Below are 144,179 nucleotides of genomic sequence, written 5' to 3' on the forward strand. Positions count from 1 at the left end.
CTCACTGTGCTTGTCTTAGATTGAGTCTCTTTGCTGTCCTGATGTGTTTGAGATTTGTATGGTCCATTAGAAAAAAAGAGATGGTTCTTCAGCTGAAGTTGTGAATGAGGGCAGTAAAAGTTTGCAAAGCCAAGCAATTGCTGTGGCTCTTTTACATTTTGAGGTTTGGGCCATGATTTGACTGCTGTCTCCATGTGCACCCCACCTGGACCTAATACATATCCTTGAAATGAGACAGTAATCTAGTGAAATTGACATTTCTCAGCCTTTTCACAAAGTTGTTTGTCAAGAAGCCTGCATAATACTTATTTTATAATGGGTTACATGTTTGCTTACATTCTGGGAATAAATGAGGATCAATCAATGTAAACTACTAGGAAAAAGTCAGTCATGTTCCTAAGGATGTCATTAGTGAATGACTGGAAAACAGACAGGGGATAGATGGCCCATATGGCACAACTAAATATTCAAAATGGCCCCTTGCAGTGCTGAATGCCATCTTTCACTCATTTCTCTCTCTAATGCGGATCAGGTTATAAGCACAATGTAAATCAAGTTTGATGAAGCACTTTGCAACTCTAAGCTGTTCTATGGCTGCGGGAACGAAAGGGATACTTATATCAAACTGAAACTGCACTTTCAGTCCTCCATTGCCTGAACATCTGCTGTGGAAAGGAGAAACCTTTAGTTCTAGGTGGGATAGCTCCTACAACAAGTTTGTTAGCACAACCAACAGGATGATGAGGTGTAATGTAGTGGCCTTAGTCTTCTGAAAGGTTGTGATAGGCTGCAGGGGCATGATAGGGCTCTCTTCAGTGGTGGAGGCATAAGGGAGTTTCATGTATGTATGAGTGCCTTGGGAGGACCAGGAGGTAATTTCATTAGTTCGCCAGCAAATGGAAGGGTTGTGTTCTCTTAACCAGGGGAGAACCTAAAAAGACTTAGTATACAGAAGTTGGGGTTATTAAAAGGGTATTGACTCCTGGTGTATGGCCCCAGCCATTAAACTAATAGGATCAGTAATGTGGGCTACAGTTCCTTTTACCACAATTTGGTTGTCCACTGCCTGGATGGTGATGGGAGATTGCAGAGGATGGCAGTGGATGCTGAGAGGTTTGACTCCCTCTTTATCAGTGAAGTTTCTGGTGGCTCCTCAATTGAGGAGGGCTGTGGACACAGGAGATCTGGGGCAGTGGATAGTGACAGGCACCATAAGTTTAAAGTGAGAGAAGAAAATGGACTTATCCCTGAGCTGGAGAACTGTCTCTCCTGGGGAGATGGAATGGGATCTCAGATAGGTCTGGAAGGGCAGAATTCCATTTCATTGTTGTTGTCTCAAAAGTACGGGCAGAGATCCATCTGTTTGCTGCAGTGCCTCTCACTGGGAAGAGGACAGGTGATGCTCAGCTGCATGGGTTCTGGAGGGGGCTCCATTCTGACTGGCTTGAGTACAGAAAGATAAGCCGGGCAGTGTTTTTTCTTGAAGCAGGTCCTCAAGGTGGACGGCTCATGAGGTCATCCATGGAAAGTTTGTCATCTTGGCAGGGTAGTTTGGATGCCCTCCCTTAATCCCTTGCACAATAAGGTGATGAGAGCTGGCTCCTTCCAAATATTCGAAGCACAAATAGTTTGGAATTCAAGTACATTCTCACATTGTGCAGAATGAGGACCTTGCACACTCGCCACCTGCCTTTCTGTCCTCCGGATGGTCCAAGACAAAATGAAAAAGTGAGGGAAAGTGGTCATAGGATGGCCTCTCCTCACCACCTCTCTCCCATACTGCAGTGGCCCAAACCAGGGCCCTATCAGTGAGAAGTGATATGACAGTTGCTATTTTAGCAGCTTCTGAAGTCAGGGCAGCGTAATGGTGAGCAAAGTACAAGGAGCACTGAGGCAAAAATCCCTTGCACCTGGATGACGTGCCATCAGACTTGTCAGGGACAGTTTGTTCACTGCTGGGGAGGAGAGGTGGTGTATTCTGTGGACCATTGGTGGCTGGAGCTTGGCTGGAATTGTTAGTGAGAGTCTAAAGCATGTACATTACCATATACATGGCTGTTCTTAAAAGGCCTGAATATAACACTAATCAACTATCCAGTAAATGTGTGGGGAATAGGTGTTTGTGTGTGTGTTGGAAGTATACAGAAATGAAATGTATTGGATTCTCCTAGACAGAACACGCCCTCTGTGCGTTTTGTGTGTAAGGTGATAATCAAAATGTTGATGGTGATTGGCCTATTCTATCATTTCAAGAGAAATGATCAAATTAGAACATCAACTTTTCTTAAAAATATGTAAAATTTACAAAAAGTAACAATTTTGGACCAAAGGTTAAAAAATACAATAAGAAAATGAAACAAAATCACGTGGAAACTACATAGAGCTGGAATAAAAATTAGCAATCTAAGTTAGTAATCTAACTTGATTACAATAACATATATGTAGATTAAGGATTTAATTCAGATTTTTGAGAGAGACAGTTGAGGACACACAGAGCAAAACAACAACAAAGCACATGGTAAGGGAGGATAAACAAAGGCAGACACAGACAGAACCACAGGAAGTCAAGGCAGGGCAAGGCAGAATGTTACAACTGTTATACATTTATAGTACATTGTGTATAAAATATTCTTTTTGCCTTTGATTGCTTTGATGGATTGCATGCAGCACAGACAAGCAGGTGAGAATCATTTAGTCATTTGACTTTAATTTTGATATCAGCACTGAGTAACTCTAAACTACACATTGAGATGTCTTTACTGCTTGTTTTTATTTTTATGCTAGTCGGCACTGGCAGCTATGCTGCTTTTTTCTGTGCTGTACTTATTAAAATTATTTTAAGTAAATACAAATATTAATTCTTTGTGGGAATCAGTGCAGTTAGCTCCTTCTCCTCGTTACACTCTTCTTTACTTGTTTTAATCCATATTTTGCTAAATTCCCCTCCAGGGTCTATAGCTGGTAGTCCTGATGCTGGTAATAACATTTCACTTTAAAAGCATTTGAGCTGCTAATTTTTGGCATTAATGATTGTTTGTCCATTGTAACTCAGCTGTGCTGTGGCTTTAATGACTCTTTCTTTTGAAAAGGGAACGAATGGTAGATGAAACAGCAATGAAAACATTAAAATTAACTCTAGTGCTTCTTCAGCCTCTTGAAATTTCTCTCCAGACCACCTGTTTACCATCTGTGGACTGTAGCATTTACTAATGATGCTTTCATGTTCATCATAGAGAAAAGTCTATGTTTTTTTTTTTTTTGGAAAATACTTCAGAGTCTTTAAATCTGTTGTACTTTTTTGTGCAGCAGTAAATTAAGAACATTTTGTTGAATTACAAATTGGAGTTTTCCAGATTCCAGAATAATTCACTTTCCTGTACGTTTAAACAAGTCGAGCAATGATATTTTTGCTTTCCAGTTGGGGCCAGCAGTGGTGGGTCTGTACATGGCAGTATGGAGAACTTTAATGCCACCAGTGATCCTGATAGAATGGCAAATGGTAACTCTAATCAAGAGGAACAGCAGACACAGCTGACATCTACTGTTTAAACTCCTGTATGACAGATGATTGTAAGTATTCAATAAATGTAGATTTATGCGGTCGATAGTCAAGTCAAAGTATATTTATATAGGGCTTTTTACTACAGGTTTGGTCACAAAGCAGCTTTACAGAAAAATCCGGGTCCGTGCCCCCATGAGCGTCGCCAATGGCGACAGTGCCAAGGAATGAGGAAGAGGAAGAAACCTTGAGAGGAAGCAAGACTCAAAAGGGAAACCCATCCTCCTCTGGTCGATACCAAATCACAAGCAATAACAGCAGAGCAACATGAACAAGGAATAAGGTCAGAAGAACATCAGTGTCCCTGCAGTGAGAATGATCCACAACCCAAATAGTACCTGCTTGGTGGGGGTCCTGTGGGAGTGGACTACAGTCTGTAACTGTAGAACTACAGAGTGAACTATATGGTCAGTGGAGCTAATAAAATGGACAATGAATGTAGAAGCAAGGAGGTTGACTTAATGAAGTTACCAGCCAATGTATATGTATTGTATAGTGCATGTTTTTTTTTTTATAAAATTAAACAAAAAGATAAGAAATTGTCACTGTCTGAAATCCCTTTGTGCTGAAATTTACAAGATTTACACATTTATGTACATATCAGTGCTGTCAGGACAAAACGTTACATCTCCACAATAGTAACTTTAGACTCGCCTACAGAGGTCTCTTGTGCCTCAGTATTGAGGCCATCACCCATTCACCTGTTACTCATTTCTCCCTAATCACTGGGCTTTATATGAGCTGTTCTCTGTTTGTGCCTTGCAGTGGTGGACAGGAACAAGGTAAACGTAATTCGTTACTGTACTTAAGTAGTTTTTTCGTGTATCTGTATTGAAGTATTTCCATTTTGGGTGACTTTTTACTTTCACTCCACTACATTTCATAGTCAAATATCTCACTTTTTACTCCACTACATTATGAGAAACCTGTCGTTCCTTTTGGTTTATGTGTGTATAAAAACGTAACATGTCAAAATGAAAGAAGCGTGAAACACCAATCAGGGCACAGCGGTCACTTAGTTTTGAGCTTGTTTTGACCTGTTGGTCATACCGACCCAGTGCAGCACACGGTTCAACATCAGTGCAGAAGCGTTAAACTTTGGGAGAGTCTATTCAACATAAATGATGAACTAACCTAACTTTGTGTTAATAGACCACAATATAGAAATATGTACACATATGCAGAGACTGATGTGTCTTTTTTCTGAATTTATACAAACACTATTTCAGCAAATTAGTTTTGTCTAGTTTATGTTTATGAACAGAGACCTACAGATGTAGTTTAGTAAAGGAAACTCATTTGTGAACCTGAGTTTAAAGTTTTTATTAAATTTGTAACTAAGTTGCAAATAAATCTTAAACTGAAACTTTGCTTGTTTGTAAAAAGTGATTTCAGAGCCACTCAGTTCTACCTGATGGAAACTGTTTGCCTTCAGTGTTTTGTGCTTATGATAATTTTAGACATCAGCGTCACTAATTAATAACATTCTATTAAAAGACTGGTTTACCAAGAGAGACACTGGAATATTTTCACCTAAACTGAGTTGATAAAGTAAGAGTCTTGTTACAAAAATGATAATAGGACATCAGAGCCATAATTAATCTTTTAGTACCTTTACTTCTGATACTTAAGTACATTTGAAGGCAAATACTTTTGTACTTTTACTCATGTGGAGGTCTAAAGGGAGGAACTTCTACTTTTACTGGAGTAATATTTTACCTTGGGTATCTCTACTTTAACTCAAGTACAAGTAAAAAATAGAATATTAAAATATTTACACAAATTTCAGCATTTCTTAGTGTTTGGTATGTCTTTCCTTTGCCTTGATGAAATGTGTGAAAAAGCCTCTGATGAGCAGAACAGATCCTGAGAGTCATCTGAACAAGAGCTTCACTGGAAGAGAAATGAATATCTAAATCCGACCTTTTTGTACAAAAGCCTTAGCATGGTTAAGCCTTAACATTCTGTACTATTTAAGTGACTTAAATAGTACAGATCTTAAAATGCCTTCTTTATTTTACTTGTAATAACTTTTCTTTGTTTTTTATTTTTTTAATTCTTAAACTTAATTTTTTCTAGGTATAAATGTAAAAATCACTGTATATATATATATATATATATATATATATATATATATATATATATATATATCACATACTGTGTTAGTATATAATGTATAGAACATACTGCACCAGTACAGCATCTGGTATACAACACAAGCTGTGTGCTGTACTACAGGACAAGAGTGTGACTAGAGTGCACCCATTTTCCTCAGCCCTCCAATCACTGTTTAGCTTTCAGCATATATTTTACATTTTGCTCAAAAGATGAGCCTGAATGACTTTTATAATCCACCCCTTACAGTGACAGAGGGCAGAATGTTGTGTCTGTCTGTCTAAAAATGTCAGCTTTAGATTGGTCTGTGTGGTAAACCTGTGTGATTTCAAACACACCTGTTTCTAGGGGTACAGGTAAAAATCGAAATCTTAGATGCATCGTGATGCGGACGTGAACGATTCTGAATCGATTCATAAATGTCAAAAATCGATTTTCTAAATATTTAATTTATAACGTAATGTTGACGGAACGCAAAAGGCGGAACTTGGAAGTGCGGAAGTGCAGCGCCCGGACAGTCTGTGGCGACACACAACAAAACACTACTGGATGAGTGAGAAGTCCGACCGGCTCCCTCTGCATTAAAGCCAGGTTAGATCGGGAGTCACAACCCAAATGATAAGAAGAGACATTTTGTCCTTTCAACAAAAATCAAACCACCTTGGGAGCCACAATATTTAATGCCCAGTATGTCTCAGTGTGTGTTGATGTTCTGGTATAGACTAAACAATATAAATGAAAACGCGGACTTACTGTGTTCTGCTTTAAGCTTTAGCTCAGCTACAGCCGCTTTTCTTCCATCTCCGCCAGAAAACTTTTCCTCAAAAGTTGAATAGTTTCTTGTAAAATGTCTCTCAAAGTTTGACTGTTTTACGAGGCTGAAGTTGCTTCTTATTGTCCAGCTTCTCATTCGAAATTCTGACTGAGGCGCCGGTACGTAAGCGCGACACTATTTAAGGTGGAACGGGTAAATTCGAAAGAGAAGCGACTTCAGCTTCACCACTTTTTAGTGTTTGACAGTCTCTCGTTGCAGATTTAACGTACCAGGAAACCAACTGCGCTGCTTGTAACGCGAATAAGTCCGCTAGTCTCCAAATGTTTGTCTGTCTTTCTCTTTTCCTTCGTTGCTATGTTCTCAGACGTTGCGAACCAAGGCTTTCGCACTACGTTGCACATGTCCCGTCTCGACAACGAGACCAAAACCAAAGTTATAAAATCACTAAAGAAAACGGGTAGAACGGCTGTAACTGTGCTGCATGGCCACCGGATCCTATGTCACCTTAACTGAGCATTTTATCACAGATTTGTTGTAGCAGTGTCTCGTGAGCTCCAAGCAACAGCAGTGAATGAGAGCCTTCTAGTTCACTTGCCACATCATTTCCATTTGATTTATTAATAAAAGATATTAGACATAAACGCATTATGGATCATTGAAAATACTTTGCCATGTCCTCAGACAGTAGGAAAATAGAAATCCTGTATAGAAAAAAAAGGTGCACCGAGATGCTTGATAATCGTTTTATAATCGCATCGCAGCCTCTGAATCGTAATCGAATTGAATCGTGGGGTGCCTAGAGATTCCCACCCCTACCTGTTTCCCTCTGTTTGTGAGTCATTTCATTTTCATTACATTCATAGTTGGTACTATGAGCTAGTTAGATTGAATGATAAGCAGTGAGATTACACACTATATTTTCACCAGGTTATCTGTAGTAAGGAGGTTAGCTTTATTGAATAGAGTATTAGCAAACTCCCCTCCAGACCTGCAGAGAAAGCTGGTGTGGAGTGCAGCAGCATTTGAACAAAATTCTTGGACCAAATCAAATGGCATAATGTTAACAACACAAAAAACAAACCTAAACACACATCTGTCTTTAAGCTTTTCTCTCTTAATGTTCTCTTTTTTCTTTAATTTTTTTTTTTGTGCTCCAGACACATGCAAACTTTTTTGAGACACTGTAAGTGAGTCACTTTTTGCTCCTTACTTGAGTGTATTAAACAACGTAATGGTACAGTAATACAGTCTGGTACAATAAACCAGTTGACCCTGGTAGCTGCGGCGCCTTAAAAATGACAGCGATGCCTCTATTAGTCTAGCTAGGTCTGAAATAGAAGATTTTCATTAATAAATATAAAAAGTCACAGTTATGCTCTCTTCTTTCTCTCTCTCTCTCTCTCTCTCTAAGTGTGGGCAGGGATTTCTCCAGACTCCACCTTCAGATCATTTAATCTCAAGGATTCTGCTAATTGGAACATCTGAACATTACTTTCACGTGGGCCTAAAATATAACAAGATCCTGCAGATCATCTATGAAAATCCCAGGATTATTATCATCCCTTCAAATCTTCAGGAGGAACAGACTGTTTCATAGGGAAACTCTGGGATGTACTGGAAGTTGAAGGCTTTGCATGGGAACAGCTGAATGGCTATACTGTCAGTCCAAGGCAGGAGCACTGATTCTATGCAAAGATGATGTGAACCTCAATCTGTCCTCTCTTGACTCACTGGACACTCAAATGCCCAGTAAGGATTACACAGAAGAGGCCATAATTTTACTTTTACTTTAGAACACTGTTGCTGAATGTATCCTGCTTCAGCAATGACCTTGAAGTCTTTGGAGGTTACTTTTCTTGACAGTTAGAGAACTTGGCAGCTCTGCCTGCATCCATTGTGCAAATACGGGGACTAAACTCAGCATCAGGATGCTGTTGTTCCATCAGGAACATTCTGCAGTGCATGCTTCCCAGTGATGATGATCCACAAATTGGAGATATGGCTGCAATAAATTGAAAAATAAAATAAAGAGTAAAATATATAAATTGCTAATTGGTTCTATGGAATGATACTTGTAACGGGTTTTGCAATTTTTAATATTATTATTGCTGGAACCTTATGTGAGGGTGTGAGGTAACCCGGATTTATTTGAAGTCTACAGACCAGGGCAAGAGAGAAACGCTCGCACCAAGGATGCTTCAGAAAAGAGAATTTATTGGCTAAATTTTAAACTACTTTTGGACTACATTCAATGATAAACAATAGAAAATAAAACCAGAAAACAACACAAAACAAAGTGATAGTAATGAAAGACAAAATAGCTCGAGTAAGTTAGAGTGATTCACGGCTAAATGGTATGAGGCAGTGTGGTTTGGGGAGTCGCTTGGCAGAGCCTCTAGACAATTAATCTAAGCCTGGTCGGGAAGAACTATATGGCTGGATGTGCCTATTAAAAGTTCTCTTATTAAATAAACTGGCGTCAGGGCCCTGACTGCAAATTGATGGTTCCAGCTTATGTTGGAGTCGGGGGCTGACTTCAGGCGGGGTTGTCTCAGGACAGACTCGATCGAAGGCTGGAGCTCACGCGGTGGTTCCTCTCCTCGCTGGCCGTGGATGCTGCATCTCCGTGCGTGCACGCGCCTTCCCGTCAGTGATTGGGCGGAGGCGTCTCGTGGCCGTCTGACGGTGGAGCTTGGGCGGCCTTTCGAGGGTCGATCTGTTCACAGATCAGTGCGTGGCTCTGGGTGCGATGCTGGGTCTCCGTGGCGTCCGAACCGCTCCCACTCCGCTGGCGAGGTTCAGGTTGCAATCAGGGTTCTGAGGCTGGTGGTACCAATTTAGCTAACTACCTCTCTTTAGCAGAATCGAAAGTTATGGATATATTCTCACTCGCCAGACAAGAAATATCCACCTTCCTTCTCTGAGGGTGGTTCAAACTTAAGGTGTGTAGGCGAACACGCAAACAAACAAAGGTTTCAGATCTGATAGTTTAGCGTCCTAATACTTCTGACCTGTCTTTCTGACCTAGGCCGGCACAAACTTAGAAACTTGTTGTGAACGCAGGAACTCCCAAATTTTGCGGTGCACTCTGGTTTTGTTCAGCTGGAGGCCCTTCCCTTCAGGGGTGGAACCCAGGTGTTGATAGGTTCTCTCACCTAACGGATAATTAGCTATTCCTAATTCTTGGTCCTGATTGGTGGGGGTTTCTCTGTCCTACCAGGGAACTCCCTCCTTTGTTCCTTCTAGGTTTAAAAGTTTAATTCGATTGAACAAAACAGTTTTCAGATCACTTAGGTTACTAAAATCCATAACCTACAAACCTAACATTTAGGTATCTACGTGCAGTTTCTACCCACATTATCTGAGAACAACTATGGCAAAGGCAGAAACAATTTTATAGATAATCCTTGGGTGTCTTTTCATTGCAGGAACTTTCAACACAGTAAAATCATTACTTCAAATGACAATTAAGTAAATGAGAAGAGTAAAGATATAGAAGGCTAAATAAAATAAGTGACAAGAAAACCTAGGTGCATAGTGGTCTAAAATCACTACTTTAAATGGTTATTTCGGTAACTTCAGACATTTATCCCACACATTCCTAACGTCTGACAAAGAAAGGATGAATACACTTTAAGTAACTGAGTATACAAATACAAGCATCATCACTCGTGAAATTAGATAAAGTTGATAGTCGAGCATGCATATCAATGAGTTTTCCTGGGATCCTTTCAACTTGAGGTCATGTTTCGGCCAGTGTTCGTTTCAGCCAGTGTTCGCTACATACTATAAAGGGACCGAATTTGGTTCCCTAAGGAACCGTTCAAATTCAGGTTGTTTAAAGCAGTAGTTTGTAAACCAGCCCAGATGGTCTGCATTTTTGCCTAGAGATAGTGCAGAAATGTTGTCATCTGAGGATGACTGAGGACTGGTTTGAGAACCACTGCTTTGAAGAATCCGTTCTCTAAATGACGTGCGAGAGGTGAAGAACTTTTTAACAAGGCTATTGTGATCATGAAATTTTAGCTGATTTAGAAATGTAGAAATTGTACAAGTGGCTCAAGAAACAAATGTTTGTCTGGCAGAAAAAATAAATAAAGTGGAACTCAGGCTCTGGAAAGCACTTTAATTTTTTTTCATCATACCCTTCAGGGCTTCCATACTTGGAATGAAAAATCTTGTCAAATGTTCACCTTTGTTCAGCCAGCCTGATTTGGTAAGCTATGTCATATTGTCAGGGTTACTGGTGGAAGAGAAATGGACACATTTGTTAAGTGCAAACCTGGTTTACTTATGAAACATTGAAAAAAAAAATCAGTATTGAAAGTAATAAAACAAAATACAATCAGATTTACCTCAAATTCCTTAGTATCACAATACATAATAAGTAATTAAGATAATAACAAAGATAGCAATTAGATGATACCAGCAAGTTACATTTACAAAGTCACAAAATGCCACAACTAATTAATTAAAGTGTTTCACGTAATCTTGAAACAAATCCAAAGACATCCACAAGTGTTTACACAGCAGCAAGCTATTCTTTGTATTATTCCATTAGATGAAATAAAACGTTTAGAAATAGTTCTAAGCCGAAAAAAAGACAATGAGTACAAATGCAACTTTCAGCTAATATTCTCTCAAAATGAGAACATATGAGCTTTAAGCAGCAATAGCTGACATACTAGGCCAAAATACACCAGCCATAGTGGTTTTCTTGAATGAATGGCCCCAAAACATAACTTAGACCAATCATTACGATATAGGCACAAACACGTCACTTTTAGGTTTTGAAAAAAGTCATTACAATATACTGACTAGGATTAAATCTTAAAGTAACTGAACAAAAAGACTGATGGAAACTAGTGCTGGACAACAGATCATGTGTACCGGTGTGTAATCATAGTGTTTTTCCCAGTTTTAGTTATATTTTTGGTGGATGAGCATTATAGCCATGATGATGACCGTAACATAGTGCTGTCTCTGTTGCCAAGCAGTGTCGTGTATTATTTTTACCTTTTATTAATTGCAAACTACTTATGGTGTTCAGGACCTGACTTTTTTAAAAAGTTCAAGTGAGTATATGTCACAGGAGAAGGTCTTGGCCAATTTGCCATGAATTATTGCAAAACTTATGTTGCTATGAGTGCTATAAGTGTTATGAAACTTTGTTATGAAAAAATGTTAGTACCTTTATCAATTATAAATAGCATATTATCTTCAAATTATTTAGTTTGGATAAAAATATGCGATTTCTAAACCATCCACATTCATACAGGCATGGTGTACATCAACAACACACAGACATACACAGATACAAATAATAAAAATATTAAATCAAATAATAGTATCTTTACTGAAGTCCATGCTGAAAGCAATATGGAGAACTTCCATGATCAGCAGCTGTGATGCCCATTTCTAGGCCCAGTGTGAGACCTGCTTGAGTTTAAACATGGTTTAATCTGAGATTAACACATGCTCTAACATCAGTCCCAATACAGGAAACAAACTTACAGCTGTGACTGTGATAAATAGCTTATAAAATCAACAGCATAACTGTTTTTGTTGTTTAACATGTTGCTTTTTGTTGAGAAAAGTCAAGAAAACTATGAACTGTGACAAACACTGAAAAATAATTAAATAAAGGACATTAAAACACATCTGAATCTGCCACTTTATCTGAAGTTAATAGCAACATTTTATTTCAAATCAGTTTCTTTAAATACTACTTGTATGCATACATACTGTAATATGTAGCACACAGATGTAGACTAGTACTCAAAAATATAGAATAAATATTAAAACTACAAGTACGCTTTTTAAACCACTTTATTTATATGACAATATTACAGAAAAAAGTACTGTATGAAAAAATGAACATAGTTACAAAAGTAAAACCACAAGGAGGTACATAAAAAAAACATGTATGTGTTCTTAAAAACTTATTAAAATCAGTACACTGCAACAGATAGTGCTAAAAAGAAATGCTGGAAAGAGAGACTTAATATTAATGCTTTTCTAGCAATAAGTTTAATGATTTCATGCTTGTTCAGCTTTTGCTTAAAAGCAGATCTGCTTAACTTCTGTTCTGTATATTCACCAACTTTCTACTTGTATCATCTTCTTCCTATGTTTATCATGACCAGATGAATAGTGGAGTGCAGTTTCATGTGGATGATTTCTGTTAAGATAAGAGTGATGTGAAAGTACTGACTTCAGGTCAGTGAATGGTAAAGAGTCCATACTGTAAATGAGAGTGCTGGTATATAATCTTGGATGATCTGGAGTTCAGCTCCAATGGACTTTACTTCACTTTACTTGCAATAAAATACATGATTTCCATTATTTCCAACATGTTTCAAATGTACTTACACTTCTCATTTGCAGTGTAGAAACTTTCCCACATTCCTATCCAATCTACCCACACTGCCCCTTTCAGAAACTATTCTATGCTTTCAGGTTTTTATTTCTATTGTATGTTTTTATTGTCAACCTAGACACAGAGACAGTCCACCCTAAATTTATGAGTAACATGCATAGCAAATAAAGCATACATATATCATGAGGACACATAGTGTTACTAGTGTGACTAGCTATATGCATTTCCAGGGCAATTTCTGGACACGCATATCACAGATAAAAGTATTGGTTACAAAACCACTCAAAGCAGTGGCCGCTGATCCTCTGCAGGTGGACCATGTGCCTTTCTACCAGGATCATTGAAGGTTCTGTGCATCACAGTAGTTTTATCAGAGCTTCTGAATCCTGAAAAACAATATGTTTATTCACTTGTTAAAGTATATATACAGGGCAGTTCATTCTCTGAGAGTCTGAAATAAAGAAAAGTGTCCTCAGAGCTCTGCTCTGCTCTGTGACTCTGTAGGATCCTCCAAAAAATCCTTACATACACTGTGATACTCTTACAGTGTTTCTCAAAGCCACTACAGACGTTTACCAATGATAAACAATGAATCACCATTAAAAACCTAAACTGAGTAAAGAGGATTCAGAAACATTACCAGAGTGAGAAGCATCAGTGCTCGTTGTAATGTTTTCAGTACTGCTGCTGTCCTCTGAAACAGTCAATAAGGACAAATCACTGCTGAGTTACAGTGCACAGATGTTCAATAATTACAAAAATTACTTATCTTAAATTATTTAGTTTAGAATATTATTACCTGAGTCAGAAATGGAGTCAGAACGACCAGCTTTAGACCCTAGAGATAAATAAAATATGCATTAAAATAGAGGAAGAAGACCACAGAAAATAATAAAAGCTCAATTTTATCGAACACAATAGTCACCAATCATTCAGTCAGTTATGCTGAAATAGATGATAATGGGAGTCTGAGTATCTCATAATGAGTTTGCCTGTGATTACACTTCTCCACCACTGCATACACAAGTGCAACATGTACTAGATCTTGTAGAACTAAAACATCAGTTCTAACCATACAAACATTCTCATACACAAGAAACAAATTTGCACACGTGAGTTTAACACACAAAACTGTCCGTATGCTCCTTTGATAAATGAGACCCCTGGTTTCTATCTCAGTAACAACAAAGCAACTTCTAGTGTTTCCAATTTGTAGTCTAATCAGCGCTGAGGGAACAATTAAAGTCAGCCAGATCACACTGTGCTTTCAGGAATGCACTTCTAAAGAAAACGTTTTACACAGAATTTGTGCAGATCTGTGTTAAAATCTGCTGTGTCACTTTTTACTGTAAACATCTGGCTTAATATAGTCAATTTTTTTTTTCATTGGACGTACATGCTAGCGTTGATTTCCTGCACTTTTACTAAGATGTAAAAATGTTTTACAAAGTTAGACGAGTAGCAAAGAATTGCCATTTTGTGCTCATGTCAGGTTGGAATAAAAATTATGAAATATGTATGTACTAGGGCTAATCATAAAATACTATTTTATAATTCTTTTGTAACAATGATCATTTCAATTATTTATTTATTTAATTGATTAATTTACATTAATAATTAACTCTTATAGCCAGGGAATAGCTGAGATTTATTTTTGGAGCATTTTGTTTTTGTTCAGCAAGAACACAGATCAGCGCAACAAAATTATTTTCAGCTTTGAAATAAAAAAAACATTTTGTGAATGCTTGCTGTGTTATGTCATTATTCATTCAAAGGCAATAAAAACATGAACCAATTGGTTTTAGTTTTTAGTAAAAGTGTTTTAAACTGGTATTTCTTAATACTATGGGTTTATTTTACACTCATCGTGTCTTCAGAGTGTTTTTTTTCCAAATAATGATTTGACCTTTTTCTTTCCCCAAACTATTGTGACACTTTTGGCTCTGCAGTTGCTGCTTTACTGAAGCCTTACTCATTTGCATTGTGGCTTCTGTCACAGAAATGTCAGTCATGATTTGATGTCACAGAGCTAAAAGGAAGAGCTGATCAAGAGTCAGAATCATACAGTTCCCAATGGACCAGGACGCCCTCAGGGAAATTAATCAAGGAATTACAATACCTGACCAATTCTAAAGGTACTCTGCACAGTTCAGCTTAAACCCGCAAACCAACATTTCCAGACAGAAAGTCAAAATAATACTGTCTCAATTTTTATTAATAATGGTAAAATAATATCTTTGAAAAATATCTGTCTAAATAATGATGTATTATGTCAAATTCTCACAAAATTTCTCAAAAAGTAATAACTTTTTTTTTTAGTTATTAGTCATTATTTTGACCTACTAAATCAAAATGTTGAAGTCATTATTCCAAACTAATTAGTTACAATGTGAACCAAACTACACACTTCTATATTTCACATACTACACTAGTAAATGCTCTTCTAATGGTAGCACATTTTTTACAGTGTTTACTACTGTATTAAGCATTTTGGGATGCAGGCTTTTTCTCCTACATACTGTTAATGGACATCCATACAAAAAGTATGATATGTTAATAATGAAAATCTAGACTGTAGTGTCCAGCAACACAGAAATATATTTATTTTGGCTGGAGGAGTACGTCATCTGGGTATCTTTGATCATTGGTGTAGTGGAGGAATTCATGTTGGTCCCATTCTATATATTATCTAACACATTTGGGCACAATCAGTACGCAAACAGTAGCGGGCTATTCTGAACACATCAAGTGTTTTACTGAAGGCCTAATGAAAATATGACACTGTTTTTCTATCAATGCTTACCAGTAGTCGTCTGCACAGTTGCTGGTTTGCTCCGTGCACCATCTTTTTCTGCAACCAGAGTGATGATGTACAAACGACAAGGGTCCAGATGATCAATTTCAGCAGCATCTTCCCCAGATGTCACCTGGATCTCCCGACTTAAACTTGATCCATTTGTCTGACTCGGTGAAACCAAGAGGATGTATCTGTCAATCTCCCCCAGTGATTTCTCCCACTGGACCTTAACAGACGTTGCTTTGATCTCCACAACTTTGAGGTTTTTGGGGCTGGAGATCACTGAGAAAGAAATACATGTATATGCAGTTACAGCTGCTGTTGAGAGGTTGGAGAGAGAGGAAAGTGTCTGATAGGAAAAGAGAACAGGTGCATTCATATTGTACAGCCTTGATTTTTAGCTTCATGTATCCAGCTAAAAAAGTGAAACACTGGCAGTAATAATATATGAGTTAGTAATGTATATATAAGATAGTAATGTCAGGATTGATTGTCAATAAAAATTCAAATCTTTGTTATAATAAGTGGAAATCACACATAGATGAATGTGTGATGAACATGTGGACAGCTGCACAGGGATGAAAACACAATCGGTTCACTCATTATTAACGTATCACTAAAATATGATTCTAAAATTGATGATATGATTTTAAAAATTCTAAGTTTAACAATTAGCATAATTAGCAGATGTCATGTTTTCCCCCCTCCCTGCTTGGACTCTCTCCATCTCACTACTCACACCTGCATCTGATTCTGCACTCATTAAGACTACAACTTGTACTCCTTTGTTTCCTCTGAGTTTGCAAAGTCTCTGTGTTTTTAAACTGAGTTTAACTGAGCTCTGAGCTTGTTTATTGTGTTTGTTTGTCCATGGTTTTGACCCCTGCTACTTTCTCTGGTTTTCTGATTATGGATCCGCATCTTCTCTTGCCTGCCTGTGTGTTGTCCCCTGCCTGCTGTGACAATGAGTACTGGAATGCCCCTAATAAAGTTAATTTGCACTTGCAACCTGCCTCAGCTCTTACATTACAGCAGACATTGCTGATCAAAGCTGCAATGAGTGGCTTCCTTTGTTGCCGAGTGGGGCGATGGGGGCACAGTGGATGCAGTGTCCCCTACTGCAGAGGAGGGTCCCACAGTACCGCCTACTGCTCTGAAGATCACCAAGGAGACAGGGCAGGCATCTAAGGATTAGTTTTATTTAGCTAGCTAGGTGAATGTTCCAGCATGGATAGGTGGCTCATTAAAAAAACAAGCACCCTCATCCCCAGAGAATACTGCCTCCACTGTCGAGCAGAGTATTACTGCCTCGGTGTCAAGGGCAGCAAACATCCGTCCCACACAAAATCCAGACACACCATCCTCCAGCTGTGCCTTGTCCACTCCTGACTTAAATATGGATAGCCCATCCTAGCCAATTTTAATAGTTATCCCAAGCACCCATTTGGACAAACTGTGAGAAGTCTCACGTGATGCTTGCTTTTGCTTTGCCTGTCGCAATTTGGTGTTTCCAATTCTGAATGAGAGGACATATTCACGAAACATGGACACATTATTTGGAAGAGAGCGCTTGAATCAGACGGTGGTTTCCTTAAACATGCCTCTAGCATTCCTCACATTAGAGCGATGCCTGCATGGCAACAATACCAGCATCGCTCTGAGATGGGTCAAAGTATTGTGCAACTACTGGGTCAAACCCAGACAGAAAATAACAGGTACTATGTTAAAAGCATAAGTGAAGTCATTCGGTTTCTCACTGTAAATGAGCTAGCTCTCTGTGGGCACTGTCAGGGGGATGGGGATGAGGCAGGTCTTTTAATTAGGGTATTTGATTACACCATTCAAAAAGATCCCAAACTTTCACCAAAATGGTTTTAAAAGAAATGAGGGCCAAATATGAGGAAGCTGACTCTCCTGGACTTTGCATTTAAAGAGATGGAACCAGGGACTGCTGTAAGATTTAGAACGTATCAAAAATAATTTGTCCACAACTCCATCCCTGAAGAACATTTAATTGGCTTGACTCACTTGAGTCAGCTTGATGCTGAATATGTGTGCAAAACAAATTCTGTCTTATCTTTCTGACCTGGGATACAATGCTGACAATTTAGTGTCTCAGTGTTATGATGGTGCATCAGTGATGTCTGGGGTGAGGGGTGGTGTGCAGACTTTGCTGTAGCAAAAAGTAGGCAAGGACATTCCATATGTGCACTGCTACAACCACCAGATCCACTTGGCAGTGATACATGTGATGCAATCAGAGCCTCTTGCCTAAAAAGTCTTTGAATGGTCCAGTTCATTGAACACATTCTGTCACAGACATCATGTTGCACATAGGCTACCAGAGATTTGCTGGACCAGCCATCATGATGTCAACAAGTCTGTTGTTGACAATGAGGACAGTATCATGAGATCATGAGTTTTTTTGTCAGAGATAGCAGGGGAGGATAGTGGTCCTTTTGATCTCAGGACAGAGGCATGTGGTCTTTTGGCAAAGTTCTCCTCCATGTGCTTGGTGTGCTGAAGCCAGCCAATTCAATTCTGCAGTCGCAAACAGTAGATCTGTTCACTGCAGGGGTGGTAGTGACTGCTTCACTGGAGACACTGAAGGCGATGAGAAGTGACTCATTCCTGGAGGAGCATTTCTCTCAATGTGGAAATACCAATTCTACCAAGAGGAGAAGGACAGTGAACTCACAGCTTGACAATAGTGTTGCCTTGTGAACTATTGGGCACGGTGACTCTGATGGCCGAACTAGCACTCCAAATCTGTCTTTTAAAAGAGCTATGTTTAGAATTCTTGATAGAGCTATTATTGAGATGGAGATAAGATTCTCTCAAATCAGCATCTTTTCTTGACCACTCTCTCTTGAAGCCGCTTCAGGTGCTTGCAGGCATAGAGCGAAATGGTATGAGCCTGCAAAATGAAATTGCTGCAGCGAAAGCAATGTTGGTCAATAAACTGTCCACTGATGCAGACCTTACTGCAGTATGCAAATGCATTCAGGAATACAAAGAGGCCTTCACCATGTTGAATAGGCTGATGATGCCTTGAGGGCGTGTGAGAGGGTAGGTCCTGCCCCCATGCACTTTGAGGGTTGCCATTCCAAAAACAGGCTCCTGACCATCTGACAAGTTGCCACCTGCTGCTTCTCAACCTGCTTCCATTGCTTTGTAACGTCCTCAATGTGTTGGCATCATGCGCTATCCCGGGCACAAGGAAGACGCTGGAGGCAGGTATCAGGGTCGCAGCAGCCATATTTTTTAATTTCAAGCTCAAACACTCACAAAGAAAACAAAACCACAATCAAAGCTGGTCACTTTTCAGTGGCATCGAACTAGATTTTTCAGTCCTCAGTCTCCTGAGTTTTTCAGCTTTTCACTCTTGTCATCGTCCTTTCTGTTGCTCGTCCCTCTCCCTCTCTGTTCCCTCTCAGCTCTTTTGAGTAGCTGAGAGAGAACTCAAGCTCATTGCTCCACCTCCTCGTTACCGCCCTTGCTCATAGCTGTCATAGCTGGTGATACGTGACGTGGTGTAATGCAGTTCTTGTGAGAAGTATTGTGCCCCCTTCTCCAAAGTTACATTGCTACAGCAGGCTGGAATGCCATTACCATTACCATTCTTACTAAGTCAGTGTACCATCAAAATTATTATGAAGCTGTTATTTTAGGGTAAAATGATTACATACTGTTGCATTCATTTATCATGAAATAACGGGGGAATAGGCCATCCCTAGCCATGAAACTGCTAGTCAGTCAACTGTCCAATTACTTTTCAGCCTGTGAAAAAGGTTTAAATCCTAAATGGTTACTGAAATATTTATGTTAAACCTCTTAAAATAAAGCTGAAAGTCTACATTTCAATCACATCTTGATTGCTTCATTTCAAATCCACTGTGGTTGTGTACAGAGGCAAAAGTACAAAAACAATGTCACTGCCCAAATACCTATGGACCTGATTGTATGAGTATGCTGACAGTGAGATAAAAGATGTAAAAGCACAAATAACATATGCAGTATTATCTCTACATGTAATCTTCTGTAAAACATATCTTTTCTAACTTCAGGATGCAGCAGCTTACATAAAATACAGTAAACATTTGTAATTATGTAACTCCACTTACCAATGATCCCTTTCCTTTTGATGAAAAAGATGACCACAACCACCACAGTCCCTGTTACCAGAACTCCTACAACGAAACCCACAATGATCCCTGTCCATGTACAGTCCTTGCAGCTTCCATCTTCAAAAAAATAAATAAAAAAATAAAGCAAGCCCATACATCAACCATTACATCAAACATTATATTTTTGTCTGTACTTCAGTTTAACTGGTAACAAGATCTGCCCTCTGGACAAATGTTTGCATCCCTTCTTGGAAAATAATGCTTTTTCTAGGCTACATGGGTGACTTTTCAATGCACATTAGACTAGTTATACAAAACTGATATGCAAGAAAAATCTAAGAGAAGCACGCATTGCTTAGACATTTCTGATTGAGTAAATATATAGATCATATTTAGATCAATCAGGAAGATAGCATCTACAATAAACAACCATACACTCACAGAGCAAAGCGAGAGCCTGACCATTCAGAAACATTCTGCTGCATCCTGGTCAATGTTTGACCCTCTACAACAGTATCTTCGTGTTCTCTGTCTTCGCTTCATATGGTCTAAAACCCATACACCAACATGTGGCGGCACTTTGCTACTGACTCTGAGCACTGTTCAGTTTCTCAGCGTCCCACTCAGCATTTTGCCATTACTACCTTAAATTAAAGCCATATTGAGACCACAGTAGATCACATGTGGCTTGAAATTTACACAGAGAAAGGCAGTCAGTCTTTTGGATAAACAGAAATGTGATGCTATATAGTCTCAGAATGCAGTGGTCCACTGCAGCTGTTTTTTAACTATACACAGTAGCACAATGACGACCCCACCCCCGCAAGTTCTGCCTAGTCATACTCCCCCCCCCCAAAATACACAAACCCCCGGTGAGTGGACAGATGAAAGTCTTCCCATTTAAAAATAGAATAATGCCCAGACAACTACTCTTTCTTCAACAGTTGAGAAGATTCTTGGATAAACCAAGCTAAATTTGAGCGTTCTTCCCTACCCGTCTCATCTGTGAAAGAAGTATATAAATTTGAGAAAACAGGTATCCATTGAGGGATGTAGTTCTCTCGGTAGATGGTTCTGTAATATGAGGGAGAAGTACCCATGGAGTCTTGCTTTGAAAATACTAAAATGTTATAAAAACATCAATCTCACAAGTTGTACTTAAGTTAGGACATTTTATCTAGTTAAGATGGTTCTACAATACAGTTGTCTACTCTCTCAAATCCTAATCGAGGTAACTAAACAGATTTCAGGAGTCAGAGAGAGTCCGGATGTTTCTGTAATACCTCCATTAACTGGAACAATAAATAACAACCATGTAAAACAGAGATATAATTACCCCATTGTTTAATTATCGGTTTTTTGAGGGTGACGTGAGTCACATAACAGTCATATTCTGCTGTATCGTCCTCCTGGATCTCCACACTCTTCCTCAGCTGGTAGGTTCCATCATCATTGGGTCTGACTCCTGAAGATGTTAGTAGGTGTTCAGGAAGTGAAGTGCGGAACTTCCTCACACTCACCACCACGTCTTTGGGGTAGAAGCCCGTGGCCAGGCAGGTCAGGGTCAGCTTTCCTGAGTTAGTTGTAGATTTCTTCGCAAACACATGAACAGGCGGTGGAGCTACAGAGAAAACAAAAGCAAATACACATTTTCATTTCAACATAAGTTTTTGTCAAAAAGTCATCTGGAATCAGTTCTCACTGCAGCTAACAATGTGAAAGTATGAGTGCAGACACATGCTTCCTCTTGTAGCCAATCAAAATATCTTTTCCAACTACCACTTAGAGAACTGCTTAAAACACCTGCACGCATTTGGAAAAGTGCACCAACTGCTGAATTCTTTCCAAGTGGTTTAAAAGGGAGCAGTCAAATTGGGGCTGTGAAATGCGAGAGCCTTGATAAACTGCAGTGTTGAACATCCGCAAATGTTTCTCAGTACATTTAACAGTCTTTTTGTTAAAGTCCAGGTTATTGATAGTCAACCATTTTCACCTTTTTACCACAGTCTTTCAGTGGCATGTGACTATTTCCCTTAGCAAAGTAGCAGTAAAATACTGACTTGTGAGTTCTGCATTGCACTGCAGGTTAGTGAGGCTGTGACCATGTTTATGCAGTGCAGACATAGCTACACCCTCAAACGGTGCAAAGGAACTCTGGGAGATAAAGAAATAATACATTATAGGTTCTGGAACAAAACAGTTCAATATTTCAGCATAAGCCTGCAAAATATCTGTCTGTTTTCAGAAGGTTTGTTTAAAGGGCTGGACAACTAATCAACATTAGAATTGGAATTATGTATATATAAAAAATAATATATGATTTTAAAATTTCGTTATGCATGTAAATTCATCAAATAAGAATTGAATAATCGGCTGAAATATGGCCTAGAAGCGTGAAGAGCTGCAACACTGAAGTCTTTGGCAATGTAGTGAGTTCTGTTCATCAGAAAATAAATTTGCACCACAGGAAAAAATGTATCGCTTTGTTTAAGCCTGTCCATAATTTTGAGCTACAGTAAAAAATAAGCATAGCTAAAAATGAATAATTATAATAATAAATATAGCCACAAGTGGCAATTTTGCAGATTCAAGCTCAAATCAACACAATGAGGTTTTATACAGATTGGGCCAGTGAGGCCTAACAAGGCCTAATGGCCATATTTACAGTAAGAGGATGAAAAAATATGTATCCTTTATTTTAAGAAAACGCTCCCAGACTTTACTTTTTTTAACAACAGCTATGGTTCTTGAGCTAGCTATAAGAAGAAGCTAGCTTGGTATTCCCAGCGTGGACTTGGCAGGGGCTACGAAAAGGCTGAAAAAAAATGTTGCTGGAGGGAGAGAGAAGAGAAAAAGAGAAATTGACAGAGCAAAAGTAAATCACAGACTGGCTTTTACTTGCTGGCCAGAGCTAAAAGAGAAAAGAGATAAAAGGATGTGAGTCTTACAACGGAAAAACAACAAAAATTTGACAGCAGAAAGTTCATCCCTGCCAGAATTGTTTTTCTCAATGCAAAAATCATTTAACCACAATCCTGGCTAGCTTGCAAACAAATAAATTTGTCTTATGCCAAAAATTTTGGTCAGCCTGTCAATCCCATGAGCAGCAAGCTTCGAAAGTCTGCAGCCTCCTGTAATAAATCCTATAATATTACTGTACTTTGGAAATTAACATGGTTCTTTCTCTTCTGATGTTGTTTTTGCCGAAACTCAGAAATCTAGTAAATAACCCAGTCGAAAAGAATAAAACAAATTCAACTACCATTTACCTCAAGTAACTAGCTCAAATAAAAAAATAAAGACTTAGCAAAATGTTCTGGGACTCACAGTGTTTTCTCAGTGATTCTTTTCCGTACTCCATGAATTTGGTGAGCCAGTCCACACATTCTTTCTCCAGGTAACCCTTGGTGTACTGGTTCAGGATGGGCACATCATCCCATTTCCTTTTGGTTGGCAGAGCTTCTGGAACTGGAGCGATCCACCGCATGTTGTCATCATCAAAGGAGAGGAACTCTGACCCATCGTAGCTGTACTCATCAATGCCTCTCAGAAATCTGACACTTCCATCTGCTTCATCGATCTCACAGCCATGTCTCCACTGAAGAACGTGAAGGTCTGGAATTGAGTTAATGTAACAAGACAGTGAAGATAAAGACATTAGCTGCTCAAAACCAGAGGAATCACACAGCGGATGGAAACTTGTGATGTTTTTAAAGAAGAATAAGTGATAAATCACTGACCGGTCTGATTGTGTCTCATTCGCTGCATCAGGATGTCCACGTTGACCTTGAACCACTGCTCTTTGCTCTTGCGAGACTGGGTGCCTTTGTCCCAGTAATCTGGCTGCATCTTCTCCTTCAACCAGTCCTGCTTAGGAATCTTAACCTGTTCCTTACTGTTGTAGTAGTCGATCTCCCGGTCATCGAGCAGACCCAGTGCTGTGAACTCATAGATCCCTGGTAGAGCGACATCTTTGGAGAGAGCGGTGTAAATGTAGTACAGAGAGTGTTGATCTGGAGAAAGAAAAGAAGAGAAAAAGATCACAGCTACTCAGCATGGGCTTCACTGATAAAACCATTAACCATTTTTGACATATTTTAAGAAACTCCATGTTAATCAGAACTGATATGTATGTAATATGTATATGTAACCAATATGTCTGTTTTGTCACCGATACTGATTTTTGGACCTAAAATTGCTGATAGCCAATCTTATTGGCTGACATCCAAATAAAATTTCATGGTTTTAGTTCAATAGTGATTTACTAAATTTATAAATTCAAACAAAATCTCACAAAATTTAATAAATTATATATTAGTAGTTACACAACTAAACAGAATTTTTTGGGGATCGCAGATAAATACATAATAGTAAAAGTATGATATGTAAGTTATGGGGAATTAAACATTGCAATAATTAAGGATAGCAGGTAGGTAGATAATTGTTTAAAAGATACTGCAGGACCTTGTTAAATTACAATTTACACTATAACAACATTTCTTTTATTTATAAATTCAGCAGCACAAAAGAACATTCTGCAGCAGGCAGGGGAGTCTATCATAAACGAAAAAAATGTTTTTTTGCTCAAAAGAGCATCACATCCCTGCATGTAGTTTTCCTATATAACATTATAGGGAAATCAGTGGTGCTTTATCAGCGCAATTTCTGCTGATACCAATAAATCTGTAAAACCTTAATATTGGCCAATATTATTAGATGACCAACATATCGGTCAAACTCTATTACTGTAATAATGTGTAATATTATGTGTAATAAGCACATATTTAAAACTGAATTTGGATTTCTATAGTGGTGTTAAAAAAACACTATACTATTTAATTTATTGAAATATGTGAAATCAAGTCAAAGTTTATTTATGTAGCGCTTTTTACAACAGACACAGTCACAAAGCAGCTTTACAGAAAAATCTGGGTCCGAGCCCCCATGAGCATTGCCAATGACAGTGGCAAGGAAAAACACTGAGAGGAACCAAGACTCAAAAGGGGAACCCATCGTCATCTGGACCACACTGAATAGCAACACTAACACAAGAGCAAAATGAGCAGAAAATAAGGTTTTAACATTAGTATATAATATATTAAAATACAGAAAAGGGAAAAAAGCAGGTTAAGCAATATCTTTAATTAAATAGTTTGTGAGGCAAGTGAAGCAATGTCTGTGATTAAATAGTTCGAGCCTCTGCTGCAGCATTATCATCAGGAGGGTCAGTGTTGGTAGTTGGGGGGGCAAGTGAGGTTTGCACAGCGTTGTACAGCAGGAGCTCCATGATAATCAGACAGGTCCAGAAAGCAGGCAAGCTGTGGGCACCCGATCAAGGCAGATGAAGCAAGACCCACAGGATGGTTCAAGCAGCTGTTCAACTCGGCAGAGAAACACATGGATAGTTAGTTCTGTTAGACTGATCACAGATTACAGTGTAACAGAGCAGCAGAGACTCCGGCAGGTCTAGTTATTACAGCCTAACTAAGAGGGAGAAACCAGAAATGTAACAGAGACATGAGGCTCCCTGAGATGTTGACGGCTCTCCACTCCACTGTCAACAAACCTGAGTGAGTGAGTGAGTGAACGCGTGAGCAGTGGGACGACAGCACCAACACTCCCAGTTTACCATAATACTCTATGACCATGAACCCCCAGATCTGCATCTTTTATCTAACAGGGAAAACTAATTTCCAAAGGCTCCACTAAACAAGTAAGTTTTTAGCCTAGACTTAAAGACTGAGGCTGTGTCTGAGTCCCAAACACTGACTGGAAGATTATTCCAAAGCTGGGGGGCTTTGTATGAGAAAGCTCTCCCCCCTGACGTAACTTTATTAATTCTAGGTACTAATAGTGAGCAGCACCTTGTGATCTAAGTAGGCGTGATGGTTCATAGTGAGAGAGAAGTTCACTCAGGTACAGAGGGGCGAGTCTGTTTAGAGCTTTATAAGTCAGTAAGAGAATTTTATAATCAATCGGAAATTTAACTGGTAACCAGTGTAAGGTTGATAAAACTGGGCTGATATGGTCAAACTTTCTGGTTCTAGTAAGAACTCTGACTGCAGCGTTCTGGACCAACTGAAGCTTGTTAAGGCTTTTGCTGGGATATCCAGACAGCAGGGCATTACAGTAATCTAGCCTTGAAGTAATAAATGCATGAGCTAACTTTTCTGCATCCTGTAGAGAAAATGCATTTCTCAATTTAGCAATATTGCGGAGATGCAGGAAAGCTAAAAGCTATATTTTAAAAAGTAATTAAATGTCTGTATTTACAAGGTTTCATATATGCTAGCATGAACACTTAAAAACAATGCATTTTAACAATGTATTAATGTAACGGTTTCACAGAATTCAGACGCTCGCGGATAAAGAAAGAGAAGTAAGCTTTACTGTTGAAGTCAGAATCCAAAGTCGTCGTCAAAAAACAGACAAAAAGGTCAAAACACATAGAACAGATATCCAGGGCAATCAATCCAAAGGGCAAATCCAAAACACAGAGTCAAAAAGAACGGGTAATACAGGTCATGCACAAAATCAGGATCACAGATAGAACAGTAGCTCAGTAGTTTACAAAATGAAACAATACCTCGCAAATAACTAACGCTAAAGCCCAGGCTTATAAGCTAAACTGAGGAAGTCACATGATCAAAACACACAGGTGTAACACATCAGAATTCGAGCAATCGAGAACGCTGATAGGAGCGTGTGGGGAGATCAGCAGTCAGTTGGGGTTTGTAGGAAGCGTCAAAGTCATGTGATCTCCCAGAGGATTCTGGGAGATAGAGTCTGTTTCTTCCACTTCGCTCATGACATTCGTGACAATTAAATACTGGTTAAATATAAAATATGAATGTACTACTAATACAAGACCTCATTAGGCTTTGGTTTAATTTAGTTTTACGCAGAAAAAGTAAGAAGTTTCTTATGCTGAACAACTTTCTTTTTGTTTGGACATACTCACACATAATGTACACAAAGAATACACCGCTGTATACTGCTACCAAAAAGCCTAAGACTTTGACTAAATATGCAATATAAGACATATGTATTGCAAGAAAGTGAACTGAAAGCAAAACTGTTGCCGCTGTAAGGACTTCCATGTCTTATTCCAGGCTTATAAATGTCACACCAGATAGAGAACCAGTCTCCCACTGTAAGGAAAACCTGGTTTTAGTCTGGCCTGAGCTGATTTAATACTTATAAATGAACTGGCAACATGGCACATTGAGCAGTACTGCATGTAGGAAAATTAATAGGGAGCTAAAATTTCAAGTGGATATTAAAGGCCTTATTCACGTCAGGCCAGAGAAATGACATATTCTTGATAGAGAAACAAACCTCCCACTTAAAGAAAAACCTGGTTTTAGTCTGGCCTAAACTGATTTAATACTTGTAAAAATAACATTTTCTTCTGATGATTTCTAATTTGACTGACACTTGGTAAATACAACATCAGCTTTTAATCAATTTACCTGTGTGCACAGTTACTCAATATGCCACACTGACAGCTAGTTAGATAGTCAGTTAGATAACTGAAAGCTCATTATCATGAATGCCTTCAAAATCTCTCTAGCATTTAAGCTTTTTATTAATCTATATGCAATATTAAAGCAATAAGCCATGAGAGGCAGTGGGTTACTGTGATTTTATGACAGGGAAGGGAGTTTTAGGACACCCTTCCCTGTGATAAAATTACAGAAACTCACTGCCTTGAGTGGCTTATTGCCTTAAAAAACCAACATAAAATATAAAATATATTTAAATGCACAATATTTTAGATAATTATTGTTTAAGTTGTTATCAATAATAACCAACATAAACAAGTATTCCACCAAGAAATGTAGTACCTTTAGAGTACGGTATCATTGCTAAACAACCATTGACCACTGAATGAGGAGAAGAACATTCGGTCGCCAATCACTGTAAACTGCAGACATTTCATGATTTTTTACAACTTTTTCCATATAACAGTGAACATATGACAACACAACACTGTTTAATGCATATACTTTCAGTTAATAAGCACTTTTTGGTCACTAAATCACCACCGTGAGTCTTCTGCCGGTCTGATGACGCCACTTTTCTCACACTGGGGCTGAATCTCAAACGGCTCCCTGCTCCCTACATAGTGCACTACGTAGGAGTTTAAGTACTGACTCCTGCAGCCCAACAATTCAAAATATCACTAAAAATGGTCATTTGGGATTCAGACACATTCATACACGACAAGCAGTCACTATTAGACAGCAGAAGCTAGAATTTCTAAACTTAATGTTAAACAGCTCACTATTTAGTTAGGGAGTAAGGAGCCGTTTGGGACTCAGCCTGGGTTTGATGCTACTTCTGAGTAAAACACGGATATTTAAAGCATGTAAGACATTCAGGTGACATCCTTTAGTCTTTTATCCGCCCGTTTTACAGTGAATCATACTTTAGTACTTTAAATCAAGCCTGTGACATTAATATTGGAGTTGTTTGCTATGTTTTAGCCTGTTAGCTAGCTGACCAGCCTAGTTGTAGTTAAGAAAATACGTTTTCAGCCCCTCAGTTTAAACAAAAATGGGTTCTTACTACACTCGGAGCTCTGTGTGATCAGCGTTAGAGTCAAAGATTATTCATTAACAGCAGAAGGGTTTTCGGGCTGTGGCGCAGTGATACAGAGTTTAATAAAGTGTCAGGGTCCAGCTGTATAGAGCTGTATGGAGCAGTCAGTTATAATGAACTCCATTTTTGGAAACTCTCACAAATACAGCTCTGCTTCATCAAACACATTTTCATAGATTTTGTTGTGATTTTTATTGAAAACAACCTGCCAAAGTAAAATAACGCTTATATTTCACTCATTTTCACTGTCCTTGCTCGTGGTCTACACAGCCCACTGACGGACAAAATCCGAACTATATACAAACAATACACTTATCACACAATACTACAATTATCACACCAAATCAGGACTGTAAAGTTTTTTCTCTAATCAGTCTGAACCTGCTTTCATTCATCTGTGTGGTCAACTTTTCAAGTTATAAACTTTAGAAATAACTCCCTTATTCATGGATTTGGGCGTGGATGACGTCATCTGAATTCACAAACCGGGACTAACAAAACGCGCCGTTATTTGTGGGTGCGCGTTACTGCCTTACAGAGTTATAGCCAATAGAAATCTGAACCGCTAACCACAAGCCAACTTTACCAACTTAACTGCTGTTAAGAAGCCACGAATAAGGAGCTAACTTCAGGCGGCAAATAAGGAGCCAAGCGAATTGGAAGTTGGCAATGCTGCTTTTTAAGCGCTGTTGGAAACTTGGAAATACCACTTTTCCACATCGGCAAAGTTAGGTTGATATTGGATATTCAGAGGATATCTGGGTTACCCCCTAAAATCTCTGAAATTACATTTTCTAAGTCGTAGTGCAACAGAGAACAAGCTACAATCATCATATTTCGTCACAGTTCCCGATTTTTCCATTTCACTGAGTACATTTGATCAGAATAGCTGGAATAGCTGGAATCGCTGCAGCGGCGCTGAAGAGGTTTAAGGCCTCAGCAGACGCCTTGCGGAGATGACATTTGCCTGGCTTCAGCGAACAATATGACGTAATTGCAGAGAAAATGAACAACCACCGTTTTCACACTCGTTCGCCGTGTTGCGCATGCAACAGCTGAGCGAACTCAGTGGACGAAGATGCCACGTGACAAAGCCTCTGATTGGTCGGTAAAAAAGAGGCGTGCCACTAAACAAAGACAGACAACTTTGAGGAGCTTCGGCTTTGGTAGACATACTAATATTTCACTGTGAAACGCGTATTTGTTAAATAAACAATGAATACTTCCTAAATTAAAGTCTATTACTCATAATAACTAGTACTAAGCACGAAAACATACAGGTTATCTTATATTTAGGTTCACAAGAGAACGAGGCTGAGGTTGGCTTTCTATTCACCAGCTTCTTGTTTGAATTTCTCCGTTCCACCTTAAATGGTGGCAGTATTCTGAACTCAAACGTCACCATAGTTAAAACAGTGAAAAAGTAATTTTCCAGCAGCCATGAAACTTATCATACAATGTCATAGCATCACAGTGAGCATCTGCAACAGGCGACACGAAACCACAGAAATTATGCGAGTTTGTAAACTCACAAAGGCGCTTTCGGAAGTATTTTTGTTTATTTGTTTATTTTTAGGATCCCCATTAGCTGTTAATGTGATAACGACTATTCTTTAGGTAACAATTAACAAAACAAGTCATACAAAACACAAGAGTAAAAAATCAAGAAAAACAACAAAAAAAAAAGAAAGAGAAAAGAAAAAAAGGAAATTGAAAAATAAAAAGTAAACATGTCATGTAAGCCCAGAAGGATAAGCGGTTTAGATGATGAATGGATGGATGTCATGTAAGAAACATGGTTGAGAACTGAAAAATCACACTGAAAGAAAATATCGTGTATATTTACAAAAAACTTTAGTTTAGACTATTCTATTCTACAATATCTACATTCCTGCCCACTTCAGCATAGTGTTGTTCCAACTGTCAAGGACCTACCTACTTAACTGATCTCTAAATTTGTTAAATAGTGTTTATCAGTTTTTTAAACATAATTTTACCCTCAATTTTAAGCAGTGAGACTGGTAAGGAATTCCACTCCTTTATGGCTCTATAAATTACTGTTCAACACATATAGTTAGTTTCTGCTCTGGGTAATTTGAAATAATTTTTTGTCGTATATCTTGTTATATTACTTTCTCTACCTTTTACTTGCTCCAGTTGATCTGCTGGATATTTTTTTTAGGTATTTTTAATACGTCGAGTAAGAATCATCTTCCACCTGTCTTCAACCTTTAACCATTCAAGTTTATGAGGCATTTTATTAATGTTACACAATTACATAGTACCAGTGATTCTGACACTAGTTTTAGTGACCTCGGTGTTAAAAATGTTGCACATCGCCTTATTACTGATAAGACTTTTCCCATATTTTAACTATGTTCTCAATATGTTTTGACCGTGATAATCTGTTGTCAATTGTAACACCTAAGAGTTGTAAGTAAAGTAAGTAAGTAAAGTTTATTTATATAGCGCTTTTTACAACAGGTGTTGTCACAAAGCAGCTTTACAAGGAAATGAGCATTACAAAAAGAAGTCCGGGTCCAAGCCCCCATGAGTGTCGCCAGTGGCAACAGTGGCAAGGAAAAACTCCCTAAGATAAACAGGAAGAAACCTTGAGAGGAACCAAGACTCAGAAGGGGAACCCATCCTCCTCTGGTCAACACCGGATAGTAAACATTGTTAGTATAAAGTATTATAGTACAAAAACGGGGTAAAGGTGAAGGAAACAATTAATTTGAATAGTTTAGTTCATGCTGCAGCAGCAGCATCAGTGGGGTCAGGTTGTGGGGGTGAGGTTTGCACGGTGAGCAATGGCACCCGATCAAGGCAGCAGAGGCAGCATCAGCATCAGGATGGGCAGCTGTTCAACTCGGCAAAGGAAAGAAAGAAAAAACACACAGTAAAGCAAAGATCAGGTACGTTTGTATAAATATGATCAATACATGCTGATGTTTTTAGACCTGCTTTGTTTGTCACAGTTCTTGTAGGTTCAGTTACAACTTGTTTTATGTTGCAGGTGTTTAAGATATTTATCTATTTGTTATTAAACGGACAAGAAGTTGATAGCCAGTCAATGTTTACGTCACCTAAAAAGTACGCTTCTCTCTTACCATCTGACACTTTATCCAACATTTCTACCATCAGTTCTAAATAACGGCTGGTTTCACATACGGTAGATGAACTTGCAACCATAAGGCTTCAATATCATTGAAGATCAAGTCAGCTCTGATCTTTACTGCAATGTCTGACTTAATGTAGATCGCTATGCCACCACCATAACTGTTCCTGTCCTTTCTAAAAACATTAAAACCTTGTATCTTAATTGCATCATTATCAAAGGTAGAGTCTAGGTGTGTTTCTGAGACTGCTAAAACATGAATTTCATATTTCTGATATTTCTTAAACTTTATTTCTCAGATTACATATATTAAGGTGTGCTATGTTCAGCCCCTTCTTTGGCAGTTTGTTTAAGGATGACATTTGATAGGTCAGTCCCTGTCAGTTTTTGTTACACCTCATATTACTGTGCTTTTTTTTTACATTATCTGTCTGTACATGTGTTCTGATTCGTGTACGTACAGCTAGACTCACACCTCTTGTTCTCTGTACATCCTTTTCATTCTTTTCTTTTTTGAGGGAGGGTGGACTGCTAGTTTGTCATACTTGATGTGTGCTACTTAGCCCCTTTCTCTTGCAGCTCTCACTGCTGGAATAAGTTCTTTCCTCTTTTGGCGTACAGCTGTGTAGTCCTCACTAATGTAGATGCTGCTTCCCTTCGGGGGTTTGGAGTTAGTTAAGATGGTTGTTTTATCTTTGAACCTGAGAAACTTTACCACCACAGAACGTGGTCTGGCCAGTTGTAAAGCAACTGTAAAGTTGCTTTCTTGTTGTTTTATCAGCTGTACATAACACTCTTTTTGCTGTTGTAACAGTTCTCTCACTTGCTGGAGTGAGACATTTTCCTCACCTGCCGTTCCCCCTACTTTGGGCATGACTAACAGTTCGTGCAGTATATAGTGCACAAGCGGCGTCCGCGGATCCCCTAGTTTGCCTCGGTGTAGAGCGCGAGCGTCGTCCGCGGCTCCTCTAATCGGCCTCGGTGTAGAGCACGAGCGGCGTCCGCGGCTCCCCTAGTCAGTCTCGGTGTAGAGCGCGAGCGGCGTCCGCGGCTCCCCTAGTCAGTCTCGGTGTAGAGCGCGAGCGTCGTCCGCGGCTCGCCTAGTCAGTCTCGGTGTAGAGCGCGAGCGTCGTCCGCGGCTCCCCTAGTCAGTCTCGGTGTAGAGCGCGAGCGTCGTCCGCGGCTCCCCTAGTCAGTCTCGGTGTAGAGCGCGAGCGGCGTCTGCGGCTCGCCTAGTCGGCCTCGGTATGCTGAGGCCTTAAGAGGGAGCGTCTGTCGGCTACTGTTTAAATACATCTCTTTGATTTACTGATCTAAAATCACTTAAAGAACCCCGTCAGACAAACATACTACAAACCTTTAGTTTGGTAGGAAATGCCCTTTTTATTTTAATAGGGTTTTCTTTGTAATAAATACCTACTGTGAGACGTCCATATAACATACAGATCTGAAATCATTTGTAATGTACATAGACATCTGACTTACTCACTACAACCTTTAGTTTGATAATACAGGCCTTGAATTTGAATGATTTTTTTCTTAACACACTACAGTAACACACTCATTTGACATACTGATCCAACATTACCTGTAATTTTTAAGGCACATTTCACAAACCTACTACAATATCTGGTTTGGAAAAAAAAAAACGAATTCTGAGAATATTTTTCAGTAAATATTCCAATATGAAAACTAGACCCAAATGTAGTGGAACTAAACCCTGCAGGACAGTAGACCTCTAGGAGTGTATTAGAGTACTTCTGTGATATAAATGTTAAGGCAAAATGGTTTGGCTTTATTTCTATATGGGATATTGAAAGCTTTAAATTACTCATTAATTTGCTTCTTGATCACTGAATTTCACCCGATGTAATGATAAAGATATAATGCCTTTCATGTTCCTCAAGAGTGCAGTCCTGTTTGTGTCAGAGGACAACATGCTGGTCCCATTGACAGTTAAGGACGTCACCACAGCCTTGCTGGCATAGGAAGATGTCACTACAGCCTAGCTGGCATCAGACTGATTAACAAACATAAAATACTTAACAACAGTTTTAGTCCATTGAGAAAATGATATTATATTATATTATAAAGCTTATAAAAAAAGTATTTATTTGCTCAGAAAAAACACTGACATTAGAATAAATACAAACTATATTAATACAATTAATACACAATACTACAATTATCACACCATATATTTTACATATGCCAGTGAGTTCTCTTAAGCACGTCCAAACTTATCCTTGTGGATGGTTAAGCAATCCCTTATCAAGTTAAATCAGGAATGCTGGTTGGTGGCTTTGAACAAATCCAAGCAATGTTTGCAGGCATTGAGAATTTGGGAAGCTAACTTTGTTCTTCTAACCAGCTCACAATATCTCAACTACATACAGTGGTGTGAAAAAGTGTTTGCCCCCTTCCTGATTTCTTATTCTTTTGCATGTTTGTCACACTTAAATGTTTCAGATCACCAAATTTAAATATTAGACAAAGATAACACAAGTAAACACAAAATGCAGTTTATAAATGAAGATCTTTATTATTAAGGGAAAAAGAAATCCAAACCTACAGGGCCCTGTGTGAAAAAGTGATTGCCCCCTAAACCTAATAACTGGTTGGGCCACCCTTAGCAGCAACAACTGCAATCAAGCGTTTGCGATAACTGGCAATGAGTCTTTTACAGCGCTGTGGAGGAATTTTGGCCACTCATCTTTGCAGAATTGTTGTAATTCAGTCACATTGGAGAGTTTCCAAGCACGAACCGTCTTTTTAAGGTCATGCCACAGCATCTCAATCAGATTCAGGTCAGGACTTTGACTCGGCCACTCCAAAGTGTTAATTTTGTTTTTCTTAAGCCATTCAGAGGTGGACTTGCTGGTGTGTTTTGGATCATTGTCCTGCTGCAGAACCCAAGTGCGCTTCAGCTTGAGGTCACAAACAGATGGCTTGACATTCTCCTTCAGGATGTTTTGGTAGACAGCAGAATTCACGATTCCATTTACCACAGCAAATCTTCCAGGTCCTGAAGCAGCAAAACAGCCCCAGACCATCACACTACCACCACCATATTTTACTGTTTGTATCATGTTCCTTTTCTTAAAAGCTGTGTTACTTCCACGCCAGATGTAATGGGACATACACCTTCCAAAAAGTTCAACTTTTGTCTTGTCAGTCCACAGAGTATTCTCCCAAAAGTCTTGGGGATCATCAAGATGTTTTCTGGCAAAACTGAGACGAGCCTTTATGTTCTTTTTGCTCAGCAGTGGTTTTCATCTTGGAACTCTGTCATGCAGGCCATTTTTGCCCAGTCTCTTTCTTATGGTGGAGTCATGAACACTGACCTTAACTGAGGCCTGCAGTTCTTTGGATGTTGTTGTGCGGTCTTTTGTGACCTCTTGGATGAGTCACTCCTGGGAATGTTCACCACTGTTCCATGTTTTCGCCATTTGTGGTTAATGGCTCTCACTGTGGTTCACTGGAGTCCCAAAGCTTTAGAAACGGCTTTATATCTTTTTCCAGACTGATAGACCTCAATTACTTTGTTTCTCATTTGTTCCTGAATTTCTTTAGATCGCAGCATGATGTCTAGCTTTTGAGGATCTTTTGGTCTACTTCACTTTTTCACACAGGGCCCTGTAGGTTTGGATTTCCTGTTCTCTTAATAATAAAGACCTTCATTTATAAACTGCATTTTGGGTTTACTTGTGTTATCTTTGTGTGATATTTAAATTTGTTTAGTGATCTGAAACATTTAAGTGTGACAAACATGCAAAAGAGTAATAAATCAGGAAGGGGGCAAACACTTTTTCACACCACTATTTTCAAATATAATAAATTCTAGCTACATTTTACTGTGTTAAAGTATGTGTTCTTTAGTTATATGCTGTTTCCACAAGCAAAAACACACAAGATAAATGATTTTAAACCGTTTGCCTAAGTGTCTATGGCTTTTGCACATTACTGTATACCTGTGTGTTTAGTCTTTCTAAGACAGTTTCCTTAGTGCATTTATTTAGCCATGTTCCTTCTTCTTGTTCTGTAATATCTTATGTTTTGACCTTTTTTGTATTTTGTTGTCGCTGCTTACCTATGTACTGACCCTGGGCTATAATGACTATGAGTGTTGGATTGCGCCTAATAAAGCTGTTTAGTACATGTATCCTGCCACAGTGATCCATTTGATGCACAGACAAATATCACAAACCTACAACAACCTTTGGGTAAAAAATAATTACAATGTTGAAGTTACTGACAAACCTATTAAACATACAGATTTCAAAAAGAATTAGTGTACAGAAACACACTCAAAAAGCTTTAGCTTGATTGAATTTTAATTAAATATTTTCTGATAATTCAATAAAGACATACTTTACCAAAATATATAGTAGATCTGTATGTCATATGGATGTGAAATCAATTTTTTTCAAATAAAATTGAATTAAAATTCAACAGATGTAGGTGTTAACAAACTAAAGTCTGTAGTGGGTTTATGGCATGGGTCTCGGTAAGTGTTTTTCAATACGTATGTCATATAAATGTGTTGCAGTAGTAACTTATTACTTCGAAAACCTGATGTGATTCAAGTTATTTTAGATCTGTATGTCATATGAATGTGCCACAATAGTAATTTAAAATCTATAAAAATTAATTAATATACCAAGGTATATCTTACCAAAATTAAAGGATACAATGTGTTTGTCAGATGGGTTCCTGTACACTACAACTGATTTTAAATCAGTGCATCATATCAATGTCTCACAATAGCCATTTATTTTTAGAAAAAAAAAATCAACCAAGGCATATCTGACCAAACTTAAGGTTGCAGTGTGTTTGTCTGATGGGTCTCTGTACAGTACAAGTGACTTTAGATCTGTATGTCATATAGATGTCTCACAATATATTTTTTTAATTCATTTAAATTCAATTAATGATTATCTTATCAAACTAAAGCTTGTAGTTTATTTATATGATGTGCTTTAATAAAGTACCAGTGATTTTATTTTGCAGTAGATTTGTGCGGTGTGTCTCAGTAAAGTTATATTAAATTTTTGTAGTCTTTTTCCACTGCACTGAAAAAAATATGATTGATCTGCTTAAAAATTAAGGCAACATTTTGGTCATAAGAATCTAAATTGACAGGGTTCAAAGTCTAGAAATTTTGAACATGTTTGCTAAATTTCATGGTATCTGCCTCCAAATTTTGAGATATTGTGAACAAAACAAAACTGTTCTCATTATATGTCAAGCTATGCTGCTGTGGAGCCAAATGTTGCCCTTTCAAATAAATGGACACAGCCCTCCCTCCCAACTGGGTAATAACTAAATATATACTCTGAACAACACGTACATGAGTCAAACATTATCAGGCACTAATATTTGTTTATCAACTTGTATTTAAAGAAATTCTGAAATGCAAGTTCACTCAACACAAGACTTACTTTTATTATGCATACTCACTGCTGAACAGTCATGTTTCCTTCAAAATGCACTTGGACCTTTATTCATACAACACAAAATAAAATAAATAAAAATAGAATAGCGTAACCTGAGAAAGTGCACTGTGATAGGCTGTGTAGCTGTTTAACTGTGAAATGCACTAATAATGTCTGGTTCTGTATGAAGTGATCAGCATGATTAGTGACATATATTGCAGTAAAAATCAAAGCTGCTGATTTTAATGGTAGAACAGGTATCAGTGAGAATATACAGTGTGAAGGCTGTGAATGTGTTTACTGTCTGTAGAGTTTCACACCTGTTAACGTAAGGCAGAGTCCAGGGAGCTGATGGGCAGCAGGACTCTCACTAAAATTAAATTATTAATTAATCTCTTCCATGCCTATTGTGCCACATTTTGAAGTACTGCCCATAATTGAGGGGAGAGGAGTTGCTTTGGCAGGAGTTAAAACTACATTTTTCTGAAGGCCAGAGAACACTAGGCACACTTTTTGTGGGGCTTCACATTGTGTTCTTGGAAGGGTGTTTCTGAATGGACTGCTTCCTGTTCCTAAGGTATAAAGGTGTCATAACTGCCTCTCCAATAAAAATAAAACATATATTAACCATTCCTTTAACCATTACCAGTTATTTTTTTCTATTTGTGTTCTATTTTATTTAATTTCTTTTACATTAAAAAGTCCATCTATTCATTATTTACTATTAATGTGACAGCTAGCTATCATTTCAATATGAACAAAAACAGGCAAATTCAGCAGAGGTTAAAAGTACTGATATAAGAGGTGTAGCATGTCATGTGGGTTGCAGTTGATCACATACAACTTGTCTTGGAGTGATATTGTCAAATGTTCAAAAGCTATTGAAATTAATTAATGAAAACCTATCACCAAACTTCAGCAGAGGTTTAACTTAACTATATAAGAAGTGTATTATGTCATGTGGGTTGCACTTGAGCAAATACAACTTGTTTTGGAGTGATATCATCAAATGTTCAAAAGTTATTGAAATTATTTCATAAAAACCTGTGGCCGCAGGCCTGCAGAGGTTAATGTTATTGATATGAAAGGTGTGGTCTGTCATGTGGGTTGCCTTTGATACCTAACTGTATAGCACGTATTCAGAATTCTTTTTTGTGTGTAATATGGAAAAACCTAAAGACTTTCAAATAATTCAGTCCGTTGAATCCAACCACTGTAATTACAACTGATGCCATATATTTGAGTGTTTTGTTTTTGTTGTTGTTGAGCCATAAATACAAATACAAGTCTTTTCTTAAACCTTTTACTTCTCATCATTTGTCATCTTCTGAAAAAAAGAGTACTGAAGCTCATAAGGCTGAATTTTCTTATAATAATGTCTGAAGTGCTTTGCCCGCCGGTCTTCACGTCCTTTTTTTATTGTTTAATGTAATTGTATCCCTTAGCTCTAGTGGAGCTCGCGGCAGCGCATAGAAATCAACGTGTTCTGGTGATTTTCAAAAGGCAAACCTTTCCCACCTAAACGGAGTTGTAGCCGCTTATCTTGGATGTCAACATCGATAATTTGCGTGTTTTAACCATCTTACACGCCCCGTTCCAAAGCTATTGAAGAAAGAAATCCGAGACCGCTGCAGCGATTCCAGCTGTTCTGACCAAATGTACTCGGCGAAATGGAAAGATCAGGAACTGTGACGACAATCGATGACTGCAGGTTAATCTGTTTCACCACGACTTAGAACATGTCATTTCGGAGGTTCTAGGAGGTTGTCTGAGGAGCGAAACCCTCGACCGACAAAGTCGTATTTAGAACGTGTAAACTCAGGGTTCTAGATAATACACGAGTTTACGAAATCTGACGCGACCTTCACCTCTTACATGAGTGAAAAATGCTAAACTTGCAGTGAATTTGAAAAAAAACCCTGATGCGCTTCTATTAGATCCGTGTGTTTTATAACACAGAAAAGAGAAGGGCTGTGTTCTCCGGACCACCATGTTCTATTTCTCCGGGTGGTGTCATTAACGAGCACCAGAACAGAGTTCAGTCGTGATTACTAGCTAACTATCTGGGATATACAGCCTTCCGATGAGCCCCGAACACAGCAGTACTTCAGCCTCGTGAGATTATTGCTGGAAATCACTTTTTACCGTTCTTTTTCGCTCAAGGCGCAGAAACACAGAAAAGGACGACTCACCTCCGAAAGTAGAAACAAACCCTCCACACAGTAAAACAGCACAGACTACTGTAGACACCCCCATCGTCGCCTTAGACGATCACAAGAGTCACTTTGACGATCTGTTTGTTGAGAAAAGTCGATTTTTCTCGCTCTCTGATGAGCCGATTTGGGTAGATACTGTATTATAGTTTTCCCACCCGTATTCCGCCTTACGCGCTTTGATTGGCTAGTAAGATCACGTTTCCTGTGCTAGGATTGGTGAGGAGTTTATGCTCAACAGTCCACCAATCAGAGCACCATCCAGCCTTAGCGCAGGAGCCCTGTTTGAATATGAATGCAGAAAAAAGTAAATAACGTCTCTTGTTTCACGTGTTGCTGTAATACTGTATGTGTTTTTGAAAGAAATGTGTTCTCATCAGGGGTGGGGTCACTGCTCCAAAAACGGTGAGGCACAGCTTATTGTTTCAAAAAACGGCTGAGTGACATTAATGCAATTAGTCCACTGACTAAACTACCTTTACTGTGCTTAAAACACGTCTCTATAAACGGACATGAACAATGTCAGTGCTTGTTTTGACTCTGCCGCCTCTGCCATCTCTGCTGAACATCAGGCTGTTTTCAAACCCACTTCATTTTCTAAAGTTCGTGCCAATTTTGCGGGGAAGCAAGTGTTCTGTTACTCTCACAATCTCCACCATAATAATAAAACATAGAGACGATTATCGTCTATTGTCTGAACGCAGTAATAGACTTTATTGGTATCAGTCTGTTCCTGATTAGTTTAGTAATTTACAACCCCGATTCCAAAAAGTTGGGACGCTGTGTAAAATGTAAATAAAGGTAAATAAAGACAGAATGCAATGATTTGTAAATCTCATAGACCCATATTTTACTCACAATAGAACAAAGAACACACATCAGATGTTGAAAATGAGACATTTTACCATTTCATGAAAAACACTAACTCATTTAGAGCTTGTTGGCAGCAACGCGTCTGAAAAAAGTTGGACAGGGGCAACAAAAGGCTGGACAAGTAAGTGGTACTAATAAAAAACAGCTGGAGGAGAAATTTGTAACTAACCCACGTGAGCAAAAGAGCATTTTTAGAGAGGCGGGGTCTCAGAAGCGAATATGTATACAATCTCAGACTTACAAGCTGCGTTTCCTTTTCAGAGGACAGACTGGCTTTGTACGGTCCCACCCTGGAAAAAAAACCCTTCATCATTTCTTACCATAGGGAGCTAATCCAGTCCAAACTGGTTTGAAGTGAAAGGGAAATCTTCAGCAGGGTCTTGTTTGTGAAGCGAACATCATGCAGAACGTTTGAAGAGAAAGAACTGAGGTAATTACTGAAGTTTAACATCTAGACTTTACTTTCTGACTGTAATAGTTATGATAGCAGCTTTTAGATTAGTTAACATGTAGACTTTACTAATTCCAGGGTTGGGTGTAATCTGAAGGAGGAGAGATGACCTCCAAAATGAGTTTCTCTGTGGAGCAGGACCCACAGAAAGCTGAGAGGTGAGAGAATAATGTGATTTGGTGTAAAGTGCGCATGTTGTGATCTATACCAGCATGGTTGTAGCTCCGTACTTCGCTTGATACTTATTATTCAGGGGATATTCGGGTTTGTCCCCTCCTATCGCTCTCAAACAACCTTCTAAAATCTCCGAAATTACATTTTCGAAGTCGTATAAAGTCGTATAAACTGCAGTCATCAATTTTCCCGATCTTTCAATTTCGCCGAGTACATTTGGTCAGAACAGCTGGAATCGCTGCAGCGGAGCTGAAGAGGGTAAGAGGCACCGTCTGTAAAGAGCTGTTCCTGTTCAAAAACGGAAAACATTCACAGAGGTTGGTGTTATTGTAAAGACTTGAAACCTACACATGATGTGAAATAACAATAACGAACATGAACAAGTTCATATTTTTAGCAGTTCTCTTGCAGACTGTCGTCTTACAACCTTACAGCACATTCTAGTTTTAAAAAATGTTACCTACATAGCTTGGTGGAACTGTATCATGCTTTATTAATCTGTTATTAAAAATTACTGCTACTTTGACGAAATTGTGTGGAAAAAATAACACAAGATATACAGTGGAAAGAAACTCAACCATAACCTAATATAACTTTACTGAGACACAGCACACAAACGTAAAAAAAAAAAATAATAATAATAATAAAGGTGCTATTGTGAGATATCCATATGATGTATGATGTACAGAGCTAAAATCACTTGCAGTGTACAGAGCCTTCTGACAAACATACTACAACCTTTAGTTTGATAAGATATGCCTTGGTTCAATTTGTAGTGACTTTTCTGTAAACAAATTTCAACTGTGACATCCGTATGGCATACATGTCTAAAATCACGTATTGTTTACTAAGTTACATTTTTTTTCAAATTATAAAACTATAATTTTATGAGTATATCTCTATACACAACATTTTAGATCTGTATGTCAAATGGGTTTGTCACCATACCAATTTATTATTTATTATAATGAAAATCATTTAATTTTAACAATTTAACATTTTTTTTAACCAGAAGTTGTTGTAGGTTTGTAATATTTGTCTGTGCATCAAATGGGGCAGTGTGGCAGCTTTATTAGGCTGGATACATGCACTGATCAGCTTTATTAGGCCTAGTCCAACACATATGGTCATCAGAGCCCAGACTCAGTACACAGGTTAACAGAAACAGGGTCAAAAATGAGATGTCATGCAAGACATCACAATTCAAAAGACCTACACATAAGTATATAACACTGTGGAAAAGCCTTAGACAATTAAGCAAGTGGTTTAAAAGATTTTATCTAGGTTGTAACCATGACCATATAATATTAAAATAAATATATTAATACAGTAAAATGGAGTCGTTTAAAACTACCAACCAGCACTCCTGTTTAGCTTAATCAGGGACTGATTAGCCAAATCCAGTGTTGGATGCAAACTACAAGTAACACTGGGCTTCCACAAGGAGAGGTTTGGAAATTGATAAGAGAACACACTGGCATACATATATTCACTATGTATTGTATTCATATTATTTATATTATTCTAATGTTTTGTTTTGAGCAAATAAATGCTTTGAGTGCAATTAAATAACTTTCTAAATATAATTTGCTAAGGTGGCTAAAACGTTTGCACAGTACTTTATGTAAATTAATCAGACCAACAGAGCAACACAGGGAGTCAGCATTGAAGCAGTCCCGGAAAGGAACAGCTGTCAACAGAGCTGTGGTGACGTCCACAACTGCAATCGGTGATGCATTGACATCTCAACTGCCAGCATGTCTGGAGAGTCACAGACGTGCACAAAAACACCCTGCCAGCTTTAGTTCCACCACACGTAGGGCTAACGTTCATATTGTAATATTTATTACATATCTAAGAAATATCCTCAAAATACAACACAATTCATTTTTTTAAACTAGATATTGTGTCACTGTAGCAATTTAATTAATAATTTAAGAAAACTAACATTCAGCCAAGGTAAATCGTATCAAACTAAAGGTTGTGGTGTGTTCGTCAGATGTCTCTGTACACAACAAGTGATTTTAGATCAGATGTCATATAGATGTGTTACAGTTGCAATTTATTTTTAGAAAAAAACACTAAAACTCAACCATATAGAGTACCAGTCAAAAGTTTGGACAATTCTCATTCAATGTTTTTCTATGTTGTAGATTAATATATGGAATCACATATGGAATTATGTAGTAAACCAAAAAGTGTTAAACAAACCAGAATATGTTTTATACTTTAGATTCTTCAAAGTAGCCACCTCTTGCTTTAATGACAGTTTTGCACACACTTGGCATTCTCTCAGTCAGCTTCATGAGTTAGTCACCTGAACACAATCAGTCGTCACCTGGAACGGTTTCAATGAACAGCTGTTAATTAATTTAGTTAACAGCTGTGTCGTGTCAAGAGTTAATTTACGAAATTGTTTGTCTGCTTAATGTATTTGAGACCATCAGTGGTAACACTTTCTTTGAAGGGTGTCTACATGACACATTCATATCACCTTACATAAACACTTCATAACATGTTCATGAATGCTTAAATCAACTATACATGTTTTACATGATATTAATATGGACTACTATGTCATTTTACCGAAAGATGTTTTTCAAAATAAAAGTCCTCATTTTATTTATTATTTTCAGTGAAACTCCTCGTTTCTGGACTGTCAGCATAAAATGACCTGGTTTTATCCCTTTGGATGGAAAGTGTTTTCACACTTTTTGCCTAGACTTTCAACTTTTTTTTTTTTCTCAAGCATTTGTATTTTGCAATATGCTATTCTTTCTGCTTTTTACACTAATTATTCATACATAAAATGTACTGTTCATTCAACACTCTATACATAATTGTGGAAAATGTTACTTAAACTAAGTTTAACTTTCTTGGGGTAAATGCTAACATTGTTATCCCAATTACTTTGGAGGTTTTAGTTTTAGTGATGTTCTTCCTCACTTACGGTTTTGGAGAAGGCACAAGTATAACTGTGCATTGATTATCCTGTGTAACTGAGGTTAAATGTGACAAGCACTGTTATCACAAGGAATGATTCCTTTTTTGGCATTACTTCAAAGTACAATCGAGTGGTGGCTCTTTGACTTTCCTCACTCAGGGAGCTGATAATTTTGCCTTGCTTTGCCTTCACCATAAAAGTGATGGAAGTCACGTTATCCTCAGTAAAGTTCATGTTACATGAATGGATGGATCTTGAATGGAATGGATAAGTATTATGGACCTGTCCCACCACCACACACAGTTTGAGACTTTAAGTTGATTGACTGTTCATAGCATATTTATGAGTAATTCACTGTCCATATAGTAAAGTGACATGCAAGACACCATTCATAAGTGATTCATAGCATTTTAAGGAGCTATTAATATACTTTATAGTAAAGTGACATGCAAGACAACATTCATAAGTGATTCATAGCATTTTAAGGAGCTGTTAATATACCTTATAGTAAAGTGACATTCAAAGCAGCATTCATAAGTGATTCATAGCATTTTAAGGAGCTGTTAATATACCATATAGTAAAGTGACATGCAAAGCAGCATTCATAAGTGATTCATAACATTTTAAGGAGCTGTTAATATACCATATAGTAAAGTGACATGCAAAGCAACATTCATAAGTGATTCATAGCATTTTTAAGAGATGTTTACAGACCATGTGTATAAATAGTGATAGTGATTTACAATTAAATATCTACAATTATTTTCCTTACCTTTGCAGCAAGACATAATGACTGTGAAAATGAGTCAATAAGCACCACAAGTAGGAAGGTCCTTTTTTATTGGCAAGACCAACAGGCACTTAAACATGCTGCTCAAACCCAAATCAGGAACCTACAAACTCTTCTGAACATGGAACTGCAAAATACAGATGTGTTCAATAAAATCTTCAACTCTTTTCTAAAACGAAAATAAAAACACACCACCTCACGTGGCCATTACTTAAGGGGTAATGCCTTCACTTAGCTCCTTTTCTTCTTAGACTGAAATTATTTTAAATTCTCTGAAAAACAAAACAAAAATATGAAGAAAATAAACAAAATGGCACAAGTCACTGTAAGAGTCTGAAGATATCATGATACTGGCACTGCTGCTGGTTGTCTGTCCTCTTCTGGCTATAAAAAGATCAAACAGGAGCAGTCAGATGAGTGGAACTCTACACGTACAGGATCAGCCTATTTATACTGTAAGCGCATGAACGTTATGTTAGTGGGCTAGATAGACTGTCACAGCAGAGGTATGATATATAACTAACTGTTAGCAGTATAGCAGTCAAATTAGCTACTTTGCTTATGATCAGTGACTGTAGCCAAGAAACTTTGCTAACTAGCTAGCAGGCTAACGCTACCTTACATTAGCTATTAAAATGCATCAGGCTAATGTTAACGTCACCTAATTAGCTAAGTTACATGATTCAGTTAAGGCCCAAAGATTAACAGACCTTATGCAGCTCTTCTTAACAACATTCTTTTTTTTCGAACTTAAATAACTGATACTGATTTAACTTGTGCACTGTTCTGTAACCGTGCCAGTCGAGCTGAAGTAGTTAGTGGGCCTAAATGAGCATTACTTATGATGCACAGCAGGGATGCGGAGTGATACGTTAAACAAGCTAGTCCCAAATGCAAGGTCCACTTAAAACACTCGCTAACGTCGGCGAAGTGTCAACAAAAATCATTTTACTATCCTGGCTGTAATGTGTCTCAGTATGTGCTAGTGTGGTAGTATAGGCTAAAAGTATATAAACGAAAGACTTACTTTGCTCTGCTTTAACCTTTAGCTCAGCTATAGCCGTGTCTCGCATCTCCACCACGAAACTTTGCCAAAAAGTAAAATAATCTTGTAAAAAAGTAAAGTAATTCTTGTAAAATGTCTCTCAAAGTTCGTTTTTTACAAGGCTGAAATTTACCCGTTCCACCTTAAATGGCGCCTGAGGTGCCAGAATGTAACTGCTGCAGCATTTAAGGTGGAACGGGTAAATTCGAAAAACAAGCTGGCGAACGAGAAGCTGATTTCAGCCTCGCGACTTTTTAGTATTTGATAGTTTCTCGTTACAGATTATCGTTACAGATATCGGGAAACCAACTGGAGTGATAATGAATTCATATAAGTGCATTCGTATCCAAATTACCGACGTTTGTCTTAACTTTTTCCCTTCGCTTTTTTGTTAGCTAACTTACTAACTAGCTGGGCAAGACTGTTGACTGTCCTGCTGTGACCAGAAGTCTGCACACCTGCAGGGTTAAAGGGTGAATTAGCAGATATAGGCTATATTAACTCCAGTGTTTAAGACCGTTTATTGTTAAACTGTGTTGAACGATCAGCAGAGCTTTATTTTACTGTAAAGGAGGATTATTTTATTTTTGCCTATTTTGCAGTTCCATGTTCAGAAGAGTTTGTAGTTTCCTGATTTGATTTTGAGCAGCATGTTTAAGTGCCTGTTCTGAACAGTGGTCTTGTTAAAGGACCTTCCTACTTGTGGTGTTTATTGACTCCTTTTCACAGTCATTGGGTCTTGCTGCAAAGGTAGGGAAAATAATTGTAGATATTTAATTGTAAATCCCTATCACTATTTATACACATGGTCTGTAAACATCTCTTAAAAATGCTATGAATCACTTATGAATGTTGCTTTGCATGTCACTTTACTATATGGTATATTAACATCTCTTAAAATGCTGTGAATCACTTATGAATGCTGCTTTGAATGTCACTTTACTATAAGGTATATTAACAGCTCCTTAAAATGCTATGAATCACTTATGAATGGTGTCTTACATGTCACTTTACTATATGGACAGTGAATTACTCATAAATATGCTATGAACAGTCAATCAACTTAAAGTCTCAAACTGTGTGTGGTGGTGGGACAGGCCCATAATACTTATCCATTCCATTCAAGATCCATCCATTCATGTAACATGAACTTTACTGAGGATAACGTGGCTTCCATCACTTTTATGGTGAAGGCAAAGCAGGGTAAATTTATAAAGGACATTTCTTACAAAATCATCAGAACCCTGAGTGAGGAAAGTCAAAGAGCCACCACTCGATTGTACTTTGAAGTAATGCCAAAAAAGGAATCATTCCTTGTGATAACAGTGCTTGTCACATTTAACCTCAGTTACACAGGATAATCAATGCACAGTTATACTTGTGCCTTCTCCAAAACCATAAGTGAGGAAGAACATCACTAAAAATAAAACCTCCACAGTAATTGGGATAACAATGTTAGCATTTACCCCAAAAAAGTTAAACTTAGTTTAAGTAACATTTTCCACAATTATGTATAGAGTGTGGAATGAACAGTACATTTTATGTATGAATAATTAGTGTAAAAAGCAGAAAGAATAGCATATTGCAAAATACAAATGCTTGAGAGTTGGAAGTCTAGGCAAAAAGTGTGAAAACACTTTCTGTCCAAAGGGATAAAGCCAGGTCATTTTATGCTGACAGTCCAGAAACGAGGAGTTTCACTGAAAATAATAAATAAAATGAGGACTTTTATTTTGAAAAACATCTTTCGGTAAAATGACATAGTAGTCCATATTAATATCATGTAAAACATGTATAGTTTATGAATGTTGATTTAAGCATTCATGAACATGTTATGAAGTGTTTATGTAAGGTGATATGAATGTGTCATGTAGACACCCTTCAAAGGAAGTGTTACCAGTTATATTATGTTATGGTTGATTTTCTTTCCACTGTATATCTTGTGTTTTTTTTCCCACACAATTTCATCAAAATAGCAGTATTTTTAATAACAGATTAATAAAGCATGATTCAATTTCACCAAGTCATGTTCACCAAGTCTTTTCAAATCTAGAATGTGCTGTAGGGTTGTGACAAGACAATATGCAGGAGCACTAAATGCATATTTAGACTGCCTGAACTGCTAAAAATATTAACTTGTTCATGTTAGTTATTGTTATTTCACATCATCTCTGCATCTCAGTAGGTCTCAAGCCTTTAAAATAACATCAACCTCATCTCTGTGAATGTTTTCCGTTTTTGAAGAGTAACTGCTCTTTACAGACGGTCTCTCTTACCCTCTTCAGCGCCTCTGCAGCGATTCCAGCTGTTCTGACAAAATGTCCTTGGGAATCGGGAACTCTGGCGAAATAGGGGGGTGGATAGAGGTTTATGAGTTGTTCCACCAATAGACATACTACACATGTAATGTTAACGTGACACCGAGGTGGGAGGTGGGGGTTAAGAGAGGTTGGAGAGAGGGACGTTGGCTGGGCATGTAAGGGTCCGGGCTCAGTGCAGTTCATTGCAGAGTTGCTTTGGGAACATATAAAATGTTTAGTTGCTACTTTTTTATTTAATATGTGGATTTACACATCAACAAAACGTGCAGTGATTGAGCAGTTTATTGTATATTATGAACAAAATTGATTAAAAAATCAAACAAAAGAAGAAATAACTATAACAGAAAATGAAAAAGTGTCAGGGCTGTTCCTTGATTAATGCCATTATTAAAGTCCTCTGCACATTTCACACGTCTCCTCTTCAATGTCCTGCTAACAGAGAAACATTTTATCTACAGTCTTTATATATGTAAAATATTAAATAGTCATTCATTAAAACTCTTCTTGCCAAAAAACAAACAAGGAACACTAATTTTTAAATGTAAAAGATTAGGCTAAAATAAAGCATTCAATCTGGGTCATTCAGTGCCCTGATAAACATTGTTAGATGTCTCCAGTCAGACAAACCAATAAAATATTGGGTAACAATGTTCACATACATCATTAAGTTCAGTGGCTGGTTTTCAAATTAGTATATTTTTATGTAGACTCTAAAAACTCATTTAGAGTTTTAACTTAAAGCCATTAATCTGGCTGCCAAAAATAGTCTTTTATTGTACTTTACATAATGAGATCAGAATGTAACACACTTCATTCTGTTAACTAACTGTTACATGTTGAGTGTATTTTCAAACAGACAGTTTACTCACATTTCTAAGATAAAATGACTAATGTTTTACAGAGGCATAGATTTGCTTTATTTAACAAAAATTTTAGGCACTCTTGTATTTTCTCGCTTGCTCTCTCTCTCTCTCGTGCATATGCAGTATCTTATTGTTGCTCTTTCTGCACATTCTGTCTCTCTCTCTCTCTCTCTGCATTTGAAAAGTCAGTGAATGTGCCCCTGAATGACGAGAATGATGTACAAATGAGCTAGGCTGAAATGTGTGAAGTGTTAACGTTACAAGGTTCAGGCTGGTTAAAAATATTTTGGGCTATGGCCCTGGAAGCCCAGGCCAGGAAATACCACTGGTTGGAGAGTTGCTCTGCTGATAGCCACTCAACTGTACTCTTAATGGCAAAAGCGGGATAGACCAGATGTACTGGCAGTGTTAACATGGGAAATTGGGAGGGGGTGTTGGGCGAGGAGTTGTTAGTTGCTGGAGATTTGTTCCACTGCCAGCACAATAATGCAGTTAAAGGCACAAACACCCTCCCCACAGTGAAGTGGAAGCCAATGTTCTGAAAGAAATTTTGGAGTGGAATCTAGGATGGCCAGTCAAATTTTAGGAGGACACTGGCCACCCCAGCCACCTCTCCCCCTTTTAAAACCATGCATGATGCCTCCGTCCCTTTGCTGGAAGAGCATTTGTTACTGTCATATTTGTTGTCGTTGATGTTGTTGTTTGTTAGTTTAAGATGTGTGTATGCCTTGGCTGTGTTTTACTGTGTTAAGCCGTGGGTTATTAAGCATGAGTTTAGTATTACATTGTACAGTGAAGTTGTATGGCTAGAAGCTTTTCTAGCTATTATTCAGTGGCCTTTTTTTGCTTTGTTTAAAAAAAGAGCATTTTCCTTGAGCAGAAACAATGGCTTCTTCTGGCTGTTCTTCAACGCCAACACTACAATTTAGCCTTCAGAGATGATAATGGTTGTACTGTAAGTAAGGATGATGTGTCACTGAAGAATGAAATGAGTGGGAGTTGAAATTTTTGAGAGCTTACAAAATAAGCAAGGAAAGCACAGAAAGATTCTTTACTGCATATAGTTTTTTATTCTCTCTAATGAAGCAGAATAAAGGCATTTACATATTGTATTATACATTACAAATATACAGAATGAGAAGAATAGTTTGGAATACAATCTAATTTATGTGATTTTCCGCTCATCGATTATAAGGATTATCATTATCATTATTGGATTAGTGCATGTTCTAACTCTCTTACAGTAAGTAAGCCTTAAGTATTACTGAGGTAACACTACATACAAAGCAGCCCTGCACTATAGTAGCATAAAGCAGGATGTTATGTGGATGATAAAGTAGCTCCAGTTTTATCTTAAATGTGCAAATTAGGTCTGTCCATGCCAATTTAACAGATTCCCTTTTTATTTATGTTTATTTAGGTTATCAATGTTCATTAAACTTTACCCAAAAAAACTAAAGATCCAAATTCCACAGTTTGTTCTCTGCATGTATGACTCTAACTTGATTTTCCCCTATTGGTATGTTTTAGTCTGATTCAGAGGAAGAGACCAGACCCACCTGAACCCAGCTGTGTGTCCATGAAGAGTGACAAGTCAATGCAGGATCCACTTAACTTCAGAGTAAAGGACAGTTCTGCTGGGCTGAGGTAAAGATAGCTTTAACAGTGTAGAACAGTGTAGAGCTCCTGTTCACAAGGTGGAGTACCCTTATCCTCAGGGGTACAGCCATGACGTTGTGGATACATCAAACAATTTTATACTTACACTCCATTTAATTTCAGTGAGTTTTATTAGCTGGACGCTCAATTACACAGCAGCTTCCCCAGACACCCCTGCGCTCCACTCCCCTGCGCTCCACTCCCCAACTCCTGAGCAGGAGAACCTCATTTCCGTATCTATGAGCGGGTCTTTGACTATTGAGTTTAATAAAAACCTACTGTCAGATTTATGGATAGCCAGTGGCAGATTAAGAAATCGATGGTAATGTTCTAGACTGGACGCAGATTTCTTCATTCTGTTTCTGCAAAATGGGATGCAGCAAGTGATTTTTACAAGTTATTCACTGTTCAATACACAACTTCTATCTCTCTTACAGTAAACAAGCCTTAGGTACTACTGTGCTAATGCTGGGTAGCTGCGTATTGGCTCTGTACAACACACCCCTGAGTTCCAGTCTCACAGAGTTTGGAGATGCTGTAGTACCGGAAAACAGCATGTTATGCAAATGATAATGTAGTTCCAATTTTAGCTGAAACGTGTAACTAAGGACTGTCCACACTATTTTTCCAAATTCTTTTTTCTAAACAAGTTCATTTAGCTTATCTGTGTTCATAAAGCTTTACCTTAAAAATGTTCAAATTCCACAATTTGTCCTCTGCATTTATGACTCTAACATGATTTTCCCCTACTGGTGTGTTTTAGTCTGATTCAGAGGAAGAGACCAGACTCACCTGAACCCAGCTGTGTGTCCATGAAGAGTGACAAGTCAATGGACCATCCAATTATGTTCAGAGCAGAGGACAGTTCTGCTGGGCTGAGGTAAAGACAGCTTCAACAGTGTAGAACAGTGTAGAGCTCCTGTTCACAAGTTGGAGTACCCTTATCCTCAGGGGTACAGCCATGACGCTGTGGATACATCAAACAATTTTATATTTACACTCCATTTAATTTCAGCGAGTTTTATTAGCTGGACGCTCAATTACACAGCAGCTTCCCCAGACACTCCTGCGCTCCACTTATCAATTTGAATTGAATAAAAATCCAATGCCAGATCTATGGATTGCAATACATACAGAGTATCCTGTCTTAGCAAATCACACCGTGAATGTTGAATGTTACATTTTAATGCCCTTTGCAGCAAAATACCTCTGCAAGAGTGAGTTCATGTTCCGTATTGGAACAAAATAGAATATAAGCAAATACAGAAACTGTGTGGGAAATGATTCAAGATAAAACTCTCCAGTAGAACCCAACATTATGGACTTGTGTGCACACACCACACACATGTAGAATAGCAGCATGTTCCTAGTATATTATACAGAGTAAGAATATAGAATTAAAGGAGAAAATCTCATTTTTTTCGTCATGGTTTTCCACTCACCCCAAATGCAGATGTGATCAGTCAAGACATGTGTGGTGTCCAAATATTGCTCCTTTCCTTTTAACCTGGATATACAAGGTTAATTTTGCTAACAAACACCAGAAATAAATCATCTCTCAAACCATTTTCACAAAGACATCTCCAAAACATCTCTCAACCTGCATGCAGGTCTTAATTCAGGTCTTGCAGATAAAGTGATGTGTTTAGAATTAGGTTTGACTCACTATGAACTATAAAATGAATCAGACTTCTCTGAGTAGCTAAAAGAACAGGCAGCTGTGCAGGGTAACTGGAATCACTTCTTTCCTGACCACGGTTTGGTATAATTCCACACAAGATGACCAAAGACAGGGCTTCACAGCACAGAAGCACCACAGAGCAACGTGGGTAGAGAAGCTCAGCAAGTTTACTCAGGAAATCAGTACAGTGTCTGATTATGAGGATTATCACTATTGGATTAGTGCATGTTCTAACTCTCTTACAGTAAGTAAGCCTTAAGTATTACTGAGGTAACACTACATACAAAGCAGCCCTGCACTATAGTAGCATAAAGCAGGATGTTATGTGGATGATAAAGTAGCTCCAGTTTTATCTTAAATGTGCAAATTAGGTCTGTCCATGCCATTTTAACAGATTCCCTTTTTATTTATGTTTATTTAGGTTATCAATGTTCATTAAACTTTACCCAAAAAAACTAAAGATCCAAATTCCACAATTTGTTCTCTGCATTTATGACTCTAACTTGATTGTCCCCTATTGGTGTGTTTTAGTCTGATTCAGAGGAAGAGACCAGACTCACGTGAACCCAGCTGTGTGTCCATGAAGAGTGACCAGTCAATGGAATGTCCAACTATGTTCAGAGCAGAGGACAGTTCTGCTGGGCTGAGGTAAAGATAGCTTCAACAGTGTAGAACAGTGTAGAGCTCCTGTTCACAAGTTGGAGTACACTTATCCTCAGGGGTACAGCCATGACGTTGTGGATACATCAAACAATTTCATATTTACACTCCATTTAATTTCAGTGAATTTTATTAGCTGGACACTGAATTACACAGCAGCTTCCCCAGACACCCCTGCGCTCCACTCCCCAACGCTCCACTCCCCAACTCCTGAGCAGGAGAACCTCATTTCCGTATCTATGAGCGGGTCTTTGACTATTGAGTTTAATAAAAATCCACTGTCAGATTTATGGATAGCCAGTGGCAGATTAAGGTGATCAGGGGCCCCTACGCTATAGGCTTTAGCAACACGTAACATGACCGTGAGCACAGCAAGGAAAGAGAAAAGGTAAACAGCGCTTACCTCAGATACACCTCTTTGATGATTCATCTGTTGAAAGGTACTTGGTACAGCTTTAGATTCTCAAATAGCCCACCCTGGACGCTTTCAGTAATTGTCCGGTCAAAAACGGTCACCACATACACAGAGATTTTGCACATTTACTGACCATCGCTGGCGTTAGTTTGTGGTTGGTTGCCAAAAGCCACAGTTTGAATGTGTCTGCATCAGTAGGAAATCGATGGTAATGTTCTAGACTGGACGCAGATTTCTTCATTCTGTTTCTGCAAAATGGGACGCAGCAAGTGATTTTTACAAGTTATTCACTGTTCAATACACAACTTCTATCTCTCTCACAGTAAGCAAGCCTTAGGTACTACTGTGCTAATGCTGTGTAGCTGCGTATTGGCTCTGTATAACACACCCCTGAGTTCCAGTCTCACAGAGTTTGGAGATGCTATAGTCCTGGAAAACAGCATGTTATGCAAATGATAATGTAGTTCCAATTTTAGCTGAAACGTGTAACTAAGGACTGTCCACACTATTTTTCCAAATTCTTTTTTCTGAACAAGTTCATTTAGCTTATCTGTGTTCATAAAGCTTTACCTTAAAAATGTTCAAATTCCACAATTTGTCCTCTGCATTTATGACTCTAACATGATTTTCCCCTACTGGTGTGTTTTAGTCTGATTCAGAGGAAGAGACCAGACTCACCTGAACCCAGCTGTGTGTCCATGAAGAGTGATGAGTCAATGCAGAATCCACTTAACTTCAGAGTAAAGGCCAGTTCGGCTGGGCTGAGGTAAAGATAGCTTCAACAGTGTAGAACAGTGTAGAGCTCCTGTTCACAAGGTGGAGTACCCTTATCCTCAGGGGTACAGCCAATGACGTTGTGGATACATCAGACAATTTCATATTTACACTCCATTAAATTTCAGTGAATTTTATTAGCTGGACACTCAATTACACAGCAGCTTCCCCAGACACCCCTGTGCTCCACTTATCAATTTGAATTTAATAAAAATTCACTGCCAGATCTATGGATTGCAATACATACAGAGTATCCTGTCTTAGCAAATCACACCGTGAATGTTGAATATTACATTTTAATGCCCTTTGCAGCAAAATACCTCTGCAAGAGTGAGTTCATGTTCCGTATTGGAACAAAATAGAATATAAGCAAATACAGAAACTGTGTGGGAAATGATTCAAGATAAAACTCTCCAGTAGAACCCAACATTATGGACTTGTGTGCACACACCACACACATGTAGAATAGCAGCATGTTCCTAGTATATTATACAGAGTAAGAATATAGAATTAAAGGAGAAAATCATTTTTTTTTCGTCATGGTTTTCCACTCACCCCAAATGCAGATGTGATCAGTCAAGACATGTGTGGTGTCCAAATATTGCTTCTTTACTTTTAAACTGGACATACAAGGTTAATTTTGCTAACAAACACCAGAAATAAATCTTCTCTCAAACCATTTTCACAAAGACATCTCCAAAACATCTCTCAACCTGCATGCAGGTCTTAATTCAGGTCATGCAGATAAGTTGATGTGTTTAGAATTAGGTTTGACTCACTATGAACTACAAAATGAATCAGACGTCTCTGAGTAGCTAAAAGAACGGGCAGCTGTGCAGGATAACTGGAATCACTTCTTTCCTGACCACTGTCTGGTATAATTCCACACAAGATTACCAAAGACAGGGCTTCTCAGCACAGAAGCACCACAGAGCAACGTGGGTAGAGAAGCTCAGCGAGTTTATTCAGGAAATCAGTACAGTGTCTGATTATGAGGATTATCGCTATTGGATTAGTGCATGTTCTAACTCTCTGACAGTAGGTTAACCTTGTATATCCAGTTTAAAAGTTAAGTATTACTGAGGTAACACTACGTACAAAGCAGCACTGCACTATAGTAGCGTAAGACAGGATGTTATGTGGATGATAAAGTAGTTCCAGTTTTAGCTTAAATGTGCAAATTAGGTCTGTCCATGCCATTTTAACAGATTCCCTTTTTTATTTATGTTTATTTAGGTTATCAATGTTCATTAAACTTTATCCAAAAAAAACTAAAGATCCAAACTCCACAATTTGTTCTCTGCATTTATGACTCTAACATGATTTTCCCCTATTGGTATGTTTTAGTCTGATTCAGAGGAAGAGACCAGACTCACCTGAACCCAGCCGTGTGTCCATGAAGAGTGATGAGTCAATGGACCGTCCACTTAACTTCAGAGTAAAGGACAGTTCGGCTGGGCTGAGGTAAAGATAGCTTCAACAGTGTAGAACAGTGTAGAGCTCCTGTTCACAAGTTGGAGTACACTTATCCTCAGGGGTACAGCCAGTGACGTTGTGGATACATCAAACAATTTCATATTTACACTCCATTTAATTTCAGTGAATTTTATTAGCTGGACACTCGATTACACAGCAGCTTCCCCAGACACCCCTGCGCTCCACTCCCCTGCGCTCCACTCCCCAACTCCTGAGCAGGAGAACCTCATTTCCGTATCTATGAGCGGGTCTTTGACTATTGAGTTTAATAAAAATCCACTGTCAGATTTATGGATAGCCAGTGGCAGATTAAGGTGATCAGGGGCCCCTACGCTATAGGCTTTAGCAACACGTAACATGACCGTGAGCACAGCAAGGAAAGAGAAAAGGTAAACAGCGCTTACCTCAGATACACCTCTTTGATGATTCATCTGTTGAAAGGTACTTGGTACAGCTTTAGATTCTCAAATAGCCCACCCTGGACGCTTTCAGTAATTGTCCGGTCAAAAACGGTCACCACATACACAGAGATTTTGCACATTTACTGACCATCGCTGGCGTTAGTTTGTGGTTGGTTGCCAAAAGCCACAGTTTGAATGTGTCTGCATCAGTAGGAAATAGATGGTAATGTTCTAGACTGGACGCAGATTTCTTCATTCTGTTTCTGCAAAATGGGACGCAGCAAGTGATTTTTACAAGTTATTCACTGTTCAATACACAACTTCTATCTCTCTCACAGTAAGCAAGCCTTAGGTACTACTGTGCTAATGCTGTGTAGCTGCGTATTGGCTCTGTATAACACACCCCTGAGTTCCAGTCTCACAGAGTTTGGAGATGCTATAGTCCTGGAAAACAGCATGTTATGCAAATGATAATGTAGTTCCAATTTTAGCTGAAACGTGTAACTAAGGACTGTCCACACTATTTTTCCAAATTCTTTTTTCTGAACAAGTTCATTTAGCTTATCTGTGTTCATAAAGCTTTACCTTAAAAATGTTCAAATTCCACAATTTGTTCTCTGCATGTATGACTGTAACATGATTTTCCCCTATTGGTATGTTTTAGTCTGATTCAGAGGAAGAGACCAGACTCACCTGAACCCAGCTGTGTGTCCATGAAGAGTGATGAGTCAATGGACCATCCACTTAGGTTCAGAGTGGAGGACAGTTCGGCTGGGCTGAGGTAAAGACAGCTTCAACAGTGTAGAACAGTGTAGAGCTCCTGTTCACAAGTTGGAGTACACTTATCCTCAGGGGTACAGCCATGACGCTGTGGATACATCAAACAATTTTATATTTACACTCCATTAAATTTCAGTGAATTTTATTAGCTGGACACTGAATTACACAGCAGCTTCCCCAGACACTCCTGCGCTCCACTTATCAATTTGAATTTAATAAAAATTCACTGCCAGATCTATGGATTGCAATACATACAGAGTATCCTGTCTTAGCAAATCACACCGTGAATGTTGAATGTTACATTTTAATGCCCATTGTAGCAAAATACCTCTGCAAGAGTGAGTTCATGTTCTTGCATTACATAGAGAGTAACCTGTGTGAGCAAATCACACTTTCGATGTTAATTGTTACATTTTCATGCCTTTTCTCATCCCATATTAGAGCAAAAATAAATATAGGCAAGCACAGCAAATGTTTGGAAAATAATTTAAGAAAATACTGTCTTATAGAACCCACCACACCCATGTAGAATAGCAGCATGTTCATATTATACTCTGACATGCCAAAAGTCATGGGACCTGAACTAGTATGGGGTAGGACCTCCTCTATCCCGGCGAAGTGCAGCAACTTGACACGGCATTGATTCCAAAGGTGGACAGAAGACATCTGGAGGGATGTTGAGCCATCATCACATCATTTGTCTGAACTCTCCAGAATGCTCCTCGAACCAATTCTAGGACACCTTGGGCCCAATGGCATGGTGGATTATCCTGCTGGAAAATCCCATCATTGTGGGGTACATTAGTGGGTCTGCTGCTCTCATATCCCATGGAAGCTAAAGAAGCTGCACTGACCTGTGAGTTATGCTTGTGGGGCCTCCTGCACTGAATGTGGATGTGATTTCTGCCAGAGGCGCTTGTCTGTTCACATGGACAGCTGTCCACTGTGGCTGATAATTCCATCTATGACGTATTTCTAAGACACACGTGACATTGTGGGTCAAGGAATATTTAATGCTTACACAACATTGTGCTACTGCTATCCCGTGAGTTTTGGGTATATAAAATGTGTACATGTATATAGATTTTTTTTTCTTCATGATTTTCAACTCACCTCAAATGCAGTTGATCAGCCAAGCCATGCTTAGTGTCCAAATGTTGCTTCCTTTGTTTTGAACTGGACCTACGAGACCTTACAAACTAAAACTAGAAATAAATAGTCTCACAAATCACATCCACAATTACATCCCTAAGACATTTAGACCACATCCAGGTCTTAATTCTTTCCAAGTATGACAACGAAAGATGGGGCTTCACAGCACAGACACACCACAAAACAACAGTTTCATTTAAAAGTAGGTAGAGAAGCTCAGTAAGTGTAATAAGAAAATTAATATAGTGCATGATTCTGAATTTGAGAACCACATTTTCTTTTCAACTTGGCCTCAAACAAATATAATTGAACATGAATATCCACATGAAGGAATGCATCAGCTGGATTCAGGATCCACCAGTGACTCCTTGGACCAGCTCTTAGCAAGCTGAAAGTCATCTTGAGTCAAATCTCATTCATATAGCCCTTTTTCATAGCAGGCACTGACACAAAGTAGCTTTACAGAAATCTGGGTACAAGCCCCAGTAAGCATTGCGAAAAGTAACAGGGTCAAGAAAAACTCCCTCAAAGCAAAAGGAAGAAAGGAACCAAGACCCAAAAGGTCAACTCATCCACCTCTGGTTGTCAGCAGCTAGCAAACAGTGACAACAAAGAAACCACCCTGTCATTGGACAGAAGTATTTAGATTAACCAATGATATCTGGTGCTTACTATTAGAGGCCTATCAGAATATCTATATCTATGAAAATCAGCCACTGTTACCAGTGAAAACCACTGAGTACTGTAAGGAGCGTACTGTAGTGAAAATAAAAGTTAAATCCATAAACATCAATGACTACTGTTAAAAGTACGTAATGATGATCTGTTATTATGGATATAAGAAGAGCTTATTGTAAAGCAGCTGAAGCAATGTCTATGATTAAATAGTTTGAGTCTGTGCATGCACCAGTATCATCAGGAGAATGAGTGGCAAACAGGTGAGGCTTTCTGTACAGCACTGTAGAGCAGGAAGCTTCATGCTGGTTGAGCTAGTTCAGAAGGGAGGTAAATGACCGCATCAGACCACACAGGATGGGCAGTTGTTTAGCTTGGCAAAGAAAAATACAGATAGGTCATTCTGGTGTGACTGAATACTATACATACAGCAGTGACTCCACCAGGTCAAGGTCTATTACATTCTAACTAAAAACAAGAGCCAGAAGGTAACAGAGACATGAGTGGACCCTAAGATGTCAGTGCCCCTCTGCTCCACCATCAGCAAACCTGTGTGAGTGCATGTGTAACATGACAGAACCACTATTTATTTACTATTTGAATCGTCAACCAAAGTCGTTGTCAGGAAACAGACACAGGTCAAATCCAGTGAGGGCAGCAAGTAAAAGACACACATAAACATAAACAACAGGCAAAAACAATCCAAAAGAGTCAGGCAAAAACAGTACAGGACATAAATGCTCAGTAGTTCAAGAAATAAGCAATACCTCACACTGATCTATTCTAAAAGCTCAGGTCAACAGGTGTTACAGATTAGTATTCAGGAGAGAGATCTGTGACTGGAGTGTGCTGGAGGGTCAGGAGTCATGTGATCTCTCAGAGGATTCTAGGAGATGGAGTCCATGGAAACCTTTGTGTCAGAGGGATGCATGGTAGTATGAGAGTGGCAGGACAACAGCATTGACATGCTCAGTTTACCATAATACTCTATGTCCATGAATCCTCAGATCTGCCCTTCTAAATTAATGGGTAACAGCACGTTCCAAAAAAGTTGGGACAGGGGCAACAAAAGGCTGGTAAATTTGTGTAATGCTAAAAAAAACACCTGGTGGTTAATTGGCAACAGGTCAGTAACATGATTGGGTATAAACAAGCATCCCAGAGAGGCTGAGCATTTCAGAAGTAAAGATAAGGAGGGGTTCACCACTCTGTCAAAGACTGTGCAACAATTCAAGAATAACATTTCTCAACATAAAATAGCAAAGAACTTTTGCTTTTCATCATCTAAAATATTCAGAGAATCTAGAGAAATCTCTGTATGCAAAGGACAAGGCCAAAAAACAGTATTTGCTGGCCCAAATCTTTGGGCCCTCAAGTGTCACTGCATTAAAAACCGATGTGATCCTGCAGTGGAAATCACTGTATGGGCTCAGAAACACTTCTGAAAAACACTGTCTGCAAACACAGTTCATCACTGTCTGTGAACACAGTTCATCACTACATCCAATACTCTAAAACACAAAGAAAAAACATATAAAAACAGGATCCAGAAATGCTGCCATCTTCTCTGGGCCTGAGCTCATTTAAAATGGACTGAGGGGAGGTGGAAAAGTGTCCTGTGGTCCGACAAATCAACATTTGAAATTCTTTTTGGAAATTATGGACACTGTGTCCTCCGGGCTAAAAACCACTCAGCTTGTTATCGGTGCACAGTTCAAAAGCCAGTATTCATGATGGTATGGAGGTCCATTAGTGCACTTGGCATGGGTGATGTGCACATCTGTGAAGGCCCCATTTATGCTGAATGATATATACATGTTTTGGCAACATATGCTGCCATCCAGACTGCATCTTTTTCAGGGAAGGCCTTGATTATTCCAGCAAGACAATGTCAAACCACATTCTGCATGTATTACAGCAGCATTGCTCCGTATTAAAAGAATCTGGGTGCCAAACTGACCTGCCTGCAGTTCACGCCTGTCACCACTGAAAACATTTGGCACATTATGAAATGAAAAATGTGACAAAGGAGACCCTGAACTAATGAGCAGCTGAAATCCTGTATCAAACAAGAACAGGAAAACATTTTACTTTCTAAACTTCAGCAGTGTCTCTTCAGTTCCCAAATGCTTACAGTGTTGTTAAAAGAAGAGTTGATGAAACACAATGGTAAACATGCCCCCATCCCAACTTTTTTGGAACGTGTTGTTGGCATCAAATTCAAAATGGGCACACATTTTTCAAAAAACAATAAAATTTCTCATTTTCAACATTTGATAGTGGGTGCCAGATGGATGGGACATTTAATTTCCCATTATGTGGTTATGTGGGCATTTAATATTCCTTGATCCACAGTGTCACATATGTACCGCCTGTGGGTGCTTAATGATCACTTGCTGTGATGTGCGAACAGACAAGTGCCTCTCACAGAAATCACATCCATATTCAATGCAGGAGGCCCCACACACATATGCCACAGGTCAGTGCAGCGTTCATTAACTTCCATTGAATATGGGAGCAGAAGACCCACTGAAGGGCCTCTATTGACACCACAACCCTGGACACATCACCTCAACAGGGCTCGTGAGGTTGCTAAGTGGGCCATAGAGGACTGGCAACATGTGGCATGGTCCAATGAGTCACAGTACCAAATGTTTCAGGCTGATGATAGGGTTCATGTGTGGTGCAGACCCCATGAAGCCATGGACCCCAGTTGTCAACAAGGCACCGTGTAGGCTGGTGTTGATTCCACTGGTCTGGTGTGGGATGTGTTCTCATGGCATGGGTTGGGTCCACTAGTCTGCCTAAACACATAATTGACCAGAGACCACTACATTTCTCTGCTTGGTGACCATGCGCAGCCCTTCATGGACTTCATGTACCCCACAATAATGGAATATTCCAGCAAGATAATGCACCGAAGCATTCTGGAGAGTTTCGACGAATGGTGTGGCCTGCATGTTTGCCCGACATGAGCCCAATGGAGCATTTATAGATGTGTTAGAGAGGTCCATTTGGACCTGAGATCTTACACCTACAAAAACCATGGAGCTGTGGGTGGCTATCCAGGCGGCATGGCCCAACACCTCTCCAGACGTCTTCCATCCACTTGTGGAATCGATGCCATGTTGAGTTGCTTCACTTCGCTGGGATAGTGGGGGTCCTACACGATATTAGTTCCTGTCCCATGACATTTGGCATGCCAGTGTTCTAAAACAGTCCTAGTCCACCATTTGCATTCAACTGAAAGCAATTTGTCAGGTAAGCGTGTGGTGTAGATGTCCATGATGGAGGGGAGAGAGACCCCAATGATCTTCTCAGCTGTCCTCACGATGCACTGTAGGGTCTTGCGGTCGGAGGCGGTGCAATTCCCAAACAAGGCGATGATGCAGCTGCTCAGAACTTTCTTCAGTCTCCATAGGCAGTAGAGGTGCTGCTGGGCTCTCTTGGCTATGAAGTTGTTGTTGAAGGACCAGGTGAGGTTCTCTGTGATGTGGATGCCGAGGAACTTGGTGCTCTGGACGATTTCCACAGCAGAGCCAGTGATGTTCAGAGGGGCGTGGTCACCCCGCACTCTTCGGAAGTCAACAACCATCTCCTTAGTTTTGTGTACATTCAGAGACAGGTTGTTGGTCTGTTAGCCGCTGCACCTCCTCTCTGTACACTGACTCATCATTCTTGCTGATCAGACCCACCACAGTCATGTCATCAGCAAACTTGATGATGTGTTTTGAGCTGTGCTTTGCAGTACAGTCATGAGTCAGCAGGGTAAACAGCAGCGGACTGAGCACACAGCCCTGAGAGACGCCAGTGCTCAGTATGGTGATGCTGGAGATGTTATTACCTATCCTGATTAACTGAGGTCTCTTAGTCAGGAAGTCCAGGACCCAGTTACAGAGGGAGGCGTTCAGGCCCAGCAGGCTCAGTTTTCCAATCAGCTGCTGAGGGATGATGGTGTTGAATGCTGAACTGAAGTCTATGAACAGCATTCTGACATAAGTGTCTTTATTGTCCAAGTGGGTGAGAGCCAGGTGGAGTGTGGTGGAGATGGCATCATCTATTGAGTGGTTGGGGCAATATGCAAATTGCAGTGGGACCAGTGAAGGTGGAAGCTAGTCTTTAATGTGCCTCATGACAAGCCTCTCAAAGCACTTCATGATGATTGGAATGAGTGCAATGGGACAGTAGTCATTGAGGCAGGACACTGGAGACTTCTTCGGCACAGGGATGATGGTGGTGGACTTGAAGCACGTTGGAACAACTGCAGTGCTCAGAGAGATGTTGAATATGTCTGTGAGAACATCAGCCAGCTGTTCAGTGCATTCTCTGAGCACTCTGCCCGGTATGCTGTCGGATCCTGGAGCTTTCCGTGGGTTGACTCTGTGTAGAGTTCTCTGCACATCAGCTGTGGACAGACACAGTACTTGTTCACTTGGAGGAGGAGTGGTTTTCCTCGCTGTCGTGCCGTTCTGTGCTTCAAACTGAGCATAGAAGTTGTTTAGCGCGTCTAGAAGGGAAGCATCCCTTGGATGGCCTGGATGCCCTGCCACATGTGCCGTGTGTCGGCAGTGTTTTGAAAATGTTCATGGATTTTCTTTGAGTAGGCACGCTTAGCCTCTTTGATGGCTCTTGCTATCCTGAGGCTTGCTCTGTCCCTTGACTTGAAAGCCTTGTCACGGGTTCTCAGTAGCATGCGCACCTCTGCAGTCATCCATGGTTTCTGGTTGGGGTGAGTTGTGATGAGTTTGAAGACAGTAACATCATCAATGCACTTGCTGATGTAGCCAGTCACTGATTCTTTATACTCCTCCAGATTGATGGAGTCACCGGAGGTTGCTGCTTCTCTGAACATCTCCCAGTCAGTGTGCTCAAAACAGTCCTGAAGAGCAGAGATAGCTCCTTGCCAGGTTCTCCCGCACCCACATATTTGTAGGTCCTACCACCTCCACATCAACTCCATCAATGGTGACTGGTGACAAGGCAGGTTTGGACTTCCTAAAGTCCAGCACCATCTCCTTAGTCTTACTGATGTTTAACTGTGGCTGGTTCAGCTTACACCAGTCAACAAAGTCCATCACCAGCTTCCTGTATTCCTCCTCCTGTCCATTCCTCATGCACCCCACAATGGCCCTGTCATCCGAGAATTTCTGCACACGACTCTGTGTTGTACCTGAAGTAAGAGGTGTACAGGTTGAACAGGAATGGAGCCAACACAGTCCTCTTTTCTAAGACCCACCCCGTGTTAAAAAGTTCCAAAAGTCAGAAGTGAAAGAAAGATTTCAGAAGCAAAAGAGCGATTTGAGAAGCAAAGAATGTATCAGCAGAATCAGCAAATAGACAAAAATTAAAGCAAAAACTGGCAAAATGAGTAATAAATTCATATTAGAGTGAGTGAAAATGAGTAGTAATCTTTTTGAAAAGCTAAGTCTGATTTAACTCTCATTATTTGTATTTGCAAAGTATTTTGGACATTTTTATACTTAATTTTTTGTTTGTGGATTTTATTATTTTATGTGAAACTTTTGGCACAAAATTAACTCCATAACTGTGTACACAATTACAGCCTGTGGGGTGGCTTCATTTAAAGCAAAACATTCTTCAGGTCCAATTGACATTTCTGTGAGGCACATCAAATTCATGATCAGTAATGGTTTCTTAAAAAACTGCCCTAGATGTAAGAGGTCTTATTTTATGCAGTCCTAGTTTTAGACCAAATGGTCTATCATTGCAAACTTTTCAAGGTTTTCTGAAAAAACAGGCATGGATTGTTTGGAACATATATGGTGTCTCAAGGCAGCAAGCAGATAGTCGACCTATCTGTTTAACCTGTCTGTCTGCTGCTTGGTTTGTTAGTGACTGACTGTCCTATACTGACTGACAGCTATCTAATTCACGGACTGTGTGTTACGCCACAAGAAAAGAAAGGATCACCCTCCTGTGAGGAGTGGATAACAACCATGACTCAGAAGGCCAGCTTGCCCTCAAAAGTATACTAAATGTCAACAATGCCCGTATTGTTTTCTGGTTGTTCATAACCTGCTGTAAATTTTGTTGCCACATTGAACTGGTATAGGCCCGGAGCACATTACAGCATCAGACTTTGTCTGAGCTAATTTACATTAAATTCTTTCCCATTGTTTTTAGTTATTTCTGACTGTCTCAGAAAAAAATGGCATTACTATCTACTTAAATAACTATCCTAAAAATATGGTTAGCTAACTGCTTCAGGTTCACACCACACTACACAAAATTCCACGCCCTGGCTCCCGACATACAGCTAACTGCTGCTGGTGCAGGAATTCTCATTCTTTTCCACCCCAAGTCCCACTTATTTATAACTACAAAGCATAGATGCCCACAGGAAAACTAAAATAAACTTTAATATTTTTTTTTTCTTTTTATAAATGCTGACACTGAAAACCTGAGAATTAGGGCCTTAAAAAGAATAGGTGGTGCATTTCGGTTGAATCACAGAAACCAATATTTGTAGTTATGATAAAAAGTAATCAAATTAAAATGTAAAAAAATAATTAAATTAAAATGTAAAAAAAAAATTAAATTTAAATGTAAAAAATGTGTTCGCAGTGATGCTTATGATGGGAGAAGAAAGAAAAAAAGAATAGAAACGTACAAAGTAGACGTGGACTGTGATTAGAAGCTGCAGTCCATTGGGTTTTCACTGAAAATATTCCACTGGCTTTCCCACAAGAGTAATTGGTCTCGAGATGTCTCTTTAGTTTAGAGAGTTTTTGTGGTTTATTTAATATAGCCGGATCACATTCCACTCATTTTGGATTACCATCATGACAATCAACAATCTGCTTCTTTATCATTTGTTTATTACTTTGAGTTTGACTACTCAAGTTGCTGATGTTCAGCCAGTTCAGCTGCCTGTTGCAGACCCTGCCCTAAATGAGATGTTATTTTCATGTGCCGTAAAATAAAATCACCTATTACCAGAGCTCTTTCAAAAGGCATCTCTGTGGGTGTCTCACTGAGTTCGGGAAGCTGTTGGACACATGAAAGGGAGAGGATTGGTGCTTGCGTGGGGAAGCCTTAGCATTAACTTTGGCTTTGTGACAGTGCTGCTGAGACACCACTCATTCACTTCACTATAGGGCTCTGCTGGCAGAGTCAAGAGCTTGCTAACTCTCCCTAAGACACCTGTAGTTTCTAACAGCAAGTCTGAGCCCTGCTTACTAGCCCTGCTTTTTATAATTTTCAGATGAAATGTATAATCTTTTCTGTCAAGCAAACATTTACACTTTTCACAAAGGATGATAGTAATGCTACTGTCACTATTGACAGAGAAAGAGAAATAGCTAAATATATTGCACGCAGAGCAAAAAAAAAGCTTGTGGTCTGCCAAGTTGATACTTAAATTTCTTTGTCGGCTGAACTATGTTTTTTCCAAGTGTGTCTTGAGGATCCAGTGAGAGAAAATATATTTCAAGTAATGTGGGACAGCTCATTGTAAAAAAAAATAGCTAGACGCGGGCAAGATCATAGCACAAAACAGCACATTTACTGAACATCTCTTTGCTGGTCAGTATGGTAATGTTCTAGACAATCCACAGATGTCTTTATTCTGTTTTTGCAAAATGAAACGCAACACCTAATTTTAGTAGGTTTATTTTTATTCAGTATGCTACTTCTAACTTTCCTCTCATGTTATGGTAAGCAATCTGTATTACTGTGTTAATGCTAGGTACGTGTATAATGAGGTTGTACAACCTGCATGCAAACTCACAGAGTTTGAAAGTGAGATAGTACTGGAAAGCAGGATCTCATGCGGTTGATAATTTAGTTCCAATTTTTGGTTAAACACATAACTAATGTCTGTCCTTGCCATTTTACCAAAGTCTTTTTTTCTAAACAAGTTTACTTAACTTATTGATTTTGATTAACCTTTACCTAAAGAAACAAATGTTAAGATTCCAAAATTATGGATAGCAATACATTTAAAGTATTTATATTTATATTTATATATCTTGGAAACCCAGGCCATGTATGTTAAGTGTTTTTATGCCCTTTGCACCAAGGTATTTCTGTAAGAGCGGATTCTTGTCCCTCAAACAAAATTAACAAAATTAAATACACACAGAAAATTTGTGTAAAATGTGTCTGATATCACAAGTTTTTACAAGGCTGAATGTCACATATGCATTAGGCAACAAAACTGTGATCAGGTAAAAATATCTAAATGTGATTTTTGTTACCAATATTGGGATCAATTACATGCAAATATTTCCTATATAGCCTGTTTTTGTTTTGTCATGAAGATAATTTTTTTAGGTTGAGGCTTGAATGCAGAGGACTTGATTGTACTCCGCCTTTTTGTGCCAGTTTAAGATGCAGTTCGCATGCTTCTGCCCTCTGTGTTGCATACACTATATTTCCAAAAGTATTCATATAGGATGAGATAAGATAGGATGCCACCTGTGGAACAAGTCCAGTCGTGAAAATTTCCTCACTACTAAATATTCCACAGTCAACTGTCAGTGGTATTACAACAAAGTGGAAGCAATTGGGAATGACAGCAACTCAGCCACAAAGTGGTCGGCCATGTAAAACGACAGATGCTGTGGCACATAGTGCGCAGAGGTCGCCAACTTTCTGCAGAGTTAATCGCTACAGACCTCCAAACTTCATGTGGCCTTCAGATTAGCTGAAGAACAGCATAGAGAGCTTCATGGAATGGGTTTCCATGGCCGAGCAGCTGCATCCAAGCCTTACATCACCAAGCGCAATGCAAAGCGTCGAATGCAGTGGTGTAAAGCGCCGCCACTGGACTCTAGAGCAGTGAGACGTGTTCTCTGGAGTGACCAATCATGTTTCTCCGTCTGGTAATCCGATGGACGAGTCTGGGTTTGGCGGTTGCCAGGAGAACAGTAATTGTCTGACTGCATTGTGCCAAGTGTAAAGTTTGGTGGAGGGGGGATTATGGTGTGGGGTTGTTTTTCAGGAGTTGGGCTCGGCCCCTTAGTTCCGGTGAAAGGAACTCTTAATGCTTCAGCAGACCAAGAGATTTTGAACAATTTCATGCTCCCAACTTTGTGGGAACATTTCGGGGATGGCCCCTTCCTGTTCCAACATGACTGCACACCAGTGCACAAAGCAAGGTCCATAAAGACATGGATGAGCGAGTTTGGTGTGGAAGAACTTGACTGGCCTGCACAGAGTCCTGACCTCAACCCGATAGAACACCTTTGGGATGAATTAAAGCGGAGACTGCGAGCCAGGCCTTCTCGTCCAACATCAGTGTCTGACCTCACAAATGCGCTTCTGGAAGAATGGTCAAAAATTCCCATAAACACACTCCTAAACCTTGTGGAAAGCCTTTCCAGAAGAGTTGAAGCTGTTATAGCTGCAAAGGGTGGGCCGACATCATATTAAACCCTATGGATTAAGAATGGGATCTCACTCAATTTCATATGTGTGTGAAGGCAGACAAGTGAATACTTTTGGCAATATAGCATATCTGTGAGTCTAAACATGCAATTTTGGGGCGGGGCACATGGAAAAACACAGATTGAGCAAAAAAAGGTTGGCGATGTTGAAAATGTGGCTGATTACATATTGTAGCATTGGTGGAGAATACAACAAGTCTGTCATTTTCTGTTAGTAAGATAATCTTTGTTGGAACAGACAAAATGCAAACATAATGACAGTTCCCAATCCAGTTTCTGTCCCTTCTGGAGCCATTCCCATGCTCAAGAGAGCTCTGCGTCCTCCTCCTGGGTGCGGCCGAACTCCTTACAGCTCAAAGCATCAAGTCTAGTGCTTCTGGGGGCAATGACAGTAGCAGTTGCACTCCTCTCAGCTGCTTTCCACTTTCTCCATTGTCCACTGTGTTATCGATGCTGACAAGGGCGATGCTTGTGTGCGCTGCCTACAGCACACCCTGCCCCTGGAGATACATGAATTGGCTCTCACACTGCATGTTCAACTCTTCCCCCCACACATGTTCAATTCTTCCCCCCACAGGAGATCTCCAAGCCCAGCATTTCCTTCTTGAGATCAAGCACTTAATCTCACCTGCTGATGAGTTGGACAGTTGTGGCTTCCTAGTTCTCAAGTGTGCGTGAGTTGAATAGTTGTTGCTTGTGTGTGAGGGAGCACACCTGCACATAGCAGCAACTGATCTGGTGTCAATGAGGGCAGTGAGCTGTTTCCTGTCTATTTTGCACTTAACCCAAAGACTACTGGCCTTGCTTGGTATGGTGTCCCCTCTTCCTGTACAGCCAGCACACTAGACGATCCACTGCCACTCATTTTAGGGGCTGCTCAGCACTTTATCTCCTTCTTCAACTCCTACATCACGTAGCACTGTGTTGCTCGCCATGGCATCTCTACACCAAGGAGGAGTTCTGCCCTTACTGCCTCGGTGGCCACTGCTTGAATGCTGGTTGCTGCAATGAACTGCATGTACCGTCTCAGCTCTTCCGGCAGTGGCAGATGTTCAGGAAGTGATCTAGTATGAACTCTTCCTATACAGCCTTCTCTAACTCCAGGTATGCCTGTCGAACCATTGTACTAAGCAGCCAGCATGCTTATCTACTTTCCTTTAGCCTCTGCCTTCTGGGAGCAGCCACCTGGCCAACGACATCACTTATGCCTGCTGGAGGATCATTGTCAATGCTCCTAAGTTGTCATTTTTCCAGCAGCAAATCCACAAGCACCTGTAGTGCTTTCCCTTCCAGGGCCAAACACAGCTGTGTTGTGTTGACAGCTGCTGTCCAGCAGTGATGTGGGCAACCATTTGCAGCTGTTCAGAGGATGGCTGTCCGGTGCCCTCATCACTGTAGCATGGTGGATATGCACCATATCTCTCTCGCCAAGCTCCAGCTGGGCTGCTGAGCCTAGCCATGCAGTTTCCTTTGCTGTTCATTGATACGCTGCTTGATTTCTTCAAATTCAGCAGCTGCATCCCACTTCTGATACCAATGTGATGCCAGCGCAGAAGAAGACCAGTCTGCCATTATTTATGTTAGGAAAAAGCTCTTTGTTGAAACAACAGACAGAAAAGGGAACTAAACTCACAGGGGAAATGAGGGACAGATCATCAAAAAGCAAATAAAATGTGGCGATAGTAAACACTTCCAACATGCAAATTAGCTGAAAAAGACTTTTACCACAACCAAAATGTAACACATATTTCAATATTAAACAACAACACCTCATACATAAAATTGAACTAAACAAAGGCTCCGGAAAGGTGCATGGCATTCTGGGAGTCCACTAGTGCTTCTCTCTTCTCGCCCACTCAGCCCAAACTCTAAGTTGGTGGCAGTGCCCCAGTATTTAATAACTCAAAATACAAAAGTCTGAGCAGCTCCCAGTGGCATCCATCTTTTGAAATCAGGTGTAAATGTGCATGAGAGTCTCAACAGACATGTTGCTTAAAATGGACACAATGTGGAGGGAGATGTGAGAAAATTCACCACCAAAAAACTATTTAAACTCATGATCAGGTTTTACTAATCTGATGTTTCCTCACAGATCATTGTTTTTGGCAAATCATTAAAAGTTAAATTGTAATGTTTATACAAGCAACTCTCAACTTGATCTTTTCTCAACAATGTAGCTGAAATTACATGAAGATAAACTATATGGACAAAAGTATTGGGACACCCCTCCTAATTATTGAGTTCAGGTTTTTCAGCCACACCCATTGCTAACAGGTGGATAAAATTAAGTACATTAATCTTTGCAGTCTCCATAGACAAAAATTGGCAGTAGCATGGGTCACACTGATGAGCACAATGACTTTAAACATGGCACTGTCATAGGATGTCACCTCTGTCACAAGTCAGTTTGTGAAATTTCTGTCATGCTAGATCTACCTCAGACAACTGTAAGTGCCATTACTGTGAAATGTAAGTATCTAGGAGCAACAACAGCTTAGCCATGAAGCAGTAGACCACACAAACTCACAGAGTGGGCTGCCAAATGCTGAAGCACACCGTGCCTACCCTCTGTTGAATCACTCAAGAGTTCCAACTTGGCTCTTGAAGCAACATCAGCAAAAGGAATGTGTGTTAGGAGATTCATGAAATGGGTTTCCATGGCTGAGCAGCTACACACAAGCCTATGATTACAGGTGTGCACGTAACCCATGCCATGTGCACTAGTGCACCCCTAAACCATCATGAATACTGGCTTTTGAACTGTGCACCGATAACAAGCTGAGTGGTTTTTAGCCCGGAGGACACAGTGTCCATGATTTCCAAAAATAATTTCAAATGTTGATTCGTCCACAGGACACTTTTCCACTTCCCCTCAGTCTATTTTAAATGAGCTCAGGCCCAGAGAAGATGGCAGCATTTCTGGATCCTGTTTATATCTGTTTTTTTCTTTGTGTTTTAGAGTTTTAATTTGCATTTATGGATGCAGTAATGAACTGTTTTCACAGACAGTGGTTTTGAAAAGTGTTTTTTGAGCCCATACAGTGATTTCTACTATAAGATCATGTCTGTTTTTAATGCAGTGCTGTCTGAGGGCCCAAAGATCACGGCCAGCAAATACTGGTTTTCAGCCATGTCCCTTACATACAGAGATTTCTCCAGATTCTCTGAATCTTTTAATGTTATTATGTACCGTAGATGATGAAAATCAAAAGTTCTTTGCTATTTTATGTTGAGAAACGTTATTCTTGAATTGTTGCACTATTTGATCGTGCAGTCTTTTACAGAGTGGTGAACCCCTCCTCATCTTTACTTCTGAAAGACTCCACCTCTCTGAGATGCTCTTTTATAACCAATCATGTTACTGACCTGATTGCCAATTAACCACCAGCTGTTTTTTTAGCATTACACAAATATACTAGCTTTTTGTTGCCCCGTCCCAACTTTCTTGGAACATGTCCATCGCAGGACACAAAGACATATACATTCACTCACACACCTAAGGGCAATTTAGCACATTCACAATTTATCACTGCATGTCTTTGGACTGTGGGAGGAAACCAATGCAGAGACAGGGAGAACATGCTACACAGAAAGGACCTTGGTCAGCTGGCCAGGAATCGAACCCAGGCCCTTCTTGCTGTGAGGTGGTGTAACCATTCAGCAGAATCCAGACGCATGCGGATAAAACTAACAAGATTGGTTTTATTAACACTAGGCAAAAACATAGTCAAAACACAGGCGTGGGTCAAAACTGAGAAGTGCAAAAAGATCACGAAAGTGATCATATCACGAAGCAAACAAAACAATGGGCCAAGACAAAAGACGAGGTCAAAAAGGCAGGCAAAATAGTCAAAACACAAATCCAAAATACCAGGCAACAGTACAAAAGGGAACAGGCAAAAGGCAGAGTCAAAAACAAAGCAATGGTCAAAAAAACAGGATCATGTAGTAAGTTCTCAGGGAAGCAATACCTCGCACTGATACTAACTAAAGCCCGGGCTTATATACTACTCTAACCGGATCATATGACATAGACACACAGGTGAAGCCAGTCAATACTCAGGAGATTGGGAGCGCTGATAGGTGTGTGAGTGCTTGTCAGAAGTCATATGATCCCCGCTTGACTTGTGGGTAATGGAGTCCACTTGAGACTCCGATTCACAAGGGAAGTTCGAAGTCACATGATCTTCCCAAAGGAGATTGGGAAATGAAGTCCGTTTCCATCTGAGAGCTAGTACAATGCGTGACAGGTGGCAGTACTACCCACTATTAATATATTTTTAATTACTATTAACATAATATTAAAATTGATTTATTTTCCCAATTCCAGCTTCTAAATTGCCTCTTCAATATGCAGTTTAACTGCCATTTAAATGCAGTTGTATAAGTGGGTATGAAGACAAAATCTGAAAATTATATGACTTTAAATCAAATTAAACTTCATGTTACTTAATTGATACTTGTTACTACATGTTACTTAATTGTTACTTAATTGACACTTATTGAAGAATCTACTTTCCATGTCTGAGCCTGAAGTTTGTCATATATGAAATGAAATATGTCGGTCAGGCAATATGAATTAAGTCAAGTAGCTTTTTCTGTGTTTTTTAAAATCAGTGAGTCAATGTAGTGCCGACGCCTAAGAGAGACGACGAATAAAGGCTAGAGTAAACTGGGAAAATTCTGCTTGTGTATGACCAACAACAGCTGATTAATAAAGCACAACTTTTGCAAAAGCTGTGTCTTCTTTAATAGCAGTAAACGCTATATATATTTAATTTAACTGTTCTACACTAAACCTGACTGTTATAGACCAGGGGTTGTTAACTTTTGTGCAGTGCGACCCTTTTATGGCTCAAAAAAATATTTTGCTGCCCTGTCTTTCGCCAAAGTGCCCCCACTAGCTCTCTTAATTTTGAAGCCAGGATCCCCTTAGCGGTGGCTATGTGGTCCCAGGGGGGGTCGCAGCTCTAAGATTAAGAACCACTATAGGCCATTTCATTACTAACTGAAAATCTAAAGGCCTGAATAGCGTATTGAAAACTCTTATTAAGTATTTTTACATATAGACCAGTTATATGGTCTCAAACATCAAATGTCTGCGTAAATTAGTAGCTACAAGAATGCAGTTAAACTCTGCTTATTGTCTGGGTTTGTGATTTCTTTGTGAAATGCTCAAAAAACAGAAAAGAAAACCATAGCATCTTGTGGATCTCTGGCAAAATGGCAAAATTCCTGAAACAGACCCCAGATGTATGTGTGTGGAAGAAGGGGTGCTAAATATGCCATAAAGTCTGTGTTTCACAAACACTGTTTTCATAGGTGAAGTAAAATATCATTACTGTAGAACTTTCTGGTTATAAAACTTATTAACACTGCTCTCTCCATCACTAAACTTCCAGTTTTTCATTTGTTTTGAGTTTGTTGATGGCTTCAGCATTTCACTGCAACTTCTAAACCTTCACAAGTGTGCATTTCTTGGGCAGGACTGCGCACAGTTTGTATAATAAGCTGCAGTATTGGTAAACTTAGCATTAATTTCAGCTGCATCGTGAACACAGTGTGGTCTCATCAAGGCACATTCTGTGCTGCAGCTGCCATGTCTTGTCTTGTTTTCGAAGTGAAAAAAAGGGAACACATTCTATACAGAAAACACACTTCTGCACATTTTAATGTACAATTACTGTTTATTTACTAAATTTAACATATTGGGGAAAAATAAAATTGGGCTGTAGCACAAATGTATTTTGTATGTTTTTAAATTGTGTTCACTTACTCTCACATAAAATATTATAATAACGTATTTAATTAAACTAAAACAATATGTTGTAATATGTGAAAGTGTGTTTACTGAGTTATTCAGATTGTCCACATGACGCTATTGATAATGATATGTTTTCTGACAGAGTCCAGAAGGAGAACTTAAATATTACCAGGAGAAACATGGAGATCATATTCAAGGTGTGTGTTCTCATATAATCTGATAAAATATAAATTAATGATTTATATTTTAATTATTATTTAAATTAATTTATGACCATAACTCATTCTCCAAAAGTGTTTTATACTAATGATCTCTTTATTCATTCATTCCTCCCACCCACAAAAACTTTAAAGTTTACCTGAACTCTAAAATATAAATGTATAACTTTGATCACAGTGATCACAGTGTTTCTATTACTTTTTATCCTTAATCAGGAGCTGGAGCATAAAGTCATCTCTCTGGTGAAGAATCAGCTCAAGAGGTTTGTGAAGCTGCTGAGTCTGGATAACCCAGAAGGCTCTGAAAAAGAGGTGGATGAGGCTGAGAACAGTGTCAGAGAGGGGGCGCTGAAGATCACACTGACCGTCCTGAGAAACATGAACCAGACTGACCTCGCTAACACACTACAAAGCAGTAAGACATGAGTCATGAGATTACTCTCCATATAAATTAATTTACAGAGTTTGAATGAGCATGATAATGTAATAACAATTGTCACAGAACTATTAGACTTGATTGATTTTTTTCCTCCAGTGCACGTATAACCAATATTACTGCTACTGACAAAGTTCATTTGACTCCTCATTATCTTGGTAAACATGTCATTTATTAGAAACTATAACATCTACCTAGATCATAAGGTGCTGCTCACTATTAGTGCCTAGAATTAATAAAGTTACATCTTTGGAATAACCATTCAGTCAGGGTTTGTGACTCAGACACAGCCTCAGTCTTTAAGTCTAGGCTAAAAACCTACTTGTTTAGTTGAGACTCAAACTATTTAATCATAGACATTGTTTCACTTGTCTCACTATTCTCTGAGGTTTTCTCATATTCGTACTAACAGAACATAATTGTAGGCTTCTAATAGTGGTCATTGACATTTATAGATTTAACTCTCATTATCACTGTAATACACTCCAATATACACTGTTAGTCACTCCATTAGAGTGACTAACAGTGACTGATTTTCATAGATGTATTTCTTACAGTTATTCTGATAGGCCTCTAACAGTTGTCATTGGTTATCACTGATTAATCCAAATAGTTCTGTCCAACGACAGGCTGGTTTCATTTTTCTTTTACTCTGTATTCAATAGGGTATATTAATTGTATAATCTTAGTCTCAGTTTGTATTGTTTTGTTATGATATTCAGTGTTGACCAGAGGAGGATGGGTTCCTCTTTTTTAATCTTGGTTCCTTTTGTGACGATGCAACAGAATTTAGACGCTTGCGGATAAAAAATGTACACCAGGCTTTATTCGAGTGCGATAAAGAAGAGGTCAAAAAACATGCGTGGGTCGTAACCAGAAAGCAGTACAATATCACCGAAGTGATCATAACCAAAGCAAACAAAACCAAGGGACTGATCCGATATCGTACTCAAAAAAACAGACCAAAAAGTCAAAACACGTATCCAAAAACAGTCAGCAAAAGTACAAGAAGGGACAGGCAAAAATCAAGGTCAGTGAAACAAAACATAGGTCATAACAGGTAGTCGCAAACAGATAATAGAAACGCTCAGTAAGTTCAAGAAGAAACAATACCTCGCAACGACTAAGACTAAAGCCCGGGCTTATAAACTAAAGGTGATAAACACAGGTGAATATATTTAGTACTCCGGTGAATGTGAGCGCTGATAGGTGCGTGCACAACCATCCAAAGTCATATGATCTCCTGAGGGGTTGTGGGCAATGGAGTCCCTTCTGGACTCTGCGTCAGAGGGAAGTTGCTCAGTCACATGATCTACTAATGTATTGTGGGAAATGTAGTCTGAGTCCTCCTGAGGCGTGACACCTTTTGAAGTTTCTTTTCTTTGTCTTAGGGAGTTTTTCTTGCCACTGTTGCCCTTGGCAATGATCATTGAAGTTTAGACCAAGCTTTTCTGTAAAGCTGCTTTGGGACAATGCCTGTTGTAAAAAGTGTTATATAAAAATTGCCTTGACTTGAACAGTTTGATTTCACTGTAATATGTCATAGCATGTTTATGACAATACTGAAAGTAAATGTTAATGTAAACATGTATTTTCATTGTTCCCTCTTTCATTAGAACTGGCTCCTTCATGTCATCGAAACCTGAAATCAACACTGACGGAAAAATTTCAGAAAATTAACGAAGGAATCTCAAATACTGGAATCTCAGCCCTTCTGAATGAGATCTACACAGAGCTGTACATCACAGAGGGAGGGAGTGGAGGGGTCAATAATGAACATGAGGTCAGACAGATTGAGACAAGATCCAGGAGACCAGTAGCACTGGAGAAACCAATCAAATGTAACAACCTCTTCAAAGACAAACTAATCAGAACTGTGCTGACCAAAGGAGTTGCTGGAATTGGGAAAACAGTCTCTGTGCAGAAGTTTGTTCTGGACTGGGCTGAAGGAAAATCAAATCAGGACATCCTTTTCATATTTCCACTTCCTTTTAGAGAGCTGAACTTGATGAAGAAGAAAAAGCTCAGTATGATGGCTCTTCTTCATCAATTTTTCCCAGACACTAAAGAATTAAAACCAAGAGACTATTATTACTACAAAACCATGCTCATCTTTGATGGTCTGGATGAGTGTCGACTTTCTCTAGATTTCCAGAACAATGAGAGCATATTTGATATGACACAGTCAGCCTCAGTAGATGTGCTGCTGACAAACCTCATCAAAGGGAATCTACTTCCCTCTGCTCTTCTATGGATAACCACTCGACCAGCAGCAGCCAATCAGATCCCTCCTGACTGTATTGACCAGGTAACAGAGGTACGAGGGTTCAGTGACCCACAGAAAGAGGAATACTTCTGGAAAAGAATCAGTGATCAGAGCCTTGCTGAAAGAATCATTACACACATTAAGTCGTCAAGAAGCCTCTACATCATGTGCCACATCCCAGTCTTCTGCTGGATTGCATCCACTGTGCTAGAGAGAGTGTTGTGTGAAGCAGAGAGTGGAGAGATCCCCAAGACTCTGACTCAAATGTTCTCACATTTTCTGATCTTTCAGATCAAGCACAGCAGCCAGAAGTACCAGAGCAAAAGTGACATTGATCAGAACCGGACTAGAAAGATTATTCGGGCACTGGGAAAACTGGCGTTTCAACAGCTGAAAAAGGGCAACCTGATCTTCTATGAGGAAGACCTGACAGAGTGTGGCGTTGATGTCAGAGAATTGTCAGTGTACTCAGGAGTTTGCACCCAGATCTTCAGAGAGGAGTTTGGGCAGCACCTGGGGAAGGTGTTCAGCTTTGTGCACCTGAGTGTTCAGGAGTTTCTGGCTGCTTTATATGCATTTATTTACTTCATCTCCAACAACAGAAATGTTCTGCAAACTGAACTTTCTGAATTCTTCAGAAAGTCAACAATATCTGACTTCCTCAAGTCCTCTGTGGACAAGGCCTTACAGAGTGAAAATGGACACCTGGACCTTTACCTCCGCTTCCTTATGGGCCTCTCCCTGGAGTCCAATCAGACTCTCTTACGAGGCCTACTGACACAGACAAGAAGCAGCTCTCACAGAAAAGAGGTCCAGTACATCAAGGAGAAGATCAGGGAGAATCCCTCTCCAGAGAAAACAGTCACTCTGTTCCACTGTCTGAATGAACTGAATGATCATTCTCTAGTGCAAGAAGTTCAAACATACCTGAACAGAGGAGGTTCCAGTGGTGTCAGCGGAGCTAAGCTCTCTCCCACTCAGTGGTCAGCTGTGGCATTTCTGTTGCTGAACTCTGAAGAAGAGCTGGATGAGTTTGACCTGAGGAAATATGATCTATCAGAGGAATGTTTTCTGAGGCTCCTGCAAGTGGTCAAAGAATCCAGAAAAGTTGTGTGAGTATTTTCATTTACAAATGTTGTACTGCACGAGCTATGCTCAACACCTAACTGTTTCCACCATCTCTGCTTATCATCTTAGATTTGCCTCATTGTCATGTTTGCAACCGCATGGACGCTGACTTGGGGTTTACACTGACAAGGAAGTGAGGAGTTTGAATGATGTCTTACTGTCTAAAGAAAAGTATTTCATGTTTTGCGGAGGAATGTGAACATATCAACAGGAACTGTGGATAAATATAATACAATCATAGTACAAGAATACTATAATGGCACCCCCAATCAATGCATAAGGTGAAGGGACTACCAATTGTGGGACAGTTCAAGTTCAGCATTTTCTTGTAGCCTGCTTTTGTGAGTCTGTTCACTTTTCACCTTTATGCAAAAAGGAACTTTAATCATTTAATCAATGTAACTGCTGCAATAAAACTTCAAAGCAGCAAACAGTCTTTGTCATGTATGCTGTTGTTGGTAAAGGAGGGAGGGGCAAGTTTGTACTTGCTGATTGTTGTTTATCTGACATTGTGTTTCCTAAAACTGCTCACTGAAGATATTGTGCTTGACTGATTGAAAGCATGCACGGGCAGAGATGGTGCACAGGGGAGGGGGGCTGCCAGCAGCATGTATTCAAGCAGTGATTGACACTCCGTCAGACACTGCTCCTGGCTCTAATTAGTTGTTTTTATTTGAGCACTATGGGTTATTGCAAGTGGCATTAGGAGCACTAGTTTTTTTATCAGAGCATCTGTCTCATCTAGCGTCAGGACATAGTTTTAGCAATTATGACAGTTATTTTTATATGAGTTACATGCTGCAGCTTTAATAAACATATATCATACTACACATTTAAATCCAGTACATTTATAGTGCTTTAGTTAAAACTAACTAATTAAATAGTTAATAATTATAATGGTAGCATATATTAATGCACAAGTAAAACCAATATGTATATATATATATATATATATATATATATATATATATATATATATATATATCCAGTAATATATATTAACATTAATTTACAAATATTTACATAATATTAAATTCTGTTATTATAAAGTGTTACCAGAATGCATCCTGGCCCCTGCTGCCTCTCAACAAAATCAGGATCACAGCCAATCCAGGTATATTTAAATAGATTAGGTATCAGCTGCTGAGCGTATGGTATTTTTATGGTATGGTATCTAACAACAATTTAATAAATAAATATGAAGTACAAGCAATTTTCTGCTACGTACTTTGCACATGCATATTAAGTACCAGGTGTGCACTTACATAGGCAGAATTTAACAGTAAACATAAGATTTTTAAAAGCAATAAATACTCGGTACACAGTTTGAAAGTATAATATATAAATACAGAAGTACTGTGAGTATTGCAGGGTATGTTTCAATTTTTAATGCTAAGAAGTTACATGTTAATGGCAAGTACTTTCAAACTGCGATAGGAAATACATGCTTATGTGATAAAGAAGAGTAGGGTGACAGATACAGGTGACAAAGGTGTAAAAATGGCAGAGTACTTACCACTGTGTACTCAGTACCTCTTTCAAGTTAAATAATTCAGTTTCATATTGGTACAGTCATCTGTAATATGATGGAAACTGGATGTAAAATAAAGTGTAACTTTGTACGTAGTCTTTACACAGCAACTACTTGTGATTTGTATGTGTGGTATTTGTAACAATACACAGTGTTCATACATAATGTTATGGACTGGATCTAGTTTAAAAACAATGACAAAAAGTAAGTGGTGTGTGTACTGTACTGTTAAATAAGGATGAAATGTGTTATATTAATACAAGCTAACAGTAAAACAACTTAATAATACAAGAACATGACAAATGATTAAGCTACTAATGCAAAAAGCAGAACTCAGTAACGAGTCAAACACAGAGATCAGAACAGAATCTAATGAGCGAGCATACACAGAACTAAAACTCCTATCTGTCCTACAGTGATGGCATTACATGCAGTGAAGGTACTTGCAAAAAATCTTGAACTATACTCAGTTGCAATTCATCAGTCACAGCTGAGGCAGTGCTCCAGTTCACTTCTTCCAGGCTTTCTCACTTTTCATTGCAGCACACAAGACTGTTTGAGAAGCATTAACTGGCCTGTTAACTTCTGCAGCTGGACTCTATGTAGCTTAGTTTATGTTTGTGTCTCCCCTGTGCTGTTTGCTCTGCCCTTTTGGATTCTTCACTGTTTCGTAGATATTCTGTCTATACCAAGTTTGTCTCTCTGGGAGTGACTGTGGCTGTAGGTGTGTGTGTGTGTGTGTGTTTGTGTGTGTGTGTGTGTGTGTGTGTGTGTGTATGTGTGTTTGGTAATCAAGGACCATTTACATTTTTGCAGTAATCATGGGTTGTTTTTGCTTCATTCATCCATATTTCACATTGAAATTTAGACAATACTTCAGTGCAGTGTTAGCAGCACTGCTCAGTTTCTCTCTTTGCTTTTGCTCTCACTCTTCTCCACTGCATAGGACCCCAATACATGGTAACTAATGTGGCAATAACTAGCTAATGTATGTCATGTAAAATCAAATTATTAATGATAATTTGTTATGAAAATTGTTATGAAAATTGATCCATTACTAGTAAATACAATATAGAAAGTTACACTTTATTTTACAGTGCTGCTTCTATCATATTACAAACGATCTTACTAGCATATACCTGATAGATGGTTAATTTCTGCATATGATGATAAGAGAACATGTGGTTACTATTTAATTGTTATGTATAAAATTACACTTTATTTTGCAGTCCATATTACAGAAACGTAACTTGTATGCATCATGTACCAAGTAATATGGAAAGAGTTACTGTACTGAAATATAAGTACTTAGTATTCCTTTCTTATGTAAGCATACATTTACAGGAATGCTAAATCATTAAAAGCTGAAATAAAGCTGACATTTCTTGCATTATTCACTACATTAGTCATTCTGAACTCATAGACTTAACATATGAAGTGTGAATTAAGTATTGCCTATTAGTACTACTCATTTACCATTAAATTCTGAATAAGTGCTGTTGTACAGACTCGATACTTTTCATACAGTTACTAAGTATGTGGAAACCATGCCAGGAAATTACTTGTAGGTATTACTTATTTAGCTATTAAATACATGATGTATTTTCTCTGCCTATACAGACTAGCTGGCTGTAATCTCACAACAGCATCTTGTGAAAAACTACAATCATTTCTAGAATCAGTAAACTCGTCCCTGAAAGATCTGGACCTCAGTAACAATGACCTGCAGGATTCAGGAGTGGAGCTGCTTTCTGCTGGACTGAAGAGTTCACACTGTAAACTGGAGATACTCAGGTGAACCTTCTGCAAATTAGATCTTTAATAATAAAGATTAACCTCTAATATTTTATATATTTTATTCTCACTAGGGCTCTGCCCAGATCACATTAATAATCTATCAGCAATGTGACTAATGTAATTTTTTTGCAATGACTTGTAATTGTAAAGCAAAGTTGAGTGTGAGAAAGAAATATCAGATTAAAATATGGTGTACTTCTTTCTAGATAAATTGGTGAAGGAACACATGGAGAATTATTTTACTTCATTTTAATTCTCCTGATCTAAATGTATCATGTGCTGTGTTCATTCTGATTTTACAGACTAGCTGGCTGTAATCTCACCGCAACATCATGTGAAAAACTATCATCAGCTCTACAATCAGTAAACGCCTCCCTGAAAAATCTGGACCTCAGTAACAATGACTTGCAGGATTCAGGAGTGGAGCTGCTTTCTGCTGGACTGAAGAGTTCACACTGTAAACTGGAGACACTCAGGTTAGTTTTCTGTGAATTCAGTTCTGAATGGAAAATAAGGTAAGAAACACTATAACTCAAGTAATATTAATGTAATAATTTCTTTGATTGGTTTTAGAATTTGTTTTATAGACAGCTTCTTGTACTTCTTGTATTCTATTCCTTGTTTTAGTATATTGTCTGTTGTAATTTCTCCTCCTTGTCAGATTAACTATATGCTTTTCACATGAATTATGTAGATTTGGAGACTTTCTAATTTAGAATTGCTTTGCACCCAGTAGAGAGAATTAGTTGCTGTTTTATTTTGATAATAAATGGACAATTATTATATTAACATCATGGTAAGTTGTACTAAACTAATTACATGCTAATTTTCTAGTTCTGTATAACTAATAAGTTAGTAATTATGGCAATAACTATTTGGTAATAAAATAGAAAAATAATGGTAAAAAACTATAATTACCCATATATTTTCATTTTCCAGTTAAAGCAAAATAATAATTCAGTAATTACTACAGTAAAATTTTGTAAAACTTTATTCTCTTACAGCATATCTTCTTAATAACCATATCACCCAATACTTTAAAATCAATATACAGTTTTATGATATTAGAGTTATTAACCCAAAACAGTGAAGTAGTTGCTGAAATGATGTGATGTTAGTGCTGTAAAATACTACTTCACTCTTTTCTGCTTTTTTAGCTGTTATGTGCAGTTGATGTACAGGCTGTAATTACAGTGAAAATAAATGGTATTGGCAAAATTGCTTCTTTCAGTCTTGTTTTCACAATTACTGCAATTTTATATATATATATATATATATATATATATGGGTTTTACCCATTAATAGATTAGATATGGGTTTTACCCATTAATAGATGAGGTAACTATACCAACATGACATGTTACCTTTTATGCTACCTACTAACAAATTATTTTTTTAGTACCACTTGTTACCATTATTTTACCATTTTACTACTGACATTTATGGTTACAATTACCTATTTATTGTTTAATAACAGCTTTAGAAGTAATACGTATTTTGTTAGGTTTATGCAACTTCTCACAATAATATTTTTATGTCATTACCCACTGATTACCAATTTGTTAGGTGCTGCCAAGAATTCTGAAGAATAATCCTATAATCCCCCTTACCCAGCATCAGTTCACAGTTTTATATTCAGCCAAACTATGGACACAGTATTTTATTAACATAAAATCAGAAAAACGATCTGCAGTGTTTTCACAAAGATATTTTAAGTATGTACTCTTCTACCCTGGTGCTTCATATTGTGTGATCTTAGAACAACTGTATGTAAACTTTTTGTAATTCGTATGTGTTGCTGCATGAAATTCTACAATTTAACTAGCTATTAGCCTAACTTTTGCTAACATTAATGTGGCAAATCAGCTTTGAAAAGAGTTTGTTTGGTCAGCAGTAAGTTGGTTTTATTATATAACATATGTTTTCTGTCTTCAGTATTTCCATGAAAATTTCTTTGCTATCTGTTTTAATTAATTGTGCTTAATCTGTATTAGATGGCTTTACTCAATATATCAGCAGAGCTGGCATAGGCAAGGCAAGTTTTTTTATACAGCACATTTCATACACCTAGGCAATACAATGTGCAAAGTAAAACTGGCAGTACTAATTGACTTTTTTTTCCACACACTGAGGAAGATCACCACTTGTAAGATATCAGTCAATACATAGAATAACAGTGTTAGCATTTAAACTCCAGGAGAGTTTATTAAAACTAGGTTAACAGTTCCAGCACCATAAGTGAGGAAGATCACAGAGTTACTGCCTGATGGCATGTATATATTGTGGGCTTATCTTTTGAAGTAATACAAAACCTCTAAAATATTAATCTTTGGGTAATAGTGTTAACATATGACCACAGAACTGGGTCCTATCATGCTTGATATGTGTGTGGAGACTTTCAAGAGGGGTGAACTTCCCCGACTCTCACACAAGCGTTGGTTGCTCTTGTTCCTAAAATAGACAAAGACCCCTTCGAATTTAAAAGGTGGATTAAGTTATTATATAATTAACCTGAGGCAGCTATTCAAACCAACAGACTAATCTCTGCTCATTTTTATTTTGGTAGAGGAACACAGCAAGGTTTTTTATCCCCCTACTGTTCTGTTTGGCTTTGGAGCCACTGGCTGATGCTATTGTAACCCCTTTTAGCCCACTAATGAACTACAGCAGCAACACTGAAAACTAGATGCAAAAGCTGAAGCTGCAATAAGGCTATGGACCAGTACAACCAGGTTCGTTGAGGAGGTAGGAAGTGGAGGAGGTGTGTGACAGCATACACAGGAGACAGGAGTAGTGTTATAAATAAAAAAGAGTCACTTTACTGAATGACAAAAGTATATACAAGTTCAAGTTGATCTTCTTAAGCACTTAAATTAATTTGGTCCTATTTGTATTCTAGTTTAAAGTGTTTAAGGTTTAGTTATCTTTGACTTAGTTAAGGCTTAAGACTTTGGGGTTAGTGTTAAATTATCTGTTTAGTTTAGTTGGATTATTATTGTTTAGGATTTATTGTTACTTTGGTATGAAGCTTAGCTAGAATTATTTCTCTAATTTAGTTTGATATAGTTTAGACAGGGGCGCAGTGGGTAGCGCTGTCGCCTCACAGCAAGAATGGCCTGGGTTCGATTCCCAGCCGGGCAACCAGGGTCATTTCTGTGTGGAGTTTGCGTGTTCTCCCCGTGTCTGTGTGGGTTTCCTCCGGGTACTCCGGTTTCCTCCCACAGTCCAAAGACATGCTGTCAGGCCAATTGGACATGCTGAATTGCCCCTAGGTGTGAGTGAGTGTGTGAATGTGTATGTCTGTCTGTCTGCCCTGCGATGGACTGGCGACCTGTCCAGGGTGTATCCTGCCTTCCGCCCAATGACAGCTGGGATAGGCTCCAGCACCCCACCGCGACCCAGAAGGATAAGCGGTTTAGATGATGGATGGATGGATGGATGGATAGTTTAGACAGATTTCAACCCTTTGTTTTCACCCTAATAACTTAAATAACACTGTTTATCAGCAGAGAAAAACAATACAAACCCAAAAACAAATAAATAACAAAACAAGTAACTGAAATACTGGTGCTTGCTCACAAAAAGAAATAGAGAATAAAGAGTCTTTTAGTCTTGTGTCTTTGTTAGTTCACCAGTCCGTAGTGAAGACAGATGTCATAGAAAACCGTTCTATTCGTGGGTGGCTTGCCATCAACTACTCGGAAGATCCAACCAGGCTCTGATTCCAAGGTTTTGATGATCCTCAAAAAAAACCTGACCTCTGGAATGTTCTAGAATGTCTGCTGGATTGCCTCAACCAGCTCTAACCAGTAATGGCATTTATCATCTTGTTACAGCTAATACTGTGGGATTTTAGACACATTACTGGGAGTTTAGGGTTTTAGGTCTCTTTTTTCACTAAGACACCTAACTTTCATTGACTCTTATTGCTTCTTTTGAGCTACTTTTCAAGTTTCCTCACAGCGTTTGACCTCTAAGCTGCATCTGTGTCTCGTCGCTTCTCAGCACGAGAGAAGAAGAGGAAAGGAAGAGGAAGGGGGGCTCAATTAGACTGCTCAGTGGCGGAGGCGGGACAACTAAATCCTCAACTACGATTCGCTACAGCTAGCAGAACAGCTGTTTGCTCCAATAAGAAAGCGGAGTTGTACTAATCACAATCTTTCAGTAGCCGCTGGGCGGGATAAAGCCAAACTCTCCATTATGATTGGTTGCTACTGGCAAAGCAGCTCTCAGCAAGCTTAACCCTTCGGTTGCCAGAAGGTTTTAAGCGTAAACTATGTTAACCACATGAAATGTGGGTTACACTATAAAAAGGGATTAGGATTTTCCTAGGATCTCAACAGTGGGTCAATACATAAATTGATGCTATTTGCAGAAGATATTCTTTTGTTTGTATCGGATTCAGGTAGATCAGTCCCTAGCTTACTTAGAACCATTAAGTAATTTTCTACATTTTCAGGATATGAGATTAATTGGACAAAATCAGAGGGTCTTCATCTGACTACTTATTGCCAAAGATCTGTATTTCAATCTGGGCCTTTCCAGTGGCCCAAACGAGGCGTTCAATATCTTGGCATTCTATTTCCCCCACGGTTAAAGGATCTAGTTAGAATAAATTTTGACCTAACATTGCAAAGAATATCCTGTGATGTGGACAGGTGGTCTTCACTGTACTTGTCTATGATGGGATAGGTAAATGTTTTGAAAATGAATTGGAATTAAAAAAATAATTATTTATTACAATCAATCCTGATGGAAATTCCTTTGACATACTTTAAGAAATTTGATAAGATAACTAGTTCTTTCTTTTGGAATGGGAAACACACTCACCATTGTTTGGGCAAATGACAGGAGCCTGTTGATAAAGGGGGTTTAGGTTTACCATAACTATTGTTTTATTATTATGCATGTACCTAAGACACCTGGCACACTGGTCACTTCCCCCTGAAAGAGCTCCTTCTTGGTATAGTATTGAGTACTCTGTTGTTGCTCCCCTCCCACTACTTAGTGGTAGTACCCCTCACACTGCTATGTCTGTCTAATTAGTTGACCCATAAGACAAAAACATACCCCATCGTTTGCCTTTACTTTTTCTTTTAATTTTATTTTTGCTTTTGTTTATGTAAAACACATTTAATTGCCTTTGTGTATAAAATGTGCTATATATAAAAAAACTTGCTTTGCCTTGCCTAGTGAAGGTGAGTTCCTATTAGAAGATTTAGAAGATTTTGGACCAGGACCTTGGAATTGAGCACTAATGTTAAGTATAGTCAATTCAAGTCAAAGTCAAATCAAAGTTTATTTGAATAGCTTTTCACAAAATGGCTTTATAGAAAATTCAGGTTCAAGCCCCAAAGAGCAGAGCACAGCACTGGAATGCAGGAAGCTCCATGGTGGTTAAACTGGTCCAGAAGGCAGGAGAGCAGGGGCACCAGATCAAGGCAGATATAAAGCAATAGCATCAGTCCACACATGATGAGCAGTTGTTCAGCTTAGCAAAGAAACATAAATACAGTTAGTTCTGTTTAGAGAGGCTGATTATTGTATACAATGTTAACAGAGTGTAGCAGAGACTCCAGCAGGTCTACAGACTAACTAAAAAGGGAAGGTAACAAGGCATGAGAGCTTCCTCACATGTCAGCACCCATTTGCTCGACTGTCAACAAACTTGAGTGAATGCATGAGAGCAGCAGGACAACAGCACAGACATTCTCAGTTTACCATAGTACTCTATGTCAGTGAACCCCCAGATCGCCACCTGTTATCTAATGGGAAGAAACTAGTTACCAAAGGCTTGACTAAACAAGTAAGTTTTTAGTTCTTGTGAGGACTCTGGGTGCAGTGTTCTGGACTAGCTGAAGCTTGTAAAGGCTTATGCTGGAACATCAAGATTGCAGGGCATTACAGCCACGATTCAGTAATCAAGGCTCATGAGCATGCGCACAATATTTAAGCTGCCCAGAGAGTCAAGATGCAGATGCAGTAATAGATATGCTGAAAACAAAAAAAGAAAAGAAAATATTATTTAAAACATTTACAGATATTTATTTTGTTTTAGGCAAGCAAACAATACTTAATACAAATAATACCTACTTAACACGTAAACAATGTTTTATAGTTTTTATGTATTTTTTATAGCAGTGTAAAATACTTTCTACTGTCTTGGGTGTGCTTTCTTCATCTCACCAAATTGGAAAAATAATTTTTAAGTAGACTAATAAATTAAATTTGCAATATTTAATATTAGAATAACTTTTATTCATTGTTCCATTGAAACATTGTTAGAAACAGCATGTGTAAAATATACATGGCAGCAGGTGAAGGTGAAATATAAAGATAACTCTAAAATTGTACAGTGTAAATCTAGATAATGTTCTTGTATTAAAAATGAATCAATATGTATAGAAACGAAATTAATACTGTATTACATATTACAATCCATTACACCTAACCAAAAAGAAAAAAGTGGTTCCTGTTAATGTCTCTTGAGGGGTGGGTGGCTCCAGTAATGGACCTGTATCACACCTCCCTCCAACTCTGCTACTTCACAGTGCTACTTTACAGACTCTTGTGCTCCAACTCTGACTCTCAGAATTCAGAGGAGGATCTCATGCCTATCCTAGATCAGCTTCACCCAATTACTCACTCTCCTCACCTGTGTCTAGTCATATATATTGTCCGTTTGCCCCTACTTCTTTGCAAAGTATTGCCCCAGTTTCACTGAGAACACTCAGTAGTGTTTTCTGCCTGTCCTATCATGTTTTTGACCTGATGTTTTTTTACCTTTCTCTGGATGTCCCTTTTGGCTTTTGTTCGCTCTGTCTTAGTTTTGACCTTGGCATGGTTAACCATTGCAAGTTTGGATCTTTTTTTCATTAAAACCTCAAAACTGGTTTATAACTGTGCGTGTCTGATTTGTTCTGACTTGTTACAACAGCAGCTCTGGACCAGTGCCCCATCATTTCAGAAACATCTTCAGAGATTACTCTCCCCAGAGACAAAAAAAATCTTCCAATTGCAGGAAATGTCCTGACTCTCCACATTCTCCCTGATACTCTCCTGACTCTCCTGATACCGAGAGTCTGTAAATGATGTAATTGTCAAAAAACTGTATGGCTGTGATGATGTTCCACAGAAAGCCTGTAATGTTCAGCAGTGCTAGTTATCTTCTGATTATGCAGGAGCATGCGGGACCAGCAAGAGGAAGCAGATGTTCACATGACTTCAGAAAATATCTGCTAAATAAAAAAAAAGAAAAAAAAAGTGTAAATGAACATTAGAAAGTTAGAGCTGGAAATTTAGAAACAAGTTGAGAAGGATGTGTAAATTAGTGTAAATGTAACTCCAGAACTGATCAGATGCTCACAGATGAAATTAGAAAAAGAGGCTTTACTGATCAAAACACTTTCCAAACTCATAGTCAAAACACAGGCAATGGTCAGATCCAAAACAGCCCAAAAACACAAAAAGACACACATAACCAGAAAGCAGACAAAATCCAAAAGGCAGGGTTGAAAACCCAGAAAAACAGTCAGAAAAACATGCAGGCAATACAAGAAAAACCGCTCAGTAGCTCGCAAGAAAGCAATACCTCGTGAAGATCTAACTAAAGCCCAGGCTTCAAATACTATTATTGGTCACATGAACAAGGAAGACAGGTGAAACATATCAGTATTCTGGTGAAGCAGAACGATGATAGGTTGTGGAATGAGAGTCAGCAGTCACTTGATCCCCAAGGGAGTTCTGGGAGTTAGAGTTCTCAAACAGAACTGATCTGGATAGATGTGTGACAGTAAAGTACAGCTATTTTAATATGCTAATTTTATTCAGAATTTAACTAAAGATTTATTCCCCCCACAGACTGAACAAAATCACTAATAAAAAGTTTTTTTTATGATTTCCTCTTTTTAATAAAAAAAATGCTTTAAAAATATTTGCACACTAATTTCAAGGAGCACATTAATGTTCCTCACAGCACCACCATCCTTGTGATCTTTAACTGCTTTAGTTAGACCAGACCAGAAAATATAAATGCAACATAAGCAATACAGTTAAGCAAGCAATTGTAACTAATATTTAGGGGGCCTGTAGAATCCTTTCCATGCATAAACCTCTGATTTAAATACCTTTTATGCAGTAAAACTTTTGATATCTTCTCCATATTAGTTTAGAATTTTTATTATTATTTATTTATATTTGGCTTTTTCTTAATTATATCCTTAATGTCAAATCTTATTAGGACCTACATTATGTTGTTAATAAAATAATGAACATCATTTGCTCTAGATGCAGCAGTATGTTGGACATTATTGAGGCGGAACGTTGTTCTAGAGTTGTCTTAACCCGGTAAACCTATGTTGTTACATGGATTGTTCAATAACATTGATTGAGCTATGCTAAGCCTAAACTTTAGCATGGTATGGAGCAGGTTTGTCCAAAAGCATATGCTGTCATGGTAACTGACTGGGGCTTAAGATTAGCTTCTTTCGTGAAACCAAAATTGACAAAAATTTTAACCCCAATTTTTCAGCACTGCTAGGTCCTCAGTTTGTTCCTCCTGTGTCTGGCCAGTCTTCACTCTTTAGTTTTCTTTCAGTCTAGGTCACTGTGCCTGACTCTGTCAGTCTTGCAGTCTCTATCTCAGTTGCTGTCTCTGTTCCAGTTCCTGTCAATGTTTTCATCCCTATCACAGTAACCTTACCTGTCCCAGTCCCAATATCTGTACTTGTCTATTAACTTGTTCGGCCCTTCATTCAGTCACATGTTCAAATTCCCATCCCGTCTCCTGTCTTATCCCATGTTTCCACTGTCCCACCTCCCACCCAAGTTTTTATCCAGTTTCCTGTCTATTCGCCTGTTCACCCTGTCTGGTCTCATGTCCAGCCTTCTGTCCAATCCCCTGTCCAGTCTAGTGTGTCATCCCCTGTCCAGTCCCCTCTCTGTTCCCATGTTCAGTCCCCTGTTCAGTTCACCATCCAGTCTCTTGTCTAATTTTGTAGTCTTGTTTCCAACCTCTCATCTGGGCCAGCTCCCCAGATGTGCTCTGTTCTGTGCTTTGGAAGCTGCACATTAGAGGGGGCTTCTGTGAAATCTGTGCCCTGCCCTTGTCTTTCTTTGTTTCTGTCTGTGTCTGCCTTTCTTTTCCTTCCCTCACGTGTCTTGCCAAATGCCATCTTGCCGAGTATGGAGCCTTGTGGAACACCTTTAGTTATGGCAGTGAATAAGGTTTATCGTGAACCAGGGTTACACATTGGTGCCTATCGAAAGGTAATTCTGGACCAGCATGTAGCTTTATCATCAAAACAAATGTTTTATAGGCTTTTTAAAAGTACGGCGTGATCAACTGTGTCAAAAGCTTTGGGGAAATCAATAAAAAGGGCTACACAGTGCTTCTTTCTGTCTATGGCAGTAAAATGTCTTTTGTGATCTTTCTCTAAAAACAGATTAATAGCAACGTTTGTATAAGGGATTGAGTTGAGTTGATAATTCACTTGGGCTTCTAAGATTTTGGCTAAGCATGACAATTTAGAGATTTAGAATTTAGTCTATATTTATCTGATGCCTCACCTCCTTTGTGTAGCAGAATGCGTGCTACTCATTAATGCCTAAAGCATCTGTAATAAGAGTTGCTATGCCTCATCCTTGGCTGTTTAAATTAGGACTATTAGAACTAAAGGTGCTGACCTTGTAGAATCATTGAACTAGTTGATTAGATCAATTGAACCAACTGAGGTTATCTGTTTGATTTGAGGAACAGACACAGTCTCAATCAAGTGGAACCTATGTGGCAGTGACTGACTGACTGTCCAGCACTGACAGCTATCTAAGAGACTACATGCTATGCTACAAGAAATGAGAGCAGCATGTGAGGGATGTATACCATCCTGGCTCAAAAGACCAGGCATGCCCTTAAAAGAAGACCAACTGTCTACAAAACTCACATTGTTTTCTGAGCAGCAATTGGACAATCGGCAGTTTAGCAACCATAACTTGCTGTAGATTTTGGCACCACATTGAAAGATAGGGCCAAAGTGCATTATGGCATAAGACACAATCTGGGATAATCTGCACCCCTTATTACTTTTTAGTTATTTCTGACTGCCACAGACAAGCAGCATTACTACCTGCATGAATAACTTTGTAGAAAACCTATAAATTGTTCACAGCTTTACTAATTCCCTCAGTCACTCATTCCCACTGATGTTGGCTGCCCTGGTTCCTAGTATATAGCTAATTTCTATTGGTGCCACTGAAGGAGAAGCTATTCTGGTTGGTTTCTTATGTTCTTCTTTTATACTTTACAAATCCTTTTGAACTTTAACAGACTTTAATTTTAGTTGATATTCATTCAAATTCCATTTTCTTTGATGATGTTCATGTCATTTCTTCTAAAGTCTCCTTTTTGTCATAATTGTATCTGCTGAATCTCAGAATCAGAATGATGATTTTAAAGTATTGTAGTTAGTAGCATGATGTATCAGTTTGGTTGTTGTGCTTTTTGTTACATCCTGTTTGACAGACCTGATGTATCTTTTGCATAATTTGGAGCTTGCTGTGTTTGTACTGCAGCTGATTTTTGCTGCATGTAAGCAATACCTGTTCCTCTTTTTCTTTCCTTTCTGCAGATTGACTGGTTGTATGATTACAGATAAAGGCTGTTCTTCTTTGGCATCAGCTCTGAAATCAAATCCCTTCCACCTGAGAGAACTTGATCTGACCTATAATCACCCAGGAGAGTCTGGAGTGAAGCTGCTCTCTGATCTACTGGAAGACCCACACTGCGCACTGGAGAAACTACAGTGAGTTACTGACTTACTTTCTCTGTAAACAGACTGATTATAATTATATATATTTTACACATTACTGATAGATGTGTTTGTAGATGTGTTTGCCTTTATGGTGAGGTGGTGAATTGTTATTTATAGTGAGGTACTGAATTGTTGTTCCAAACATGACTGGAACTACCATGAGGACACTGAGGTTCAGAGATGGTTTGGAAGGGTTTTATGAGATTCAATGTGAAACAGAGATAAGACCCAATTAACAGTGACTGGTTCTCAGCTGTCCTCAAAAAATGTTTGGTCATAGACCTAACTGCATCCTATGTTTACCTCAGTACAAGATGCTAATGCTACCCAGAGTGACTCTGACTCCTTGAGATGTTAAAATATGCAGCTCCATTGATAGCTATATAAATGATCAAATTAATGTTAACGTTAGTTAAAAGTTGTTGTGTTACTTACTCATAATACTACTGAGAAAGTTCACTGTTAACTAGCATATTGATGGCACAGTGTCTTGTATTACAATTAAAGGTAACATTTTATATTAAGGGTACATGATCTGCCAGTAATTAAGGCATTTACTAATGAACAATTTATGTATGAATGTTATGTATGAACAACCACAAGATTAAATTACTAACACATGTACTAATGTATGAAAATGAAGCTAATAAAGGCAACATCTGAATTTATCAGGAATTCATGTGTTAATTAATGTTTGTCACATGTTTGTCCTTCTGCTTCATCATGCTGAGTAAGCAGCCCTTGTATTTGCCTGTTTTCATCTGAGTTTATAGTTTTTGATTTCTTATGTTATTTTGTCTGTTTCTACCCACCTAGTGTCTGTTTATTTAAAAAAAATCAAAAATTTACACTGACATGTTTTTGCAACTAGTCATCATTTGTGACAGTTGCCATAATTTTATTTCATCTGTCGTGTTAATAATATGACATGTTTTAACTCCTATATTGTTACATAGTGCCTCATGAGGGAACAGTTTATCCTACAGTTACCACTGAACTCGGAAATTAGTTAATAATGGGTTGGGAAAAGTGCAGTCCTTTTCTATCCTTGCAATCCTTAATTCTATGCACGTTTTTGTGCTTTCCCTCACGTAGTACACCTGATTCAACTGCTAATTTACAAGCTCCTGTTGTGCTGGTTGAGGTATGTCAGAGTAAGGAAAATACAACACTATGCAGAGTCAATTCTAAATTCATTACAAAGAAAGCAATGATTACTGATAACTCACAGTGAATTCATAATGTTTGTGCCCCCTAAAGAGGTGATGGACCAGTCACATTTTATTACTGAATGAAAGCTAATAAAATAGCTGGGGTTAACATTACTTACCAAAATGACATGTTTGCCCTCAACATAACAGTGATGAATGATATTCATATAAAAACAGGACATTGGCAAAATTCATAGAAATAAAAAATATTTCATTGTCATCTTATGACTTTTACACAATACACAAAACCAGGGTCCCTGTAAAAGGAGGAATAACAATGAACCAAAAAGCATAAAATCAGCATGTACACTTTTCAAATTTTTAACCAAACAGAATAGGCATGTCTGACACCACATATTAATAGAATCCCAATGCTTGTGAAACCACAAACCACAAACTCCTTTACCCTTAAAACAAAGGTTTACTGTAAATAAGTAAGCACCAAACCAAATATTTCATATAGCTACTTTACAACGAATTCAGTAATAACAGCAACTGCAAATCTGTTCTGTTTCAGACAACAGCTGCATGTTTTACACATTTTTGAAAAGAATAACAGATTTATAATGGGAAACACATTTTTATTTTTCGAAAATGGTATATATTTTTCATAATAATGGTGTCATATATTAAGATAATTTACAGGTTTAATTAAATGAAAGTCATATTGCCAGTAAATAAACTAAATTTGCACAACAGTTTAAATTTATGTTGTAACAGTATGACATTGCAGTGTGACATAGGTAATCATATAAATTGAAAGAATAGGATGAAACCAACAGAGCTTCTAGCAGTACACCAAAGTGTACTAACATTCTTTTTGCATGCTTAATTAACACATGAATTCCTGATAAATCCAGATGTTGAAGAAAGCCTTTATTACCTTCATTCATTAGTACATACATTGGTTAATACTGAGTAATGAAATCTTATGATTGTTAATATATGACTTATTCATTTGTTCCTGATCAATGACTCATTATTTTCTGATTAATTATTAATTAGTAAATGCCTTAATTACTGGCAGGTCATGTACCCTTAATGTAAACTGTTAACCAATTAGAAACCAGCAGGTACGTTTGGCTGTATACAAAGAGTGGTTAGCACACAAGTACAGCTTTTTACTGACTCAAGTTGGGATGTGCCATTAAAAACAACTTTATCCACTCAGGTGCAGCCAACAACAGAGCAGTTCTCATGCTTAGCTCTTATTCTGGTGCTTGCGAGAAAAAAATGGTGCATGTTGGCAAAAGTAGTTCTCAAGCCATGTGTGGAGTAAGCCTGCATTTGAAGTAAGACAGGGAGACAAATCTGAATGGCTTGTTGACTCTCATGCTTTCTGACCTAGGAGGCCACAAAAAAATGATTGTGTTGTCCTGTTTCACAGTTTGTGGTTGGTACCCAAATGTGTGAGCACAAGCACTGAAAAAGTGAGTTTTTCATAATATGTCCCCTTCAATGAATGTACATATGTGTGTTTTGTTCTTCAGGGTGAATCATGGAGGGAAGATCAGGATGAAACCAGGACTGAAGAAATGTAAGATGTACACATGTACACACGCTATACACAAACATGTGCACACAACACTATACACACATATCATACACACACACTCACACATACACATGTATACACAATTATTAAGTTCTCTTTGTTTGTGTCTCCTCTAATGTGTGTGTGTGTGTGTGTGTGTGTGTGTACAGATGTGTGTGATCTCACTCTGGATTCAAACACAGCAAACACCTTTCTCTCTCTGTCCGAGAGGAACAGAAAGGTGGAGCGTGTGATGGAGGATCAGTGTTATCCAGATCATCCAGACAGGTTTGATGACTGTTATCAGGTTCTGAGTGTGGAGAGTCTGACTGGACGCTGTTACTGGGAGGTTCAGTGGAGTGGGAGTGGGGCTGTTATATCAGTGTCATACAGAGGAATCAGGAGGAAAGGAGGCAGTAATGACCATGTGTTTGGCTTCAATAAGCAGTCCTGGGGTCTGATCTGCTCTGATAACAGATACACTGTCAGACACAATAAACATGAAACTGTCCTACCCGGCACTCCCTCCCCCTCCAAAAGAATAGGAGTGTATCTGGACTGGGAATCTGGCACTCTGTCCTTCTACACCATCTCACCGAACACAGAAATGCTGACCCACCTACACACACTCTACACTACATTCACTGAACCGCTGTACGCTGGATTCTGGGTTTATAATGACAATGACTCCTCAGTGCGTCTGTGTGAGATAGAATAACATCTACCCAGAGAGAGAGAGAGAGAAAGAGAGAGACACAGTGAGAGAAACAGAGCAGATTGGTGAAAAATGTGTAATGTGACAGACCCAGTAAGACACTCATGGAAAAATCCAAGAGAAGAGGCTTTGATACAAAAGGGATTGGCAAGAATTGTAGTCGTGGTATAGGCGTGGGTCAAATCTAAAATAGCAAGAAGGCAAAACAGAGCAATCATAACCAGTAGGGCAGAGACAAAAGACAACAATGAAGGATCCAGAAGAGAGTCCAATAAACCAAAGGGCAACTGAGAACACAGTGGAAATGCTCAGTAGTTCTGCAGGAGAAACAATACCTCGCAATTTGGCTAAGCTAAAGCCCAGGCTTATAAACTAAACTAAACAGGTCATACATACAGGTCATAGAACACAGGTGTAGAGAATCAGTACTCAGGAGAATTAGAGTGATGATTGGTTGAACGAGGAAGTTCAGTCACATGATCTCCCATGAGTTCAGGGAAATGGAGTCCTTGTGTGAATCGAGATCTGAGGGATACGTGACAGAAAGCATGTATCAAAAATACAAAACTACAGTTTTGACTATTTTCATACATTGTTACAAAAATATTTGATAAATATACTTTACATGTATTTCTATGTCATATGTGTGTCCAGTCAGAAATATAGTGCATTTAGAGATAAAGATACTTTTGATCTAAAATACTGTGAGAAACAGATACCTGGATAAAAAGTGCACATTACCTGATGGAGGATATAGGACTGTCTACCATTATCTACACCTTCATTACCTGATGGAGGAAATAAAACTGTCTACCATTATCTACACATTAATTTATGTCATGGAGGATATTGCATTGTCTACCATTATCTGCACACTACCTGAGGATGCAATTGTTGATGTCCTGAATATGGCATTACAGTTTTTTGGAAAGCACTCTTTATCGTACCACCTTGGGTAAAGGCTTGTAGGTCACGTTTGTAATGCAATATAACTCCACAAACAGTTTTTGCTATAGAAAAGAAGTAATGCAAAAGAAATACTTGAATGCAGACACACCATAGAACCACTACAAAATAATATCATAATCAGTAATAGTTATTACTCTGAGTGCGCCCCAGATGATCTTGCTTTGTTGATCTTGCTTTCTTCCCCTTTGAAGGAGACTTCATCTCCTCATCATCTCATTTATCAATAGTTGAATAATTCTGAGGACAGAACAAGACAAGACTATTGGATTTACTGGTTGCCCTAATTATGTTATTCCAAAAGATTTTTATGTCAGACTTAAACTGTAATGATGTAATGTTGGTTACAAGTATATTACAGTTTGCTTTTGACTATGACAGTGAATATCAAACAGCTTTACAATACATGCCATCTTGTCTGCTTTTCCTTTTGCAAGAATTAAAAAATTTTTCACAGATTAAAAAAAAGCATTCATTGCTATCTTTATTATATTCTACATGTGTAATTGAGTGAGTAATAGTTTTCATCGTCTCACCTCTTGACTCCTCTGTTTCAATAGCCTTTTTTCCTGTGTAGAATATATCATGTTTAAGTATTCCAATAAGGTTATGTACACTAAAGTGTTGCTTTGAATTTACTTGAATCAAATGTGTACCTTGGATGAAATATTTTACACCAGCACAGTTACTGTTGTCCATTTTACTTACTTTTGGCAAGAATTGTATTAATGGTTTGTGTTTTCTTTTCATGTGGTACTAATAGAGTCACATCTGTGCCAAAATTGTTTGTAATTACTTTTTGCATTAATACTGATAATAGACATATTCATGTTTCTGCATCAAAGTTTCTATCTGTAACATGACAGTTTGTAACCATACACTGCAGTTTTTGTAATTAATAAACCTGTTTCCATGTTGCTATTTCTATCTGTAATATTACGGATTGAAACTGTACATCACATGGAGATGAACTGACTTATTTACATTTATAAGCCCTCAGTTGGTTTCCTGATTCAATCTGCAACATCTTGCAAAGCTAAAGTCAGTTTTTCATTCTCATACTTCTCGTTCAAATTTTTCTGTCTCACCTTAAATGGCGCAACTGTACAATCTGGCGCCTCAGTCAAAATTAAAGGTGGAACGGGATAATTTGGAGGAGAAGCTGGAGGATGAGAAGCTTCAGCCTCGTAAAAAAAGTCGAACATTGAGAGAAAATTTACAAGAAACTCACTGAGAAGTTTCCTGACTGAGGTTAGAGAAAAGCAGCTATAGCTGAGCTAAAGCTTAAAGCAGAGCAAAGTAAGTCTGTGTTTGTGTTTGCTATATTTTAGCCTGAACTATAAGCACACACTAAGATATACTTGCAGCCAAGATGGTAAAATTGATATAAAATGTTGTGGCTCCCAAGGTGGTTTGATTTTTGTTGAAAGGATACAACAGCTCTTCTTAACATATGCCTACAACAATTTGAAGATGCTAAAGCCATTAGCTACATTTCATAAAATTGTAGCAGCTACTAGCTACAATATTTTGTAGCTAACTACAAAAAGTAGCCTGCTGCTTAGCTACTCCCCCATTCACAACTGCGTGTCTGAGAGATACTGTTTTGCTAAAAAATAGAAAAATAGATCACACGTTTTGTACTAGGTGAGTGAAAAAAATCAGTGGATTTCCACCCAAATGGTACCTGCTCTGTGGGGGTCCTGTGAGGGTCCTGACCACTGAAGAACAGGGTAACAAAATAGGCAGAAAAACAGATGGACTACAGTCTGTAACTGTAGAACTACAGAATGAAATTATATGGTCAGTGAAGCTGATAAAATGGACAATGAGTGTAGAAACAAGAAGGTGGACTTAATAAAGTGGCTGGTCAGTGTATATATACACTTTTTTTGATACATTTACCTATGGATGATGGTATATATGATGTCAGCCCACCCTTTGCAGCTATAACAGCTTCAACTCTTCTGGGAAGGCTTTCCACAGGAAAAGGAACTCCCAGTTAGGAGTGTGTTTATGGGAATTTTTGACCATTCTTCCAGAAGTGCATTTGTGAGGTCAGATACTGATGTTGGACGAGAAGGCCTGGCTCACAGTCTCCGCTCTAATTCATCCCAAAGGTGTTCTATCGGGTTGAGGTCAGGACTCTGTGCAGGCCAGTCAAGTTCTTCCACACCAAACTCGCTCATCCATGTCTTTATGGACCTTGTTTTGTGCACTGGTGCGCAGTCATGTTGGAACAGGAAGGGGCCAAACTCCCCAAACTGTTCCCACAAAGTTGGGAGCATGAAATTGTCCAAAATCTCTTGGTCTGCAGAAGCATTAAGGGTTCCTTTCACCGGAACTAAGGGGCCGAGCCCAACTCCTGAAAAACAACGGAGACGGAGAAGCGTCATTGGTCACTCTAGAGTCCAGTGGCGGTGCTTTACACCACTGCATTCGACGCTTTGCATTGCGCTTGGTGATGTAAGGCTTGGATGCAGCTGCTCGGCCATGGAAACCCATTCCATGAAGCTCTCTACGCTGTTCTTGAGCTGATCTGAAGGCCACATGAAGTTTGGAGGTCTGTAGCGATTGACTCTGCAGAAAGTTGGTGACCTCTGCGCACTATGCCCCTCGGCATCCGCTGACCCAGCTCTGTCATTTTCCGTGGCCGACCACTTCGTGCCTGAGTCGCTGTCGTTCCCAATCGCTTCCACTTTGTTATAATACCACTGACAGTCGACTGTGGAATATTTAGTAGCGAGATAATTTCACGACTGGACTTGTTGCACAGGTGGCATCCTATCACGGTACCACGCTGGAGTTCACTGAGCTCCTGAGAGCGACTCATTCTTTCACTAATGTTTGTAGAAGCAGTCTGCAGGCCTAGGGGCTTGGTTTTATACACCTGTGGCCATGGAAGTGATTGGAACACCTGAATTCAATGATTTGGATGGGTGAGTGAATACTTTTGGCAATATAGTGTATAATTCCGTGTTTTAGTGTTCTGTTGCATCTATTATTTTAAACCTCATTCCAAACACTGGGTTGGAACAGTGTGTGAAATGCAAATAAAAACAAAATTCAGTAAATCATAAATCTACTTTGATGTATTTGAATAAAACTGTATTAAGACAATATTTTAAATATTTTATGTTACTGTTGTCGGAAGAAAACCCTGTATCCCCAAAATGGTAACTTTACAGAGGAAGGAAAAACATACTTTACTTTTAATGTAAGTCAATGGAACCAGACTTTTTTACAAGTCATTTTGGGCCATTTCTTTTGATTGATTCATCATAAAATTTACACACAATGTAAAGGGCAACAGGTATTTTCAGTTTATGTTAAAAACTGAAAAACGAGGTTTTCTTCCGACAGCAGTGAAATGTATGTTCATTCTGAAATAATGCGTGCAGCATGTTCCACAATTTGGGACAGGAGCAATTTAAGACTAAAAACACACTCACAAAAAAACTTTCACTGTCCTAGCTTTTTTGGAACTGAGTTTGGAATATATTAATGTCAATGATTACATATTTGAAAACTATTAGATATTTAATGTTTATCAGATTTAATTATGTGTAGGCCTAAATACACATTAATGTACATTCTTATAATATACATCACATATCATACAAAGTAACTTATGCGCACTTGAGTACATTTTAACACACAAAAAATGATTAATAAATATGGACGCTATGATATAAATACTCATATTAATGGACAAACTGAAATTGTGGTGTCAAAGAGCTTAGAAACTTTGGGTCAGGAGTTAAACAAATGTTTTCACTCCAGTTTTTGATGGAATTGCACAAGCTCATATGTGAGCTGCTCATCTGTGATGTGTTAGGCTCGATAAGTAAGTAAATAAAGTAAATAAGTAAATAATAAATAAATAAATGAATACTGGAAACCATATTAGTAATATATCACAGTAATGATTTGAGATGTTTTAGTTAAATGTATTTAGCTATGCTGGTGATGCATTAATAAAGTGATGTGGTGAAAATCCTTACAGAAACACCAACAACACAATGGCATTTATATTTAGGCTAACTGTGATATTCATCACAAACAATGACCACGCAGCTTGACCGATGGTGTGCAGCTTTACTCACTGGTCAAAATACTAAACCATGTTGGCTTAGTAGAGATGAAGGAGAGAAGAGAACTCCAGCGGAAGTGTTATTTCCGTTTTCTACCGGATACACAAAAAACTACATACAGGACACATGAAGAAAGCATTGGAAGTGCAAAACAAAAGACAACCTTAAAAAGGGGTCCTGGTGGAGTTCAGTAATCAGTAATGGTATTGTGTGTTCCTGATGGGTTGATATCACAGTGTAAAGGGCTGTAATGGTTTAACAGGTGTTCTGATTTTAGAAGATTTTCTAATGGGATCTAAAAGCGTCCTACAGGAAACTAGTGGTCTCTAATGGTAACCATTAAAAAGCAAAGCAGGTTTTTATCCTAATGGTTCTGATGGTCTTTTTCTATTTGAAAAGTGAGATTAACATGTGGAATCTTAAATTAACTTGAAAAGCACAGGTTTGTTTGGAGTCTGATTAAGAATGTTCTAAAAAAGAGACAAACTGAAATGAATGTAGTAATTCATTAGTATGCGCATATTTATGTGGACCTTTGCCTACTTTAACAATCTGGAGTGTAAAATGAAGTTTTTAATTAGTGCCCATCATTTAAAAGTTTATTTTATGTACAATCCATTTTAGCATGAGAGCCATTTTTATTCCACTGATTTCAGGGTTAAGTTGTCTAGTCTAGGCTCCTGATATTTCAATATATCTGATGTATAGTTGATTACTCATACAGTTACTATACAGTAAAACCCAACTGCACATCTTAATGAAAGATGACACAACTTAAATAAAACAGAAAAAAATCTAATGAAAAATGAGCTGTTGAGATAGCAACTCAGTCATTTTGAGGAATATTGTTTTTTTCATTGGGTTTTGAGTTATTCAGTGGGTATTTTTATTTAACTTGACTTTACAGGCAAATACAAACAGGCCAATAATGGGTTGTTTTTAAAGACAAATTTAATAATAAATAATAATAAAAATAACTAGTGTGACCCAATCCGAGGGCAGCTGCCTAACGAGTCACTGCCTTCAAAGGCAGCTCTGTTGTTGGACAGCATTTTTACTGAAAAGGAACATTAGTAGGCATCACATTCGGGACGGAGCTTCAGAGCCATCATACGTCATAACTCTCACTGCACTGTTCACGTTTTATCTGTTGACTCTCAGTCACTGGTAACACTCCCCTCCGACTAAAGGCGGATCATCTCAGTGTAAAAGGAGACTCTGGATCTGCAGCAGCTGTTTTCCTGCACTGACACTATGTGGAAATGTGTGTGTGAACAGGCTGATTTAAGGACGCTGTAAAGTCTCTGTTGTTAAATATTCGACTCAGCAGCCCAGATAAATACAGATAATCGTGAATATGAGTTTATGAATCATTTCAGTTCATACACTGTCCTCATCCACCTCAATGAACCTGCTTTATTTCTAATGCATAAGAGATAAAAACTATGTATAATTTTGTACAAAAAGCACTGAAAAAGGATCGCACACAATCTGTTCGCACTTCTTGCTGTAAAAAATCTTCACAAGCCAGTAACTCCTCTTTTTTAACCGTATAAATTACTGCTACAATATGAATTCTAAGATGTGTCATGCAGCTTACCCCTCCATCAGACTGTTTGCCTCACTGGTTTGATGAATGCCCTTCTGCCAGAACCTGCCCCCATTTCAGCAGACTGAAACCAGATATTTAGAGATGACAGTGCCTCCTGTTGGTTTGGTGAGGTTATCTGTGACATCTTCGCCTTTTTTTCACACATTTCTTCAGGAGCCATGGAGCGTATAACTTCATTTCTCACAGACGTACTTCTACTGTAACATCCATCTACGAACTGCATTGAGGGCAACATGAAAACATGGAAAAGTCTCCCAAATAACTACAACACAGGTTTTTACAAATATTATGAAAACTATATTACCTGGAGTACATGAAACCAACAAAGCAGCACCTTAGCAAGAGAAAACATATAACGTACCGTATTGATTTGTATTGATTATCTTAAAAACGAAAGTTGGTTTAATGAGAGAACCAAGTCAGGGCAAATCCAAAACCAGAATCCAAAGACAAGCAAAAGTCAAAAAAACGGAAAATACAAAAACACATGCAACCAGAGCAAAAGGGCAAATCCAAAAGAGAAACAATCAAGAAACAGGCAATGGGTTCAGTACACAGGTCAAGAAATCCGAAGATAACCACTCAGTAACCAGTAGTGTGGCAATACCTCACAAAGAGGAGAACAAACCAGGATCCTTTTAAAGTCTAAGGCAAATGGATACAGGTGTGTTGAATTAGTAGTCGGGTGATTGAGAACGAGGCAGAGGCCTGTGATTGGTGGAAGGGATGATGTCATGAGGATTGGGATTCTGGGAAATGGAGTCCTAGAGCGTGTTAGGCAAGGGGCGAGAACCTGGAAACGTGACAATAACACGACATAAAAATAGGGTGGCCTTTCTTTACCTTGGTTGATACGCACCTGCTGCTGACTGAGGCTTCTGCAAACACAGTGACTAGTTTCCACTTGATTCTTCACTCATAATGACGAATGCATCAGGAATTCGGTCAGACTTTACCATAACTACATAAAGTGCATATCCATACTGTGTCAGTCCCTTGTATGTGGCATCAAGCAGTGGCGGCTCCTGCCAAATATCTCAGGGGGGGCAATTGTTGTGATGATAGCCAAGGTGACCTGTTCAATGGGTAAATAAAAAAACAGCTAGCTAGCCAATTGAAATATAAATATATACAAATATTTCTCTTTACATTACATACTGTACAGTATTTGTGCACTGATATATCCTGGAGTTCACTGTAAATATCATCCTGAATAAAACTTAGGCTCTACAATGACTGAACAATCAACTGTGGTCATCTCTCAGTTTGCCCTCACAAACAACTTTGAACATGGAGAGAGACCAGATTTACAATTTATCAATAAATTGAATCTTTCACACTCTTTAATTCAGTCTTCATCAGAGAGCAATTTATTTTAGGTGCTGCAGTTCTAGAATAAAGATTGGCAGTGGCACTAGGGCTGATGTGCAATGAATTAAAAAATCCCAATATTATTTGGGTGTTGGCCCATTCTTAGCACAGCAGTTACACTGACATGGTAGCATGTGTGGTGCTGGTATTAAAAAAGTATTAAAATACCTTAATAAATAATAACTTTTTTGATTAACCTACTCTTTTTATTGCAGGCACTAAAAGTTGAAAGCTGATTTCAGAGGTTATTTGAGAGAGCCAATCTGCTCAATCACAGAAGCCTGTCATGGCGTTGTTTATTGGTATTTTATAGTTTTTTGTGTTTATATATGTCTGTTTATTCTTTTTGTACAGTATGCACGTATACAGCACTGTGCGAAAGTCTAGGACACCTTAGAAAATTATATATAAAAAATTAGGTGCTCCTGATGGAATTGAACATATCTAGGAAATGGCTAGAGTTCAGCGAGAAGCAATCTGGAACCAAACCTGTGTTCTTCTAACCAGCTGACAAGATATCAACTACTTTTTAAAAACATGAAATTTTTATTGTATTTATGTTTGTTTGCATTTAATCTAATGATATTTTGTGTTTGTACAGGCAAAAACACACTTACTGGCCAGATAAGTGCTGTTAAAGAATTTGCTCAAATGTTTGCACAGTGCTGTATATATTGTATTAAGAAACTGATTTAACCCTCGTTGTTATTAACTTCATATTTCATTCTTAAATGAGTTAAGGCTTGGGGTTCAACTGGCTACACTACAAAAAAATGATATCTTGTCAAGTGAAATCATCTTAAATCTAGTCGATAGATGTAATATTTCTCATTTTAAATTGTTGTAAGAATATTATAAGGTCGTTTAAAGGGCCCAAGTTCTTCATTTTCTTGTATTTTATTTTTCTTACTGAAGTCCATCTTTAAAATCTGTGTGGTTTTATGTACCAAACACATAATTATTTTAATGACCATTTTCCATCCTCTCTACCCCTCACAGTGAAACAGGCTGTTTTTATTACTGAGTGTTTAAGACTGATATATGTAAATTATCTCTGTTAAGAATTGGGGTTGTCTAATTCTAAAAGCAGTCCAGGCTGAAACACTCCTGAAGTCAATGTGAGTGGGCGGGGCTAAACCGATGTAGGCTAGATAGGTAGATTTAAATAATTATGAATGTGTTGGTTCTTGTGACATCACAAAAACAGTGAATTCAAACAGGTTGTTATTGCAGCTCAGTTTCCATATATGGACTGTGTGAGCTGCAGAGTGAACGGTACATTTTAAAATGTAACAAAGTTCACATAGAACGATAAAAATATTTATTTAAAAAAAAGCAAGGACACTTACTTTTCCATGACACAGATCCTTTAACTCATCTCCAGACAGTTTTTAAATTATGTTATTTCACTATATTGGCAGATAATTTTTGCTGGAAGAATTATGCTTGAAGCAAACACAATGATCTGCCAAAATAGTGAAATAATTTTGCTTGATTAAGTTTAATTTTGGAGCAGGTTATTTAACATCAAAACATACAGTGTATCTAATGTGTAGTTTGATGGGGCTTTTGGCTGAAGGGGTCCTAGTCAGCCTTTGCCGAGTGCAAACAGTTCCACAAGATTTGAACGTGGTCTGTGTCATTCTGGAGAAACACTATCCATTTGGCCCCCAGAGGTCAGAACTGACTTCACAGCAATAATAATAATAATAATAATAATAATAATAGTAATAATTTTCTAAGCCTGTCTTGTAAGTTAATGCTCTAGGTGAGGGCTTTCAGTTACTTTCAGTTATTTCCTGTTACTGTCTTTTCTTAATATTTTTTTCTTGTTCAGTTTTTAACTCAGGCTCAACCTTCAGCAGCTGTATCTGCCCAGAAGCAACTGATGCTGTCTGGTCTTCTTCTATTTCCTTCCACACTCAACTCCAGGCCCCGCCCCCTATAATCTGCTTGGCAAACACCCAGTTATTCTAGTGCAGGAAGAGGACAGCGAAGAATGACACAAAAAACTGCAGACCGGAGACCTAAGGGGAGGGAACTGGGGGGCGGGACTCTGTCAATCACTGTTTACATCAACCAATTAAATAATTACTCTTGGCCATCAATCACATTTTGCATTGGCCAACCGCAGATAGGAACAAGCTGTCTGTCATTTTCTGCATTAGCCAGTCTGAGGGTCTGTCTGCAGACCTGCACTCTCAGCCTGACCTGCGCTCTCAGCCTGATCTGCAACACCAGCCTATTGATGACGTCAGTGCTGCGCTGCCACCACAGTGTTTTTGTCGGTTTGATGAAGAAAACAGCGAAACACGAACTGCTGGGCAAGAAGAGCTACACTGAATGTATATTAACGTTGTCATAGTGATAATAAGGTAATTAAATATGGAAACTTTCAAAATAAAACCACAACAATCAGACATAATGTCGAGGTTGTTAGCAGAAAAAAAACAGGATGGTGAAACTCATGAAAGCCAGGCTGAAGACCATTACAACCGTTAGGAATAAAACCTGATGGTTTGGCTTCCTAACGGGAATGGGCTTGATGGTTGCCGTTAGAGGCCATTAGGAAACGATCAAATGTGGAATCAGTCCCAGATCACCTGATTAAATGATCTGAATCCTTTGCACTGTGATATCAACCCATCAGGAACACACAGAAGACCATTAGTGACTACTGAAAACCACCAGGAACCAGCAGAAACTTTGACTATGAGTCACGTTGTATGACTTTTTGCAACAGGGAGGTACAGTAAAAGTAACTCTCCAGCTGTTATGGATGAAAAATGGATGAAGTGATGAAATCGCTAAGCAGCAGCAGCCAAACGTTACCGTGTGATCTAGATGTTGTTGGGTTAGTTTAACACCCAGTTTAGTGAGAAGGGGAACTGCTGCAGGCCAGAGACCTGAAATTATCATAAGCACAAAACACTGAAGGCAAAGTTTCCATTAGGAACCAAGTGGCTGTGAAATAACCTTTAGTTACAAGTTACAAAGAACTTAGTTACAAGTTTAAGTTTAGTAAAAACTTGCTTTAATCTCAGGTTCACAAATGAGTTTTCCTTTACGATATTCTAGACATGTCTCTGTTCATAAACATAAACTAGTCAAACAAATTTACTATGAAAGGAAACAGTGTGTTAAACTCAGAAAAAGACACACCAGTCACATTGTCACAGTATATTGTGTTCATGTTCATTTGTCCAGACAAAGACAGGAGGAATATGTTCTATCAGTTCACTGATGCTTTATGTGTGATGGTCAGTCAGTGTTTGCATGAACTCCGTCCTGCTTTACCTGCCAAAGAGACCTAAGCATGTACATATAAGCATGTGCACAAAAAGTCGCCCAAAATAGAAAGACTTCAGTAAACAGTTATGAAATGTTACATTGTTACATGTTGTATATATGTAATAATGTAACATTTCAGGTATCTTTACCGAAGTATTTCTATTTAGCACAAAATGAGAGACAGGCAATTCACACTTGTGATTGGCCAATGCGAGAAATGATTGACAGTGTCTCCGTCTATTCGTTCTGCAGCCCCTCGCCCACTGGTTGTCCGGGCTGCAGCGTTCGTCTCCTGTGTTCCTGGATCGCTTATAAAGGTGGTTTTAACGAAAAAAGTGACATTCTATGGTGGACTAAATGAGAAAAGCCGATGATGGGGGTACATACGACCCTCTGTGTGGTCTTGCTGTCTGGATTGTTTGCGTCTGTTTTCGGAGGTGAGTAACGTTACTTTGTTCCAGTTCTTCCGGACTTTCGGGCGAAATAACTTACTGCGCCATCACTGAAAACGTAAAACACAATACCGTCAGTAAACTCCGCTGACTGGAACTCGGGCAGTAAACTACACTGAACATTATAAATCAATAAGAATTCTCACATAATCTGAAAAGACCATTCTTTACGGATTTATTCTGAATTATTCAGTATTATAGCACATTCAGAGTAATAACGAGACTGACAGCATTTTATGAAGTTAATTTTGTGCCAGAATGTCTGAGAGAAGATCCTGATGTCTGAGAGAGGAATGGTCCGGTCTGAGAGGTCAGCGCTGCTCTGAGCGCAGCTACTGAATATGAACGCACTGGTCAGCACGAAGTGCGCAGATAAACACCTTCGGATCTGCTCAACAAAACACTCTGGTTTCATTCAGAACCTGAAAATCTGCTCAACAATGTTTTTCCCTCGAACCTGCAAAACACTCCGGTTTCACTCAGAACTGGAAAACCTGCTCAATCATACTCTTAAAAACTTAAACACTCACACATGCGCGCAGATCATTTCTGCTCTCAGCTCTGCAGCGCGCGCTCAACTTTCACACCTGCTCGCTGTGAAATGTCTGAACGTTTGTGTCAAAACTCCAGCCAATCAGAGCTGCCGAGGGGCGGGTCCTGCCAGCGCACCAATCATGGCGTCTTTTCTTAAGCAGCTTTATGCGGATTGGTCAAGGTCCGTTCGTGGCTGTGGTGTTGAGTCTGCTTGTAGCCTCGACGTTAGCTGGATGGTTTATAGCTTTCTGGTAGCAAACGAATAGAAACGATTGATCAGTAATGCTCATCATAAATAATAACGCATTAATATAACTAACATTGGTAGCTCGGCCATTTGTTCCCTACCAGAGGCTGAACTTTAGCTCACTTCAAATAGCTTAACATTAATCAACTCAGCTGACGTCAGCAACGTTTCTTTGACTGTAGCCCACAGTGTCTAACAGTGTTCTACTGAACTCTCCTATAGCGCTCGTCCTCAGAGGCTCATCTGGTCAATCCTGTATATTTATCTTCTATAGTGGCGTCATCAAAAACAATACTGATGCCGTGCAGTTTTACATGGACAAAAAAAAATTCAGGGAGTAACAAAGTTCCTCCTATTTTGTTTAGTAGACATAATACTGTAGTTCTTTTCTAAGGCCCATACATATTGTTATTTAGCACCATCATCAGTAGGATGGTTTGAAGCCAAACGTCAGTGTGTTATGATAAGCTAAACTTAGTGTCCAGGATATTAACTGCATTAACGCTGTGAAATGCTAACAACAGATGATAGTCAGCCAATGAAGTCTTTTAACAGGGAGTTTCAGAATCATCCGTTTTTTTATGTTTGCGTTTTAGAGTATACTGATTATTCAAAGGGAATGGTGGAAATCCAGAGATGGCAGCAAAGAGCTGAGAATGAGAAGAAATATCCCTTATATTTACAGTTTGTGTGCTTGATATTTTTAATCAATGATTTACAGTAACTGATGTGTGAACATCATACAGAGGAAACAACATGTATGGCCCTTAGAAAACAGTATTATGTCTAGTAAACAAAGTAGGGTGAACTATATTACTCCCTGAACTCACTGAAAATAGTTTTTTTGTCCATGTAAAACTGCACGGCATCAGTATTGTTTTTGATGACGCCACTATAGAAGATAAATATACAGGATTGACCAGATGAGCCTCTGAGGACGAGCGCTATAGGAGAGTTCAGTAGAACACTGTTAGACACTGTGGGCTACAGTCAAAGAAACGTTGCTGACGTCAGCTGAGTTGATTAATGTTAAGCTATTTGAAGTGAGCTACCGTTCAGCCTCTGGTAGGGAACAAATGGCCGAGCTACCAATGTTAGTTATATTAATGCGTTATTATTTATGATGAGCATTACTGATCAATCGTTTCTATTCGTTTGCTACCAGAAAGCTATAAACCATCCAGCTAACGTCGAGGCTACAAGCAGACTCAACACCACAGCCACGAACGGACCTTGACCAATCCGCATAAAGCTGCTTAAGAAAAGACGCCATGATTGGTGCGCTGGCAGGACCCGCCCCTCGGCAGCTCTGATTGGCTGGAGTTTTGACACAAACGTTCAGACATTTTACAGCGAGCAGGTGTGAAAGTTGAGCGCGCGCTGCAGAGCTCAGAGCAGAAGTGATCTGCGCGCACGTGCGAGTTTTGAAGGTGAAGAGCGCGACTGAGCAGGTTTTCCAGTTGTGCAGGTTCGAGTTCTGAGAGGGAAGAACATTGTTGAGCAGATTTTCAGGTTCTAATGAAACCAGAGTGTTTTGTTGAGCAGATCCGAAGGTGTTCATCTGCGCACGTCGTGCTGACCAGTGCGTTCATATTCAGTAGCTGCGCTCAGAGCAGCGCTGACCTCTCAGACCAGAACATTCCTCTCTCAGACATCAGGATCTTCTCTCAGACATTCTGGCACAAAATTAACTCCATAGCATTTCAGCTTTAATTAATCACACCTAACTAAAGATTAGGTCTAATTAATCACAGCTAACTTAAGATTCACAACAATACAGAAACTTTAACACTGTGTGGTGCATACATGTAGTAAAGTTAGGGGAAATATGAACAAATGTCTAAACGGAAATGGAGGCCACAAACAGACAGTCAGATGAGGAAGACGAGAAAGCTGAACTAAACTAAAATGGCGGCTGCTCTGACGAGCTGTTCTAAATTACCACAGTAAAGTTGTGGTCAGAGATTCAGAGATTGGAACACAATTTAATACATGTACATTACCAGTAATCATGCAATGTTGGTTATTACCTGGCTTGAGAAAACTCAAACACAGCTTGGTATATTTGAGTGATCATGTAGTTCTTCTCACATTTTCATGTGTAATAATACAGTAATTGTAGAACATTCATGCATATGATTTTTATAACTGATCATAACAGCAGACACAAAGTAACTTTCCTGATTTGTGAAATATTTTACAGCTGTATTTATGCCTTTATTAATAAGTCAGTACTTTATTAATACGTTTTGGCAATAAAAAGCTGAATATTTTGAGGGTTTGACTCTGTTGACACTATTGTAGTGTATATGTATTAAATTATGTTCCAAAGTTAAAACCACATTTTTTTCAGCCTTTTGTGCAAAATCTTTTTAGTAGATGACTGACAAACGATTCCAGCCTGTTTTCACCTCCTTACATGTGCATTACTGGGCAAAAAATCGAAAAACCCAATTTTGTATGTACAGCAATGGAAACAGATCTGTATAAACAATAAAATATCACAAAATCTGTTGGTGAATCTTTTCACAAATCAAGTAATGTGTACAACAAGTGAATCTGCAAGGTCATTTATAATGTCTGTAAATGAAATTAAACTCCAAAGTCTTATTCCTGAGGAGACAGAACTATATGGAGCTTCTCCACAAATTGAGCTTTACTAAATGAAACACATTTTCATAGATTTTGATGTCATTTGTGTTGAAACTCACCTGGCAAAGTAAAAACAAAATGCTTATATTTCACCTACTTTCATTTTCCCTGCTTGCAGTCTACACAGACCATGGACGGACAAAATAAGAACAGTGAAATTTTACACTAATCAAGCTGGACAGTTTGAACCTGGTTTTAATCATCTGAGAGCTCAACATTTGAAGTTATAAGCTTTAGAAAATAAAATACTGATGTGCAGTACTATTTTGGCAATTTTGGCGCGGAAAATGACATCATCTGAATTCACAAATTAGTACTAAGAAAATGCACCAGTGTTGCACCTCATCAGAAAACACTACCAGCCTTTAAACTATAGGTAGGATATTTAGAGTCTAAATGACCTCATCAGAAAACACTACCAGCGTTAAAACTATAGGTAGGATATTTATAGACTAAATGATCTCATCAGAAAACACTACCAGCGTTAAAACTATAGGTAGGATATTTATAGACTAAATGACCTCATCAGAAAACACTACCAGTATTGAAACTATAGGTAGGATATTTAGAGTCTAAATGACCTCATCAGAAAACACTACCAGTATTAAAACTATAGGTAGGATATTTATAGACTAAATGATCTCATCAGAAAACACTACCAGCGTTAAAACTATAGGTAGGATATTTATAGACTAAATGACCTCATCAGAAAACACTACCAGTGTTAAAACTATAGGTAGGATATTTAGAGTCTAAATGACCTCATCATTTCTTTTTGCACAAGTCTTCTGAGTTTATATGGAATGTTGATGGGAAAAACATCATATATCTGAAAATAAGGACTATTTTGCCTCAGAATACTGTGGAGCCCCCGAGGGATAAGATAAAATAAGAATTAATTTGAGCGAACTTTTAGTGAAGATTGTGGTTGTAGTTTGTCTCCTTCATTTCTCCACCAAACTGCAGCTGCACTGATGAATCTGTGGGCTGTTTGCTGTGAAGAGTAGCTACAGTGTGTTTATATCGCCCCCAAATCAAAATCAGACCTGATGAGCATTTCTGTTAATTATCACATAAATCTAATGCATCAAAACCTGTCAGTGTGCACATTTATTTATGTTTTAACTACTTAATGAGTAATTAAGTGTGACTGGTTCATCACTTTACTTTAGGGGCACAAACATTATGAACTCATCATGAAGAATCAGTATTTAATGAGTAATAAAGTGTGACTTGTTCATCACTTTACTTTAGGGGCACAAACATTATGAACTCATCATGAAGAATCAGTATTTAATGAGTGATAAAGTGTAACTGGTTATATTTTTATAGGGTATTTTTATAAAGTGTGACAGCATTTATTTTGCTAGTGCTGTGACATTGCAACCAGCTTTAAATCATTATGTAATGTGACAGAACAGCAGACGCCCCTTATATTGAAATGTTACTTTTATGTGTTGCATTAAACCCAAAGCAATGTCTATATTACCACTGCATTGTAACACAGTACCTACATAACAACTACACAGGAACTGTCCACTTATTTTAAAGTGTAACCTTAACACTGCGCTACAGAAAAGTTCCTGTGTAGTTCTTATAAAGATATAGTGTAATTACAGAATGGTGTTAATCAAGGTGATATGATTAGGTTACCTTGTTACAACATAGTTATTCCACAGTAATTATGGAAAACAAACGTAATGTTATGTACAACATACTTCGGTAACACTTTCTATGAATGTCGTGCTTGTAAGCATCTGTAAACACATTCAAAACATGTTATAATGCATTCATAAGGCATCATAAACATAGCTATAAATATTTATAAAAATGCATTACATGTTATATCCACGCTTATTATACATTATAAATTGTTAACATAATGCATAATAAGTACTGTAAATAAAAAATTATAAGAGCTCACAAGTTGTATTTGTCCGCTCTAAGTAAAGTGAAGCGTACTGTACTAAAGCCTCCTCCAGTGTTAAGAGTGAGGCTACAAGTTGAAGTATTTACTGAAGGATTTACTGAAACATTAAAACATTCACAATAAACCACATTACAGGCTTCAAATGTCAGAGTTTAAACTAGAGCTGCATCAGTGTTTTACCCAATGTGGGAAAGTCAATGTACACCACCGTTAGCTTGGCACTCACTTAACACTGCATATCCAATAGAATGCTAACAGAAACTAGCATTACTGTAGTGCAGTGTAGTGTTACAGAGTGAAGGGTTCTAGTGCTTGACGTTAGAACCAGTGAGGGAATAAACTACAATGACAGCGCTCTACTATCTCGCCTCCCCCTCTCCAGACCTTCAGTCCACAGTGACTTCACGCTCAGTGTGATGTCAGAGGGGGTTCAGGGGAGGGGCTGATGGGTACTTGGTTTGCTGTGATGTAATGTAACATTTAAAGTGAGAGCGCTGGGTAAGAATAGCACAGTGTAGCAGTATTTCTAGGCTGGACAGCCAGTTTGGAGCATCTGAATATTCAGGACTGAAGCCCTGAAGATGCAGCTCTAACAGCACCAGCACTGAGAAATAAAATACTGGAAATCTCAGGGCTTAAATAAACTCTGTATTTGTCTTTATGCTCTCCAAGCTGGGACTGACTTCTTTGGCACTGACAGTATGTTATGTTATTAACACCATTTATAGTGCATTATATTAACAATTCATAATGCATAATAAACATGGCTATAAAGTGTAATTTAGTATAATTCATTTGTATAAATCTTTGTAACCATGTTTATAATGCCTTGTGAATGCATTAACATGTTATAAATGTGTTTATAGATGCTTATAAACATGACATTTATAGAAAGTGTTACCCATACTTCCTTTAACTGCCGGAAAACACTTCTGATCTGTAGTGTATCAAAAAGATGTTTAATTATATCAGGCAAAACTGAAGTTGATACACATTTGTAATTACATAGGCTGTACTTCTGTAATCCATCTGTAACATTGGCTAAGTCATCAGTACTTAGTATTGTTGCATATGTTATTCATGTGCAACTACACAGTTTTTAGACACTTATAAAGTGAGACTACAGCAGAAAAGAGGAGTGGTGAATGATTTCTCTACAACTTGAACAAAAAACAAGAACAAAGCTTGAAGCCCCCCCTATAGGCCTCCATAGAAAGCACATGTGAAAAACATGCCAGTACATTTACATTGTTACCTGGTAAAAAATATTTGTAAGCTCAAGCTTTTTTCCAGAGTTTTAAAGCTTCATAAGTTCTGTTGCCACTTATACATGCCATGTTTCAGGAGATTTGACTCTTTCTGGCCATGTGAAGAGCCTCCCAGGACGTGTCGAGCTCCTGGAAAGGATAGAGAGTTAATGTTCATGTTGTTGTTGTTTAGTCTAAGATGTGCACGTGTTATTGGTGCAATGCTCTGCTGGGCTAGTTGGGGTAGCTGTTGTCAGTATAGGTTCCTACCCTAAAGAGATCATGTATGGTTGGAAGTGGCCTACCTGCTACCCCAGCCCTGCTTAAAAGGACTATTAGAAACCATTAGGATTAAAACATAATTGTTTTGCTTTCTAATTGGAATTGGCTTAATGGTTTCCAGTAGAGACCACTAGCATCCTATAGCTTTACCTTTAGATCTCATTAGGAAAATATATATTTTATTTTATTATTTGCTGATTACTCAACTGATATTCACCAACTTTGTTTATGTTATAATCCCCAGACAATTCTGCATGTTTTTGAAAATTGAATCTCTTGCTAAAATGACCATTAGAAACCTTTAGGAATAAAACCTAATGATTTTGCTTTCTAATGTGAGAATTGGCTTTATGGTTTCCAAAAGTGACCACTACTTTAGATCCCATTAGGAAACCAATGGCAGTACCACTGATGTACCTGGTATAATCCAATGTGGCATCTATGTACGTATATCTATGACCCAACCTACCACACTTGGAACAGTTGAAGGTAAAAGAGGAAGAGTAGCAGCAGTCTAATTACACAGGTGCAGTGAAACTAGTTTGTCCAGGGGTTTAACATGCAGCTGTGTGTTAAATATGTACCTGATTCTTCTGTTAAAACAAGCACCAGTCTACCTGATCCACTTCCACCGGATGTACCATCAAATTACTTCAGGATCAGCCCAACTAAAACAAAACACAGCATGGACCTTTTGTCATTTAGAAGTTTTCAAGTTTATCGGTCAATACTTATTTCACTAATTCCTACTGAAATTTCCAACTTCAGTACAAAACTTTAAAAGTATAAATATCTGATACCATTTTCAATACCAAAGAACTGAAGATCTTTTTTAACACATCCAAACACATAGCCAGTAAACGTGTTTTTTTTTTTTTTTTGACAACTACCATTTTTCATGCTCAAAATCTCACTTTTAGATTGAGACATTCAAAACTCAATTAAATTAAATAAGCAAAATTTCAAACATTTTAGAAACATTTGTTTTATGGTTATCAAAGCTCACGAATCCAAAGCATGTCCAGGCAGCTCTGCTTTATGTTTTTTTTTCACCAGCTCAGATTCCATTTTAGCAACACATGCTGCACTGTTATTGAGAGTAGGCAGGGCTGCAGCTCCATGTGCAGATGAAGTGTATGTATGGTAGCCTATGTGTGTCAAATGAAAGACAGAACAAGGAAAGGAAAATGCAGACAGAATTGATACTGTGGGAAAGAATTCTTAAAACTGTTACAATTGTTCTGAACTAATATGTATTGATATAATAATATTTTTGACAGAACTAAATTGCACACGAAAGTCTGAAATTTCACCATACAGAGTGTTTAAAAAAGTTTTTTTTTTTTTTGTTTTTGTTAAATACAAAGATCAAAACATAAATAAACACAATAACAATCTATTGTGGTGTTGTGGTGGAGAAGAACCAGAGAATGCCATAATTTCTGGTCAGGGAAAATTTTTATTTAAGCAGAAAAGGTAACTGATAAAGGTAGCTGGTATGATATTTTGAAGGTAGATTCAAGATTTATTGAAAATAAAGTGATATATAATATTGCTAACGTGGCTAATTTTGGGGGAAACTGCAACTGAATGAAGAGCCATTTGGGAACCAAAAAAGTTGGCTCTTCCATGTGAACAGAGCCCGAATGTCCATCACTAGTAACTGAAAAACGGTCACTTACAGTCATATGTCTTCTCTCTATGGTAGACACAAAGCTTACTCTAACTAAACCCACAGTCCAGCACAATAAAACACAAACACATAACACGCCCACGCCCAAAAAGCCCCAACGGAAATGACACAATGTCTATGCATGCATCTTTTTTTCACATTACAATTTAAACACATATCAACCGTGTAGCCACTCCCTTAAAGATCTATATAGTTTTCAAATGATTAGCTGACGTGAATCTTATGATCCATGATTTGGCAGCCGACTGGGATTAGCCCTGTGTCCCACTGAGCTGCACAGCTGGTCCACTTTAATACTGCACACAGACCTCAAGTTGAAGATACTGCTGGCAATTCATTCCACTTAGAAGTTATTGCAAATGATTTTAATTGTTTGGCCTAACTAGTGTCGTAGCAATTTGACCTTCCTCCAGTTGATTATGGTACCTCAGTGTGTATAATTAAGCAGTATAGCATATGCAGCATATAGCATATGCATAAAGCATTATGATGGAAGGTATAAGGGCCTAGGAATGGAATATTAAAACATCTGAGCTGAAAATACACTTAGCAACCAATAAAAACACACTAATTGGGTTTATGCTGCAGCTTCCAAGGCCACAGCAATGGAGTTTAAGGTTTAAACTCAAACCACAGCTAAGATAATGACATTGCAATTGCCCCTATTATGTTCTCTCTTTTTTCTCACTGTGGGTTAATGCTCCAGATGAGTGCTTTCTGCCTCGCACCCCATTCAGGAAGTACTTGTGCTAGGTGTGTTGAGGTGTGCATAGGAATTTGCACTCAGTCAAATCCGAGCAGGACCAGAAAAAACAACAAAGGATCGTCTGTAGTGTTTTTTTGCTGGACTAAATTAGAAAAGGTAATGATGGGAGCGGTGAAGAGAGTCTGTATCAGTTTACTGTGTGGACTGTTAGTTTCTACTCTCGATCTCAGAGATGAGTGCTTTGTTTCGGAAGTACTTACTTCCTGCTCCGTTACTTAAACCCAAAGGAAGAAAATATTCCCATCAGTAAACTCTGCTGAGTGGAAATCGGAGAGTAAACTACAGTTAACATTAAATAGGTATTGTTAGTTATAGAATCTGAAAAGATCATTCCAACCTGTCAATCATCCCATCAGGGCCATCAGTGCAGGCCAACAGCACGCTCAGTGAAAACAAGGATTAATCTAATTTAGATTTCAGCTATTCTTACGTTAGCAGATGAGATGAAGCAGAGCATTATATACACTTATGTTTCTTACTGGACAACTGATGGGAAAGTGTTTATTTGAATGTCTGGAGTCCATGTGTGTAAGGGCCAAATGAATTCTTATTATAACCAGAAAACAAAAAAAAAACAGGAAGACAGTAGATTTAGGACACATGAATGTGTCCTAAATCTACATGTTAACATGTTGGTTCATGCACCAAACTGACTAAGAAAAAAAAGAGAAAACAACAAAGACAAGAACACTTCAGGAACAAGACTTTAGCCCGAGTTCCTTTGTCTCTACTAAAGCAACACACAGTGTATCAATTTCATTGGTAAGCATGGACGAGAATAAAGTGCTAGTGGCGTGCCATTGGTCAACCTACACAATCACATTTTTACGCATATGCCTCCTGTTAAAATAAAAGACCAACTCTGTTAAACATGCTAGAGCTGCGTTTCTTTGGCAAGCAAAATAATTTGTGTATAGTAGCAGCATAGCATAAGTCAGCATAGGTCAGTATCATATTTTAGCCTGGCCTAAATCAGCTTGGCCTTTCATATGGTCAGCATTTGCACTTCCACTCTACACTGTCCAGTCTGTTCATTTCTCTGTTTCTCCACAGATAAACACTCTCTGCGTTACCTCTGCTTTATCCAGTCCAAAAGCTCTTCAGACAGAGTCTCTGAGTTCAGTGCAGTGACTCTGCTGGATGACAGACAGATTGACTCCTACAGCAGTACAGACGGGGTCAGGACTCCTAAACAGGACTGGATGAAGGAGATTACAAGCAGTGAATGGAAAGCAGGCACTGATGAGCTGAAGCACGATGGGGAAGAGTTAAATGTGGTTCTCAACAACCTGACACAGTATTTCAGACACAACAGATCAGGTGAGAACACTCTTTTCATTTTAAGATGAAAAGAATGAGGTTGCTAGATTTACATTTATATTCTGAATAGTATAGTTCTACAACCCTGTTTCCAAAAAAGTTGGGAGGCTGTGCAAAATGTATATAAAAACAAAATACAATGATATACATATCATTTAAACCCTATATTGCAGTGAAAATAGTACACAGACAACATATCAAATGTTGAAACTGAGAAATCTTATTGTTTTTTTTTTTAATATTTGATATCAGCAACACGTTTCCAAAAAGTTGGGATGGGGGAAACAAAAGACTGGTAAAGTTGTGTAATGCCAGAAAAAAAGTCTTTCAGAAGTAAAGATGAGGAGGGGTTCACCACCTCCTCAAAACGTTTCTCAATGTAAAATAGCAAAGAACTTGAGGATTTCACCATCTATGGTATATGATTCAGAGAATCTGGAGAAATCTCTGTATGTAAGGGACAAGGCCAAAAACCAGTATTTGCTGGCTGTGGTCTTTGGGCCCTCAGATGGCACTGCATTAAAAACAGACATCATTCTGTAGTGGAAATCACTGCATGGGCTCAGAAACACTTCTGAAAAACACTGTCTGTGAATATTAACAGGATCCAGAAACACTGCCACATTCTCTGGGCCCGAGCTCATTTAAGATGGACTGAAATACATGAGATGTATTAAAATTTGAAATTGATGAAACTGAAAATGAAAACCATCAAAAAATCTCAATATCAAAACATCTCAATAATCCTAAAGATATATGACTTGATATTATTCACAAGAATATTCAAATAAAGCCAGAAGTTATGTGACCCCAAATTTTTCTTACACTCTTTATCAGTGTAAGAGGTCAGATTACTGAGGTAACTCACTCAACTGGGAGTAACCTTGACTTTCCATTCCACCTTAAATGATGCAGCAGTTACATTCTGGTGCCCATACATGTGCCAAAATGAAACTGCTGCACCATTTAAAGTGGAAAAGTTTAAATTAGTAATTGCAAATTATGGAATGCAGTGAAAGGTAAAAATAGACAACAAAATATAAGCATAGCTAAAATCGTACTTTTCCTTTTTATGACCACAAACCATGTTTATCATAGTTATTCAGTGAAAGAACCAAATTCTTCAATTGTCAGTTTATCAGTTAACAAACATAGCTAGCGCTGGCTAGCTTAAGTTAACAAGGCTAGCTGTAGAGTGAATATAAACTCAGCAAAGTGTCTTTCTTTTAGCTTGTTTAAGTCTTCTCCATTTGCTGTTTGCCTCTTTAAATTGTCACATGGATAACACATATTATGAGAAGTTTAATAAGAAGAAGTTTTTAATGATTCAACTCATTCAGCATTTAGTGTTTTTAAACTTTCTTTTTCCTTTAACTATTATTAACTATTATTTAGGTTCTTAAAGATTCGGGCAACATTTAAAGGCTAATCAGTATCATATTAAGATCATTAACTTTCAATCTTTTAATTTCCCCAAATATTATTAATTTATTAATATTATTAATTAATATTTTCATAATATTATTATTAATAGCACAATACATTTAAAAAGTACATTTTTGCTTTTATTAAACAACAGTTGTTGGTATTTCACTACTGAAATTATTCAATACATTGAAATGATATTGATCTACCAGTACTAAAGACATACATAGAGCTAATGTCATAGCAACATTTAAGTGACTTTAATATGACAGCATTAAGGACAATTTAATTCCTTAACGTCATACATACTACAACTGAAGACAACTGTGAAGCTTTCACTGGGCCCACATGGGCACAGCCAACCTCGCTATCACAAAGTGTGACATTCTTACTTGCAAATATGAGCAAAACAGTCTCATTTTACAGTTCTGTTAATACATAATATGTAAATGTGTCTGATGATTTATGACAGTCTCTGTTCATTTATATTTCAGATGGTCACATTGTTCAATGGAGATTTGGCTGTGAGGGTGAAAAACATTCTGATGGCTCAGTTCCCATATCAAATTGCATTAATGAATATGCCTACGATGGAGAGAGTGTACGATATTATAACTGGTTCTTGAAGGAATGGTCATTTTCAGTAAATGATATCAGTGAGATGGAGGACTGGAATAGTGAAAATGCTGAATGGATATGTAAACAATGTGCACTCTGGCTGAGGCTTTATTTGCACTACAACATTACTGAAACCAAACAGAGTAAGTATTTGCATAATTGCCATAACCCTAACCTAATTCTAACCTTAACATTAACCTCAACCCAAAACCTAATCCTAACCCTGGACCTAATCCTAACCCTAACCTTAACCTCATCCCTAACATTAACCTCAACCCAAAACCTAATCCTAGCCCTCACCCTGGCCCTAATCCTAACCCTAATCTTAACCTCAACCTAAAACCTAATCCTAACCCTCACCCTGGCCCTAATCCTAATCCTAACTCTCACCCTGGCCCTAATCCTAACTCAAACCTTAACCTCAACCCAAAACCTAATCCTAATCCTAACCCTGGTCCTAATCCAAACCCTGGCCCTAATCTTAACCCCAACCTTAACCTCAATCCAAAACCTAATCCTATCCTTCACCCTGGCCCTAATCCTAACCCCAACCTTAACCCCAACCCAAAACCTAATCCTAATCCTAACCCTGGCCCTAATCTTAACCCCAACCTTAACCTCAATCCAAATCCTAACCCTCATATGTTTTTGACACATTACTGAGAGTCTGTTTGTTTCATCAAAGTGTCACTGAAACATTTTAATTCAGAACTTCTACATCATCCAGTAAGTTACACTGTTTTCATAGGTCAGGACATCAGTCTGTAGTGTTGGTTCCTACTGTGTCCTTCCTCTCATATGCTGGAAACGTGAGCTACGTTCAACCATTCAGCACTGTTTTCTCTCTGTGAAAACTCATCTTCCTCAGCTCCTCATCCAGCACACATCAGCGTCTGTCAGATAACTTTAGACACACAAGCTATCTAAATATAACCACAGGAACCATTTCTAATGATCTACAAAAACAAGAATCAGAAGAAATCACCACTCCGTCCACCATGTTTTTAAAACTGAAGCAATGGAACTCTGAGTTCTTTGAGAAGGATATGTGTGAGGCATGCGATGACCAAATTTAAATATGGTCAAAATAAGGTACCATAGAAAACAGCTGACTTACTGCTGTCCTCCGAATTGGATAGCTGTTGTCTCGGGAGTCGCTGTGTACTTAGACAGTTGTCTCCTGAATGAACCCGACCATGAGTCAATATGTCGACATTTGCTGTTGAAGGGTGCACACCACTGAAAGGCTGTGGTGAAAAAGATCTGTCCCTCAAACACATTCACCTGTTTTAAGCACTTGTGTGAGAGGTATAGTCATGGGTTATTTGATGTCATAGATGGACATGTGTTAGCCCTTACACTTACAGACTGTTAGCTGCAGAAGGTGGGAAATGGTTATGAATCACTTTAGGGAAAAATCTGGTAAAAACATACTGTGAAATAAACGTGTATTTTCATTTCTGTTGTCTGTAGCTCCCCCGGATGTTCATATGTTTGTGAAGAAATGTGCAACTGACTCAACTAAGCTGACCCTGACCTGCATGGCCACAGGCTTCTACCCCAAAGACGTGGAGATTAAACTGAGGAAGTTCCGCACTTCACTGCCTGAACACCTACTGACATCTTCAGGAGTCAGACCCAATGATGATGAAACCTACCAGATGAGGAAGAGTGTGGACATCCAGGAAGACGATACAGCAGAATACGACTGTTATGTGACTCACAGTTCCCTCAGAGAACCAGTGATAAAAAAATGGGGTAATTAGATCTGTGATTCTTGGCATGTCTAGCAGATCGTTAATCATTCTACATTCTGTTTTTTCAGTTATATGCATGTTGAGAGATATCCCCATTACAAGCAATCGCATCCAGGGGATGGATGTCAAGAGATATCCCCGCTACAAGCGAATTCAGGGGGTGGATGTTGAGAGATATCCACGTTACAAGTGATCACATCCAGGGGGTGGTTCAGACTTTTCAATCATTTTATATATAAATAATTTCCTAAATATATAAACAAATCTTTCCCAGTACCGTTCTGCACATGAAAACAAATATGCTTCTGCTAATTAACTAAACTAAAAACTAACTGTATTTTAATAAATACATTTTTGCTTTGTCAGATTTTATTGAGATAGTGAGGTGTTAATATGAAGTGAATTGATTGTTTTGTTTTTAATTCTGTCAATTTTGTTCATCTTTGTCAGTTCCAGGAGTTCCACTATTTAGCACAAAGATAGTCATTTCTATTAACAGAATCAACACTGATATTACAACCCCGTTTTGGAGAGACAGAATGGAATGATGTGAAAATCATTTAAACACTATATTTCATTGACAACATATCAAATATTGAAACAGAGAAATTTCAATCTGATTTTTTAAACATATATGCCTGTTTTGAATTTGATGCCAGCGACACTTTTCAAAAAAGTTGTGACGGAGCAACAAAAGACTGGTAAAGTTGTGTAAAGTTGTCAGAGGCTGAGTCTTTCAGAAGTAAAGATGAGGAGGGGTTCAACACTCTGTGAAAGACTGCATGATCAAATAGTGCAACAATTCAAGAATAATGTTTCTCAACATAAAATAGCAAAGAACTCATAATCTACACTACATAATATCATTAAAATCTTTAGAGAATCTGGAGAAATCTCTGCAGTATTTGCTGGCTGTGATCTTTGGGCCCTCAGGCAGCACTGCATTAAAAACAGACATGATTCTGTAGTGGAAATCACTGCATGGGCACAGAAACACTTCTGAAAGCCTTTGTCTGTGAGCACAGTTCATCACTGCATCCACAACTGCAAGTTAAAACTCTAAAACACAAAGAAGAAACCAAATATAAACAGGATCCAGAAATGCTGCCACCTTCTCTGGGCCTGAACTCATTTAAAATGGACTGAGGGGAAGTGGAAAAGTGTCCTGTGGTCCAATAAATCTAAATTTGAAATTCTTTTTGGAAATCATGGACACTGTGTCCTCCGGGCTAAAGACCACTCAGCTTGTTATCAGTGCACAGTTCAAAAGCCAGTATTCATGATGGTATAGAGGGGTGCATTAGTGCACATGGTATGGGTGATGTGCACATCTTTGAGGGCACCATTGATGCTGATTATTTCAGCAAGACAATGTCAAACCACATTCTGCATGTATTACAACAGCATTGCTCTGTAGTCCAGATCTGTCACCCATATTAGGTTTATTATTAAATGAAAATCCCAAACTGTTGAGGTTTAAATGGTTTTTGCATCATTGCATTTTGTTTTAATTTACATTTTGCACAGCCTCCCAGCTTTTTTGGAAACAGGGTTGTACTATAACTTATTATATTATATTACATTATGTTATTATATTATTATTAAGTGACCCTTATTAGTCCCACATTTCACCTCCACATTTTGACCCATTTGTGCAGTGAACACCACATACACACTAGTGAATGCACACCTAGGGAGCAGTTGGGGGTTAGGCGCCTTGCTCAAGAGAACTTCAGTCACGTACTGTCGACTCACGGTCACAAGGCTGGTTCCCTAACCTCCAGCCCATGACTGCCCCCATATAGAAAATATGTGTGTGTGTGTGTGTGTGTGTGTGTGTGTGTGCGCATGCTGGTGTGTCTCCTCAAACTGCAACTTGTCAAATCATGTAAACTTTGTAATTTTATGGGATGGAAAGGATGCTGTACAGTTAAACTAATCAGTCAGATCAGGTCTTGGGCTGTAATGTTTTGAAGGTGTCTGTTCAGTAAAGATGCATTACAAAACCAGGTGCTGTGCTGGGCTATGCTAGGCTTGGATTTGACTTTGTCCGACACAGAAACAGGGACACCAAACAACAGAAATGGTTCATTTTTAACACTAAATGATTTCAGTAGCATAATACAGTCAGGTCGAACAAAATAAGATTCCACTACAGGTGAAGGGTAGATGAGGACGCCATACATTATATTCAGAGTTATATCTGCTGTTGTTGTTGCAGTTCTGTTTTCCAATTTGATAACTGTTTCCAAAGCTATTTCTTGTCGTTTATAAAAATGTAACTCTGATCACTTTTCTGTCTACAGAGCGTCCTCACTCCCAGGTCAGTCTGGGGTTGGCTATTGGAGTACCAGTTGCAGTTTTGATTGTGGCTGTGCTGGTCTTTATCCTGAAGTGGAAAGCTGGTGAGTATAAACTGTGTTCATATTCTGTAGATTCTATTAAGATTCTGTTCAATTAGAAAGAGGACATTCTAAAAATATACTTACATGTTATTTGGCAAAAACATAGTTATTTTATAGTATTTTACTTATATTATTTTAGGTATAGTATTTAGACAACAGTCAGTTCTGATACCACAGTCTGAAAAGTGTTCTACTGTGTTCTTATTTGTCATAACAGCATGTTTAATTTTCACAATAACTATCAATCCCACTGAGCACTGGTTGCTCAGACTGGTTTACAGTTTACAGAAGTACACTTCTACTGTGATGACAGCAACTAAACACACTGGAATTAGCCAAAATTTAATAGAATGGGCTGTGAAATCCTTTACAGACTGACTGAACACGACAATGAGCTTAATCTGGCAAGTACTGAAGTACTGAAAAAGCTGAGCTGAACCTGAGATTCTGACACTGTTTGCATGCACTTAATAATCCAATAAGTGTAGAAAATCAGATTGTGTCAGTAATACAATCAACATGTTTACATGCTCATCAGTATTCAGATAATGGGGAAACTCCAGGTCTACATGAGTCAGACAGTAATCAGATTTCTGCTTTACAACCAGCCAATAAACTCACAGAAGAAGACATGAACGTAATGTAAAACTCAAACTTAATGACAGCTTTTTTTAAACATTGCGCCGCCTAACCTGAAAAAAATGAACATACATCATGTAGAAGATGAAGAATATTCAAATCCTTCATTTCGTCAAGCATGTATTTGGTTTCAGTGTCTTGCTGCATCTCTTGGCAACGCTGCTTGCTTATTTCCAGTACAGCAGTCTGCTATGCATATCCACAGACTGAGAAATCTGATTACTGAGCTAAAATCCAGCTCTCTTTTTCAGATTTGTTAATCAGATTTCTAGTCCTTACTCCAATCTAAGAAATCAAAGTATGCTCTTTATATTACCATTTGAATAATCAGATAAATGCAGAAATCTTGATCTCTCGGATTATTTTTTGGTCCGTCTGTGGCAGTGCAGGAGAGTACGTTTATATTGCACATTTGTTGGATATTCAACTTTGCTCAATTTCTCATGAAATAAACATGTAAAAATGACTTACATGTTCTCACTCCTGAGAATAAAGCCAACAAACTATAATCAGACATATTTCAGAAGTGTCCTTTGTTAAATGTCATTGAACATAATCGTTTAGAAATGTAGATCAGCAGCACGTCTTATCAAGTTTTATTTCCCCCATATTTAGCTAAAATAAGGCAAAATCACATGAACAGAGTGGTTTCAGTTGACTGGGATTTATAGTCAGCTTAGAGGATGCCCCTCTGTTCACTATGTTTTGCACTGTTTTGATCACGTGTCAGACTCCAGTCCTAGTGGGATAAAACATTGCAGACTTCAGCTCACTGCCTTACTAAGCACACCTGATTCAACTCATCAGCTAATTAGCAAGGCCTTTAGGAACTGAATTCAGAGCTTTAGACGAGGGCAAACGCTGATCTCCACAGCACTTTGGCCTGGAAGATCCTCGGTTTGACATTTCTGGTTTAGATGATCTATTAATAACTAAAGTGCCAGTGATCTGCTTTTTCGAAACATTGTAGCTTGCTCTCAGGAATGAGAACATGTAAGTTTGATCATTTTTTTAACATATTCTGAGAAAGTTGAATATCCAGCAAATGTCTAATATAAAACCTTCTTTACTGTCATATCCATAACTGAAAAGGATGGTACTTCTCTGGTTAAAGCCTGATATTTAAGCACATATGAAATAATATTTTAGGGCTCAATATACTGAAGTAAAATTAATTTGGTTCACAAAACCTTTGCTTAAAAGCAGTAACACTTGAGGTTGTGTGTTATCACAAGTAACATCACAAATATCCCAAATGATCCACAGATATTACTTAAACTTAATATGTATATAACTTATTATTACTGCCATTATTTCATAAAGCAGGATTTCTTAGTTAGCTGAAAAAGTACAGCTAAAAGCAAGATTGTACAGTAAGAATTCTCCTTTCCTCTTTTCCTATGAGACCTTCTCTGTTTCTGATCTTTCCTCTCTCTTCAGTGTTTTAACAGCAACTACAACTGTATCTACTTTGTCTTTCTCAGCCCCAGAAAACTTGAATTTATGAACACCAGCCCAACATTCATGAAGCTCCAATGTCAAGTCAAGTCAAGTCAAGTCAGCTTTATTGTCAATACTACAATACGTACAGGACATAAAGAGTATTGAAATTGCGTTACTCTCAGACCCCATAGTGTAGCAATAACCTTAAATAGAAAGTAAACAGGAAAAGTGTGAATTTAAATAGACACTAAAAAAACACAACACTAATCATAAAAATAAACACTAATTGTAGAAAAATGTAGAATAATGAGGTCAAAAAATATATATATAAATATAGAAGGTCCTGAAATTAACACTAAAGTGACATGAGGCACATACAGATTAAGGTCTGTGGGTATACATAGTGCAAATATAAACAGTAGTGCAATTTAGACTGAAAAATGAGGTTCTGCCAATGTTGAGCAGGATCTCACGACTGTATGTGCGCTTCAAGACAGGTAAACGCGACGAAGAAGTACAATGGGAAAAAGCACTGATTTATGTACAATATATTAAAATACTAACTGCAATTCTTTTTAAAATTATTAATGATGAAGCGAAAGCTTCTGTAAGATCACAAGTAAAGCTATGCATTTAGGCCCCCTTCACACCTTACCACTTTTGGGAGAAATGGACATAAATGGAGAGAGCTAGAGGTTAGAGAGACGCTGTGACTGATTCATTTTTATGACCCAGCCTCACTCTCAGACTCTCAGCCCACATGTAAACAGAGCGTCTGATATCTATTACACACTGAGCTGATAACAGCTATCAGGACTTTGTCTGACATGTGACAAAAAAATGTGACATAACTTTTGTGCTGGCCAAATATAATTTTTTTGAATTTTAAATTCAGCAAAAAAAAAGGTGTGTGAAGAAGATGTGCAACCTTCGAGTTTCACTTTGAAAATCAACATGTCGTTTGACTGGAGTGTCCAAACTTTTGCAAACGACTGTATAAATGTTTTTGCTGTCAGAGAGCAAAACCTTGTATCTTCATTTTTCAAGTTAAGTTACAATTTTGGAGATAGGAGTTTTTGTTGTCACGGCAACAAAAAGAAGCATATATAAATCTATAAAATCAGTGAAGACTGGTGGTTAGGTTTGGGTAATAAACAAAATGGCAGAAACAAAATATACAAAGTGCAACAGAGTGTCACCAAACAAGCACAGATAAAAAGACAAGGTTTAAGTTTAGCTTGATAGCTTGGGAGTGTTACAAAGAGCATAGTCAGAACAGGCTACAGTGAGTACCAAAGAGTAAGATAACTAAGACAAGAGGGACATCGAGAGCAAAACCACAAACCAGTCCAAGATCACACAAAGAAAGCAAAATGTACACAGCAATCCAAACAAAAAGGGCAAACACAAAAGGAGAGGTCAAAAACATGAAATACAGGTCATACACATATACAGGAGTTGGCAATACTCCACAGCAGGGGTGGGAATCTCTAGGCACCTCACGATTTGATTCGATTACGATTCAGAGGGCTGCCTATATTAGGACATTAACACATACTGACACACACTGGACATTAAATGTTGTGGCTCCAAAGCTGGTTCGATTTTTGTTGAAAGGACAAAATGGCTCTTCTTAACATTTGGGTTGTGACTCTTGTGACTCCTGACCTAACCTGGCTTTAATGCAGAGGGAGCCGGTCGGATTTCTCACTCATCCAGCTGTGTTTTTGTTATGTGTCCCACAGACCGTCCGGGCGCTGCACTTACCCACTTCGAAGTTCCGCCTTTTGCGTTCCGTTAACATTACGTTATAAATTAAATATTTAGAAAATCGATTTTTGACATTTATGAATCGATTCAGAATCGTTCACGTCCGCATCGCGATGCATCTCAGAATCGATTTTTTCCCGCCCCCCTACTTCACAATGAACTAAACTAAAGCCCGGGCTTTTATATTATCTATCTAATGTAATGAAATGACAAACAGGTGTGACAACTATCATTCTGGTGAGGAGTAGCACTGGAATGAATGTTCATTAGTAGATGGGTGGAGAGTCTTGTGATCTCCCAATGACTCATGGGAGTTGGAGTCCTCTAGACAGTCCAAGCACTCAAGTGATTCTGCAGGTGAAAGGGACAGGCAGAGGAGGCGTCCTTGGCAGGAGATGTGACGCAGAGAGCATAAAGTCTAGAGCATCCAGAGCAGCTAAAGGCCAGGGGTTCATTTTAAAGAAATAGTCAAAGCTGCATTTACCAAATTCTCAGTGCCAAAATACATCATATCATTAAATTAAATGCCAACAATTTCTTTTTATCTTACCACTAGTGCCCGGAGTCAAGCACAAAATAGCAAATCTTTGCTACTTGTAATACAACTTTGTAATACATTTTTACATCTTAATAAAAGTGCAGGAAATCAACAGTAGCATGTACGTCCAATACAAAGAACACATTTTTAAGACTATATTAAGACACATTTACAGTAAAAAGTGATACAGCAGATTTTGACACAGATCTGATTCTGGGTAAAATGTTTCCTGCAGAAGTGCTTTCCAAAAAAGACAGTGAGATCTGGTTCACTTTACCAGGGCTCTCATTTATCAACCAAGCATACACACATTTTAATCCCGTCTCCCTAATCCCTAAACTCCCATTTATTATCATCCATTTCAGCATAACTGACTGAATGACTGGTGATTATTGTGCTCATACACTGTAGACCAGCTTCACTGGTTCAGCCTAAAGAATTACTTAACGTATTGAAACAAAGCAAAGTAAAATAATACTTCAGAATGATGGCAATATTTTTTCATATTAAATCATTTATTATACTACTAACAATAAAATACTTTTGCATGTTCAGTTTGAATTCTTAAAAGATAATTCAATAATAAAGCATTCCTATTTCTTACATGTTAGAACTCATTTTTAGACACAACATTTCAGTTCAGCTTGTCTTCTGATTTAGAGGGAATTTTTAAAGGGAGTTTAAGTTAAATTAAATAGCCAAACACTTAAGTTTAAGTTTGTGTTTGGCTATTTAAGGGTGTATCTTTATGTAAATGAGCGTGTGAGTAGATCAGTATAGGACTTGATAATTGCCAGTTCTCTAGTGTGTGCTGGTAGTTCTTACACACAGATAAAGAACATGCTCTAAAGGCGTTTTATTAAATGAGACCCCTGATTTTACACAATCCAAACCAACAGTTTTAAAGCAACAGCGTATTTTTGAAGCTTAAAGCCTTAAATGAATTGAATCTCAGAATTGTTTCTAGAAAGCAATTCAGTGATTAATAAATTGGTGGGCTGCATTTACACTGGTCAAGAAATTTAGCTCTCATTAATCTGTCTCCATTTTAATGCATATTTTATTCATCTCTAAAGCTGGTGGTTCTGACTCTGCTTTTGACTCTGGTAATAACATTCTATATTAAACCTGTTTAAAGTAAGTAATCCTAGTGATTAATGAATGTCTGTCCGCTGTAACTCAGCTGTGATGTGGTCTTATTGACTCTGTTTCAGGAAGGGGAATCAGTGGATCGAACAGGAGCAACACTGAAAAAGGTACAGCTTACTTTGATGCATCTCCTGGTAATGTTTCTCCTGAATGAAAAACTGGACTCTCTTCACACAAATTTAGCTTTTAAATGTCTGTAGTGTCTTGGTGAAAACACACTGGAAGAGTATCAGAGTGTGTATTTTAGAGGATCCTACAGAGTCTTTACACAGCAGATGCATTTCAGGTGTTTGAAGGCATTTCATCTTTCAGATTCTCAGAGAATGAACTGACCTGTTTATTTACTTTAACATGTCAATAAACATGTTGATTTTCAGGTTCCAGAAGCTGTGGGTCACAACAGGGTAGAGTGGAGAATGCTGATGAAACCACCCCGATACTGCAGAGACAATTCAGTGATCCTAATCGGCAAACAGTTCAGTGTCAGAGGAACGGCAGGAACTGCTGAGCTGTTCAAACTCTACACACTTTCCATTTCAATTAGTCTTTCCACTTTAAAGTAGTCTGTAAATGTGAGCTTATGTGCTCAAATATGTAGAGTAGAAATAGAGTAAAAATACCATCCAATACTTAAAGAACTAAAGAGTACTGTAATACATTGATGAGTTTATTTGTAATTCCACACAGCAGCCACCCTGTTAACTGACTTTTACATTCTAATTTACAGATTAAAGTTTACATTAGTCTTTCCACATTCATGTACTTACATAATGAAAACGCATAAGCAGTTGAAAGTATGAATAACTAAACTTATGGTGTTCAGAGTCCCTCAGGGGTCAAGACCAAGAAATATCTTTGTAGAACAGAAAATCTGTGACCACAATTAAGCACTCCGTACTCTCCATTTATAATAATAATAACTTGCGTGACTTTTAACAATCTGTTATGTTATTTGTTTGACAGCTGTATGTTTGAGAAGTGAAGTGAGGGATGTTAGAGATATGCTTAAACAATGCTTGGTGGAGGTGTTTAGGGCTGGTAACCCTAAAAAGATGTGGGAGACTATGAGAAATAGATCAGCATATCACACAACCACAGTAAGCCATTCTTTATTAAGGATAACCCTTCACAAATGAACTGAACACTGGGGATGTTAGGTTTTCAGATGATTCTGCATCAGTAGCACTGATGTAGGAGGAGGATAAGCCAGGCCTTTTCCAGGATAGTGTGAACAAAATAGTTCAGTGATGTGAGCAGAATGTGTATAACTGATATTTGTGTTGTCCAGTGCTGTGTTTATTGTGTATTTATTAATATGTTGTTGATGTCAACAAACTGCCTAAAGTTTACACTGAGGTCACAGATTGTAAAAAGTAAAGAACAGTTACAAATCTGTAGGTATAGATTATATATACAGATTATATATTACAATCTGTACTCACAAATAATAATATTTGTGTAATGAGTCAATAACTTTTCATAATTATCAACACTTTTTTTTCCTCATAGGTTTTTAGTAATTTACCCAAACTCAGTGAAAATGATCACACATGTTTTCTCTGTTCAGTTTTCTGTGTTTGGTTCACTTAGACAGATAGCAGAATCTGAGAGGGGTTAATAAACTGTGTGGAACTGGATTGTTGTATGTGCTGCAGGGAGAAGCCACAGGTAGACCCTGTAGAACTGGATCTACCTAATCACAGCCCAACCAATCAAATGATGAGAGAATATTTATTCATCTGCATTTTAAGGGATGGGGCTGCCCACCGCTCCGGGCAAGTGTGCTCACTGTCCCCTAGTGTGTGTGCTCACTAGTGTGTATGTGGTGTTTCACTGCACGGATGGGTCAAATGCAGAGATGAAATTCCCCCATTGTGGGACTAACAAGGATCACTTTATCTGTACTTTATCTTTAAGATAATGTAATTTGATTTGTTTAATGTGAGTGATTTCACTGTATTATGACCAGTCAAAATCATGACCCTCTCCCGCATCATTCCTGAATGTGAGAGTTAGCATCCAATTGACCGGTTGCTCTGTTCTCAACCCTCTAATCACTGCTAAGCAACTGTTAAGGTCTTGAAATACAATTTTATAAGTGCAGTTTGAACAGTGTTTTCTTTACATTCAGGTCCAGGATTGTTTTTTTTTTCTTTCACAAGCTCAGTGTTATTAGGTTAAACGTCCCCAACTGAAACTTCTTTAGGCAGTGTTGATGGTAATGTAGGCCAATCTTAAAATTCAAGCTCTTGTCATTTCAAATCGCAATTTCAATATAAAAATGATTGTTTTTATTCTTATTCGCCTTCTTATTATTATCATCTTTCAGATGCTGACCTCATTTTCTCTTCAGATTTCAAATCACAATTTCAATATAAAAATGTTTGTTTTTATTCTTATTCTTATTCACCTTATTATTATCATCTTTCAGATGCTGACCTCATTTTCTGCATTTTCAAAGCCAAAAAAATTATTTTGAAAACATTGTAGCTGTCAGTGGTCTGAGAAAGCTAAAATGGGTTATGTCAAAATCTTCTATCCCTGCAGTGGCGGTATGCTTTAGCCTAGGATTATTAGGTTTGCGTTTAAGTGTGCTGTGTCTCATCTGTCTGATTTTAATTCACTTGTGTTTCAACTCAGTTATGTTTTAACCCTGTTATGTCGTCTTCATTGGGTACACGTTGTGCTTGTGGTGAGTGGGTGCATGCTTTATAGTGAATTGCTGGTTGTGTTTTTGGAAATCCAGTATTTTGGTTGATGTGTATTCAGACTTGCTATTCTGCTTTTTCACCACAAGGGGGCGTGACTGCACTATTGTCAGCATCAGGCTGCACACTCAAACAAACTACAGCTACAAGCAAAACTGTTAGAACCTTACTGACAAGAATGAGCGCAACATCACCATCAGCCTAGTTAAGTCTGAAATGGAAACCTTCTAGTAACAAAGATGAAAAATTACAGTTATATTGTAAACATTTGTGACACAGTTTTTATCATTTTGCTTTTAGGTTTCATAAGTGCACTGAGGGACGCATCTACATCTCTCTCTCTGTGTGACGTGTGTTACAATAAAAAAGATGGAGTCATTTTCATAACCCAGTGCTGGGTCAATATTGGACAAACAGCACTGGGTAGGACTGACCCAGCATCTTGGGTTATTATTCAGACTCAGCTTTTTGGGTCAAGCAATTCACCCAACAGCTGTGTACTTTTTACTGTATTGCTGGGTTAAATGAACCAAAGGCTGGGTTGTTTTCTTCGGTTGCTAAATTTGAATAACTATTCATAAAAATGAAACATCACTTTTAACCACCAAAATGTAGTGATTTATTTATATATTTATATACAGAGCATATTAATTACATAAAATCCACTGAGTGTAACATGGGAAATACTGCATATATAAAACAATGTATAAATAATAATTATATATTCATATTAAAATGTTATTTACCATCCATTTTACAATTAACATCAGTAAAATATCACAATTAACACTTCTGATAACTGCAAACACCAGCAGTGCATTTAAGAATAACAAACATTTGTCAGCACTGGATTCCCAGTTACAATTTCAACATTACAACGTACAAAGAATGCCTTGAAACAGACGTCAGCCGCTCCAACACGTCCGCCCTGCTCCACAGCTCGTCTGTTAAAGACGGCAAAAGACGGATCATCTGCTACAGCTGAAACTAATGGATCAGGTCTGCTGACTTTTGTCTGAGACAGGAACTCCACCATATTAGAACCAACCTGTGGTGAATACAAACAAACACAGCATCAGTTATTTTATAGTGGCAGAACATTGTGTTTTTACACAAACACACACACAAGTCCACCTCCATGTTTCTACACTTACTGTCCATCTTGTCAGCTCCACTGACCATATAGTTTCACTCTGTAGTTCTACAGTTACAGACTGTAGTCCATCTGTTTCTCTGATACTGTGTTACCCTGGTCTTCAGTGGTCAGACCCCCATGGACCCTCACAGAGCAGGTATTATTTGGGAGGTGGGTCATTCTCAGCACTGCAGTGACACTGACGTGGGCAAACAGATGACCAATATTACACCCAGCAGTCGTACATTTAAAACAGGTTCACCCCACGTGAATTCGGCCACCTTACCTCATTCTACTTTAACTTCAGCCTCAGACCTATTACAGGACCCAGCGCTGCCAGTGGGAGCATCGTCCAATATAAGGATGCTCTGCTTATCAATCTCTTCAACTAAGACAGATTCAAAAGAGAGAAAGAGATGAAAGGGTGCTTTAGCAGAAGTGCTGGTTGAGGTTATGCATTTCATTACGAATGCCAATATAGATGGTTTAAAATCATATCAACCGAATGCTAATGTGAAAATTATTAGGGTTACATGAGATCAGTGGCTGATATACTGTTTGTCAACAAATGTTAGAATGGAATTATGGGCCTGATATTGGTTTTAGTAGCTGATCGTCTGTAGAGAATTATGTTCACAGTACTTCAAACGTGGATTCTCTTATTAAGATGATCAGATTCTAATATCTCTATCAGGCCCAAAGCCCCATTAGCCACAGCAGTTCTGTCATTGATAATTAAGCGTGTAAACAGTAATAAACACATATTAAAGATTATAAATGCACCATGAAGTAAGCAGAGCTTTAGAAATGTTGTCATTGCAGTGTAGCCATATGCTCCAACACTTCCTTCTGTAATTTCATTCTGACGGTATCCCAGACTTTTAAACTCCTATAGAACACTGCATCATGGGTAGTGTTGTTCAGGATGACCACATATTCATTTGACTGTCATACATTTTAATGAAGTGGATGACAAACAGAGAAAGGAGGGGAAAAAACGAGTGGAATGTCAGTCTGTGTGTGTCACACACTCACGTACCGTCTTAAATTATAAACTACAAAATTACAGCAGAACGTAATCGCTGTGGTACAAACACTGATAAGAACACAGTGTTCGTCAGAGAAGTACAGTATTTGCTTTCTTGCCAATAGTCCTGATATCAGTGGAGGACTGTGTTGTAAAGGACGCCTTATTTCAGTGTTTTCTCTGCTGTAACGAACTTCAATCAGCTAATTAGTTAATAAACAGGGATTTCCTGAGCTGAAGTGGGTCTGTCGAAGCAGGAAGACACAAACATACAAGGCAGGGCTGCTCAGGAGCACGACATGATCAATAATTCAGTATAACTAATATATAATGGTAGGTCTGTCCTATACATACTCCCTTTTTCTCCTGTCAGTCTTGGTTTGGTGAGCGTGGGGCCGTCAGCGCTCGTCTAAGTGAGCAGTTAAAAACACTCTTTGTGCTGATCTTAAACTGCTAGATTACTGTGGATTTGTATTGTGATGCTGTATAACCAGGTTTTGAGAGATCTAATGTCGTTATCATATCACTCATATTCCTGTCTCCATGTTCTGTAACCCTGCACCGTTACGTTAATTAGTGAATGTGTGATGTCACTGATGAAGTGCGTCTGTGTTTGATCAGGTTTGTATGTAGCTTCATTGACGAGTCGCTGCTGCCCCTACAGTTTATTGTAGCCCACCAGGCTTTCTGTGCCAAAGACGCCACTGCACTGCTCGTAAAGAGGAACTCTTTAGAGATCCTCTGAGATGTAAACAGAGTGGTTTGGTGTGAAATGGTTCAGATTTCGTTACAGTGGTCTCACAAAGCAGTATTTCTCAGTTTAGCCAGGTAAGTCACACCTGTCTAAGAGGAAAAGAGAGGGACATTCCTATTGGACAGTTCCCAACTTTGGGCCCCCACCATGGGGTCACCATGTATACAACACAAAATATAGCCATTTTATTGACTATATAAAACCATCAGTGAAGCTATGTGGGTCTTCTGAGTGTTATATGGAATGTTGATGGTAAAAAAGTGGTAAATTTGAAAATAAAAAGGATATCAGGTTCCTTTCACCACCACTGTGAACAACTCAGACAGGAAGTTTCTCTAGAACAGAACATTTCACACCAAACCACTCTGAATGATTTTGTTCACATAGTAAACAACTGAACCAAGAAAGACTGATGAGTTTTCAACGACAGAGCGTCAGCAGATCTGTTTGTCCACATTTTACACGAACAAACACAAACTGTAAACGGTTCCTCTTACGTCTGAGTCGGCCCCCAGCGGTCACTTAAAAGAGCCGGATCAGAGAGTCGACTCAGACCTCGGTGTGGTGCCCAATCCTACTTCCCCGTTCTGATCTTACTTCATCTGGTTTCCGGTTATGAGATTCGCAGTGTTATTGGATGACTCTTACGTCTCACCGCCGTCAGTCAGCATCTGTGGGAGGACCCTCTAAAGGCATAGGTCGACGCGTATTTGCCTGACTTTTTGTAAACTTCAATACTTTCGTAAGCAAGCACAACTAAGCGACACACAACTGGATTAAACCATAACGTTTATATATAACTGTACTGGCTGGCATGATGATGAAAACATGCTAACTTGCTAACTCTGGCCGAGGGTCCTCAGGAAGTGAAATCAGGGTGGGTACGGAACACAATTTCAAAGAGTCGACTCGGTGAACAAGTCACAGTTAATGTGGATTTCAGTTCGAGACGTATTTCATGTTTACTGATCTAATCTCTGTAATATACTCTGAAATAATGCTGACAATGTTTCATACGTCTTTACTGCTGTTGATGTTCTGTTTTCTTCCAGATGTTTTTGGAGGTAAGTTCTCGGTCTGCGTCTGTATTAGTCAAGTCAAGTCAAATGTATTTATATGGCGCCTTTTACAACAGATGTTGCCACCTAGCAGCTCGAGAGGAACCAGACTCAAAAGGGGAACCCATCCTCCTCTGGTTGACACCGGATAACAGCACAGACACAAAACAGTATTAGCTGAGGAGTTAGTTTCACTTTTAGCGAGTCAGACTTCGACATAAACTAGGAGTATATTATTACTGTATTGTTGGACATGGTCTGATATGGGGCGTTTGTCATCATTAAAGGCCGAGAATGGCAACTTTTAAAGCTTTGATGTGTCACACCTAAAGATTCCCCACAGTACAGAAAATATAACACTGTGTGGTGTTTAAATGTAGTAACATCAGGTAAAACAGGAACTAAATACTGCAGTCAAACCAGCTTTCTTGAGTGTGGTAATACTACACACGCGACACAGAGTCACGCCACACACAGACCCGAGGAAAAAACCTCACTTCCTATCAGAACTCAAATTCACAGCCTTATAAAATAGTCATTTCTAATACGTAGTTCATAAAACCAAGAGATATCAGTTCAGAGGTTATTATGCTATGTTTATATGAATTATGAAGTGATTCTATCATACAATTATTATTATTATTATTATTATTATTAGTCAATTTCCCTACAATTGTCTGCATATTTTAATTATAAGTAAATCTAAAGGTATAATAAAATGGTAATTTCTAATAAGTAGTCCATAACACCAACAGATGTCAGTTCAAAGTTCACAATACTGTGAACTTATGAAGTAATTTTACTGTTGCATTTATAAGTAAATGGCAGCCAAAATCCTAAAAATATTTTAGATTTTACAAGAAATGTACTTTATAAGAAACAGTAAAAGTTAAAACATTATAAATGGTCATTTGTAGGGGTGGAGGGGAAAAATTGATTCTTAGATGCATCGTGATCCGGACGTGGACGATTCTGAATCGATTCACAAATGTCAAAAATCGATTTTCTACATTTTGATTGATAACGTAATGTTGACGGAACACAAAATGCAGAAATTTGCAAAGTGTGGAAGTGCAGCGCCCGGACAGTCTGTGGCAGCACAGTACATTAAAATCTAGTGCAGGAGTCGCAACCCAAATGGTAATAAGAGTCACTTTATCCTTTCAACAAAAATCAAAGCACCTTAGGAGCCACAACATTTTGAGTCCATTTACCATCTTGGTTGTATGTGTCTCAGCACATGCTGATGTTCTAGTACAGGCTAAAAATATTATATAAACAAAAACGCAGATTTACTTTGCTCTGCTTTAAGCTTTAGCTCAGCTGTAGCCGCTTTTCTCGCATCTCCAGCAGGAAACTTTTCCACAAAAGTAGATCATTTTTTTGCGAAATGTTTCTCAACGTTTGACTCTTTACGAGGCTGAAGTCGCTTCTCATTCACTGAGGCGCCAGAATGTAACTGCTACACCATTTAAGGTGGAACAGGTGAATTCAAACAAGCTGGTGAATGAGAAGCGACTTCACGTTTGTCTGTGTTGAACAGTTCCTCGTTGCAGATGAAAACGTATCAGGAAACCAGGAGTGATTATAAACATATATTCGTCTCCAAATTATTGATGTTCATCTCAGATCTTTCTCTCTGCCTTTTCGTTAGCTACTCACCAGGTGAACTAGTGGTTATACGCTACATTAACTCCAGCGTTTAAGACCATTTACTGTTAAAACTCTGTTTGGTCAGTAAAACAGCCGCAGTTTGCTGACCCCTGAGCGAGTGTATGGAAGCACTTTGTCTTCTGTGGAGCTGAAGGGGAAAACCATATTCCGTATTTGACAATGTCAAAGCTTCCACCCAACTCGGACAGGACGAAGTGAACTAGTGAACTACAAACTCTGTCACAACTTTTATTGCCAAGGATTTTCATCCATTCTCATTGTTGAGAACCAGGGCTTTCGCGCTATGTTGCACAATTAGGAGCTGAGATACAGATATTTCACTGCTGACTCTGCAACCCCCCACCACCCCCCGTACTCTCTATTACAACACCAAGACTTAAGTTATGAAATCAGTGAAGAAAACGGGTAGAATAGCTGTAATCGGGTGTGTGGACATCCATTGTCACAGGATCTTATTTCACCATAACTGCGCGTTTTATCGCAGATGAGTGGCAGCAGCGTCTCATGTGCTCCAAACATGCGCAGTAAATGAGAGCCTTCCAGTTCATTTGCCACATCACTTCCATTTGATTTATTAATAAAAGATATTGGAAGTAAATGCATCGTGGACTATTATAAATACTTTAGAAGTACCAAGACCCCACACAGTGATAAAAACAGAAATCCTGTGTAGAAAAAAAGGTGCATCGAGACGCATCAATAATCGTTTTATAATCGCATCACAGCCTCTGAATCGTAATCGAATCGAATCGTGAGGTGCCTCGAGATTCACACCCCTAGTCGTTTCTAATAAGGAGTCCATAAAACCAGCAGATGTCAGTTCAGAATATATTATACTGCCGACGTATGAGGTGTACAATTTAAACTTAATTTAAAACTTATACATACGTGAACTTCAACGGTTATCAGTTCAGAGTCCATCATTTGATGCTCATCTGAAATATAACGTGATTCTACAGTAGCAGTTTTTAAGCAACTGTCACAGAATTTCCAGAATTAGAGTGTCAGAAGCGCAACATCAATCGAGGACATCGGAGACGAGTCATGATACACAGCAAGGCTAGAGAATACAAAAAACACAACTACTCAATGTGTCGCCAATAAGAAACTCGTTCAATTTCACATTCATAAAACACTAAACTCTGAACTGATATATGTTATTAATACATTATCAGAAACGACCACTTTAGAATGTTTTAGTTTCACTTACATTTGAAGTTCACCAACAGTTGTGGATAGTTGGTCTGCCCATGACTTAAAGACTATACTGTAGAATACTGCTCCATTCAGCACAGTTTACTACTGGGAATATATGATTTTTTACTTTTATCATCCATCTGAAATAAAATACTCACCTTGAGGACCCAGAGTAGAAGCAAGTAATCCACACAGTAAAGTGACACAGAGTGTCTTCACCACCACATATTACCAAAAAAGGCATTTCAAGAGCGAGTGTTCTGCTTTTGTGTATCAGCAAAAAACAGACTTCTCCTTTCCTCCCTGCACGGTAAACTTCCTGAGTGAGGGAGGGACAGAAGGCTGAAAAGAAATCCACAAGAAACAGAAGTGTGTAAACACTGGCTACTGCCTAACAGACAGTTGCTAACCTCAGAAACACAGGCGTTCATATGACTTTAGATCACCACTGAAAGGTGTGGCACTGTATCTTTGTCTTAGTTGCTGAGACTGAAATTCAAGGATGAGTCCAGAACTGTGGGGGAATCACCCACACAACAATGTGGGAGTCCAGACTAAATAAAGGATATAAAATCCTCCACAGTTCTCACAGTAGGGGACAGCGGGGCACAACCTACACATTTTGGATTTGGCAAAATAATTTTAAAAATATTTAAGCTGCAAAAATCATGTTTTTATACAAGCAACATAAACATCTGTGCTACAGACAAACACTTTAACCTCCAGTCAGTTTAACACCTGCTAGAGAAGTCTGGTCAATCAGTGCAAACAGAGTCAATTCAATATAATTGTTTTAGAAGTATTTGCCAAGCCTGGTCTGACTAATCAGCTCAGTAACACCCCTTACAGAGTGAAAGAGGGTTTGATCGAGCAGAGAGAAGCTAAACTGACCAGGATGAGGATCCAGAAAAACACTACTTTAGAGAAAAAACTAAACAACAGCAGTTATCTGTTCCTCTGCCATCTGCCCCTCCCCTCATTTAGGAAATTAGTGCTGGGCACTAATTGGCCCTTTCCCCACTGCTGGACATTAATGGCCCGTTTCTCTAATCAGGAAGTCAGCACCCAGCACTTCCTGATTGAGGGGAGGGGCAGAGAGCAGAGGAACATGAAACTGCTTTTGTTTTGTTTTTCTCTAAAGTTTTTATCAGGACTGGTTTGCTAAGAGGAAACGGCCGATAGCACACTTACTAACTGATGAAGGTGATCTCTTAACTAATGTGGAGCTCCGCCATAAATGTAGAACCTGAAAACATTACAGCTCACTGCTTAAGAGCATCCCTGATCAGGTGTTGAGAATGGGTAGAGGTGCCTCAGACCTCATTACCAAACTCATTACCCTCTCTTTTAGTCAGTGATAGTCATTTTGAAAAATAAGTCTAATAAGTTTATTAGTAATTGTATTGATAAGGCTCGGCATTCCTTATAATATGACTGTAACTAGATCTCCTCCTATGTCAGAGAATCTCTGGTGGAGTGTTGGGACACCACAAGACATGTTTCCAGTGAGTCAGAGCAGAGCAGGAGGCGAAAAACAGGTTTAGTTCCTGTTTTCTCTACAGCAGTGTTTTTTCTGTGTTCCTGGATCCTCGACCCGTCAGTTTTGAGCTCTCTTTGCTGTATCAGACCCTCCGTCACTCAGTGAGGAGCTGATAGTGAGCTGATCAGATCAGGAGCAGGTATAGATGGAGGGCAGATCAGTGAGTTCAGATCAGAGCTGCTCTAACAGAGGAAACAGAGACTTTTCTCAAATCTAAATGATAAAATGTTGTGGTGGGAGTGGAGGAGACGATCTGTCGTGGTTTAGGCCTGTTTGTTTTGAGTTGAGTCCCCTTTCAACAGAATTTTGCTCTCCACCATTAAGGTGGGCCTACGCTACAATTTTAACCCCAGCAACCGACTAGCGACACCTTAGCAACCAGCTCTTATACCATAGCAACCAGCTATCGACACCTTAGCAACCAGCTCTTATAACTATAGCAACCTACTAGCGACAACTTAGCAACCAGCTCTTATACCAGTTATGTCTCCTGTACTAAAGTAACTGAAAATGTACCTCAGTGACAGGTTTGTGCTTCTTCCTGAGACTGATAGTGATAATGTAGTCTTAAAGGAGTGAAAGAGGCCCTGTTTAGTGTCTGATCAGCTTCCTCCAACAAACGTGGAATCCAATCAACTCTGTCCTTATTTACTGTAATCAAGTCATTGTTTAATATCTAATCTTTCATTTCTCTGTTTCTCCACAGATGAACACTCTCTGTGTTACCTCTACACTGTCCAGTCTAAAAGCTCTTCAGACAGAGTCTCTGAGTTCAGTGCAGTGACTCTGCTGGATGACAGACAGATTGACTCCTACAGCAGTACAGACGGGGTCAGGACTCCTAAACAGGACTGGATGAAGGAGATGAAGGAGAGTGAGTGGACAGCAGGCGCTGATAAACTGAAGTACGATGGACAACATTTAAACAAGATCCTCGACATTCAGATGAAGGCCTTCAGACACGATGAGTCAGGTGAGAACTTTCTATTTTAATTTATTTTTTATTTTTAATTTCATGATGTTCGTGCAGAGAAAGAGAGATTTACAGTTATGTTCTGCTTAGATGATCATTCTTCATTTGAAAGATTCACTTCAGTGTCATGTTCAGAATTCAGTGAAACGCTCCCACATTGAAATGGCTCCAGACTAGGATAGATCTAGTGCTGTTCTCTCTGTAAGAGTTAATCAACCCATATTCCATTAACCGATACTCCATCAACCGATATTCCATTAACCGATATTCCATTAACCGATATTCCATTAACCCATTTTCCATTAACCGATACTCCATTAACCGATACTCCATTAACCGATACTCCATTAACCGATATTCCATTAACCCATATTCCATTAACCCATATTCCATTAACCGATACTCCATCAACCGATATTCCATTAACCCATATTCCATTAACCGATATTCCATTAACCCATATTCCATTAACCGATACTCCATTAACCGATATTCCATTAACCCATATTCCATTAACCCATATTCCATTAACCGATACTCCATTAACCGATATTCCATTAACCGATATTCCATTAACCCATATTCCATTAACCGATACTCCATTAACCGATACTCCATTAACCGATATTCCATTAACCCATATTCCATTAACCGATATTCCATTAACCGATATTCCATTAATCCATATTCCATTAACCCATATTCCATTAACCGATACTCCATTAACGATACTCCATTAACCGATGTTCCATTAACCCATATTCCATTAACCGATATTCCATTAACCCATATTCTATTAACCCATATTCCATTAACCCATATTCCATTAACCGATACACCATTAACCATTCCATTAACCGATATTCCATTAACCGATATTCCATTAACTGATATGCCATTAACCCATATTCCATTAACCCATATTCCATTAACCCATATTCCATTAACTGATATTCCATTAACCCATATTCCATTAACCGATATTCCATTAACCGATACTCCATTAACCGATATTCCATTAACTGATATTCCATTAACCCATATTCCATTAACCCATATTCCATTAACCGATATTCCATTAACTGATATTCCATTAACCCATATTCCATTAACCCATATTCCATTAACTGATATTCCATTAACTGATATTCCATGAACTGATATTCTATGTAAAAGGAAAAGAAAAAAGACCCTCAACATTAAAATAGAGCTGTAGTCTTACTTGTGTAGGTGACAACACGCTAAAATTAAAAAAGGCTGAGGGACACTGAGGGACATCAGTGTGTCTCGGTGCTGGATGAGTACTGGAGGCTGCCTCTTCAGATGAGCTAACCGCTACAACACAGCACTCGTCGTCTTCTCCAGGAGGTCTTTCCTCCTCAGTGGATGATGCACCATGTTAGTCTGTCAGACAAATATATTGTCACTGTTTCTGAAAAGAGAGAGAGTAGTGAGCCTTTCACTCTCACAAAGTGTGGCATTAAATAAGTACCTACTAACAAACACAAACAAAACAGTCACATTCTGTTAAAACATGAAATGTTAGAGTGTCTGATCATTTATATTGGTCTCTGTTCTTCATTTACGTTTCAGATGGTCACACTCTGCAGTGGAGAGTCGGCTGTGAGGTACAAAAGCACTCTGGTGGTTCGCTGTCAGTGTTAAACTGCACTAATGAATACGGCTACGATGGACAGAACTTAATCTCTTATAACTGGACCTCGAGGAGATGGTCAGCCTCAGTCAGTCAGGCTAAAGCGTTGGAGGAGGAGTGGAACGCTGGACCTGTTGATCAGAGATGTGAGGAGTGTGTGCACAGGATGAAGACGTATTTAAAGTACAGCACTACTGAAACCAAACTGAGTGAGTGTTTATAACTGTCATTCTCATGATCATCAAACTTCTTAAACCAGCCCCCAGGGACCCCCAGCTGGTCCACATTTTTGCTGTAACACAGCTTCAAACACGCCTGAACTGTCATTAAGAACACTGTATACCTGGTACAGGTGCACTGTGAGCTGGGTTTGTTAGAGTAAAATGTATTTTAAAGCAGCTGTTTCTGAACTGGTTCTACTGGTTAGTTTCTGGTTTTCAATCAGCCATTCATTTTACTCACTGTAACTGTCTGTGTTGTTCAAAGTCAGGGAGACTGACAGGCCTTTTACATGATGTTTACTGTGAGTGGCTGTTTATTTTTAAAGAAAGTACTAAAGTGACTTTTCCCTTATATTTTCCGGTTGGTACAGATTTGTGTAGGTTTTAGAGATTAATTTAGGGCATTTTCACACCCACCCTGATTGGTGTGGACCAATCAAACTCTTTCTTTAGTTCAGTTTGTTTAGTCAGGTGTGAAAGCTCTACCTGGACTTGGGTCTCCACCAAACAGCTGAACTATGGACCACCAACAATCACAAGTCTGCTTCCATTAGAGCCCTGGTTCAGTTCACTGCTGGGGGGAAACCCATTTTTACGAAGGTCTGCACCAAACAAGAGAATTCAACACTAATATTACAGAAAACTCCTAACTTTAGTCCTAAGTGAAGATCTGACAGGTCAAAATAAGATTTTCACAAATTCATAGAAGAAAATCTTGTCTAAATTTAGGAAATATGTCTTGCAGAGTTTGTATTACAGAAACATCCTGACTCTGAAATCTTACCTGAAAACCTCAGTTAGGACTGAATTTAGGACAGTAGCCTCCTGAATGGACCGCACCATGAGTCAGTATGTCGACGTGTGCTGTTAGAGGTTGTGCAGCAGACAAAAATTTCATCACACACCACTGAAAGCTTGTTGTCTGTCAGTGATCTGGACTGAAAAACACCATTAGATACAGAG

General features: G+C 38.5%; 4 protein-coding genes and 1 long non-coding RNA gene across 8 annotated transcripts in view; 3 read left to right on the top strand and 2 right to left on the bottom strand.

The window, feature by feature from the left end:
* Nucleotides 1–12,264: 12,264 nt before the first annotated feature.
* Nucleotides 12,265–39,302, bottom strand: LOC118802726 (class I histocompatibility antigen, F10 alpha chain-like). Its single transcript, XM_036563187.1, has 9 exons — nt 39,102–39,302; nt 23,493–23,765; nt 23,080–23,367; nt 21,089–21,373; nt 19,750–19,869; nt 15,632–15,907; nt 13,628–13,666; nt 13,469–13,522; nt 12,265–13,214 (listed from the first exon to the last, which is right to left on the bottom strand). The coding sequence occupies exons 1-9, from the start codon at nt 39,163–39,165 to the stop codon at nt 13,111–13,113; spliced, it is 1,503 nt and encodes a 500-aa protein (XP_036419080.1). The 5' UTR covers nt 39,166–39,302; the 3' UTR covers nt 12,265–13,110.
* Nucleotides 39,303–40,255: 953 nt separating this feature from the next.
* LOC118802728 (NLR family CARD domain-containing protein 3-like) lies at nt 40,256–96,957 on the top strand. Of its 3 annotated transcripts, XM_036563189.1 has the most exons (16): nt 40,256–40,425; nt 40,525–40,604; nt 50,114–50,230; nt 51,006–51,122; nt 52,455–52,571; nt 53,648–53,764; nt 55,120–55,236; nt 56,314–56,430; nt 73,573–73,627; nt 73,865–74,063; nt 75,701–77,462; nt 80,630–80,803; nt 81,109–81,282; nt 91,432–91,605; nt 94,316–94,362; nt 94,530–96,957. In XM_036563189.1, the coding sequence occupies exons 2-16, from the start codon at nt 40,552–40,554 to the stop codon at nt 95,075–95,077; spliced, it is 3,888 nt and encodes a 1,295-aa protein (XP_036419082.1). In that variant the 5' UTR covers nt 40,256–40,425; nt 40,525–40,551; the 3' UTR covers nt 95,078–96,957. The 3 variants fall into 3 exon arrangements, with proteins under 3 accessions (XP_036419082.1, XP_036419083.1, XP_036419085.1); XM_036563190.1 differs by lacking the exon at nt 52,455–52,571; XM_036563192.1 differs by lacking the exons at nt 55,120–55,236; nt 56,314–56,430.
* A 9,704-nt stretch (nt 96,958–106,661) lies between these two features.
* Nucleotides 106,662–131,519, top strand: LOC118802733 (H-2 class I histocompatibility antigen, alpha chain-like). The gene is made up of 7 exons (XM_036563201.1): nt 106,662–106,845; nt 117,265–117,531; nt 119,451–119,717; nt 121,048–121,332; nt 123,638–123,736; nt 129,341–129,382; nt 129,653–131,519. The coding sequence occupies exons 1-7, from the start codon at nt 106,779–106,781 to the stop codon at nt 129,781–129,783; spliced, it is 1,158 nt and encodes a 385-aa protein (XP_036419094.1). The 5' UTR covers nt 106,662–106,778; the 3' UTR covers nt 129,784–131,519.
* Nucleotides 131,520–132,578: 1,059 nt separating this feature from the next.
* LOC118802729 lies at nt 132,579–133,211 on the bottom strand. Of its 2 annotated transcripts, none has more exons than XR_005006774.1 (2): nt 133,163–133,211; nt 132,579–133,031 (listed from the first exon to the last, which is right to left on the bottom strand). It is a non-coding gene; the product is annotated as an uncharacterized LOC118802729 (long non-coding RNA). The 2 variants fall into 2 exon arrangements; XR_005006773.1 differs by having other exon boundaries at nt 133,138–133,203.
* Nucleotides 133,212–135,536: 2,325 nt separating this feature from the next.
* LOC118802727 (zinc-alpha-2-glycoprotein-like) overlaps nt 135,537–144,179 on the top strand; it is a 13,556-nt gene continuing 4,913 nt past the window's right edge. Inside the window, exons 1-3 of the mRNA XM_036563188.1 lie at nt 135,537–135,597; nt 141,075–141,341; nt 142,935–143,204. Of these exons, the coding sequence (XP_036419081.1) occupies nt 135,537–135,597; nt 141,075–141,341; nt 142,935–143,204 (598 nt within the window). The remainder of the gene's footprint in view (nt 135,598–141,074; nt 141,342–142,934; nt 143,205–144,179) is intronic.

Source organism: Colossoma macropomum, unplaced genomic scaffold (genome assembly GCF_904425465.1).
Source record: "Colossoma macropomum unplaced genomic scaffold, Colossoma_macropomum, whole genome shotgun sequence".
In the NCBI taxonomy this organism is placed as follows: Eukaryota; Metazoa; Chordata; class Actinopteri; order Characiformes; family Serrasalmidae; genus Colossoma; species Colossoma macropomum.

Bases quoted from the DNA above. Each gene is read 5' to 3' on its own strand.
- LOC118802726 (XM_036563187.1), bottom strand. From the start codon at position 39,165: ATGGGGGTGTCTACAGTAGTCTGTGCTGTTTTACTGTGTGGAGGGTTT. The intron at 19,870-21,088 runs GTAATTATATCT...ATTTTTTTGAAG, and splicing joins ACCGATAATTAAACAATGGG to ATGGAAGCTGCAAGGACTGT. The intron at 15,908-19,749 runs GTAAGTGGAGTT...TTTCTTTCTCAG, and splicing joins CAAAAGGAAAGGGATCATTG to TGATCTCCAGCCCCAAAAAC.
- LOC118802728 (XM_036563189.1), top strand. From the start codon at position 40,552: ATGACCTCCAAAATGAGTTTCTCTGTGGAGCAGGACCCACAGAAAGCT. The intron at 80,804-81,108 runs GTGAACCTTCTG...CTGATTTTACAG, and splicing joins TGTAAACTGGAGATACTCAG to ACTAGCTGGCTGTAATCTCA. The intron at 91,606-94,315 runs GTGAGTTACTGA...TTTGTTCTTCAG, and splicing joins TGCGCACTGGAGAAACTACA to GGTGAATCATGGAGGGAAGA.
- LOC118802733 (XM_036563201.1), top strand. From the start codon at position 106,779: ATGATGGGGGTACATACGACCCTCTGTGTGGTCTTGCTGTCTGGATTG. The intron at 121,333-123,637 runs GTAATTAGATCT...TTCTGTCTACAG, and splicing joins ACCAGTGATAAAAAAATGGG to AGCGTCCTCACTCCCAGGTC. The intron at 123,737-129,340 runs GTGAGTATAAAC...ACTCTGTTTCAG, and splicing joins TATCCTGAAGTGGAAAGCTG to GAAGGGGAATCAGTGGATCG.